This window comes from Cydia fagiglandana, chromosome 10 (genome assembly GCF_963556715.1).
Source record: "Cydia fagiglandana chromosome 10, ilCydFagi1.1, whole genome shotgun sequence".
NCBI lineage: Eukaryota > Metazoa > Arthropoda > Insecta > Lepidoptera > Tortricidae > Cydia > Cydia fagiglandana.
This window is the reverse complement of record NC_085941.1, coordinates 20,639,884-20,784,062: the sequence shown is the minus strand read 5'-3', so window position 1 is coordinate 20,784,062 and position 144,179 is coordinate 20,639,884. Positions and strand designations below refer to the sequence as shown.

General features: G+C 37.9%; 3 protein-coding genes across 5 annotated transcripts; 1 reads left to right on the top strand and 2 right to left on the bottom strand.

The window, feature by feature from the left end:
• Positions 1-25,153: 25,153 nt before the first annotated feature.
• LOC134668035 (uncharacterized) lies at positions 25,154-94,017 on the top strand. 3 transcript variants are annotated; one of them, XM_063525479.1, is made up of 5 exons: positions 25,154-25,285; positions 57,391-57,477; positions 85,379-85,529; positions 91,547-91,668; positions 92,808-94,017. In XM_063525479.1, exons 1-5 carry the CDS (start codon positions 25,211-25,213, stop codon positions 93,957-93,959), a joined length of 1,587 nt encoding a protein of 528 aa, XP_063381549.1. In that variant the 5' UTR covers positions 25,154-25,210; the 3' UTR covers positions 93,960-94,017. The 3 variants fall into 3 exon arrangements, with proteins under 3 accessions (XP_063381549.1, XP_063381551.1, XP_063381550.1); XM_063525481.1 differs by lacking the exons at positions 25,154-25,285; positions 57,391-57,477; positions 85,379-85,529 and adding an exon at positions 85,661-85,775; XM_063525480.1 differs by lacking the exons at positions 25,154-25,285; positions 57,391-57,477; positions 85,379-85,529 and adding an exon at positions 85,782-85,898.
• Positions 42,453-53,186, bottom strand: LOC134668297 (uncharacterized). The gene is made up of 5 exons (XM_063525780.1): positions 53,143-53,186; positions 51,010-52,507; positions 50,515-50,690; positions 49,047-49,212; positions 42,453-42,538 (listed from the first exon to the last, which is right to left on the bottom strand). The coding sequence occupies exons 2-5, from the start codon at positions 52,340-52,342 to the stop codon at positions 42,453-42,455; spliced, it is 1,761 nt and encodes a 586-aa protein (XP_063381850.1). The 5' UTR covers positions 52,343-52,507; positions 53,143-53,186.
• Positions 94,018-97,555: 3,538 nt separating the features above from the next.
• Positions 97,556-132,566, bottom strand: LOC134668047 (formin-binding protein 4-like). The gene is made up of 11 exons (XM_063525495.1): positions 132,271-132,566; positions 129,969-130,103; positions 129,533-129,689; positions 123,876-124,122; positions 121,298-122,119; positions 116,821-116,954; positions 112,079-112,196; positions 109,328-109,501; positions 109,108-109,113; positions 108,795-108,962; positions 97,556-98,323 (listed from the first exon to the last, which is right to left on the bottom strand). The coding sequence occupies exons 1-11, from the start codon at positions 132,443-132,445 to the stop codon at positions 98,228-98,230; spliced, it is 2,232 nt and encodes a 743-aa protein (XP_063381565.1). The 5' UTR covers positions 132,446-132,566; the 3' UTR covers positions 97,556-98,227.
• Between the last annotated feature and the right edge of the window lie 11,613 nt (positions 132,567-144,179).

Genomic DNA, 144,179 nt, shown 5'->3' with positions numbered 1-144,179 from the left:
TAAATGCATCTCACATTGGTGGTAAATAAGCGTATAATTTGTATGATTATTGTAGACTGTAACCAAAGGGAGTCGTGATACGTTAAAGGTAAGTAATACATACCTATAGTACTTATATAAATACGTACAAATGTGGAATAGGTACATATCTAATCTAGTATCATCTATGCCGGAGATCAGTCCGAAAACATAGGTATCTGGGACTAATTCCCATATGGACAATTTTTTTATTATACCTATAGGAGGTAAACAAGCAGACAAATCTCCTGATGGTAAACAATTACCGTCGCCCAGGGACACCCGCAACACCAGAGGGATCGCAATTGCGTTGCTGACATTTAAGATGGGAGTACGCTCTTCTTGAAGGATGGAAGGTTGTATAACGGTCCAGAAATACGGCAAACGACAGTTCATAGCACAATTTAGCTGTGCGAGCCAGGAAGTTTCAGCTGAGCCCCGCTTAGTGCTTACCATCAAAGTGGCGTGTGGAAATATTGTCGCGTAGAGCGACGATGGCGGAAAGAGGCGGCAGAGCTCCTTTCCGAGGTTTTCCGAGGGTCTACAGTATGGGGTTCTTCAAAAAAGAAATGTACAGGTTTTTAAAAGGTCGGCAACGCGCATGTAACACCTCTGGAGTTGCAGGCGTCCATAGGCTACGGCTTACGATCAGGAGGCCGTATGCTTGTTTGCCACTGATGTGGTATACAAAAAATAAAGACAAACTTCAATTTGAATGAGCTTTAATTTCGAGAAAAACTATCATTTTCGGTAAAGAAAAATACGAAGGATTTTTTATTTTGTGTCGACCCTCAATAACAGGGCTTTATGCATGATGTATTTCAGCGTTTCATTATCTAGTGTTTTTAATTAAGTAATAGTACCCAAACAAATGCTAAATGAACAAGACAGAGACGTATAGGTTGGCCTTTACCGACCGCGTACAATAAGTATTGTTATGCTATCGCTCCGGCGGATGCGCGGGAGTCTGTGTCAGCAGTTCAGGGTCACTGCCCTCATTAGTATGTACTAAATCATTAAGGTGGGCTTGTATTAGGAGTTTTCACAGACAATTTTGGTTTTAGTTCCTAATCAATCTTTGAGTTAATGTTGACATGAAACAGTCAAGACTTGACCATCCATGCTAAAGGTATTGTTCGGATTTAGTTTAGACTATGCATCATTGCTGTCGCAAACTAGAGCGTACGCCTTACTGCAGCAATACACAGTGTAGTCTGAATCTGAATAACACCTTTAAGGGCCACCGGGTTAAATGCGTCACTTGGTGTAAATCCCTTTATTAACCTCTAGCCGCCCAAACACCTATAAAAAGGTCTCCTGTTCCATTGTAATTTGAACTTTATGTTGACAAAATAAAATTTCATTTTGCTTGGCAAGGTTTGACGTATGGGCGGCTAGAGGTTAAAGATGTCTTAAAAAACGGAACATTCTAGAACTATTGCAACCCTGTATGTTCGACGTATGTTCACCAAACTTTGAATGTATGTAGGCGGTAAAATAATTATGTTGCGTTTCGAAGATATCTTCAATAGACGCATATTTACCTCAAGTGACACATTTATCCCGGCACCAATGCTTCAAATTGACCTTATACATTAGTATTAGGTCAATATGAAGCATTGGTGCGGCCATGCATGATCACTACCAAGAATCATCAAAGTCAGTGTCAACTTAACGTGGACGAAATTTAATCAAGTCGAACCAAAACTACAGCAAAATTATGCTCATGTTTTCAATTTTTGTCCTTTTTTCGATTGGTATCTTATTTACTTATAAGTTTTTAGACGTACACTAATCGGTTTACCACCATTATCGAATTACTTACATCGTATCTATTACAAAAAAATGAATTTCTTGAAACTATTGTATCCCGTCTTAACTAATCTAATGGTAGCCTTCTTTACCGTTGTCAAATTGTTTGCGCAAGGGTCTAATTGTTCCATTATTGGCGCGACCTCTGACCGCGGATGTGGACGTTTCTCTACCGTCCGATCTTGCCGATACTGCCCAAAAATGGAAAATGCTTTACTGGAGGTTTGGTCGAGTGTTCCGTATATGGTGCTGTAATTTATCAGTTAATATCTATGACATAATAAATATGAAACGGAATGTTCATGTCAATTTAAAAAATCTTCCAAAATAGGTAATGAAATACAGCTTAATTGTTCACATCGGCATCTATCGTTATATAATGTATTTGAGACGGTAATAGTATTTTTAATAGAAAGGGACATCAAGCTCATGGTAGGTAAGGTAGGTAGGTATATCAGGAGTTACTTGCTTATGCTTGGTTAGTATGGATTTTGTTCTGCATATAACTTTGAAAATTGCCATTTGCTAATCGGTCCTTTATTATTTACAACGACGGGATTTATATATTATACAAAAAAACAAAGTGACGTTAAGAACGGTATAGGGTTTCCTTTATTGCCTGCGGAACCCAAATTGTAAGCATTTCCCATTTGTTTATTGAAATAATGACTTAATCCAGGCCAAGGTGAGGCTAAAATAAATGAAAGAACGTAAAATCGGACACCATCTTGAAGCGAAGCGTCAGTGAAGATGCAGTCTGCGAATTAATTACTTGATATACCTATCTGGAATAATTTTCCTTTACAATTCCGTATTTTAACAAATTACTTTGTACAAATCTTATAATCCTACAGTGAAAGTTTGTATGTTCCGATCTCACAGAAATAGCTAGATTTGCAAATTTAGGCAACATACCTATAGACCTATTTATATTTATATCTCGAATTTCATCAGTCATCACCCAAGTTAGTTAGTTTTAGTTTAGGAGCAGAGAGAATCCATTTGGAAATCTAACGACGAATACAATCAATCAGATTCAAAACTTTGTCTTTAATTATTGTTACCTAGCTATTTAAGTAATTAACCAGTCTTTAAGTCAATAAATTATTAGGTTTAATTACACTAGCAACATTTACAACCAATTTGTTTATACTCCAAGTGTCCAGTGTTTCCTGTAATCATCCTTATCAGATCTCGATATACAGTTGCCATATATGCCAGATATACCGGAGCGGCCAAGATGCTCATAAATATCTGAACACGCCTCTATTGTCCAGGCGCCAGAGTGCGTGTACAGATATTTTGGGCACCTTGGCACGATCTGATGGCAGCTGTACTAGTAGCAACAATTACCTGATCATTGGTAGATCTTATCTCGTAGCAATAAGGGACACAACAGGTCAGCTGTTTGTGTCAACAATGGTAGGATCCCACGGCTTATCTCAGATCTGAGACATAGATGCGTGTAAGCTGTTAATGTAACATTTAGCCATTTGGCAACCGTTGTGCGATTTTAGGCAATTGTAAGCAGAACTCGTTTTCACACGCAAAAACTCGAGTAGTTACTAACATAATAATTGACGACCAGTCTGGCCTAGTGGGTAGTGACCCTGCCTATGAAGCCGATGGTCCCGGGTTCGAATCCTGGTTTCGAAATTATTTGTATTATGATACAGATATTTGTTCCTGAGTCATGGTTGTTTTCTACGTATTTAAGTATTTATATGTTATATATATCGTTGTCTGAGAACCCACAACACAAGACTTCTTGGGCTTACCGTGGGGCTTAGTCAATTTGTGTAAAAATGTCCTATAATATTTATTATTTATTTATTTATTATTTATAATTATAGACTATAATAAGGTGTGGCTGTAAGTTGTTATGAAATGAAATGAAATGAAAATATTTTTCATTTCATTTCGTTATATCAGGAGTTAACGAGTCATATCCAAATAAATAAATACAACTCATGTTTGTCATATTTATCTAATTTTTCAACAGGCGGGATACATTTTTTCAGTACTTGACTTGAGGCTCAAATAAGAAAAATATGATATATATCCCCGGGCCTTAAATTTTTGACGTTTTGTCCACAGAAATAACCTTTTTCTGAATTTAGTTTGACTGACCCATTTCGCTTGGTGTACGCTATTTTCACTAATTGTTTTTTTTTTTGTTTGGTCTACGTAGTCTTTTAATTCAAACATAACATAAAGATGACAGTCCATTTCCAACGACAGCTGCATTACTGTTTATTTTATTATGGTAATTGACAATAACACCGACGTGTTCAGTACCAGTAGTACAGTTGCGGTCAAAAATGGAATGTTACCATTAGTCGACAACTACATAGAAATAAAATAAAAAAAGTTATCGCTTTCTTAGGCTAATAAATATCACATGTAGATACTCATATTATACCGGATGTGGCCTGTAATATGAGCAAAAAATTTAACTGTAGGCTGTATTCCTCATACTGATCAACATTTGTTCAGCTACTTTTAAAAATAACTTGTAGTTTGATTTTTAATACACTTTAAAAGTTATTCAAAGACGCAATGTATTGCGAATTTTGTTATGTTTAAGGCTTGACAAGCAACGTCAATCACAATGATATGGCGTGGCGATGGCGTCCATTGAAGATAATATTTATTTTGTATGAAAAAAAGGGGTCTAAATACTTAATAATTTTTAAAAGTTGTTGAACAAAAGTGTCACCGTTTGAGGAGTACAATCTATGTTTTAATTATTTGCTAATGCTACAGGCCATACCCGGTATAGGTACTACTGTACCTAGTATCGCTGCAATCGCACAAAAACAATGTCCTTTGTTTATGGAAACATATTTCCATGATGTACCATGCTTACAACAGAAGCGCAATTCTTTTAGGGCCCTTTGTTACAGTTTCTCATGGGGTTTCCATGATCCATTTACTTATTTAATAACAAGCAATTCTCAACCTTAACACATTATCTTAAGAACTTTAGATTTTTATGTGTAAATTGTGACATGTTGAGCAATAGATGAGCACATTAATAATACGATTAAGAACTACAAATCTGAATAAAGTATAGTTGGCTACGGTAGAGGTAATAATTTCTAAACTGTGCGAGTCATGAGGCATATCTAATGCGCGAAATCGTTTTACACGTTTACAAGTAATAAATACATTTAAATTCTAAGAGGATCTTTTATTTCATTTCAGCATAAGTTCCAGTTAATTTTTGGCGATAGATAAACGTTATAAAATCTGTTTACCACATCCTAATGTTGGGCATATGTATGGGCATCCGCTAGTTGTATGCTTGTATGTACAAATGACTAGTTAAACAAACTAGATATTTTATAAAAAGTCCCGCCAAATCGACGTGCGGGGTCACCGATTCAAACACTCGTGGATGACTTTTGATCTATTCTTTTGTTACCCAAATGTCCCACGTGCCTTATCATTTTGTGGTAACTAAATGGCGCTAATTACTATTTTTTGCATTTTGCCTACATTGGTTGTTCTAAAGAGTTACGCGCTAGCTTACAACACAGCGTTTACAGCGTTGCAATAATCATCCGTAAGGGATGCAGTGGCCATTGATGATGTATAAAATTTTAACTGAAATGCTATTAAAATACAATTAGCATATTGGCAACGCTCGCCGCACTAGTAATAACGAGTGATTGATGCTTCCTCTTCCGAGTGATGTAATATGAAATTTCACGGTTAGTGATATGGTAATCACAGTTATGGCATCGCATCTCATGTAAACATGATAATAACCGACACTAAACTTATTATAAACGAGTGTCCCACAGCTGGGAAAAGTTTTTCTCTTTATTCCACTGCATCACTGACCTATCCCAATCTAACTAGGTATGCCAGTAAAAATCTGTTAAGAATAATAAATGGGTTTTCTTCTTCGAAACTTATTAATAATTTGATTAAGTAATAGCTTTGTTTTTTAGGTGTTTCTTATAGAGTTTTGAAATCACAGACCCGAAAAATTACCTCATGATGGCATTAAAACACATAAGTTTATCTAACTGAAAAAAATACAGCATAAACAAATTTAAAGCGTGGTTTTGTGTTCATAATATCATGAAAGGCTAATTACCTTAACGAATGAAATTAATAGCAAATTGATGATTTTACCGAGGAGACGGATCAAGTTAAAACAAGAACGAGCTGAGAGTTTTATAAAATAATAGTTCTCAATGTACTAAATCTGAATTACCGATCTTCAAGCCCACGGCGCTAGCGTGACTACGATACAATATTTATAAATACCTACAGTATAGAGACTATCGTTTGAAATCCAATAGAGTTAGACCAAAAAAGTCTGCAGCTATTTTGGTAGCACAAGTGTTATTTTAAACGTCAAACTTGTATAAAATTATGACGTATGCTACACTGTGCTACAGTAGAGTTTAACTGTGCGAGGCAGGAAAGGAGGATGGGCAGATTTGTATGGTAAAGGCTTTATCTCGGAAAATATTAGATGTACAGAGACAATTCTAGTGTCTTATTGTAGCAACTTTAATCTACTTTAAAAACGCCCTAGGAAGTTACTACCAAAAACTAGTACTTTAGGGTTATAATCGCCCAAATCTAAAAAAAATTGCGGTTTATTCGATTTTTGACAAAGTTGCGTTCGGCGCTCGAAGTCACAAACTTGGATTATTCATTGGGCTAACATCATAAACAAGTCTGCAAAAAATCAGAACTACCGGATTTGACGCAAAAGAGCCAGGTTACAAAATTCGACAAATTTACTGGATTAAACAGTAAAACCTCAGTGCTGCTGAGTAATATATTTAGACATTATATTCTTTGATTTAGACTGCGCCATTCGTAATACCTTATCATTATCTTATCGCATCGAGAACGACAGCCGATGGCTCGGACAGATACAGCAGCTGACACTATGTCCAGCTTGTTATTTATCGCGGTCGCTCCAGTTTTCACAGCCTTTTAATATTTTGAAGGCAAATCAAATGGCAGATTGTTATCTGTGACTGACAGTTTTTGACAATATACATCTGACATATTGATAAGCAATACGAGTACTAAAGTTAAATTAGAGCTTAAGCACGATTCAACATAGATCCAATCTACAGCGCACTGCCAGAAAACCGGGCAAGTGCGAGTCGGACTCGCGCACGAAGGGTTCCGTACCATAATGAAAAAAAAAACAAAAAAAAGCAAAAAAAAAAACGGTCACCCATCCAAGTACTGACCACTCCCGACGTTGCTTAACTTTGGTCAAAAATCACGTTTGTTGTATGGGAGCCCCATTTAAATCTTTATTTTATTCTGTTTTTAGTATTTGTTGTTATAGCGGCAACAGAAATACATCATCTGTGAAAATTTCAACTGTCTAGCTATCACGGTTCGTGAGATACAGCCTGGTGACAGACGGACAGACGGACGGACGGACGGACGGACGGACGGACGGACGGACGGACAGCGAAGTCTTAGTAATAGGGTCCCGTTTTACCCTTTGGGTACGGAACCCTAAAAACAGTCTTGTGTAGAAATGATATGCTGAGGTAGGTACAGTCGCCATCAGATATATTATATCGGAGCAGCTAAGGCGCTCACAAATATCTGCACACGCCTCTATTGTCAGGGCCTTAGACTGCGTGTTCAGATATTGTGAACACCTTGGCCGCTCCGATATATGTGATGGCGACTGTACAATCCAACAAACTAATTGTGACCTACAAATAGTACAAATCCTTACAACGTTTTCATAATGTCATAATTCATAATGATTTTACTTTATAAATCAATGAAATGCCATTAACGTAGTAAATGTAACATGGTTTTACAGTCAGGAGTCAAGTTGTTCGATTTACCTACATACATTCCTTAAGGTACTGCATATACAGGGTGGAAAGATAAGTCGGGCCCTGGAGGGAAACTACCTTAAATCCTTAAGCTGGCTCATTTTACTTAAAGGAGACATTCCTTTATTTTTAAGAAGAAACAAAACTGCATTCAAATTATTTTTCTTTTTTTCTTCAGTTTGGCTTGTCTAAAAAAATCTTAAGTACTAAATATTAGTATTTATGGATATTTTGTACGACAGACGAGTGTAAGACGTAATGTTTCTTGGAGAAATGTTATCATTAACATTAACTGTATCGACTAGTAGAATAAAATTGCGAGTTCTTATTTTTTTGAATTTTTAGTCGGTTCGAGTCCCGGGCGAGGAATGTCTCCTTTAAGTAAAATGAGCCAGCTTAAGGATTTAAGGTAGTTTCCCTCCAGGGCCCGACTTATCTTTCCACCCTGCATATACCTAATACGAAAGTCCGAATACACTTTTTCAATAGTTTCCATATTTGGCCAAACTAATTGTTCCATTTGTTCTATTGAGACGCATCTCGGAATCACAATTGCAATATTGCACCATCTTGTAGGTGTATGGACTGTAGGAGTTGCAGATCACTTCTTATAGATGAAGCAAAGCGGTCACCACACATTTCTCACTCGAGCAAATGTTATCAATGTCGGATTAAGATATTTTGATGCCTTAACCCATCAACGAACCAATGCGATCTTCTGTCTGAGGTCGTAAATAGGATTTAATTAAGCTCTGAAATGGTTGTGCCCGTATAAGCATGTATGTCACCCCAAGCAAGTACTTAATTTGCCTATTGGTAGATTCGGCACTGCATGTTGGCTCAAGTCGTTTGGCATTCGGCGAATGCGTCCGTCCAAATCTTACTTGAGCTTAGCGAAAGTATTAAAGCAAATCTAAAGTTAGACCAAGACAAGTGTGCAACTATTTTGATAGCACACGCGGTGAAACTGTTATTTTAAACGTCAAACTTCTAGGAAATTATGACGTAAATTATATCACTTGCACTGCGTATGCTATCAAAATCGTTGCAGACTTTTCTTGGTCTAACTCACTTTGTTTTTAGAGACATTATGGAATTGAAATGAGACTTGAAATCAAAGATAGAATGAATTTATAAATGTCAAACGAACATTTGTTTTATAGGAAAATAATAAGATATTATGGTCTGTTGCAGAAAAAAAATCTTTTGAATTCAACTGACTGGCGCGGGAAACGCAGCAGAAAGAGATGATGAGAGAGGATAAGATTTGCTGGCTATGGATGAGGTCTTGCTGGCTCAGATGGCAGAGCGCTGGAGTATCGACCCAGAGGCCGTGAGTTCAAGTCACCCAAGACAGTAGGTAATTTTTCCACTTTTAAATGTATTCTAAGCTTAATAGCATTGTCCGCAGGCGTTACTGTTTGTTAAAAATTAAAAAGAGAATAAGATGGTCCGACGACATGGTTAAGAACGTATAGGGATCTGATGGATGAGGGCAGCGCACGTCCGGTCATTATGGAGATGGCCTATGTTCAGTAACAGTGGACTTCGTTCTTATCTGCTGATATGTTAATGATGATGACTGATATCGCTTGTTAAGTATCTGACAGTATTCGCAACTGTATCATAAAGCGATGCGGTGTCTATAATTCGTAGTCTGTGGCAGGGGTTGACCAATCAAACAATAGCTTTCGTCACCGCCATAATTGCTCCTTTGTCGGCTAAGTGGATCGGCAGATGAAAGGGAGTCATAGATCGCCGATAAAGGATTTTTTTTGTTCTGAATTGCATTGCCAAATAATACTGCATGATTACACGAACTTTTGGAACTGGGTACTTAGCTGAAGGGACTCTTGCGCATGTTCAAAAGAAAATTTGTCTTTTCGAAAAGCGTGCATTGCCAAAGAGAATTAGGTAGAGTATTATCTTCCATGCTCGGGTTGTGCATGAACTACTTTACTGGCGGATTGCCACTTCGAAAGTTGTAATTGTCTGTGGCGTCTCCTCTGTAACTGACAACATCGTGGCACAAGTTTATAACAGATGGCGTTAGCACGTTCTATATCGCGCTTTCGGAGTTCCGAATGTAAGTTACTACAAATAAAAATCCTGAGCAACTCCCAGCTCATTGAATTTGCACAACACCTGCTTGGAGAGAGTTCTCTATTTATTTTTGCGGTGGGAGGGTGGCAACATTAATTGCATGTAAAAATACGCAAGTAAGTATAACGGGTTAGCACTAATTGACAAGCACGTTATCTTTTCGCGGATTAGCAAAGTAATATTTTGGTTTTAATTAATATGGATTTCCGCAAAGTAGGTACCTAACGCCTGATTCTATTCATTATTTAAAAAAGCTTTGAGTTTTACGAAGCAGGTCAGGTCACAGCTGAACTTTACAAAATAGACAAAAAGTCATGCGACATAATTACCGACAAGGTACCTACGTAGGTACCTACTTGTAATAATAATTATGAAAAGAAACATGAAGCCTGATTTATGGCTTCAAATATCGCTTGTGGCAAAATGTCTGTCCAAATGTGAATATCTAACTCCCCTTACTAAATCATAATACGATTGATCCGAAGCAGATAAGTATCAAAATGCTCTTATTATAATAGCATATTTATTGTAACAATTACCGACGCTTCGAGCGACGAGTGAAGCAACTTGTGATGCATTCCGACTTGGGATTTCTAACATTGCATTAAAATGCAGCCTTAGGGCTTTGAATACCTAGTTAGATGTTGCACTAGATACCTAACTTGCCTGAAGGGAAATTAGTACCTATTATTTGTTCTGAAGGATGTTGTTTTAGTATTGATGTGTAAGTATCAATATTTAACTCAAGCGTAAGGAACATTTTATAACTTATTACAATGTCTTTCATTTGATATGTCGCACATTATTGTTTGAAAAAATTTCTATGTTACTTTTCTAAGTATTCACCCCCAAAAACTATTTAAAGTCGATTACACCACCGTATTTTAGGCCATCATTCATCAATTTACATGTGTCTAGGCTAGGCTAGACAAAAAGACACACGAAAGATCCAATAATAAGGAATTATTAAAAGTGTGGAGTCATAAAACCAAATATATAAACCTATATTATACACAGATAATATATTAGCAAATATATGCGTCCCACATTATTTTAATACTTCTATAGAGTATAGACATTCCATATTAGTCTTTATATTAGAAAAACATTGCGTCGAAAGTGTCAAAACCTACTTGTTGGCACTTAACCGTTAACATGCATGGGCGGTAGCTATAAATTAAAAAAATAAAACAAAAAGTGTACGCATGTTTTAGAAATAAATATAAAGTAGGCCAAGATCTCCGATTATTAGTACAATTACAATATAAACAACTTCTGCCCATCATAATATTACTTACCTATATCATATTCATAACACACTTGTACAGTCAGCCACAAAGCACTCAAACGATATTCTTACAATGATAATTATAGGGTAAGGTGTATTCGGGTAAAACCGAATGTCGGATAATTCCGAAAATCAGATGAAAATCACCCTAAATTCCATCATAATAAAAGTCTCTTTTCGGAATTATCCGACAGTTTTCGACATTCGGAATTACCCGAGTAAACCTTACCTAGTATTTTATGAATCTCACTTCCCTTTATATAAAAATTTCCCGTGGAATATTTTTTTATATTTTAAATTTATCTCGGTACATCCGACGCCACAAGCTTTTTTATTTGCAAACGAAAATGCTATCACAGTATCACTAGCCTTTTTTTTATAAAATTAAATGGGTCTTTTCATACATTTTGTATGGATAGCGGCAATTAAACCGCAGCGCAGACATATTTTTTGAAACTGTACTGTGAACTAATTATTAATAATATTTTTTGAAACTACTTTGTGACTGTACCCGTAACTAGACAAGGCGGTGCGTGGGCGCACTCGGTCATACAATGCCTTAAAGCGACATCTCCAACTTTGGTTACACTGCATACACTGAATAAAGGTACACTTTTTATAATTTTAGTAAGGAAGGGTTATGTTTGTGTCATGTGTTTCACCAGCGTAGCAGAAATTACTGTGCCGATTTTGACGAATGTCTCAATCGTCTTTCAGGCGACTATACTTGTCTTATAAGAAGCATTAGGTAGTAATAAAATCCCAATATATAAAACTAAAAAACTTTTTAACTTTGTAATATTTAACACAAAAATTGGGTACTTGTTTAAATAATGTTTGATCGTGGAAAATTACAAGAGTTTGATATTGATGGAGGATTAAGTGTGGATCCTATTTATTGCGTCCAAAGTTTTTTTTGTCTGCATATCTCTTGTCTTCCTCTACTACATATTTTCGTACACAAATGTATTTTATTTTTCTATAAATTATCACGCTACTTAGGTAGGAGTCACAAGGAGTCGAGAACAGAAAATAAAGAGATATACTAGCTTATGTGGTTTTTAACTCATGCGACAAAAACGAACTTTATATGTAGGTATAATTTAATATTATGATATTCTTTAGAAGACAAGATATTTAAGGTATTATAACTTGCATTCCGCTAAATTATTAGCTCAGTCGGACCGTCCTTATTGATTTAACAAACTTAAGCAACCGCTTAAATTGCGTTAAAACACTTAAGCCTAATAATAAAACCACGCAATCATTAATTGATTTACCGAATACTATTACTGGGGTCCTCGTGTGATGATATGATGGATGCATCGTGGCACGTGCAAGACAAGTGATGGCAGATCATGACTGGCCATCACAAAAAAAATGCTTTCAATGATTATTTACGTAATTACTTTGACAGTTTGATGCTAGAATTTCAATTTCTGTATGTTTATGTCTAATTAGATTAAATTATAGGTATCGAAAGACATGATAAGGTATACACTTTATGTAGAGATTATTTAGTGAACATTAACTAATTTCTAGATCCTTGTTAGAGCCTCAACCGTGTGAAATGTCGTATTTTAAATATTAGGGATGCATTGCTTTTGGCCGTCATGGCAAGCCACTACATTGTAAAAGCTAGCAAATGCAGACTTTAATTGACAGCATGATACCTACTTTGATAACGCATGCCCGCCCATAATGCTTATTTGGGGTTCTTGAAGCTATGAGCAGGATAACTCAAGACGCCTGCTAAAAAAACTGCCTATTTTTCACTATCTTTTGCCTTTAATTGGCACACATTTATTGTCCGAACGAATTGTATCGAAGTGGCAACTAGTTCTACAAACATTCGCACCTTTTGTGACTGAACTTATGATAGCCCATCATTGTCAGTCACTTATCAACCATCATCGTTGACCATTCTTGTCTATCACGATTATTGCCATCATTGTGTTGTCGAATTTGGTCAGTTTTATTTACCCGACATTGGCATTTAGCGTAACAATGAAACTAATTTTCTATGGAGGCAAACAGAAGTCCCTGATATAAGTTAGTTTAATTGAAATAAACAATATAATATACCTACAATACAGCTTTGGCAAAAACCTTTAAGCATTCTTTTTTATTTAACTTTAAAATAGTGAAAAAGAAACCTACATTAGGTAGGTAATAAATTAAACTAAAGGCAAGAAAAAGTTATAAAAAAATTATCTTTCACATGTGGCTACATTTGACATGGGCGCTTAATACTTTTGTCCAAGACTGTACCTATGAATTAATTGTTAGCCATTAGTCAAACACGTACCAACTACAACTACGAATGGCGCTAAACTAAATGATCGTGTCAGCCTTTCCTATTAGTCACTTCGGACCGGTTTCCTCGTACAAAACCACAAGTTTCGACAAATATCCCCCAAATTTGGTCAGTTTGGGATTATCAAGTTTATTCATCGATTATAGCACCCACAATCAAGTTTATTACTTACTTACTAAACTTACTAAATAATGAATGGTCGCGTAATGTACGGTTTCAGAGATTTTTCCCCCGCGGATGTTTTGGGTGTAAAATCCCTGTTGAGATTCTTTCAGTGGTGAATAATTTAAAAGTCGCGAGCCCGTGGTGTTGGTTTTACAAATCAGGTTTATAATAAAAATTGAAATAGATAATATAAGACATTTATGTCTGCGTATACGCATGCCGATGGCGCCGAGGTTACATCACACGGCTCATCCCTATAAGGCAACGTGTCCAAAAGAACAGTTCGTGTTTCAATAATATGTTGTTCATTTTTTGTTACAGATAGTTAAATCGTAAAAAAATAATAAATGTCCTATAATATTTATTCATTTATTTTAAAAAAGGATTCCTATAAAAGATTCTGTTTAATATTTATAAAATCCAAGTAAATTTTCAGACCTAAGCTTATTTTGTGTACTCGAATTGTGTGCATAAATAAATAGAATTCTTATTTTAGGCATTTTAGTATTAGATACAAGGTGTCCAGTAATAGGCGATTTTATATATTAGTTTTGCTGTAACTTCAGCCATTTTTATAATAACAATGAAAAACTATAAAGTGGCGCACAAATATGATGTCAAAATGAAATCCAATTTACCTACCTCAATTTGTAACTTCGAATCATTCTCTAAACTAAATGATCAATTTCCTGTGACGCCTACTAACTTATTTTAATTAATTGTCTAAGAAGGTTTCCAATTTAAAACGTTTTCTGGGCAAGTTATGGACTGATTCAAAGATTATTTAATGGGTCGTTCATGTTAATTTAATCATGGGTAAGTAGCAACTTTAATGTCACATGTCATTTAAATTTAAAATTTGGTTATAAACCGTAGATCGTGTCTATGATGGAGAAAATAAATAAATTTACTGTCGCGATTTTCGGTTCCTTAACAGAATACGAAGTATCGTATTCTGATAAGATAAGATCTGATAAATAAGTTAAGAACTGCAAACCCAACCCTGCACGCCCATAAAGGTCGATTATAGTAAAAATGGTACACCTTTTATAAAATATTATATTTTGTAAAAAAAACTTTTTGTTTGTGCAGTTAAATATGTTGTACCTAAAGGCCAAAAATGCGCATGGATCGGAGGCGACCTCAATTGATTGTATACTCGTAATTTCTATTCGTTATTGCAAAAAGTTACTTTAAAATTCTACCATTCTCGAATCATCTTTCGAACCCTTTCACAATCTAAGTAATAAACCGGAACAACTGTCACTATTCAATCGTGTGCACACGTCAAACAAATCGATTCTAGATACAAACTCACTTTAGACCATTTTCGACCGAATACTATACCAATATAATATCTCATTGTAGTGTCCAATAGTAAACTTTATCACGTTGAATATAAGGATTAAAATAGGTTAGTTAATAATGCTAACGACGCTGTTTTTAAGGTCCGCATTGGAACGCATCTAGTTCTTAACATAAGTCATTTCCAACATTCATGATCAATAGAATCGATTGTACAATCGCTCCGAGTTTGAAGACAGATCGATCAACATATCGATTATTAGTATTGTTCTAATTTCTTTTGATCGTTATCTGTTTGATTCGATTATATCGTTATTGTTGGCGATCGTCAGTTTTTGTTTTGTTTCATACACAGTTTCATATACAGGGTGGAAAGATAAGTCGGGCCCTAGAGGGAAACTACCTTAAATCCTTAAGCTGGCTCATTTTACTTAAAGGAGACATTCCTTTATTTTTAAAAAGAAACAACTGCATTCAAAGATTTTCTAAAACTCGTTTGCCACGCCCGGGACTCGAACTGACTAAAAATTCCAAAAAATAAAAACTCGCAATTTTATTCTACTAGTCGATGCAGTTAATGTTAATGATAACATTTCTCCAAGAAACATTAGGTCTTACACTCGTCTGTCGTACAAAATATCCATAAAATCTAATATTTAGTACTTAAGATTTTTTTTGACAAGCCAAATTGAAGAAAAAAAGAAAAATACTATGAATGCAGTTTTGTTTCTTTTTAAAAATAAAGGAATGTCTCCTTTAAGTAAAATGAGCCAACTAAAGGATTTAAGGTAGATTCCCTCCAGGGCCCGACTTATCTTTCCACCCGGTATGTATTTGATTGCTCAAACTTAAATTAAATTAGGTAAAGCAATGTCACCTGCAATAATATATTACACAACTCTTTAATTTTAATTGTATTATGATAATATTTTTATTTTAATATTTTGTATGGGTACTTATATTTTTGTCTGAAATAAATATGATTAATTGATTGATTGACAACGCAGATCGCAAAAATATCTGACATAATCTTATTTGTAGAGTCATAAGATCGTGTCACATATTTTTGCCTCCTTCGAAGAGTAACAATTATTAATCCAGGTGACTGTACCTAACGATGTAAAGGAGAGAATTATGAGCGCGTTAATGTCTTTTTATTACTGTTGATGTGGGAGCCTAGCCAATATGACAATCGTTGATAAAAAACGTTAATCGTTACTTAAGTAACGTATGGAAATAGTCATGTGACCATTCGTATCGTCCGTCATGCCAATACATTGCTACTCTTCGTTTTGCGTATCGGCGCGATTCGGGAAATGAGTTAGAGATTAACTAGATACGATATAGTAAAGATATGTGACGTTCCACGGGTAAATGTACCTTATGGCGGTTGGCTCTTCAAAATCAAAATCAAAATATATTTATTTCCTTAAAAACTTTTCACAATATGACAATAAGGTAGAGACTTCCTATTAGGTAAAGAAATACCTGTATCAGGAAATCCCGCTCCTCTATAACAATTCGTCTAGTAATATAAGGTCTAATCTAAAGTAAACAAAGTGATATAGGTATATAATATTAACAATTTAAATTAATAAAAAACGATTACTGAACTTACGCGCGTGTTGTGTGTGTGTGTGTGTGTGTGTGTGTGTGTGTGTGTGCGCGTGCGTGCGTGCGTGCGTGCGTGCGTGCGTGCGTGCGTGCGTGCGTGCGTGCGTGCGTGCGTGCGAGTGAGTGAGTGAGTGTGTGTGTTAAGTGTATATTTATAGTAGAATTATTAATTTATGTTATGTAGGACGGTATAGGAGTGATTCTGTTTGCTCGTAATCGAGATTCTGCAGCCATTCAGTTACAGCCAATTTACATTTATAATACTGCATCGGGTAAATATTTATCTTATCATTCAGGTTGTTGTACATAAATGCTGATTGTGTTGAGAACTGACGTTTAGCGAACATATATTTAGTTATTGGGAGAGGGGCAACTTTATGTTTCCTTCTTTGTGTTTGGGGTCTGATATTATAATCTAGGGTTTTGTGTAGTCTTAGAACAGCGTTCAAACCATATAACTTTCGCACTGTCATCTGACCACTCATGTTGTACAGTTCACTTGTGGGAAATCTGTAGGGCTTTGAGAACATTACTTTTAAAAGACAGCGTTGTCCCCGTTCCACCTCCAGGAACTTAGTTTTAGTTGCACCCCCCCAAACAGTTATGCAATAGCAGATAATAGATTGTGCTAAGCTGATATATATTTGGTTAAGTACTTTTTTATTGGTGATATTTCTAAGAATTGTGAATATCCAGGTGAGTTTCCTTATTCTGTTATTAACGTAATCAATATGGGTATTCCATGAGAGTCTTTGGTCCAACATAACGCCTAGATATTTGATCGAGCTCACTTTTGTAATTACTTGGCAATTACACGGTAAACCATTTGCTTGATTGCAGGAGTGGATTTTTAACATTAGGTTACTATCTGGCTGGGTACTATTATATTTAGTGAAACACATATAATTGGTTTTACTGACATTGAGCGTGAGAAGATTCGTTCTTAGCCAGGATGATACTTTACGTAAACCCAATTCTGCACTTTCGAACGCTGATTTCCATGTTGTCCCTTCAAAAGTTATAACAGTGTCATCTGCGTAAGAAACGATATGGCCATGTTTTATTTTGAGATTTGTCAAGTCATTTATATTTTTACTCTTACGCTATTATTAACGCCGCTCCAATATTATTGCAGCGCTATACAACGTAACCGCCGGCCACCATAAGGTACCTTTTTCCGTAGAACGTCACATATCTTCACTATTTCATATCTAGTGAAGCTCTAATTCATTTCCCGAATCGCGGCGCCAGCCGCCATAGGGTACCTTTTGTAGTAAAACGTCACATATCTTTACTATTTGATATTTATTTATTTAAACTTTATTGCACGGTAAAAAAATGTACGAATGGCGGACTTAATGCCTTAAGGCATTCTCTACCAGTCAACCATTGGGTTAAACAGAAAACTTGTACTTAGTGCAGGATTGTAGACAACGAGAAGAATTATGAATCACAAATCAGGTTATTCTAAACAATATTCTAATCAATATCATCATCAATCAATTTCTCATATCTAGTGAGTCTCTAATTCATTTCCCGAATCGAGCCGTTTGTCGAAGTACGATTGTGACCTTGGATGCTGCTCCAGGAGAATATCTGAACACGCGCTCCAACACCTTGACAATAGAGCCGTGTTCAGATATTTGTGGGCTCATTGGTCGCTCCGATATATACTTAGATATATACTACATCAACTGAGATTTCAACTTATGATCTTGATTTCAAACTTCATCGAATCATTACTTTCATTGGTAAATGGGTTATTGGTTTTGAAACTGATGATTTAGATAGGTGGTAACTAATTTTGATATTTGTATAAGTACTATTCAATCTAGTAATGTAACATTGCAAGTTCATAAGTGAACTTTAAAACTATTCTTGGAGAATATAACCAATGGAGTGGTCATTAACAGGCGTTCCCCTCTGTCGAAAAAAGGCGGCCAATGGTCAACCACATGTGAAACACATGTATGGACTGACGTTTATCTGACATGGCTATGTTGACGTTACGTATATTTGATGTACCCCTCCCCCGCAAAAAACGGCAGACTATTTTGTACCGAAAATTATATACATGGCGTCTCCGTTGGTTATATTCTCTTTCTCTAAGATTCTTGCAGATTACATTTGAATGACAAAGTTGTAAAATTGCAGCCGACGTGAATATGCACTTTTATTTAAATATATTGCAGCTCCAATGCTGCAGTTAGCCTACGTAAACCTATACACAGTTGACGAAACCGATTTTCAGATACGAATTACTCAGTCAAGCCGAGTCATGACATGCCGGGGACCGCATTCCACCGCGGTCCGCGGCAATATGACAACACCGATTTACTTATATACTTTGATTATAGATAGATAATAGTTATTTATTCTCCTCATTACTTGTCCTTCTCATGGCTCTATGTAGTGGCCGAAATTAATAATTAAAAACATAATTTTAAAATGTGACAAAATGATAACATGCAGAAATAACTAAAAAAACATGCATTAATTTAACCTTTTCGACGCCGTGTCAAACACAAAAGCTGTCTCTCAGACGCCACGTCACCGAAGTGTCATAATCATAATTATTTATTTGCGCATAAAAAGGGTTTTACATAAAGGTGTTATAGAGTTACATGTCCAAGCCTTTTTAGCTGATTTTGACAGCATGCAAATGGGTCCTTATAATACATTAAATTTGTACCAAATAAGACTACCTTAAATTAACTTAATTACTAACTACATTAACTTAAATTAAACTAAAATAGAATGCACAATAAGTTAACTTTACAATATAGGTTTTGCACATACAGTCCCAGCAATTGATAATTAAATTATTGAGTATGTCACGGTAGTAATGAAAATAAAATATTTATAAACTGTCAAACTGATATTGAACTTTATGCATAAGCACCTAGATCTATGATGCTCTCCGGTCTATGACCGATTAATACGTCTTTGGCGCTGAACCTGCGGTGCGTATATGTATATCGGTCATTGGCGTCCAAAAGGTTAATATCTTATTTCCTAAACAAAGTATGAAAATGGGTCGAGCGATATGGTAGTGCGAAGAACAGGCGCAGCATAAAGCTGCGGAGACCCCCACAGCGCTGGTATTCTGCCAGGACCTGAACGGCAGTGATGCACGGAATGTACTATGTACATGCCGATTTAGGGCCAGTTGCACCAACCACATTTGACAGACTGATCAACGTCAGCCGGCGCGCCCCGGCGCTTTTCTATGAAACTTTCCATACATAAAAATTTAATACGAACAGTTTGGTGCAACCGACCCTTAGACTACTAGGTAGTAGGGATAGGGGATTCTATTAACCTCTTTGATAAAATCATTACTCATCTTGTCCAGCAGCCCGCCAGTTTTAGTTTTGTTTAAAAAAGCTCAACGCAAGCGGGACACCAATAAGCAGTCTCCCTCGCTCAATCCTTTCTTTAAGATGATAGAGGACTGCCGCTTCTCCATACAAACGTAGTCCCCATTTTCCTCTCTGGGTATTGACGTTATTGAAAACATGTTTACATAATTTGATGTATATTTAGCACAGCTAAGCTAAGCCCCTACGTTTGACTTTATCAGATTTTTTGATTATTGTAAAAATTTGGAGCGAAAAACAGATTTCATAAAAATTTTTAAATTTATAATAATTAAAAAATCGAAATAAATCAACGTAGGGGCATAGCGGTGGTTAATATACAACTATCTGTGTCAAAATATTTTCAATAATGTTAATATCCAGAGAGGAAAACTATTGCCTTTGGATGAAAAGGCGATTTCGCGCGGGTCCTCCACTTTCGTCTTAAGCTTCCGCCGGTGAAATGTCACGGATCACGTGCTCCTTCCTGCGCGCGCGCCGCGCCGTTACGCAATGGCGGCCATCTGCTTCAACCCGGTTTGCTGCAGTAAACATGAGTCCTGTCAATGTCAAACAGAAGGTTGTTTTATACTTCTACGAAACTTCTCACTTTACAAGCAATGTATGAAGCATCACTTTAGTGCCACTGTCTAACAAAACACATTCATCAACTATGTGTTTCCCATATCAGCCTAGCCATATTTTTTATGATTAGGTATAGGAGACAACTGAACACACGAATCGCCTGGTTTAACGTCGCCCATGGACACCTGTCATGGAGGTCGTGTCATACCAGAAGGTTAAGGAGTTGGCAGAGGACCGGACGAGTTGGAGATTGCTCCACCGATATGAGCACAGCTCTTAAATATAAAGAAGAAGAAGAGGTGGACACCTGCAGCACCAGAGAGTTTGCGTCGAAAGAGCACAGCTCTTAAATATAAAGAAGAAGAAGAGGTGGACACCTGCAGCACCAGAGAGTTTGCGTCGAAAGAGCACAGCTCTTAAATATAAAGAAGAAGAAGAGGTGGACACCTGCAGCACCAGAGAGTTTGCGTCGAAAGAGCACAGCTCTTAAATATAAAGAAGAAGAAGAGGTGGATACCTGCAGCACCAGAGAGTTAGCGTCGAAAGAGCACAGCTCTTAAATATAAAGAAGAAGAAGAGGTGGACACCTGCAGCACCAGAGAGTTTGCGTCGAAAGAGCACAGCTCTTAAATATAAAGAAGAAGAAGAGGTGGACACCTGCAGCACCAGAGAGTTTGCGTCGAAAGAGCACAGCTCTTAAATATAAAGAAGAAGAAGAGGTGGACACCTGCAGCACCAGAGAGTTTGCGTCGAAAGAGCACAGCTCTTAAATATAAAGAAGAAGAAGAGATGGACACCTGCAGCACCAGAGAGTTTGCGTCGATTTTCTGAAGGTTTGAAGCTGGTATCGATCTGGAAATAACGCGGGCGACAGTTCACTTATTATTGTTTATTTTAGATTTGTCGTCATCAAAAGCGATGGGGAATCCTCCTCTTATATACTATTATTATTCTTCTCTGGCAGTTGGCACGTATATTCGGAACCTTTGAACCTACCTGAACTACCTGTGACGTAATTTCACCGGTGATTGATGGCAATGTCACTGAAAAGATTTAAACATGCTATCAGACATCAGACCCACTGACTCTTGCCCTCGGAATTCGCATAATAGCCATTAACAATTATAAATCCATATGTGTCATTCATCAGCAAGAGATAGACGAGGAATGCATTGTGCGATTTGTGCGTAAGACGCGTGGGAAACTGACACTATGGCAGAAAAAGCTTATTAACTTGTGATTGTCGGAAATGACAGCTTGAGTCGCATTAAGAAGTATTATGTCCAACTCATAATATTAATGCAATTAAAATTAAATGCTTTTATTCGATAAATTGAGACTTGTTTGCCTACAAATGAAAAAATGTGCCAATTTTCGAGTTTCATAGCGAATACAAAATGATTATGTCTTACTTAGAATATAATATATGTATACTGTTGCAAAAGAAAATAATTTAGGCACTGACATATTATTTCTGAATTCAATACCTCCAATGACACTTGACATCATTCCGACTTTGGTCGTACTTTTGTTATTTGACAGGCAATCTTGTACGTTGTAGATCTGTAGGGCCCTCCACTCTCATGCACAAAGCCGCGAACGTAAGTGTGGCGTCGATTTCGCAGATTGTTGACGCCTTCGCGCCTTGTTCCCCGTTTTTGTCGGTAATTTGGCCCGCATCAAAGAAGGCACGAAGCGCGAACTTGCAAGACTCCACCTTACACAATATTTTGGCTCATCTGTGTCATAAATATTGATTATATTATATTAAGCTGCTATATTTTACGGTTTCACAACAAAACAAAATGGAAAAATCGCTACAGTACCTACATAAAAATAACAATTCTACCGTACCTAACTCATAGTTTAATTCGATCAGCTAATGCTTTGCCGCGAAATCGACTGCTAAATCCCCGTGAAGTTTTGTGAGTGTAAGTCACAGAATAAAGTAACAAGTAAAAGTAAATAGGTATTATGGAGTCATACGTCAACGTCGCAATATGTTCTTGCCGGCGAAGTCGCACAGAGATTCACGCACATAGTATGGCCTTCCATACTATGCCCATAAGCCGCCTGGCTTGTGATTTGTGATACAAAGATAAAACAAAGCTATGAATATGAAGTTTTTCAGTCGAATAATCAAACAACAAAGAATTCTTATCGTAAATATACTATTTCATCCTGTCGCTTTGAATGGCTAGTCAATTAATTGTTTAGCACAAATAATTTGTCATGTGACAATAGACAATATGCTTAATTAAGCAATTAAATGTTGTCATTGTCAATCAATGTTTTTTCCCATGAAAATCAGAACCCAGTGTGAATTTCATTCGATGGCGTGAGGAGCGTTCGCGTTTGCGTTATGTTTAGGTATTTTTGTATGGGATTTTGAACAGCGCGTCAAGCGGGATGTTTTGGAAACTCAAAATCCCATACTATACTATCACTAATTATCATTAGACGCTAAATATGAGGGTTAAAAGAGACTTAAATCGGTTTGTATACTCCGGAGGTTTTTTTGATGTTCTAAAAATAAGAGTCCCAAAATAAACCCATAATTAATATCCTGGGCTTAGGCAAAAAAATATTACCTTAAGTTACAAAACAGCGCTACAATAGGGCCTGAGAATAAAAATAATCAATAATATGTAGTTTGGCCAGGGACTGTCTCATTTCAAACATAGACGTAGAGAATCATCTAAATAGACTCATAATCATTAGGGCGATTGTGCACTACAATGAATTTTACTGTCCGGCAGTCCAAGTTTTTACGGTCCGATATGGCACGCCATTAAATGTACGAGTAAATAGTAGCTTGTGCAATGTGCACTAGCCGTAATTTTACCGTCCGACATTTTACTTTTCCCCATTCCGGACAGTTTTTTTCCGGTCCGAGATGACAGCTATGAAAAACGTGTTTATGCTTGTGCACTGCGTCTGGAATTAGTATTATTCATGACTTGGCCGGGCGGGGGCGGACTAGGGGGGTGTGTGTTTCAGCCACTACGCCGCACCTGCGAGTAAAAAGACGGACAAGTGCACAAGCCAATCATCCGTTTTTTCATGCCATATCGGACCATGAAAACTCAGACTGCCGGACAGTAAAATTCATTGTAGTGCACAATCGCCCTTACCCTCCCTTTTGCAAGAGTAGGCTAAAACAAAGTTACATTGGTTACATAAACATCGAGTGTCAACGTCAGACGAGACGGGGTCAAAAGCTACCTAAACAATAGTTGAATACGCCGTCAGTTAGCAAATATCAACTACTAAATAATAAATACCTACATACTTTTGACATCATTGCAATATAAATACTTAAGTACTTATATTCTAATTGTAGGTACTCGGATATAATTATTTATTTATAAATACGACAGTTTTACCGTAAAAGGGAATAAAAACTCAATTAAAAAAACTCACTTTAATATTGCCTAGTTCTATTATTTAGAATGATTATTGAACTAACGAACCGGATCCGGAAAACACTAAAAATTGTTTTATACCTATCGGGAAAAGTGTATTTTATAAAAAAAATGTAAATAAACAGAACTCATAACGGTCGTTATAAACTGCATTCTTGACCTATTTTCTCACATGATTATCGCAATTCATACCTGGGGCATGACAGTTTATTCGCAATAAAAGGTGATTCAGCTAATTTATAATATATTTGTTGTAGATTGCAACCTTTTTTGTGCAGACAAATGTTTAAGTTTTATATTTCTATTTTAGATATATTTTTGAATTGCCTAGTTACCTTCCTTCGAATAAAACACTCATCGCATAAACATCTCTTTTGACTAGGTATATTTTTATAAATACCTAATTTTTACAACAATATTTATACCTATTAAATAATAATATAAAAACGGGTTACTCACACTGAGAGAAAAGTACAACAAAAACACACTTAGAATTACAGAAATAAACTTAATCCGGGGACAAGGAGAGTTAACTAATAGGAACAAATTGACTTTTGCAATTTCCATTAGTTCTTGCAATTTCTATTATTTGTTTGTTGAAATTATATTTGGGATTACTGAGCTGTTTGTAGAAATAAATAAACTTTACAGAAATAGTGAAACGTCCATAATTATTACTAAAACTTCATTTTTTTCCCCCAGTACAGAACTGTTTTTTAATTCCTGGTGATGATTTTTCTCTCAGTGCACGTATTTTGAGTCGAAAAACGCTCGACACTCCGTACCGAGGCGGGTCATCAGGAGCTTCAACTCAAAATACGTGAGTGACCCGTTTTAAATATATTTAATATGTGTGTGTCTCACGGAAGTTTTGCTCGTTTAGATTTAGTTTCGATGTTTATTTATTTTAGATTCAAAGCCTCAGCCTCGCATTATTCCTCTGAAATTTAGATCTAAATCAACGCATTAGCGCATGTAACACGCAAGATTGCAACATTTGCAACCAATAAAATACCATGTGACAGCAAATTTATGCACTCAAGATTACCCGCGGATGCTCAACTACCATAGAACAATGTATCGATCAAGGACGAACGCTGGGTGGGAGCCACAACACTACCAAATGCCAGCCAGTCTTACGAACCACTCGGCAGAGCGCGCGCGCTCATTATTGAAATCGAATGCGAATAACGAACTTTTTTATTTCGAACTAGTGATGCGACCGTAGAAAATATCGATTAAAGTGTTAGGATTTTTTTAAGATTATCTGTTTTTTATAATGCCATTTTTTTACCGGTAGCTATAAAGATATCGAATTAGACACAGAGAGTATATTTTTGCGTGTGGGGGATGTTATTGTAAAGTGGAAAGTGATAATGGGTTGTAGACAATTTTTGTCAGTGTGTGTGGCGGTGGCGTGTTTATATTTGGCTGTAATTGCACAAGCACAGGTATGAACATTTTTATAATTCACCCCATGTTTACTCTAGCTAAGAAACGTTAGAGTTTCTAACTCTATATAATACGTAGGTACACTATAATAATTAGTCATTAAAATACAAGTAGGAACGAAATTGAAAAAAATCTTGGAGAGCAAATTTTATATTTGGCGCGTTTTTACTGATAGTAAGACACGATTATTGGTTTGGCAGGACCTATCTACCAAATAAAACAAAAATATGACAACGATATTCATGAGACCTCGGCAAATTGCTCTTCAACTTTTCACATATTTTGTAATTACAAAATCTGCAAATGTCGAAACGTAAATGTCGAATTTCTATCGGTACATGACGTTTTAGCTTGGCTCTACATTATTATTTTATTTTTAACCTATCCTGACTAGAAAAAAAGCAAGAATATGATAATTACCTTTACTCCGAGTTCAAATCAAAGGGCGGAGTGAATGTTTACAAACAAGCTATGTTGATAAAAATGATAATTACTTACCACAGTCTCGCTTTTACCTCATAATTTTATTGTGCTATTACTTCCCAGTAACAGTCATAATTTTACTCTTCTTCTTCTTCTTCTTAATCGCTCCCCCATTGCTGAGGATCGTGACTCCACTTGCGATTTATAAATTGCCTCCAACTGTTGCGGTCTGATGCTTGATGGAAGGCGGTGGGAACAGGTAGCTCCAGCTGTTCGGAGATCTGGTCCGACCATCTCTTTGGACTTCGTCCTCTAGGTCTTTTACCCTCGACCTTTCCCGTCACCACTAGTTTTTCTAAATTGTTGGCCCCTCTTCGTGCGATATGGCCAAAGTAGGTAACAACACGGTGTAGATATATAGAGGACAGACGTTGGGTGTTCTCCATTCTGAGTTCTTTGAGGACCGAAGCGTTTGTGCGGTGGGCTGTCCAAGGAATCCTTAACATACGGCGCCAGCACCACATTTCGAAAGCATCGATCCTCTGCCTATCAGCGGCTTTCAGCGTCCAGGTTTCGGCCCCATACAGAAATATGGAGAAGACAAGTGTGCGGACGAGATGTATTTTAGTGCGGTTCGAATAGTTCCTGTCTCTCCATATTTTACTAATTAAAGTTGTTTGGAACTTATGTACGAAATATCATTTGATAATACTTACCAGTTGCTTTTTGGTAAAAGAAAACATCGTGAGAAAACCGGACTGATTCCAATAAGGTTTAGTTTCCCTTCTGGGTTAAAAGGTCAAAACTAGTGCTTACGTCAATTCTTGGGATTAATTATCACCTGGACCCCAGGCCGTGGCAGAAGAAGATAGGTGCAGTTTATTTCTCTGAACCAAGCTGTACCTAATCTAAATTTTACCTTTCCGCGTGACATAACAATGCATTACTTCAATAGAGGTCTGAATGCACAATACTTCATTGTTGAGTACTACGTGAGCACGTGGCTTACTTTTCACGTCTAGGAAAAGGAAGTGCGATAGAGACCCCGAGGCGACTGTCACTCACCCAGGAACTTATGGAAGGAGGTCAGACACTACTGTGCTATTAGCCTGAACTACTTGAATTGAACTCTGTTACCATCGAAATAACCTTTTGGCATCATGCAAACCAAACAGTTGGGACTTGGCGTTCACTTGGCAACTACCTAATCCCGAGAATTGGTGAATGCAGCAACTGTCATAGAATTGGGGGGGAATATTATATCTGTTCGGATTAAATCCTGTCGTTTGTTTCCGCCATGGCTCTACGCGACATTTCCATCTTCACCACTTAGATGGTTGGTAGTCCTCAACTGTGCGTTTCTCCAGAAACTTTCTGCCTCGCAAAGCTATGTAACTAAACTGTGAATTTCCAGACCGATACGATCTTCAGACTTTCAAGAAGAGCGTACGTCCATCTTAGAGGCCGGCTCTGCATCTGACGTTGCGGGTGTCCAAGTAACCAAACCTAACAATATGGCACCTTTCAGTAACCAATTTTTAAAAATAACCGCACTCTAATTAAACTAATTATTAAATCAATTCATCTGTGATACGATGTCACAGACAGACTATACGTTAAACTTATATTTAATACCTCTACCTTCTTCAATCGGGAGTTACACGCGTATTCGGGAAACGACTGCCTTTGTACTGCCTATCCTGTGCCATAAATTTGTGTTTTGTGTTTTGTACAATAAAGAGTTTATACATACATACATACATACGAGATAATCACAAGATCTAGAAACGATATAGAGATCAACTAGATTTACATTAGATATCGACTAGATGTGACTTGGATATCTAAGTCATAACTTGTCGAATTCGTTCAAGAGGGCCTCCAGAATCGCGGAAACGTCAAATTTGACATATCTATCTTACAAATATCTTTAAATTATCCATATCGTAACTTGTTGAGGTCTAGACGAGAACTAATACATTTTCAGAAATGAGCCGAGAATCGCGGATACGTCAAATTTGACATATCTATCTTACAAAATAAATATCTTTAAATTATCCATATCGTAACTTGTTGAGGTCTAGTAGACATCTAATTCATTTCCCGAATCGAGCCGTTAATGAATATTTGGGGACATCACATCATCTTACACAGATCAACCTAGCCCCAAACTAAGCGAAATTTGTATATACCTACTATGGTATGGTAAAATCATTTTGCTTGTAAAATCATGGTAGAAATGGTTTATTTCTTTACAACTTTTAATTTCAAGTATGTACGTATACGGACCTTTGACCGAGACACAGAAACAACATGTTTGCGCCGTACTATATAGATAATCATAGATAATAGGGGTTAACTACACATTGTTTACACACTATTTACTTATATTATTTGGGTTTGAGGAAGTGTGATTAAGTCCTTCTAAATTTAAATAAATACTTATTATAGTGTACCTACATTGTTAATGAAAATCGCGAAGGATGGTAGAGCTCAAATGTCGCCGGCTTCCATTTGCGAATCTGCCTCGAATGCCTGCGCGCGACCTTTTCTCTCGATCCCTCGACCGATAGGGTTGCCACAAGGGTCGGGTTGAAAACCGGTGACATATTCATACACCTAACAAGTTTTAATGTAAAGCCTGACCAGGTATATATGATCACGCGCCATGTGCGGAATTTCACTGGACCTATTTTTTATACTTTACTGAACTGTCACCCTATACATGAGAATAACAGCGCCATCAGCGCGACAGTGATCATATATTACTGATCAGGCTTTAGGTTATCCTAGATGATCGCGGTATTAAATCATTTATTGGTTAAGACTAATAGTATAATAATAACAATTAAATGGGTTTCTGTAAACGGGTTCCAGCAGGCCTTCTTAAAATTAAAGCTCTCCAAGGGGCCTCTACGTGTTATATTTCCACGCAAACCTATCAAAACAAGGGGATTTACAGGCCCGTGAAATCCAAGTAGATACAAATAAATAATTAAATGAAAAGTATTTAATGTGATATATCAAATAATAATTACCTATTTTAATAAAATGAGCTTCCATTAATAATTGTTGTAGGCAACCCTACTTCATTAGAGGTATATTGTTTGGAACAACGACCTACTCATATCGAGGTCGCATTTACTTGTAAAATAATTGGATCGGTAAAGCATTTACATTTTTTCGCTCGTTCACCTTGTCAAGGTTTTCAGATGATCGCCGAAAGAATGATAATGATAAGCTTATAAAAATAATCGTAAAAATCACAACTTCCTTTTTCTTAAAACTATAGAATTAATGTGATTGTACTGATATGATTAAAAACTTTACTGTAACATTACAGTAGAGTACATAATTGCTCAGAAACACTATTGAGGCCAATTCGAACGTGCACTGACATCAATTCGATATTTGAATGATATCAGAATCATATCAGTTAGCTGTCATTCGTGCGGATGTCTCGCTCACACTAATACTTTAGCGAAATGTACAATAACATTAGAATTTCGCGCCTTCATCTACCTACTGATAAAGTTTTGGCTTGCCAGAGTATAGGATATTGAAATTGAAGATTTTAGAACTTTATACTTTGTAGTACCTACCTTTGTGGTACCTATGTAAATAAATACACGCGTTAACGTTGAAATGGTACGCGTTATGGTTGAATGGTTTTAAAGTCAGATTTTTGCCCGAAAAATGTACAGAAGGGTGACTCCGATGGTTTGGACACGCCATGCGCCGAGAATCCGAACACATGGCAATATGTTCCCCCACTGTCCCACCCCCCCACACAATCACGACGAGGAAGACCCAATGCAGTTTTGTTTCTTTTTAAAAATAAAGGAATGTCTCCTTTAAGTAAAATGAGCCAGCTTAAGGATTTAAGGTAGTTTCCCTCCAGGGCCCGACTTATCTTTCCACCGTGTATAAAGTCACAAATATTCTGTACGTTGCAGAAAACTCGATTAAGATATGGTTTACAAGGTGTAGATATGTAGGTTCATATATTGATGAATGAAACTTAAGCGATGGGGGTTAGATGCTATGTACTACTCTTTTTAAAATTCTATACCCTCAAAGCTATTAGCTTTCCACTAAGGCGGAGTTGAGAGGATTGGAATGTGGATTACCTAACTGCCGTATTCGAACTTCAAGATATTCACAAGACGACACGTACTAGATCCATTCTAGATACGTTATAGTTTAGATATCAACTAGTTTTCTTTCGCAGCGCAATTCGGGGAACCAATGTCACTTTGACGTTAGATAGAGTAAGATATCTATTAGATGTGAATTAGATCTCTAAGTCATATCTTGTGGAAATCGTTCAAGAGTATCTCCAGAATCACGCAAATGTCAAATTTGACAGGTTAGATCTTAAACATGTTGTTATCGTATCTTCTGAAAAGACATATGAAGAGATGCCAACTAGAGCCCTCTGACTGGGAGCGGAAGGCAGCGCAGCGGCCCGAATGGCGGCGCCTCATTAATGATAGAGTTAACATTTTTGAGACGGAACGCCGCAGTGAGCTCGACAAAAAACGTGATGAGCTTAAGGCTCGGTCGCCAACCTCAATTTCCTACAACTATGTAGGTGGTGTGCTGACGTGCCCAAAATGCGCTCGAGTATTTAGCAAGAAGATAGGGTACGTGAGCCACCTAAGAGCGCATCAGAGAGTGGATCAGCTACACTCTAATAACACGAGCTAAAGATTGCCTAGTCCAGAGCACACAGTCGCTGGGGCCGAAATCGGTCAGGAGAGCATCATCGTATCTTGGTGATGTCTAAAAGATGTCTCTTTCTAAATCCGAATCGGGCCCAAAATTGTTTATACGACAACGGTTTCACTCACTTGAATTGCCTAATCCTAATCCAGATCTCATCTCCGCTTCGCTGGATTACAATCAATGCTATTGGTTAATTGTCGCTCGTTTCCTCCCATCTCCGCTTATCTCCGCAGTCTCTGCCTCAGTGGAAAGGGAGCCTAACGGTGAAACTCAACAGACCGAACCCTAACGGCTCGGCCACGACATCGAGCGACTTGCGACGGCGGGAGCGATAACCATAGGTTGGAGCGTGACACAGCGATCGGACCTTTCGCTCCAACCTATGGTTATCGCTCCCGCCGTCGCAAGTCGCTCGATGTCGTGGCCGAGCCGTAAGCCGGCAAGTCTGCGGGCGCATCTATATATTCTGAAACTTAAATAATGTGTACACTCGGCCACAAATACTCTCATTATACAAAGCGTATCAAGATATTTTAGAGGACGTAGATGCGGACTGTACCCAAACTTTATGGCATTGTTCCACTTAGATAAAATCTGACCCTGATTTAAATATCGAATTGTGTTAAATTAAATAAACAAATTTGTTGCTAGCTAGACATAATAATAAATAAACCAAATCGAATGCAATTCGTAACTGATTGGAATTATTGAAATTATATCTTAATAATGATGAATTTACTAGTGACATTTGTTAACATAGTTAGCAACTTCCATAAAATGAAACTTTACATACATAAATAAGTACCTTAAAACTAGCATCCTACATTATAAATTATAAAAATATACATTACTATATAATTATATATTTTTTTATATACAAATTTTTCAAGATTATAATAATCCTCTCGCCATCGATGTTATTAATACACTTAAGTTATTTTTGTCGTAGTCCCTTTTTAATTAGGTCTAAAATTTAATATTTCCTCCGAGTCTAAAAATAATATTATACCCTAACTATTCATTTTTGAACGTAGAGTAGTCATAATTAGCTCTGATAAGTCATATATACAGTCTACATATTCTTATCTTTTGACAACGAGAAGAAATTGATTTTTAAGAAAGTAAAAAAAAAAATTAACTTTTCCTCTGTTGTTGTAATCTTGCGTAAATGTAACTTATTAACTATATATAATTTGTTTAAGCTTTTTGTTAGCTTTCTTCGGTTAAAAGATAGATATATTATAACTAGCTGTTGCCCGCGACTTCGTCCGCGTGGAATCTTATCTTCAACATTTTACATCTTTAGTACGTATAATTTTCATATCCAAGCAATGTTGAAATTAAGTACTTTTCTTTTTTAGCACGTTGTATGAAGTTTTAAGTCAAGTGGATTTTGATGTTGGTTGCAGAAATTACTTTTATTGTATTCTCATAATTAGGTACCTATGCCCTTATACAAAGATTCAAGTTCCGCACTCACAAAATATCTGATCTCCATACAAACTTTCAACCCCTTTCTCACCACCTTGGGGGATGATTTTCAAAAATACTTGAATTAGTTTTCATGTTTTTTATTTAATATCTTTTTTTGCAAAAAGTTCATGTTCCTAGCTTAAAATTAAATTTACACCTCAAGATGAATTTCATTCCCTTTTTCACCCCCTTAGGGGTTGACTTTCCAAAAATGTTGCAATTACTTTTTTTTGTAATAGGCTATTATGCCTTTCTAAGAAGTTTCAAAGCATTTGTAATGGATTCAAACTTTGAAACCCATTTTAACCATGTTAGGGGATGCATTTTACAAAACGCTGAAATTACTTTTCCTGTCTTCTAATAATATCCCTAAATACAAAGATTCAAGTCCCACACTCGAAAAAATCTTTGATATCCATACAAACTTTCAACCTCGTTTTCACCACCTTAGGGGATGAATTTTCAAAAACGCTGAAATTAGTTTTCTTGTATTTTAATAATATATCTTTTAACGAAGTTTCACATTCGTAGCTCAAAAGAAAACTTAAACCCCATACAAACTTTCATCCCCTTTTTAACCCTGTTAAGGGATGAATTTTACAAAACGCTGAAATTACTTTTATTTTCTTCTAATAATATCCCCAAATACAAAGATTCAAGTCCCGTGCTCAAAAGAATTTTTGATATCCATACAAACTTTAAACCCCTTTTTCACCACACTGGGGGATGAATTTGCAATGCCTTTTTTTTGTAATCGGCTATTTTGCCTTTCTAAGAAGTTTCAAAGCATTTGTAATGGATTAAAAAATTCAACCCCTTTTTAACCCTGTTAGGGGATGAATTTTACAAAACGCTGAAATTACTTTTCTTATCTTTTAATAATATCTCCAAATACAAAGATTCAAGTCCACCACTCGAAAAAATTTTTGATATCCATACAAACTTTCAACCCCTTTTTCACCACCTTAGGGGATGAATTTTCAAAAACGCTGAAATTAGTTTTCTTTTATTTTAATAATATATCTTTTTACGAAGTTTCAAATTCCTAGCTTGAAAGAAAACTTTAACCCCATACAAACTTTCATCCCCTTTTTAACCCCCTTAGGGGTTGAATTTCTCAAAATCGCTTCTTATCTCTTGTACACTTTATAAATGCAATCTGGTGTGCAAATTTCAACTTTCTGGCTTTTGTAGTTTCGGCTGTGCGTTGATGAATCAGTCAGTCAGGACACTTGCATTTATATATATAGATTAGAGTAAACAATTGACACAAATCATGAGATTCGTGAGTGCCGAGCTGCCGAGCAACTTGCAATCTTATTTATCATCATCATATACATATTTAAGAGTATGACTCTTGTCGGTGGAGCAATTTCCATGTCTGGCGGTCCTCTGCCTTCTCTTTGACAGCCCGATACGACACGACGTTGATCTTTTCCTTTTTTTGATTCATGTACGCTCTCCTTGATCCCTTCTTCCTGTTTGCTTCAACTTTCCCTTCTATGATGTGTTTGATAAATTCGTCCTGTCGTATCAGGTGCCATCTTTCCTCTTCTATTATAGTTCTTAACAAACTCCTCCTCTCTCCTAGGTACTATGCGTAAAAATGTTTTGTTGGTTATCTTTTCAGTCCAACTGATCTTTGTCATTCGACGCCAGTACCACATCTCGAAAGCCTCCAGCCTCTTTCTATCACGTTGCGTCATTGTCCACGTTTCGCTTCCGTACAGTGCTATGCTCCAGATGTACACTTTTATGAGCCTTTTGCGTACATCTTATTAGGAAAGTGCAATCTTATTAGGAAAGGTCTAATGAAATGGTCGCCAGCCTGTTATGTCATGTCTAATCACATAACCTAATAGCTAGGCACCCTAATCACCAGCGCCACAAACAGTACATTTACAGCTCGATACGTAACAGTTTCATCACAGATATGAAATATGAATCGACCATAACTTAACAATGAAAGGTGAGGTTACATGTATTTGTACAGTTTGGTTCTAGACAGGATTTAGAAACTGTTTGGGTGCTAGGTCGTGCAACTGAATTTACGTTATTTATGTACAAACCTACATGTAAAATAGTGTGATTGTGCGTATTTTTAGATTTCCGTATCTATCGATTCTGATTCTGATTCACATACATCTATCTATTTTCTTTGATAAAATCATTTTTTAGCAACGAAAACTATTATCATATATAGATACATAATATATATTAAATAGTTAATTTTCATGCCAAATTTAAGCATGTCGTTTTAAAATGTGGTGTTATAGTAACCTAAAACACACTTAATAAATTAAATAACAAAATTAAAATATAATGTACCTAACCTAAAATTAAAATGAGAACTTAAGTTCGGGATAAGCTTTCTGGAGGCGAGTTCGCGTGTTTCTAAGCCCAAAATGAAATCTTATTTTAGTTAGGCTGAAGTTTTAATTTCATTACTGAGTTTCATTTTTTGTAACTAGGGTTAACTAGTTATTTGGAAAATTGTCCTTAGTTTCGGAAGCGATTATTTCCGAACTTAATCAAAAATAAATGTTCAATACCCTTGCATTTATCTTTGCCCTATAGTTTATGAAAGTAATGGCTGTAAAAAGCCGCCATGTTTGTTTTCATCAGCATAATTTTAAGCACGTCCATTTCTCCCGCGTTGCGCCGGCGCTTACAAAACTTACAAAACGGACAAATGAGTTACGTGCGGTCACGATTCGTGATCTGATATTTGTCTGGTCACTCTACACGTCACTGTACAGTCGGAATTTTGAAATTCATTAAATTATAGTCTGTATCTTTAGGTATTTATATAAAAGTAAACCAAATCTACGCTCAAATAGCTCCTGATGCAAGTTGAGTGAGGGTATAGGTGAAAACATTACATGATCAAATGATGTAGGTTAAAGTCAGGTCGTTCAGTGACAGATCCAGGTGCTAAATTGTATTTGGTTGGTTTACCAATAAATGTAATGTCTACCCGTATATGTTACGATTAACACTTACTTAGGTACACACATTTTTAGCAATACCAAAAATACAACTTACCTACCTAGATAAATTATTGTAAATACAACTGGACAAGTAGCGAAACTTAATTTTTTTTTATGTTTACAAAATACATAATAATCGAATGCCTAGCGAAAATTGAGAAATTCGATAAAATAAGTAAGAACCACTCTAACCCAAATTTAAGGGGTTAGCTGCCATTAAGGGACCAATTTAGTTTTATTTTCTGACCATACCTTACTTTGTCAGCGATTGTTGTAATAATGTCCGTCCACGCTTGTAAAGGGGCCAAAGTTTACCAGCTCGCCGGACGATATCAGCCTGTCAGTTGTTCGGAACTGTCAATTTGTTCCTTTAACCTTTTTAATCGGTGGGCCCCTTAAAAATTGCATTGTCGTAAAGATTATATCGATCTGGACTTGACAGTTGAGTTGACAGTTAATGGATCGTCGTGACACGCGGCTTGACGAATGGCTGTGCGGTGTCAGCGTAAAAGGATCGCGAAAGTTGTCTTTGTTTTGTACTTGAAACGAAGACGTAGTAAAGAAAACACGTAGATATACATGTTTGTTTACTAGGTACATTAATTATAATCGCTAAATACATACCTATATTGTAAATGCGAAAGTTACTGTCTGTCTGTTACCTCTTCACGCTTAGGTATAAACCGTTGAACCAGTCTATAGGATGACTCACGTTAGACCGGGCCGTGTCCGGGCCGGAACTTCCGGCGCTTGCTTTTGTATTTTGTATGACATGACACGCGATCATGTGATGCTTTCCATACAATACGATGCGCCGGAAGCTCCGGCCCGGACACGGCTGCCTAACGTGAGTCATCCTTAAATTTGTAAAAAGTTTGGCAAGTTTGGATTGTAAAATTATTAGGTAGGTAAGTTTTTTCAAAATAAAATAAAAATGATATTAGGTACTTATGAAAAATCACGTGATAAATAATTATTTAAAAGTTCGTAAATTACGTAAAAGTATTTAATTTTCTATTGGCGTTTTCTTTTTAGATTGTTATTGGGCAAGACCCCATTGTTGTTTAATTTAATCATTTGTTTTTTGGGAATAATAATTAACTAATTTCTACTTAAAATGTGTTATGTTACTACTAAACTAAAATTGTATTTTTTTTAATAAATCTTATAATAAATAATCGGATTTAAATGCATTCAATGTTTAACTCAAACCTCGTCATTCTACAATTTAAAGACCTTTAATGCGTGTTATTTGTATTGTCTACTGCTATGTGCTTTGAAAGAGAAAACACCTCTAGGTCGAAGTGTAAGGTCAATTTGCATAGTTTCGGTCTATTTGTCGCGTAGGATTTTACGCACTTGTTGGCCAAATGCCACTTTGCCAACAGGCTGTCAACTTTGCAATACGTTTCTGGTAATATTGCCTAATTAGAAAATGCCGTTTTAAAATTTGGTAGCTCAAAAAAACATTTTAAGTTAGATAGAACCGAGTTATTGGTTTATGTCTTCAAAACTTCACTACAACCTTTACATGCGATCCACACAAATGAAGTTGAAAAATAATGATTTGATTAAATTTTCCAAAATAAAATAACCAGAAATGAACTTGAGTTAATATATTTAAAAATAATTAGAATAGAGTTTCATCTAACAAAATAAGATTTAAAAAGTATGTTATTTATCTAGTTTTTACCATTAGATCTTTAAGTACTATTATTTTGGTAAACCTTTACGAGTATATGTAGGTACTTATTCATAATATCTATAACTGTAATCACCAACACCGACTGTGACCGATCTCAAAGTCAAATTTCTATAAACACTAACTGCTGAACGCAAAGTCTAGATGATACTGCGCAATATGCTCCTGGTTAATCCTATAAAGTGTAAAAAGGTTATTAAATTTAAATAAAAAAATCTTGATAATTACAATACCTAACATAATATGCCTATTTTTCTTCCCACTTTTTAAATAAATAAATATTATAGGACATTCTTACACAGATTGACTAAGTCTCACAGTAAGCTCAAGAAGGCTTGTGTTGTGGGTACTCAGACAACGATATATATAATATACAAATACTTAAATACATAGAAAACACCCATGACTCAGGAACAAATATCTATATCATCATACAAATAAATGCCCTTACTGGGATTCGAACCCAGGACCATCGGCTTCGCAGGCAGGGTCACTACCCACTAGGCCAGACCGGTCGTCAAAATCGTCGGTCGTTAATTGTGCTCCAACCGATTTTATGTAGGTATAAACAATATCACAAAATCATTTTACAATAATTACAACATGACGGTTAGTGGTGGTCTATATTAAATCGGCATAATATAATATATCAAGATACCTACTACAGTTACGTGTATATGTATCTTTAATTTAATAATTTTAAACTTCGAATTTTTGTGCAAAATCTGGAGCAAAGTGGGCACATTTTACGGTAACCCAGCTATTCGTAGGTGTAGGTACCTACATATGTGGTAAAATTAATATTATAGCCGGACCTGAACAATTTTGAGAAACATAGCATTATATAGTAGGTACATATCACTATTTGATCGTCAATTACTAGGACCGATATACCATCTCAAAGTCAAATCTTAATAAACACTAACTGCTAAGCCCAAAGTCTAGGTGATATTGCGCAAAATGCTCTCACGATATGCAAGATTGTGCGGTTTCGTTTGTGAATAGGGTCGTGCGAACGGCTGCATAGTTAGATCATGTGACAAATGTAAAGTATTATTAAATTGTGGAAAAATTATAACATATGTTATGTTACAAACACTAAAACAGATGTTATATCGTAAGGAATAGGTACCTTTAAAAAATACACAAATAATGCAGAAGTAGATTTTTGGGACGTGTTTACGTCAAATTGCTTTGCGAAAAGCGTGTCAAATTGCCACGAAATTGAATAATTGCAGTTTAAGCATTATTTTAAAATAAAATTGGTTTTGGTAAGTCATTTAATTATTTTTCAAGGTTTTTGTACAAAATACTATTTGGTGTATGTAGGTAGTCTTAATCTTAACCTTTAGCTCAATGGATTTGTATGAAATAATTGTTATAGTTAACTGTTCGAAGTAAAACGAAATTTACGACCTTCTTATATCTGGATCGAAAGTGCTCAAGTATGAAAGACTACAGGAATAAGTTCTCACAGGTACATGATTTTTTTTCTACCAAAGTATAGAGTACCTAATACCTACTTACGGGCAATTAACTGAGTTCCGAATGGGAATTCCTGAACCAGGTTCTAAAAAAGGAGCCACTTTCACGGCAATCTGTCAACAAATTCCACCAATCTATGTACGTACGAGTGATCACAGTTGAGAAACGGCGTCGATACAAGGGCAGTGTCAACGACCGCTGCTTTTCTATTTGCCTCGCAAATTGCAAAGCTGCTCGACCGGACTTAATACTGCACTTTAAAGTGCGTTTATTCGGATCGGACTAGTTGCATCTCAAACACACAGTAAGATCATTCAATGTGTTTATTGCGGGCCAGACACTCGGCCAGATTCGAACTTTAAGATACGTTAAATATTAATTACGTCTACGATCTAGATACGATATGGATTAGATATGTCAGTGTCAAAAGTTCGAATCGGGCCGACTGTCAGCAATGAATTACATACATTAATAAATTAATGTCAATCTTTCGTTATATTCACACTTACATGACATTGGCCATATTATCACACACTTTTGAGAGTGCCATACCCACACCTGATTATAAGACTCTCAAAGGTACTATAATATAATCCTTACTGAATAAGTATATCCGCATTTACATTTTATTTTACATGTCGGTTGCTTAAAATTGTTGGAACCGTCCGGCGTCGTTAACACTATCGCTGCGGCAATAGGCTACATTCCTACTAGTCAAATCAGCTTCTTTTTTAGAACTGTCAAAACGATTTGCTAATATGGAATTTATATGAAAACGAATGTAGTGACGTCACATTCAACTCACCTACTTTTTATATTTCAATCCGATATATTAAATAGAAATAGTGCTTAAAAATAACTGCTGCCTATGTTTTTCTAATAATTATCTGGTGCTTTATTCCGTGTACGGTGTGAAATAATGTATTTTAAGTAGAGGAAACATCCCTATTGGTTAACATTGCAGTTCCAAGTAACACGTTAGCAAAATTTTATTGTATGGGACATTTAATAATTCACTGCTAAGTAACGTTTAAAATCAATTATCATCGTTTCCACTGTGGTTGGTGCTGGCCCTTGAGAGGTACTCTGTCGTCATTTTTGTTCATTTTAGTTTAAGATAAGATCAAGTAGGTACCTACATTTAAATTACTTGTTATTTTACATTTTTCGTCTTTAGTCTGGCACTAAGTTGTATTGCCAGACTGGGCAATTATGTCATGATAAATAGACACATTTAACACGTTGTAATTGTGACATGGGGTTAATTAACATCATTTTACATTAAAGCGAGATAAAGAGATAACAGCGGCTAAATAGGTTTTCCTTGAAATGAGTTTATTGTAAACAAGTACTTAATTAAAAAAAATAGTGACATTTTCTTTTATTCCTGACTGTACTTCACATACAGCAAGCCTATTATTATTATGGATCGCTTTATCCACATTTATCCACGTGATAAAACAACTGTCACTTTTAATAATAACGGGATAGAAAGAGACGGACACCGTTTTATCGCGCTGTCACCTAGACAAATACGACCATCATATCCGTACAGGTCTATCATATCAAGTATTTCTCTTCTCAAGACCTTATTAATGAGTCTAAACTCGATGTATTTGCGTTCTTCCATCGAGACAACGACAACATCTTTAGATACCAGACATCGTACATTTTATAGCATCTTTCGTGCAGCGTAGTGGTGTTAACGGAATTGGTATAGATAATTCCAACTGAAATGGTAAATTAAGGTTAATATTAACGTAATTAACGTTAATTAATCATTAGGGTCCAAATTGTTTATATCAATTCCGTTAATACCACTCCGCTGCACCGAAAATGCTATAAAATTTACGATGTCTGATCATTACAAGGACATACAGATGTAGTGTAAAATTATTTTCCATCGAATTTTCACGGAAACGTACGAACGTGTCAAGCTGTTTCAGTCAGTCTCGGTACAAAAAGTACTGAGGTTGACTGAAGTATCATGCCAAATACGAACTTTTCCGAGAAAATACGATGGAAAACAATTATGCACTATAGGGATATAACTAGACCTCCACTGCACCGCCGCACTCCTACCTACAATCATTATCTCACTAGGAATATGATTATAATACGTACTATACGGCATATAACTATATCCCTAGGGATATAACTATACCTCCGCCGCACCGCCGCACTCCTAGGTACCTACAATTACTTCACTAAACTTAATCCAGTAATATAACTATATCACTAAACTAAAGACGTATTATAGTTATATTACTAGTAAGATAGTAATGAATCGCTTTCGTATAACTATGTTACGACATATAATTATATCCCTAGGGTTATAACTATATAACGGCTTTATATATCTTACTGCGACATATACATCTGTATCATTTTACTATTTTGTTACGTGTGAAACTGAGTAGGTATACTTACATAAAATCGAAATAAATCTCTCGAACAAAGAGTACTATAGTTAATTAATTACTCTTATCTCATCAAAGTCTAGTTGTCTAGACATTATGCAACTATCGTCAATCCTTGCGTTTAGGCTGCGGGGCGGCGAGCCAGACACACAATTAGTTTACGCAATAATAACAGACCAGTGTTAGTTCGAATTGTGCCGGGTTCGGTTCCGCATTTGGTAATAGAGTAAAACGAAATTTATCCAATGATTCATGAAAAGTAGGTACAGTCGACGTCAAAGATATGTTTATACTTTTCGCCTTATTACAAAGGAGTAAGGTGCAAAAGTGTAAACATATCTTTGGCGTCCACTGTACCAGTCCTTTGGCACAACACAACCTATTGGTACTTACCTACCTATTGGTTCAAAATAAAGCTGGTTGCCTAGCCAAGATAAATCAAACGAAAAGAAAATATGTATCCAGATGACAGGTGCTACGGAATGTGACTAAAGTTAGTCCAAGGTAAGTCTGCAACAATTTTGATAGCACACAGCACACGCAGTGCAAGTGTTATTTTAAACGTCAAACTCCTTTGAAATTATGACGTATAAATAACACTTGCACTGCGTATGCTACCAACTCGTTGCAGACTTATCTTGGTGTAACTCTATTTCCATATATTATTTAAGTTCCGAACATGTTCCGAATGTTCCGATTCGTGTTTTCTATCAGCGAGTGTCATCTTGGCTTGGCTAGACCCCCAGGAGTGAAGCTATCAATGCACACCATTGGTGATACGATGGTAAACAAATTAGCCTCTAGCGGCCCAAAGGCCTATAAAAAGGTCTCCCGTTCCATCCTAATTTGAATCTTTATTTTGACAAATCAAAATTGCATTTTGTATTGACATGGTTTGATGTCTGGGCGGCTAGAGGTTAGAGCGTGCCAAGTTTCATGTAATAAGCATGTGGTTTACAAATGAGAGCTTAACGATTACTGGAGAGGCCTTTTAGCGGCGCGTGTACCTAACTCTTAACACTTTCGGTGGCGGGCGGCCCGTTTCCAGTACCAAATGAACACACATACGTGTTCTTGGCAGTGAATGTGTTAAGTTTTAGATAGGTACCTTTACTTGTATTTCTGAAGGATAGTGGTTTTAGCGATGTCACAACTCCACCAAAACTACCTTTCACAATTCTTCACAAACCGTACATTGGCTAATTTGTATCCAAATGTGGATAATGTGGACATGCTCATCTCTTGACACGTTTCTTTTGTGACGGACTGACGGACAAACTCAAAAAAATATGACATTTACGCCCACGTCTTACTGTAAGGATAAATTTTGGAAAGTATTTATGTATATTATGTATCATATTGAAAAATGTTAACTTTTGAGAACAAGCGATAAGGATATAATACCTATTGAGAATCTTTAAAAAACTTGCATCTGAAACCCTTTTTTTATAATTCCATGTTATAACTAGCGGTACAGTCAATATTTCAGTACCGTTTGCGTACCTTGTCGTCCTTGTCACAGCGACAATTAATATGATAGTCGCTACAGTAAGCTGCAGAAATTAACTGACCCTCCCGCCTGTGAAATATCTGTGCAGTGGGGTCAGTTATCTCTTTAGCTGACTGCACATATTGTCAAGATTTGGTGTCCAAAATTTATTACTTGTTTTTTTCATTCGTAGGTATTTAAGCATGTTTCATAGGTACCTATATTTCTGCAAAGAAAGATTGCTTAAGTCCCAGACTAAAGCCGCCTTCGTCCTGTCATATCTTTTAAAAAATACATGTTCATTCAGCAACAGCTCTTAACATACAGCCAATAAGGTGCTCATCATAAATAATTACATACATAAGAGGTTATGTGAAGCGTAGGTTTGTTTTATTACGTACAGTGACATGCTCGACTTCGAATTTTTAATGTAATGGCCAAGGATGACGCCCACGGTTAAGTAAATGTTAGGATCTTCAAGGATTGGAGATTGTAGTGGACGGGACCGGATTCTTTGGGAGTTATTTTGTAGTTAGAGTTAGCTGGAAAAGTATTAAAATACTTGTTTATGAGGCTCATAAAGTAAGTACAGTCTGCATCAAGAGTAACGTTTGAAAAAACGTACCAAAAGTCTCTATCTGCCACCGTCGATTACTTTTCCAAATAGTTATATCTATTTCGACAGTTCGAACTTCTTCTAAGAAACAACTTCTATGAAATTATGACGTATAAATAATATTAAGTAACTCACATTTATAGACGGGTCTATCGCGAATTTATTTTATTACCTTTATTTATCGACGTTCAAACTTCTTTATACACTTTTCGTCGGGTAGGTAGTTGCTCAAATCTCTGTTTTGGCATTTTGCTGGGACATCAGTTAGCCGCGACCACGACCAGTGAAACTTGTGTCGAAACGTCGCGCGTCGGTAAATAAATAAGATAATAAAATGAATTCGCGATAGACCCGTCGATAAAAGTGAGTTCATATGTGTCAAAAGGCGAAAGTTTTAAATATTTTATAAATAATACAGGTACTTGCGTGTGCTGTCAAAATCGTTGAAGAGTTTGTGGGACCGTTACCGGTATAACTAAAATTCAAAATATTTCATAACCTTCACAATATTTCTTTGATATCATATAATAGTATTTAGGTATAGATAAATGATCGATCAGATTAGCTCAATTAAGTGCAGAAATATACATAAAAAATCGAGATACCGAAATTGAAAACCGGTTATTTTGTATGAATAATATACCGGTATTCGGTCCCTGGTTTGCAGGTCTTATCATGGTCTAACTTTATCTCTTTTTGTTATGTTATCAGAGAATGGTTACCTTTGACGCATAGTCTGATACGCTACTTTTGATATTGACTGTACTCGTGGCGTCTTTATAATTAGCGTCTTAATAATAAGGGGTAGCTAATGAACTTAGTTGGCACCTTTTTAACTGAATTTACCATTCCGACGGAGAAATTTCTATTATTTATTTTTATTTATGTTCCCGTATTTCTCAGCTAAGTCTAGGCAATCTGTTATTTTACCCGCAGTTAGGTCCCATTGTCATCAGGCACAGAATAAACAATAGCTACAGAAGACTCATCTCTCTAACAAAACGCGTCTGTTACGATCAGGACAGATATGGCCGCTAGGTGGCGACAGCGCCACGCGCGGCTTATGGCGAACCCCAAAATTGGGGTCGAACGGATGTACTTTTAGCCACCTGTAGCAAAGCGACGAAATTGCGGAGTGAGACACGCCTGCATCAGGTCAGGATATAATGATGAAAACGTTGAGTTAATTGACTCTGTAAATATTATAGGCACACCATTTGGGTAACATTTGGATATTTCCCTCAATTTCTACAAGTTTTCATAATTAGAACCAAGTGATTCGAATATTTTTATAGTAGATACCTAACTAATGCATCTAATTTACTATTCCAAATGTTAAATTGGTATTTTATGGTTTTAATTAATAAAACAGAATCTAATAAAGTCAGGTTTAATATTATAACGTCTCGTCATAGTAAAATATCCTGTCTAAAACAAATTTAGAATTAATAGCCATGACTATACATAAATGTACGCGCCAATGGCCTAAGTTTAACAAACAGCTATTTTTAATTATAGTCTTGGGTATTGAATTATATCATTTAGTTAATACAAGTAGATGATTACTTCAGAAATTCTAATAACACCATCTAGTTTAAATCCGGAACCATCGCTGGCGTATCAGAACACCTTAACGAAATCTTAGGTAGATTCGTTTTGGAGATAATTGATAACATTTATTCGTAAATATGTAAATACACCCAGCTGCATAAAAAACTATGCAATTTTGCGACTTGCTGTACCAAATGTCACACAAACAGTTACTTACTATGAATAGTAGGTATGAATGCGTCCATAAAAGCCGATTCCCACCGGCTTGCCTGTTTTTGGACGTTTGAGCAGAGTTGTAAAGGAAATATGTAAGCCAAATTAGCCCCGGCTTGCCTATGATGATATGTTTGACGCGCCGCAACTGGAATGCATAATATATGTAAACAACATACATCGTTCCTACGTGAGTAAAAAGATGGGTAGAAATTATTATAAACGATGTCTTTATACATGTATAATGTCCTGCATGTTTGTCCCACTTTCGTAAAAGGTAAACAATACCACGTGAATTCACTTGATTCGGTCATTCAGCCTATAAAAGTTATCTTTAAGTGTGGAATTATGCTATTTGGTTTTGAGATCCCATCTCTGTGACGAAATAAAAAATACGTCAACTTACGCATTATGTAACTCTGAATTAAATGTGACCTTTCAAAAAATGAGTAAATCGTGAGTAATCGCGTGTAATTTGTGTAAAAAATGCGATTCATCATTCGGTATCACAATTATTGGCAATATACTAGTAATAACCGACTTGCACCATGGGAATGGGTATTTTCCACGGAAGAAAGAATGAGCGCGCCGCGCTCTTGTTTTGTGGTATTTTCAGTTAGGACTGCTGCTAGTCTTGTCAGACCAATAATTATAGTTTAGGCTCTACATCCGTTTCACCTCATGACTCAGATTAACTATAGAAGTCTGACTAAGAGCTCAAAAATGTCTCCACGTGTGCTATGCCGCAAGCGACTCAACTGTACTATACGCAGCTTAATAACGTCAAAAATTTTACCTCAAAAATCCATGTATTTGGGCGGCTACCGTACCTGCACCCTACCAACGGAGCGACAGCTGACGTTCGCGCTTCATGGTACATTTCGTTTTATTTTGTTTTATTTGCATTGGAGCTCGGAGCCCGCAAAATTTGTATGCTATCAAAATGCAAAATTCTAATCAGTCAAGATACACTAATTCACAAAAAACGATCGAAATTGTTGCTTATCTAACCATCTTCCTGACCTTTGTCTGTCTACGTACGAAAAAAATCTAATTTACAATCAATTAGCTATTAATCAATTCATCTTTTATTTTTATTTTATTTTATTTTTACCGACCCACAGCTGTATCTGGTCGGCCTTCACTCATCATTAGCGATCCCCTGACGAAAATGGCATTAAACATTTGGCGACGTAATCAAATCACCGACACAAAGTTTTAGATTGAGAGATCAAGGCCATATTGATAATTTGAATTATGTAATTTAATGGATTTGATTTGGCTGTCGTCAACTTATGGCCACGTGGTTTCTTTATTTAACTTTCGGTCGCGGTAAATCCTTTTTAACCGACTTCAATTTTCAGGAGGAGGTTCTGTCTTCGGTTGTAGCTCTACAACATTTCAAGGTTTTAAATTTAATGGTTTTGGCTGGTTTTTATCTGTCAGTATTTATACAGGATGTAACAAAAATAATGGGGATCCGTTTAAAGGCATATTCAGTATCGTGTTAAAACTTTTTCCTAATCAGAACACGATACCGAATATGACCAAAAATGGATCCCCACCATTTTTGTTACATCGTGTATAAAGTGACTATTTTAAATATGTAATTAAACTGATCAAGTAGGCGTTTAGATAAGACATGATGATTAACGCCGCTGTCACGGTGTGGTTGTCACGAATTATCCTTTTCGAGGAAGTCACTTTAAAATTATCATGGGTCACATGGTGAAGCCGAGACGCGCGGTTTGTTCGCAATATACTTAGTTTTGTGTATAGTATTCCATGTGTTCAATTTCAATAGGCTATTTACCTAAAAATAAAAATAAAGAACCTAATTTTAAAGGTATTGTTGATAAAGTTGACGAGCAGCTACAAATATTGAACGTTCATCATTGGCTCCTTCGTCTATTGCAGACGATTTATCTAATACCTTTAAACTAGCAATTCATGTTTATTTCTCGGTGTCCCAGATATTGGTACTTAAATTTGCTACTGTCGGTTGAGCGCTTTAAGCGTTAAGGAGTAACTGACAGACAGAGTTGCTTTCCCATTTATAATATTAGTAGGATAGACATAGACAAAGTTTTTGGTGGCTATACATAGGTACCAGCGAAATATAGGTACAACAACAACAGTGGAGAACCCTTCTGAGAGCCCTATCTCCCTGATGAGGGATAACAGGATACCATCATCATCATATACATAGGTATTATTCCATAACGTTAGTGACTATAAGAAGTTATTGTTACTTGGTCAGTGTGCCAGTAAATCACAATGTAGGTTAAAATAAACAGGGAAACCTGCCTTTGTCTATGTCTAGATGTAGCGCGGCTAGTAGATAGTGAGATAGCCGACACAGCTCCATTGTTGTTTGGGAACGTCCGTATTGATGCAACTATCTGCCGTATTCGAACTCCAAGATATTCGCAAGAGACGACACGTACTAGATCCATTCTAGATACGTTATAGTTTAGATATCAACTAGTTCTCTTTTGCAGCGCAATTCGCAATCAATGTCACTTTTACGTTAGATAGGTATCTATTAGATGTGAATTGGATCTCTAAGTGGAAATCGTACAAGAGTATCTCCAGAATCGCGCAAATGTCAATTTTGACAGGTTAGATCTTAAACATATCGTTATCGTATCTTGGTGATGTCTAAAAGATATCTAAGGTACTTGCGCCTAATAAGGCCCACTTTTAATTTTATTTTTTATTTTTTCATTTTTGATATGAACTTGCAATTTTGTCTATGGTACCTACTAACCAAACATGGGCGAGAAATTTGAACTCATTTACAATTATAAAAGTATGAATTTTGAAATTGAGCAAGCTTTAAAACTGGGCCTTATTAGGTACAAGTACCTTATTCCAAAATCCGAATCGGGCGCTATGTATTACCTAATCTTGTAATACAAGCGGTGCAAGATACAAGAGTACCATTATACCACTTAGTCCAAAAGATCCCAGCAATGGTCCAAAAATTATTCGTTCGGTGTGACTATTGTTAAAATGTCGTATCGTATTTGAATGGAAAAATATCTATTAAATGAAAGAAAAAACGGAAAGTAATTCAAAAAGTACACTAACTAGATTGTACCTAAGACCTATTATTATTGAACTTGTGGATCATAATGTTGGTGGGCACTGGCTGGACTGTAGTTGGGTGCTTTTGCGGTACAGTCAGCGTCGTATAGTAGGTAGCATCCAAAGTATTCAAATAGTTCGGTACGCTATACAAATTATAATGGTGTTTATGGTTCCATAACCTAGAAAACCGACATATAAGTACGAGTAGGTAACGGTTTGGGTTCATTTTGCTAGGACAGATTTTTATTTTTTTGTCTTTTTCCCGTTAGATTTGGACAGAATTAGGCGTGTTTAAAGAGCTCCTCATTGTATAAATTTTATCTTCATATTAAAAATCGTCCAACTAATGCTTTCAATTATTCAGCTTTTAGTCGAGTCGAACCTATAATGCTCCAATATGGGTCCAATAAAAAAATTAAGCTGTGTAGGCTTGTCTATCTGCTTCATAAACATAACCTATAGTTCGTTTTTTTTAGCATTAGAAAGAACTTCGCAGAAGTAAGCTTGTGGTTCCAAATCCGGCACTTTTAGCGGTAATAATTTGAAGTAAATTATATGTATTGACCATGTTACATTAGATAATTCAATAATTATTAACAATTAAAGAGCCTGATAAAAACTGCACGCTTGCTTCTGTGGAGTTCTTTCTAATGCTAAAAAAAACGAACTATATGGTAAGATTAGTGCTAATGTACGTTTGTGCAAGTGTTAATACTGTTATTAATGTTAGTTGATCAGCTTCCCATGCAAATAAATGTTAATCTTGACCAAAAATGGCGTGTCATGGCTTTGTCTGCGTTGTGAAATGCTCGTGTTATTCGTATTAAGGACACTTATATTGTTATTCTATGTATATGCTAATCTATCATTAGCACTATTAAGTGGTCTTGAGAACGAGAATATACTTATTTTGCGACCACAGCATGTGGGACAAAAAAGTTGCCAAATATTTGTGGTTGTTAAAGGCAAAACCTGGGCCTTGGGGTCCAAATAAGTAAATTAATAGAATTAAAATAGAAAATGTACGTAGGAAACGAAAGATATATTTTCCAAGAAGACAGTTGACTATATTGACATAAACTTTTTAATGTTGGGATAAAAACTCCATTCTGCAACATATTCCGCCAACATAAAATAACATAACTAGGTACAAATTAATACCTTATTAAATATTAAACTACATTTCACATTAGCTCCCTTGTATACTTCAATATCTAGAGCGGACTGTAATCTTTTAAGGTTTGTGAAATTGAAATTAATATAACTCTTACTAATAACTTAATAAGTTTACAAGATTGCTATGAAAGTAGTTATGAAACAGTATGTAACAAACATAAGATAAGACACATTTCATATAACTAAATAAACATCTTATACATTAGATGCACCCAGCATCAACACATAGTACATGACTACCTACTTACAGTTATAAATTAAGTATCAGTACAATTCAGTAGGATATTAGCCATAATACTTAACTAAAATATTAAAATATCATATAATAACATTTTGAAACACTACCTATTCATCTAAAGGTAGTATACACACTTTAGTAATAGAAGTTGTATGAACTTTACCATTAGCCTTTTTTACTTCTAAGGCTCTTATCTTTCCATCCTGACCTGGAAAAACCTTGGTAACTCTAGCCATAGGCCAAGTCATAGGCGGAGTATCTATTTCACGCAAGATAACTAGAGCACCTACTTTAATATTAGGCAAGGCGGCCTTCCATTTAGGACGGTTCTGTAAGACATTAAGGTATTGTTTAGACCAATATCGCCAAAAATGCTGCTGCAGAGCAGTACATTTCCTCCAAAACTTCAATCTATTATCAGGTAAGTTTGTGATATCCTGCTCAGGATAGCAAGTTAAGGGCGCACCAGTTAAGAAGTGCCCTGGCGTTAAATAGGAGAGGTCCTCAATGTCTGATGACATTGGCGTTATAGGCCTCGAGTTCAAAATGCTTTCAATTTGAACAAGTGCCGTGTACAACAATTCATATGTTAAAACATGTGAGCCCAACATTCTTTTCAAATGATATTTAACACTTTTTACTGCGGCCTCCCATAGACCACCAAACACCGGAGAGTAACTCGGTATGAAATGGAATGTTGTTCCCAATTTTGCAGTCACATTTTGAACTTGAATTTGATGACATTTATTATTATTCAATTTATATAACTCAGACAACTGAGTACTAGCCGACTTAAAAGTAGCGGCATTATCACAATAGACCTCTGTTGGAACATTACGTCTAGCAATAAATCGTTTGAAGCTAGCCAAGAATGTATCAGTGGTGAGATCTGACACTAACTCTAAATGTATGGCTTTGGTGACAAAGCACACATACACAGCAATATAACCTTTAGTAGTGACAACACTTCTCACTCTTGACTGCTTTATCAGGATTGGTCCCGCAAAGTCTATACCAACCTTAGCAAACACTCGATCTATGCTGACTCTACCAGCGGGCAATGAACCCATCAGCTGTTTTGCTGTTTCACCTTTCAGTCTAAAACATGTGAGACATTTATTCACAAACTTTTTTACCAATCTCAAACCGTTAACTATATAATAGCGTTGACTTAAATTGCTAAGTACTTCTTTCTGACTGGCGTGTAAAAGCTTTAAATGTTCATTTTCAATAATAAGGTAAGTGACCTTAGATTCTTTTGGTAAGATTATCTGATGCTTATGGCTATAAGGTAAGGAGGAGTGTTGCAAACGTCCACCTACTCTGAGAATACCGTTAGCATCAATGAAGGGGTTGACAGATAGTAAATACGACGAAACTTGCCTACCTGCCCGCAAAGAGGCCAGCTCTTTATCAAAGAACCTTTCCTGCTCATTCTTTATAAACATATGCAATGCCTGGGTTGCCTCGCTAAAAGTAATAAAATTAAGCTTTATTTTTTGTGAACCCGGCCTTACATTTTTACAGAATCTTTGTATGTAGGCAAGCACGTTAACTGCCTTATTAATGTTAGAAAACTTATCTAACAAATCATTTGCAAGAGAAACCGATTGATATGATGCGATACACACCGGCTTGGAACCATCAGCATGCTTGATCTCCGGTAAGTTGTCAGGTACATTATTACTATCATCGGTGAATTTATACTCTGGATCAGACATGCTAGTAGGTCCGCACCACCACAGTTGGTTACTTTGTAGTTCACTAGGTTTTACACCTCGACTCAAACAATCAGAAGGATTGAGGTCTGTTTTTATATACAACCATTGAAAACCCTTTGTATATTCGTTGATTAATTTGACTCTATTAGCAACATAAGCATTTAGATTTGTTGGATTCGTTTTTTGCCATGCCAAAACAACCTGAGAATCACTGAAAAGATGCACACTTTCAATAGATATCTTTTTACTTAAAGTATTGTATGCTCTAAAGCATAATTTTGCCATTAAAAGAGATGCATTTAATTCTAATCGTGGCACAGTCAACTTCTTGTCTTTAGATGCAATGCGACTCTTAGAACAAAGAAGCGACATCGATACTTTGCCATGCTTGTCAGTGACTCTTACCATGCTTGCTTGTGAGTGAGTAAATGGCTGCTCCATATGCAGAAATTGAGGCATCACCAAATGCTACTAATTGAGCAGACTGAATGTTATCAACAGTAACATTTCGTTTTATTTTAATTTCTTTCATTGTCTGCAAATCATTGTAAAATTCAAGCCATTCTTTTAGTAAAATAGGCGAGGGCACTGAGTCCCAGTCGGTACAAGCCTGAGCCAATTTTTGCATAATGATTTTAGCTTGGACAAAAACGGGTCCCGCTAGACCTAAAGGGTCATAGAATTGGCTTATGTAACTTAAAATTTGTCTTTTTGTTTTAGGGACATTTTTTGACACTGGACATGAAAGTTTAAAAGAATCAGAGTCAATATCTAACTTTAAACCTAAAGTTTTGATGTCCTTATTCAGTTCCAGTTCTCCAACAACCTGCTTCTCTGCTGGAATATTTGCCAAAATTGAAGAGTCATTAGCTGCCCATTTATGTAGTTTAAAACTACCTTTAGCAAGTAATTCTATCAATTGAGTTTGAGTGTCAACAATCTTTGCCAAACTATCCTCTGTATGAATGATGTCATCTACATAGGTAGAGTTTAGTATTGCAGAACTAGCTAGAGGATATTGCCTCTCGAATTTCGTAGCCAGCTCGTTCAAGCATCTTGTTGAAAGATAACTTGATGACTTCATTCCATAGCAAACTGTGTTTAGTTGAATACATTTTAGTGACTCATTAGGAGTGTCTCGCCAGAGAATATTTTGCAAAGATCGCTGATCTTTCTGTACTAAAATATTTCGGAACATACGCCTGATATCACAAGCAATGAAATATTTGTGCACTCTAAATGACAACAGTATGTCGAACAGTTCCTGTTGAACAGTTGGTCCATTCATTAAAATATTATTCAATGATATCTTATTACTCGTTAACATAGATCCATCAAAGACTACCCGGAGCTTGGTACTTACTGCATCCGGCCTTAAAACAGCTGAATGTCCCATAAAGTACACAGGATCTTTAGTAAGATCATATGAGGAAATGTCAACATATGATCCATGACCTAAGTCGAGATATTCATGTATGAAATCCTTATAACCTTCATACAAATTCTGATCCTTCTGAAATCTCTTCTCGAGATTATAAAATCTCTTGAGAGCTAACCCAAATGAATCCCCCAATGTATTGTTCACATCATAGATAGGTATTTTTAATGGCAATGAAACTGTAAATTGATTGTCTTCAAGTTTGACAGTTTCAGTGAACAATTTTTCGCACTGTTGTTGTTCAGATGTATGTTCCGCATATATTTCAGGTACTTTTTCTGTTTGCCAAAAATTAGACATAGTATCGCGTACATCACTTTGACATTCTTGACAGAAAAGAGAAACAGCAGGTCGTTTAAGAATAGAAGATGGAACATCACCTCCTACTATGTAACCAAACTGTGTGTGAACCAAGCTGGGTGCGGCATCAGGATCGCGCAGCTCCTCAGGCTGCGACAACAGGCACTGAAAAAAGATATTTGCAGCCAATAAAATATCTATCTCACTTGGGATATGGAAGGAGTCATCGGCTAATGTTATATTTTCAGGGATCTCAATTTTTGAAATATCTATTTCTGTTTGTGGCAACATTTCGTTACTAAATTTATCTACCACTAACAGATTTACTTGTGTTTTATATGGATAAACACATGAGCAAATATCCAGGCGCAAACTATGTTTGACCGATTTATCTTCTAGAGTTACACCAGTTATTGTAGTAGAACATGGCAAGAGTGGGTAACCTAGTTGCTTTGCAAGCTTCGTTGTAATAAAGGAATTCTGAGATGCACAGTCAAGCATTGCTTTAACTATGATCTCCTTGCCACATTTAGAAACTACCTTAACTTTAACCGTTGGCAACAACACCAGTGTCTGATTATTAATGTTAGTCAATGACACCGATGAGGATTTCTCTTCATTCACATGTAGTAGCGAGTTGTGGGATTCTTTGCACTCTTTACATTTAAAATGAAACCTGCACTTTCCTGGGTGAATGTTAAGACAAATCTTGCAAAGTTTTGTTTCCTTAACAAAATCTAGTCGTTCCGATATGGAAGCTAGAGCAAATTTAGGGCATGCATATAATTTGTGTTCCTTACCACAGTACAGACAGCCTTGGGATGCTTTGGTAGTGACAAATGATGATGATGCCATCTTCACCGGAGCAGCACAGCTTGCTGTATCACCCCGTCCCTCACTGTTCTCTAGGGCAAGGGCCCGACCTTCTACAAATTTCAAAAAATCATTAAAGGTTGGCTGTTTTGAGGAATCCCTATGCAAATGATACTCTCGGTTAGTAACTGGGTCTAGTTTTTTATTTAATAGGCAAATGAGAACGCTGTCCCATTTTTCAATGGCCTCATCAAGGTTTTTTAATGCAGCTAAATGCTGTTTTGTTATTGAAATCAATGAGCGTAAAGCACTAGGACTTGACAAAGCATTTATGTGCTCATTGATGATTTTATATTTATTATCGTACCTATCAGCTAAAATTTTGAGAGCTTCGGAATAACTTTGACCAATGACAGGTAAGTTTTTGATTAAATCAAATGCCTCAGCTTTTAGGAAGCTTCTCAGGTAAAAAAACTTTTGTATATTGTCGAACCCTTCATTGTTATGCACAAGGGCAGTAAACATTTCTATGAAAGGTCTGTATTCTGTATACTTGCCATTGAATGATGGTATTTGTATGTTCGGTAACTTTATTTTCGACGACACTTTAGGCGTCACTGCCGGCAAAACGGCAGGGGTGGGTACAGGTGCCGATAAATCCGCAATTCGCTGCCGCATTGCTGCGACGCATTCATAAAAAGTCGTTTCGACAGCAATGGGATCCTTCTCATCACCTATTTTCTCGCACAGATCTTCATAATCGTGGAATGCCGTTTGGGCCCTCTCTACCATCAGTTTTAGCATTTCTATATCGTTTATATACGATTCTTCCATTTTGTTTTTCAATCTTGTTAGAGTACCTTTTTTCGTGCCTCTGCGCGCAACTAATTGACGTCGTTCTTCTTCTGTCTTTTCCATGTTAAATTGCGCACAATGCTTTGCATGTGAAAAACACAAAAACGACTTCGTAGACGCACATAAAAACCGGCAAAAACCAATTAACTTTACAAGCTTTTAAACTTATATTACAAGATAGAAACACTTTTCCACCACAAACACTAAAATATCTGGAAAAGAACAAACGTCAAACAGATTTGAAACAAAACGTTACTTGTTTATTCCGTTCCACGCGCGCAGATCGCTGCGCAGTGAGTGGTGCTGGTGCGTTTATAGAACGCTTGCTCGCGGCTCGTTGAACGCTGCGATGGCTCCGCACAATGGCGGCACCTTCAAATCGGCAACTCCAGACGAGTCGAATGAAAATTTTTTCGTGCTTCTTAGAATCCGCTTCTACGCATTTAATTTTATTTACTTACGGTTCCCGACTCAATAGGACCATGTTAAAGGTTAAACCTGGGCCTTGGGGTCCAAATAAGTAAATTAAAAGAATTAAAATACAAAATGTACGTAGGAAACGAAAGATATATTTTCCAAGAAGACAGTTGACTATATTGACATAAACTTTTTAATGTTGGGATAAAAACTCCATTCTGCAACAGTGGTCACTTTGCGGTACATCACTATACGGTAAAAGGTTAGACATCGTGTGAGGAGGTTGTCATTATAAACGTTAAATTTCCATAGAAATTTGACATTAACGATGACATGACCACACTTTGTCATTGCACATGCCATACAAAAGGCTCGATTCTGCAAATGAATTAGATCTCTACTAGACCTCATGAAGTTACGATATGGATAATTTAAAGATATTTGTAAGATAGATATGTCAAATTTGACGTTTCCGCGATTCTGGAGGTCCTCTTGAACGATTTCGACAAGTTATGACTTAGATATCCAAGTCACATCTAGTCGATATCTTATGTAAATCTAGTTGATCTCTATATCGTCTCTAGATCTTGTGATTATCTCGTTTACCGAATACGCGTGATAGTTATCTTGGTCCGACTCTAAATGCTTGCATTGTGTACAGTTTACAAAAATACGTAAAAAATTACTTGACTTTGACCACTTTTGTGCTTAACTTTCGTGACACTAATAAGTGGAGGGGATTAATCAAACTACTTAGAGTACCTACCTAAATAATGTGTTTGCAAACTTTACGTTATATTACAAATTTAAAACATAGAATGTCTACATATAACACAATAACTACCTACTATGTACCTACCTATATTTTATGTTTAGAGTAGGTACTTCGACTTCAAATTTTCACAATTTATTTACTATTTAGTTATAAACTAGATAAATAGTGATGGATAGCTGTACCATATTCACAATAGAAGTGCATTAATGCGTACTAAAGCACCGATTTATTCACTGTGCCGATAAAGTACATTGCGTAAGGTTAGGAACCCGGCAGTGTCCGGGTAATTTGTACTGTACCGCTTTGGTGGTACATATAATTGTGGTTCGGATGAAATTCGTATACTTAAATGTGAAAATAGGTGACATATGATTAAACATCAGTCTCTTAAAAATATCTAAAATAATAATTTATTACGATTATTTTCCTATGAAATTATTTATACTAATTTATTTGTGCAAAAGTTACCAAAGTCACTATTTTTAAACTGGCTTTTAATCGATAAGCGCTGGAAAGTATTAAAGTTTCTTTTTCACTAAAGTCAATGAACTACAATTAACTACATTATATATTAAATGCTCTACAACTAACGCAAGTTAGGATTTGATTAATACTTTTACAATCAAGGCGGGTGAATGTTGTATTTATTATTTGGTATCTTCATTAATTTTCAATAATAATAATAACTAATTACATTTGCTGTTAAATTGCGCAAATGACATTTTAATAAAGGTCTTTCAGCTAAACATGATTGATCGTCTCCGTTGACAACAATATGTGTTACAATGTTAACTTTGCTCGTACATTCAGCGGCAGAAGTTGCTAAGCGGGCGAGGTGTTCGAAATTACCTTGACAGGTTCTTATTCTCTTAAAAATAAAGTCACGTCAAGATCATTTTCAACGCCTCGCCCGCTTAGCATCTTCTGCTGCTGACTGTACATGATAACTGCAATGTTACAAGTTTACTTTAATTATAGTTTAGTAATCAATCAAAGTCATTAGCATCAGATGAATGAAGCTTAGATTAAATAAATATATTTTATATCAGACACTCACATACCATACCGGGTCAAACGCAATTACGAAAAGGGTCACTTATGTGGACAATACAATTATAACTGTTATTTCCATAATCCCATGTCAATACACAAAATTATTATAATTATTATAACGGCGCAAATATCCTAGCTACCCGAATCCTATAGCTGAGGTTATTTAATAAATTATATGATGCACTTAATACTAAATGTGAATCCATATGTGATTTTTTACTTAAAATATAAAGTTATTGTTTCTATACCTACACTAGAAAGCAACATTATGAAGTTAGACTTAATTTCTAAATGGTATTATAAATTGAGCTATTTTGTATATGCAATCGTTTAATTAATTATACGTTGAAATAATATTCATAATTTCAAATAAATTATGTTTTCTAGAAGATCTTATATTTTATTTAATACATATCTTGTAGCTGCGTTTGTTCGGCATTAATCATAAACTTAACCTGTCTCAAGGCCATTCTCTTCTTCAATCATTTCGCATTTTTGTCTTCGGTGACTTACCTATTGGTCTATTTGGTATAAGTCTAGTGACCTTTAAACGAGTCGTGTGATACAGTTTGGGAATTTGTTTTGTATTCATAATTAAAGATTACTTAAAGAATTCATCGGCAATCTGCTAAATGATCATAAAAAGTAGCTTAAGTAATAAATAATAAATAAAATAATAATAAATAAATATTATACGACATTTTTACACAAATTGGCTAAGCCCCACGGTAAGCTCAAGAAGGCTTGTGTTGTGGGTACTCACTACTCAGACAACGATATATGTAATATATAAATACTTAAATACATAGAAAACAACCATGACTCAGGAACAAATATCTGTATCATCACTATCATCATACAAATAAATGCCCTTACCAGGATTCGAACTCGGGACCATCGGCTTCATAGGCAGGGTCACTACCCACTAGGCGAGACCGGTCGTCAAGTATTCATCTTTATCTATCTATTATACCTATACCGTCATTACTCATTAAGTACCGTTATTGAGCTTTCTGTGGGGCTAGGTAGATGAGCCCTTTAATATTTTTTGATTTATGTTTGATTCATAATTTCCATCATCATAATTGTTTTCAATATTATCATAATACTAAAATTGGTTTTCTTTTGTTTCCAGGACCGGACGAAGAGCATACCCAGGACAAGGTTCACGTGTGTCGGCCGGACTTCAGGATACTACGCCGACGTGGAGGCAGGGTGCCAGGTAACATGCAATTCTTGTTTGCAAGGCTAGTAATTTGCCTAGAAACGGGGCCTAGGCCTCCTTTTATTGGTCTATTCTGGATGTTTAAGTGGCCATAATGATGACCCTAATTCTATAAAAATCCATTTAAAACAACGTTACTAACTAACTAAGGATAAGTAAATATTTATCTGTCGGTGTCAATACACTGGCCGGTTTTATCCGACGCAGTGGTTATGGGTTGAAACCTCGCGATAATGGACACTTTTCATACGACCACATTGGGATTATAGCGATAATCAACGACGTTTCCCTTTAGTGTGGCCCAGGGGATCCTATCTCGTCGCATAAAACTCTTTTCGCATATTTTTTCTCCAGCTGAAACAGAAAGTATTTTCGAAAATATTTTGCATAGGTTGTGTAGAATAGGGTAGGTTAGGTTAGGTTTGTATTATAATTTCTCAGAAATGTTTATTGTTTATTGTTTATTATTAAAAAAAATTGTAATTACAGCGTTCGCCAATACATTACAATCTTAAATACTATTTAACCAACATTACTTAACCTAATTTTTAATTCACTACACTACACTACACTACTTAATTAATACAGCGATTCAAATATTCGTTTACATCGTTCTACAAGTTGTGACCACTTGGATGCGAACACATCAATGTGTGGTGCCATATTAAGTACAGAGTTGAGCAGCGTGAGTGCGGCGTGTAGCGGCGCTTGGCGCAGCAGGCCGCTGCGCGCGGGCGGCGCAGCCAGCAGCCGCGCGCTGCGCAGTCGCCCGCGCGCATCAGGTGCATACAGTCTTACTACCTCACACACCAGCTCTACACAGTCCACCCTATTATGGATGACGCCTAGGGCGAGCTTCGCTACTGCTAGGTGTCGTCTGGTTTCTAGTGATTCGTACCCTAGCATGCCTAGCAGAAAACGCGTCGGGTACATGTATGGATAATAAGTAAATTGTTTTTTGTATAAGTGACGTAAATACCTTTTCTGAACCCTTTCGAGCAAGAGTATATAAGAATTTTCATGAGGTGTCCAAACTGTTGCACTCGTTTCCAATACACTACGAACGAGAGCCGAATATAGAGCGCGCAGAGCTATGGGCGAAAATGGCTGAGAGTTAATATTTCCAGCACAGTAACAATTATGCAAAATGAGTTTTATGCGTAACATTACATTAGGACAATCAATTATTATGCGACCCAATATGGACCCGTGGCCCAGGCATAACAACCTATAATGTGAGACCTTATCAAAATGAAAACGAAAGCAGGCGCCGCTCCGCCGTCCGGTTCCTCGCGGAACACAACTGCCGATTAAGAGCACGTGATGCTTACCGTGCTCACTGCGGAACAGTGGCACTGAAGCGGAGCCGCGCGCTTATCTAATTAATGTAATCATCACCTTGTTTATCTAATTAATGTAATCATCCAGAAAAAAAAAGTTCATTGGCTCGGGCCGGCGTATAATTCTTAGTGACCGATCGCAGTTTCGGTTTCCGCATAAAAATAATGTTTCGGCCGAAGGTTCGGTTTCGGACAAAAAATCTGTATTTTTTTCGTAGTGTCCGACCGAAGTTTCGGTTTCGGCAAGTTACGGCATACAATCATGTTTCGACCCAAAGTAGAGCAACATTCGGTTTCCGTTTAGATTTCATTAGAAAATCCGACAAACGACACTACTAATTTTCAAAATAGTCTAAACACAAATATATACAGGGTGATTCATGAGACGTGAGCAGGACTAATCCTGCACACTCAGTAACTGATAATTGATCGATCACCGTCGTATTTAGGTGAAACAAGCACACTTTTTCCTATTTTTTAAATTTTTGGCGAGGGCAAATTTAATTCTCTGCAATCATGGTCACCCTACAAGATCTAATTAATAATCATAAAACTGATAAAACCTCTTTAACCGCAATGACAGCATATTGATTACGAAGAAAATAAACTGTCAAACTTGAGTGACATACGAGTTTTCAAAAGTAACCAGACCGTGATGACATTCAATTTGACACAGAATATCGGTAGTTTAGTATTCTAACTGTAGGGTGACCATGCATGTCGTAAATAAATTAATAATTTTTTTTTTCAACACGACTAGAAAATTAACGTTAACCTCACTAATGCTGATACGAAACAGTTGCTTATAATTTACGAAATGCGCAGTGTTAGTCCTGCTCACGTCTCTTGAATCACCCTGTATATCTATATGCATACACTCGAAAAATACCTTTCAGGTGAAAAGCGACACTCAGATTGTTTAAGTGTGTGACTATAAAATTCGGATTTCAGTGACATAATGTTTATTGTGCCTATTCAATATTATAAATTATTTAATAAAGTGAGTAACTTGTGCTTAAATGAGAGTGAAAGTTATTTCTACTTTCAACGTAACTTCACCGCGTTAAGATTCAATACAAAATGTCATTGCTCTTGGATTTAATCCCTTTTCATTTTAAAATACCTATGAATCACGATATGCCTACGATTCTCACCGAAGGCCGCACCATATCGGGAGCGCCTACTTATCGATATTAAATTTCGGTACGTCGCGCAGCACTAGTCATAATTCATGTTTTATCGATGTTTAGTTGTACCAGTTTGGTAGGGAAGGAATTGATGTAATTATTTTAATGTTCTTTAATTGGTTTATGTCATTTAAGTGTCGAACCTACTAGACATTTATATCGATCAAATAGTTGGTGTAAAATTATTTATTAAGTTAATTTAAAGCCGCGTTAGGTATACCTATATACTGTAATCTTACAAAAAAATGTAAGCACGTTCTGTTCGTGTTCTGTTCTGTGTTCTGTTCGTGAGCACGGTGTTGGCTTCGCCGTTCGCAATGATTTGCTTAAAGCAATCGAAAAGCCTCATGGGGTCTCCGAGCGTATAATGGTGTTGCGAGTTAACACAACCAGCGGCTACATTACAGTCATCTCCGCGTACGCTCCAACACTACCATCAACGGGTGAGGCCAAGGACCAATTTTACGACCAACTCCATGAAACAGTGCGCGGTGTAAAATCTTCCGATCGCCTGTATATTCTAGGCGATTTTAACGCTAGAATCGGTCAAGACCGTGATGCGTGGCAGAACTGTATTGGTGAACATGGTATTGGTAAACAAAACGAAAATGGCCAGCGTCTGCTAGAGTTTTGTTCTAGAAACCTACTGTGCGTCACCAATACATATTTTAAGGGCAAATTATCGCGCAAAGTTTCATGGAAACACCCTCGCTCGGGTCATTGGCATCAGCTGGATATGATCCTCACCAGAAAGAAAGACCTACGCGAAACACTCCACACCAGAACCTTTCACAGTGCAGAATGTGACACCGATCACTCCATGGTAGTAGCGCGCGTTGCCTTCACTCAAAAGAAAATCCATTCGTCCAGACCTCCTGGTAAGAGGAAAGTCAACATTCTGAATACCAGGAATGACGAGATGGTCAGTCAATTTGGGGAGTTGGTAAGAAGCGCGCAATCAACCTGGAGTGAGAATGCACAAGTAGACGACATGTGGAGGAGTGTCAGAACGTTGTTGACAGACACTGCCTGCTCAGTTTTCGGTTACCAGGAAACTAAAACTCAGGATTGGTTCGCCGAAAACTCAGAGCATTTAAAACCTCTTCTTGACTCCAAGCGTGAAGCTGCACTAAAACACCGCATGAAGCCCACACCGGAAACACGAGAAAACCTAAAGGCCGCCACGTCGACGTTGCAGCGCCATGCACGACACTTCGCGAATGTGTACTGGACGAATGTGTGCACGAATATCCAAAAGTGTGTCGACGCCGGTAACTTCAGCGGTGTTTACTCGAGTATCAAGCAGGTTCTAGGTCCTGTGCCAAAGAAGACAGCCCCTCTTAAAGAAGTAGATGGTACTGTCATAACCGATAGCTGCCGTCAACTCGGACGATGGGTGGAACACTACACCGAACTCTATTCGAATCCGATTGCTATTGACTCAGAGGCCTTAGTACATGCGCCGAAACTAGCAGTTGGGTTCGAACTAGATGCACCACCCTCTATAGAGGAATTTCATAGGGCTGTAAAGCAACTGAAACGCGGAAAGAGTCCAGGCAGTGATGGCACTCAAGCCGACATCATAAAGCTCGAGTGTGTGGGTCCAATTCTGCATAGTCTGTTGTGGAAATGCTGGGAGGAAGGAAAATTCCCACAAGATATGCGCGATGCTAACATCGTCACGTTGTACAAGGGGAAGGGAGACCGCGGTGATTGTAACAATTACCGGGGCATTTCCCTCCTTAGTATCGTGGGCAAGTTATTCGGTCGGGTAGTTCTTTCAAGGCTACAGCAACTTGCCAATCGCGTATATCCCGAAAGCCAGTGTGGATTCCGTGCCCAGCGTTCTACAACGGATATGATCTTTACACTTCGGCAGATTCAAGAAAAGTGTAGAGAGCAGAGAACACCCCTTGTTGTTGCGTTCGTTGACCTGAATAAGGCCTTCGACACCGTCAGCAGGGAAGGGCTTTACTCCGTACTAGAACACATTGGATGCCCCCCAAAACTATTGAGTCTTGTGAAGTCGTTTCACGAGGGTATGCAAGGTGCAGTGGTGTTCGACGGTACCGTGTCTGACCCGTTCTCTATGCGTCGAGGTGTTCGGCAAGGCTGCGTACTGGCGCCTACCCTGTTTGGTATATTCTTCTCGTTACTGCTGAAAACTGCATTCGGTGACGACCAACAGGGTATCCATCTTCATACGAGGGCTGACGGAAAACTTTATAATGTGTTACTATTAAAGTCTAAGCAAAAACGAGACGATCTATTCGTTGACAGTTTGCTTTTTGCCGACGACGCAGCCTTCGTCGCCACATCGCAGCTTGAGCTTCAGACCATTATGGACAAGTTTTCGCGTGCCTGTTCTCTATTTTCTATGTCCATAAATCCCCGGAAAACTGTTGTACTGGCTCAAGGGTGTGCGGAAACACCGACAATCCTGCTGGATGGCGCCCCGCTCGAGTCAGTCGACAAGTTTTGCTACCTCGGGTCGACGGTGACTAACAATCTCTCACCGGATGCAGAAATTGACGTTCGTATCGGAAAAGCGGCGACGATGTTTGGGAAGCTGAGTGCAAGAGTATGGCAAAATAAACATCTTACCAGGAAAACCAAGATGGTTGTTTATCAAACGTGCATCCTGAGCATACTCTTGTACGGGGCAGAGACCTGGACATCGTATGCCAAACATGAACGTCGCCTCAACGCTTTCCACATGCGCTGCATCCGGAACATATTGGGCATATCTTGGAAGGACAGGGTCACAAACGAGAGGGTTCTTGAGATTGCTCAGCTGCCCAGCCTCTTTGCGCTGCTAAAGCAGAGACGCTTACGCTGGCTGGGGCATGTGCATCGAATGCAACCTTCTCGTTTGCCGCGGCGTGTTATGCTTGGCGCCATAGCTGATGCCAAGAGAAGTGTCGGTCGGCCGATGCTACGGCATAAGGACTGCGTCAAGCGAGACATGAACTCCTTCAACATCCCGGTTCATAAATGGGAGGAGCTTGCTGCGAACAGAGATAAGTGGCGCAAACTGGTGTTCGATGGTCGTAAAATCAACGATGACGCTTGGTTTAAGACACTGGCAAGTAAGCGAGCCAAGCGTCATCAGCCCGACATGTGTTCGCCACGGGCACACTACACCTGCCAGTTTTGCGGTCGTGGTTGCCGCTCCCGTATTGGCTTATACAGCCATGAAAAACGTTGTCGCCCTGCCTGACACTGTTTGTATAGTCTGCAATAGACTGAAAGGCCTGTGAGACAAAAAAATAACGTTTATCGAAAAGGATACCAGTAGCCTTACCACGGCTGCCTTAGCAGTGTCAAACTGACATATTTGCTAACGTTTGCGTTACTTACTTTCTTTACATATCGCTCGCACTAATATGAACGAGCGAGATGCATAGAAAGTAAGTTACACACACGCTAGCGAATATGTTACGAGTAGTGTCAATCTGGTAGTAGCCGTAAAGTTCAACCATATTTATTAAATCCCATGCAGTAACAAAGTAATTTTGACTTGATGAGGTGAGGACTATCAAAATCTCCGTCAAGTTAACGATCAGTGCCGAATCAATGCACAAAAAATACCCCTTAAATTTCTTATATTTATGGTAAATGCCGACCGCAAGCCTATAAGTCAAACGAAATTATACCTTATTCCTCAGAATTCAGGGTTAACATTTCTTTGTCGGAATGTCTGAATGTCATCCTGTAAATGTGAAATATTGATGCGATGATGAGACATGAAACGATATCACGTGCTTTTAAATACCGCGAGCTTTTTTGACGGATTTTTAAAAGGCGTTTTGTAATTTTACTCTTTTTGATTTGCTCATAGCATGAGAAATTAAAGACATTTAACTAAGTACCTACTTCTCAATATCAACCGCATATCTAATAAACTCGATAGAAACATAAATAAATTTATTACCAAACTTCTCAGTTCTAACATAATATACCTATATTAAGTACGAAATGAATATTCTTACAATAATCAACTAACATTTGTATTTTTACTTTAAAATACATGAAATTTATTGTAAAGATGTTACAAAATCCTTCGTATTCTTTCCAAGGCCCCACAGCATAATTATAAACTTATAATTTCTCATAAACACATGCAATTATAAATAACCTCATACGTGGAACAAAAGCTTCGAGTAGCACAGAAGCCTAATGACAACAATAAAATCATTAATAACAGTTCTTTTAAACAATTATTCAAAAATACACCTTAAGCATAAGCGTATAAAATTCAAATACGCAAAGAACCAAGGCACTGTATGTACAGTATACAAATCACAATTAAATATCTTGGCAAAGTCCCTTGTAAATTAAACCTCATGGAATATGCATAAGGTTCATTTTAATATGTGTATGTAGATGTCAATTATAATCGTAATTACTATGGCTTTGGCTGGGTGTCAAGGCGAGGCCTACATATGACTTTATGTAAACATGTTATTGTTTACTTGTGCAGATATTATAATTGTATCGATGGATAATAAAGTGGTATTTTGAATTACATAGAAAACAGAGAGCAGATAAAAAAGTATAAATGAGAAGTAATCCAGAACATATAATTTAAAATTATATATAACGTCTGATATTGGCACCTTTGGATTCAGACTAAGTATGAGTGACATTCCATTTCCAACTGCAGCTGCAATACTGTTCATTTTACTATGGAAACGCGTCGCTGTCATTGTCAATTTCCATAGAAAATGAACAGTATTGCAGCTGCAGTTGGAAATGGAATGTCACTTTATACGAGCGTGCAGTATTAATTACTGCGGCGCAAATGTCATAAATCCGGGCAACAGCATCGATTTTGACGTTAGCGTATGCAGTCGGCAGTAATATTGCGCTGCAATACTGCTGCAGTAATGTTGCCGACTGCAGTACTGCAGGAAACGTCGAAATTAAAATAAAATATACATTTCTCGACGTTCCCTGCAGCAACACTACATTATTATATTTCAAGAGATACCGGGAGTGGCCTGTAATATGAGCAAAAAATGAAACTGTAGGCTGTACTCCTCATTCTGACCAACATTTGTTCAGCGACTTTTAAAAATAACTTGTGGTTTGATTTTTAATACACTTTAAAGTTTATTCTAAGTCGCAATGTATTGCGAATTTTGTTATGTTTAAGGCGTGACAAGCAACGTGAATTACAATGATATGGCGTGGCGATGGCGTCCATTGAAGATAATATTTATTTTGTATGAAAAATAGGGAGTCTAAATACTTCATAATTTTATAAAGTTGTCGAACTAAACTGTCACCGTTTGTGGAGTACAATCTATGTTTCAATATTTGCTCGTGTTACAGGCCACACCCGGTATAACACTGTTAACACCTACCTAACTACCTTTGAAGACAATGCCACAATCGTTACAGCAAGGTCTGTTCACTTCCTAAGAAAGTTATGTCCCCAAATAATTGCGCATGTGTGCGCCTTAAGCTTCTATGTGTGCGTTGGCCTCCGGGAAAAAGTTGCGAGTAATAAAAATAAAAACATTTTTCTACAGCAACATTGCTCCCAACTCTGATTTAAATTATCACGAATTTTATACAATATTAATCATAAAACGGGACTTAAAACGCTTAAAACTTAATTACATGCGATTAAGTTTTTAATGAATATTTGCTTCCAACTGTCTTTATCAATGTTCATAAAATATATGGATGGTAGGTACGTCTACCCACCATAATAAAAAATATATTTGTCAATGACTCTGTCCAACTGCTGTGGTTAAAGTTCATAACGAAAATTTTATTTATTAACTCTTTAAATAATACATACAACGTGTACCGCTACGTACCACTTAAGACTGTAAGTCTGTACCTACATGGATTACAGCAATGCACATAGAAAATAAAGAGTGAAATTTACAACTTTAGTGGGTTCAGAAGGAACCGAGTCATAACGCATCTGGAAAGCGTATTAATTAACCGTGAAGAAATGTATGAATACAAGTTGGAAATCTGTGTAAAATGCCGTGTGTAAAGTGTAGTGTATCTGTGTGTAAAGTGTAATAGGTAGGCATGCCTAATGTTATTTGTATAAAAGGTACTGAAAACTTTGTGAATGCGCTTTATTAATGTCTATTTTTTTATTAAGTTGCCAGTTGCCAGTTTTCAGTGTATATTTTTATATGTAAAACATTTTTTAATAAATAATATATATAATGTTATAAACATAAACATGCCTTTTATTTAAATCAATTGATAATACTACAAAGAAGGGGTAATATTTGCATCTTGCATATATTTCGTGATATGAAGATAACAAATATGTTTATCAACAGAATTACTACCTACCAATACCCGTCAGGCTAAACCGGTTGTCAACTTTAGTTCCATAGGTACACAAAGACGGCGCCACTAGTATAAACGTATAAACGGTTGGGGACATTTTTTTGTATGGAGTTACCGTTCTTCTCCTAGTGAGTATTATATTCTTTGATCGTTACTAACGGTTAGTTAACATGGCGTATTGTTTTTAAACAAAGTAAGGTTGGGAAGCAGTTGGTCATGACAAGTCATTTAAACGTTTGATCTTAAACTTAAACCCCAACTGAGTCTGAGTTGTTCACACAAACTACTCAAAGTATATCCTATCGTGTGGTCCGGCTCGAAGGACCATATACAGGATGTAACAAAAATAGTGGAGATCCGTTTAAGGGCATAGTCGGTAGGTATAGTGTTCTGATTAAGAAAAAATAGAACAATTTTTTGAGTGGGAAAAAAATGTTTATGGAGCAGATCGATCGCTTAGTCGGCTAATAGTCCACACCATATAGAGCCCAAGATTTTTTTGCTAAAAAAAATCTCCTGTTCATAATCAGAACATGATACCGTATATGGAGCTTAAACGGATCCCCACAAATTTTGATATAAAAGTTGTATAGAAGATGCTAGCTTGCGGTGATTGTTATTAAATGGAGAGATAATAAATGTTCCAAAGATAGAACATAAAGTTTCCCAATATTAATGCTAATTTTAAAATGTTAAGGTTAATAAGTTGTTACAAATGTTAGAATGCATTCGCGACAATGCCATAAAATGCATTGATTGGGACAGACGCCTGCATCGCCAAACCAATCTGGGTCGCGGGCGGGCACACGAGCTCGGTGTATGTGCATTGAACAGCAAACTTAGAATGCTTATCCAGATGGAAAAAAGTGCAATCTGACAGATGGGATCATACTTTTGAAATATTTTAACCATCGGTGCCGTACTAACGTTTTTTAATCAACTTAGCGCCACTTGCACCATCCCGCTAACCCAGGGTTAACCGGTAAAACCGTTAACGCAGTGTCAAATTGTACTGGTAGCCATGGTAACTCCAGGTTTAACCGGTTAACCCCGGGTTAGTGGATGCAAGTGGTGCTTAGTCACATGTACAGGTCAACTCACAAGAACTGGCACGAAAGGAACGAATGAGTGAATGAAAATATCCTATGTTTGTATGACACTCATGAATAAAATGGCAACTGACTGTATACCGATACCCATGTAACTCATTAAATACTAACTTTACTCTTTGACTCATACTTACAATTAAAGTTTCGTTCATTCCGTTCGTGCCAGCTTTCGTGAAACGACCCGTATTTTATGTCACCCGCAAAATAAAAACGAATTGATTGACAATTCATTCAATTAATTTGGATCAATAATTTTGACGCTAACGGTGGTAGAGTTACACCAAGAAAAGTCTGCAGTGGTTTTGATAGCCCACGCAGTCCAAGTGTTACATTACACGTCAAAATTTCATAGAAGTTTGAAGACTAAAATAACACTATGGCACTGCGAGGGCTGTCAAAATCGCTGCAGTCTTTTCTTGGTCATGGTTAGGTATTATTAGTAGGTAAGCATTGACGAGTATGAAGTTAAAATTATAATAATCGTTCTCGTAGGCGGGCAAAAAGGCAAATTAGCTGAAGCAGCTTGTACACGTTTAGCTAAATTGAGCTATTCGGACAGCGATTTAAAGCTACTCAGTCACATGAATTACCACGAGCGAAGCCGGTGGCTCACACAAACACTAAATAAACGACTCTCGTACTGAAGAATGATGCATATAGGTATTAGACATTGAAAATGGACCATGCTGTCTGAAATAATAGCATTTTTTTTAAAGCTGGCCATACACACTACGGTATCCAGTCCAACTGCACAGGTAAAACGGAGCGCATTCGACTGTGCAGTGTGCAGTGGAACTGGGCTATAACCGCGAAAATCGAATTTCGCAAATTGCGGGCATTTTTCTCTGTTACTCTAATTACGCCTTCATTGGAGTAAAAGAGAAAGATACCAGCAATTCGCGGTAGCCCCTCTGTACAGGCACAATTGCGAGCTGCGCAGGCATACTCTAGTGTGTATGGCCAATTGGCCAGCTTAAGAGTCTTAGGAACGTTACGCTCTCATTTTAAATCGACAAACTCAAATAACATGAAACTTGGAATGAACATTATGCGATTCAGCGATGCGGAATGCGGAGAAGAGCAACCGATGCTATAGGTTAATTCCCGCACGTCTCTCATCTCCGTTCATCTCGTCAGTAAAGAGGCAGCATATACTTAGGCTAAATATAATTATTCATTTTGTTTGTATCTGTCGTGGCCAGCTCATTGAATTGGATAATTTCATTTAATGCCAGTTTAGTATTGATCACTTCATGATTCATGATATGTTAATGTTAGGTTTGACTTTTTCATGATTATTATTTATTCGTATGGCAAAAATAAAATCGTTCATATAATATAGGTAACAGGTATGTACGAGTATTGTATTGTATTTGTATTTATTTTTATTTGCGTTAAGTACATGTACATGCAAATACAGTTTTATAGGTACAAGGTAGGTATATACAATTATTTACAATATTTACATTAATTATTATCCATTACAATTTCAATTATGTTTATAATTTAATTGGCACAAAATTAGAAAAACATTGAAAATACATTAAAATTAAAATCGATATAAAATAAATTTAAAACTACACATACACACATAAAGCTTACAAATTACAGTCCAAACTATATAATAATTACAACTACAATTACTTAATAATTAATTTAACAATAAAACCCCCACTCATAAAAAGAACCCCCATTACAGTCATAATATCTTAAATCTAGCTAAAAATATAAATGAAGGTATAAAATAATGTCGGATGTTGTATAAATGTCAAGTTATGAGTAGTTATATTATATTATAGCAGTACGCCCCATTTCTAGATCCATTGGGTGACATTGTTGTCTTGGGTCTAGGGTGAACAAGTCCCCCGGGTTGCCCTGGCTTTTCATGACGTGGACAAACAATCGTTTCATGAAATGATCAATTCTAAGATCTAGCCACGACATATCTTCGCGTTTAACTCCTAAAATGTAAAGTTTCTGTGGCAGCCTGCCTCACGCACCCAATACATTACCAGTGTTGCCTCAAACAATGGCGTCGCACGCTACCGTCGAGCCCTGACCCGCGATGGCATTATTATAAACACACTTGTTACATTTAAACTGATTCTAACCTTTGTCAGCCGACCCGGATTTTTGAAATGCCAAACGATGTGCCAAAATCGCTGTCAGTTGAAACACGATGTGCTAAAATCGTTGTCAACATTCCTGAAGAATGTTTATGTGTTCGCTGTTGCATGAATGTAATGCTATAACAGCATGGTAGAGTCCGTCTAAGCCAAGTCTGCACCGATTTCTATAGAACGAAGTGAAGCTGTGTCATTTGACATTAATGATGACGTTGCAACACATTGACATTGCTTTCAGCCATCTTTTTTGGTGGTTGCTTAATAGGGATGGGTTTTGGTAGCTATCCGTTAAATAGCAGTCACCAAAGCAACTTTTGTTACGATGAGTATTTAAGTAGTTGAATAACCTGAGTATATTTCATGACTTAGATAACTACGTATTGTAATTGTGACCTAAGTTGTGTAGTAACAATATAGTTACCTATATTATACATATTATGATGTCGTTAAGCTACTTGTTCTGATTATAGACCCGGAAGGAGCTCATAAGGAACTGTGTAATAAAACAACGAAACCCGCTAGTTTGGCCTCATTAACTCGTTAATAGTGATGTACCGACTACTGATATCTGACTCGGATGGCCGATTAGTCGGCTAGTCGCTTTCGTCTAAGGTCGGTTCAGATGCACTTAAAAAACAATCGTTCTACCCCTTTCGTTGCGCTATTCATCGTAACGTATTATAATGCTAAAAAATAACATAAAATACATTTAAAAAATCCTAAATTTACTAAGATATGACAACCGGACAGTCGGACATAAGAAAGCGAACCTCATGGTCAATAATTCGAATAAAAGTTTTCGTAAGCACCCTAAATAGGATTTTGGGTAAAGCAGATGAAAATCTTATGGTAAATATTTGCTGTTTATTTCTTTTTGCCCTGTTTTTCTGTCACTTATAAAGTGCCGACTAATCGGCTATATTTGCCGACTAGTCGCCGACTAATCTCCGACTACAAATGAGGCCGGATAGTCGGCTTTCCTGATTAATCGGTACATCCCTACTCGTTAACAACTATCTTGATCAGTGGCAATAGATGATGACTATGCAAAGTAACGCTATTCGTACTTTTTCAGTTCAATGAAATTTCGATCATGTTCAATTGGAACAGACGCCAAATTTAGGATTTTCAACTTAGTGTTAGAGTTTGTGCGGAAAAAGAATAGTCGTGGAATGTATGATGCCCAATACATTCCACGACTCTTTTCTTTCCGAACAAACTAACACTGTGTTTCAGTTCACTTTACCCATTTGCCTGACGAATTGCAACTCTAACCCTAGCTCAGTGCAGCGTTTGGCATAATGAACTATTTAGCAACTGCCCCGTGTGTCAAAGTCATTCGAGCAGCAATTAAGCCCATTCGATTATAGCACCTATTGTGTCGGGTTATTGTACCGCCTTACCCAATCGCGTGGATGTCACTTACTTGTTCGGCGCCACTGTCATTCACAACTTTATTTATTACAAAATCAAAGGACATATGATTAACGTGCACAATAACGTACACGAGTTGCACGGTTTAACAAAACCTTGCAAGAAAAAATGCAAGTTTAATGGTACTTGAGGAAAAGAGGAAAACCCTAGAGATGACTGCCTTTGAGATTTGACTTTGAGATTGACATATTGCGCGAGGTTTAGGTACGCAGTAAGGATGACTCACGCTAGACCGGGCCGGGCCCGGGCCGAGGCGTCCGACACGTCATTTTATATGACGGCTGATCGATGTTCACGTGGCGCTTTCCATAGAAAACGAAGCGTCGGAAGCGTCGGCGCGGCGCGGCCCCGGCCCGGTCTAGCGTGGCATCCTTTATGGTAACATTCCATTTCTAACCGCAGCTGCACTACCGGTACTGAACGCGTCACTGTCATTGTCAATTTCCATAGTAAAATGAACAGTAGTGCAGCTGTCGTTGGAAATGGACTATCACCTTAAAATGAACAGTAATGCAGCTGTCGTTGGAAATGGACTGTCACCTTTACCCGTGCCATAAAACCATGCTCAACTATAAAATAACTAAAAAGTGTGCAAAGTGCCAATACATATTAGGTTTCACTAACCTAGCCTACCTAGTCACTTGCTAGGTACCTATATGCCCCCTTCATATTTTTTATACGCTGACGCGATTTATGCTGACTGTTATTTATAATTAACAAGGCAAAACATAGTAGTAGTTAAAACTACGTACTACATATTAACTTACCCATCCAACCACAACAAACTTACAAACAATTACTTTTATTTTCGCTTAAACGGAAACCATCGTTAAGCCGACCACTGACTAACAGGCCGCCGGACGATACCGGCCTGTCAGTTAGAACAAAAATTTGACAGCTCCGAACAACTGACCGGCCGATATCGTCCGGCGGACTGTTAGTCAGTGGTCGGCTTTACGCACAACTACTCCACCCCCCCACCACTAAAATGCCACACTTCCATAGTAAGATACTTGGCACTTACGCCCTTTTACCTGCTAAGCGGTAACTGGTAAGTTCAACATAGTTTTTTGTGCCAGTTGAGAACGAGAGCGTCTTGAGCCGATACTTCACCTTGAACTTTCGCTGCTTACGTAACTGAGGTGCGTGCCAGTGAGAGCGGAACGCGGTAGCGATTGTAACCGACTTCCGAACAGATTTGCGGATGTGTGGTCTAGCTAGGCCCCAGGCCCTGTAGCCGCCCCTTTCTCAGCACCCATCAGCTTGACTACATTTTGAGTTATTCCTCTTTTGTAATTCAAATTCAAATTCAATTTCTTTAATGTCAAAATAACACATGTCAAACAAAATCACAATAGAACTACAAAATATACAACTAAAACTAAACACTAAACTATTACAAAACACTAACACCAAAATAAACACACATAACCAGATCAAGGAAAGAAGAAGAAATCATTAAAACTTATACATTACAAATGTCATTATTTACGAAATTATTTAATGTTAAATTTACTGTAGAATTCCTTAACCGTAAAAAATGCCTTATCAATTAAATAGGCTTTCAACTTCTCAACAAACAGGTCATAAGAAGCCGCCTCTTTAATCTCACGGCTCAGGCTGTTAAAGATTTTAATTCCAACTACCCCCAATGAGTTGGATGTTTTCGCAAGCCTAACAAAGACACTACTTAATGTCCCTATCAGTTCTCCTTTGTTCAGGTCGACGCATCACATATTCACTTTTGTGTTTATACACAGTGGCGTGCCTAGGGTTTAGGAGTAAGGCAAGCCGAAAGATATGTTTTCGTAATAAATGTCCAATCTCACTCTTTGGACTCAAATGAATTTGCTAGCGTATCGCGGCGAGCTATCATAGCGCACAGCACAGGGCATACTAGGTACTACCATAATACTAACTACTACTAGACAGAATTCTTCAGAATCTTTACTACTAGATAGAATTTTACAAACATATCAGAGGGCCTACCGCGTACACTGAAATTTGCAAATTACATGCTTCTTTCCCTGTCACTCTAATTACGCCTTAATTGGAGTAAACCAACAATCCTTGTGTTTTGTAAACGGCCGTACAAAATGTTCTTTTAATGCGACTGACTTATCTGAGAATACACAAGTCGGGTGTTGGTTTTGGCGCGGAAATGATATATATATCCCGTTTTTCTACAAAGTTTAACGATTTTACCTTGATTTCGTCGAGTAATACGTGGACGCATCTCATACCGTCACAAGGAACAACTTCATCCATTCTCAACACTTATATAAGTACGTCACAACAAACAAACAAATCCACATTCACCACTTAATTCAAATTCACTTAAATAAATTGACCTTTCGTTACTTTCGACTCCACTAAATAATAATACACTTGAAGTAAACGCGTGCCCGTGTGAACTTATGCAGCTAACTTCACACCAAAAGCTCGGCTTAAATCGCCTTATAAAATTGCTATACATACCAACAAATAGTTACATCGTTCTATGGCGTTTGTAGGCTTAGACCGCCTAGAGTGGGACGAAAAAGCAAGCTCGCACTCGTCGGCTTGCAACCGCAACAAACCGACGAGTGCGAGCAGGATAGCTGAATTCTCAGCAGATATTCATCCTACGCCTGATTTCTTTCGCGCGGAAGAGGCGCCACGGCAAAATTTTGCAACACGCTGCCGCCGCGGTCCGCGCGCTGTAGCTTGAATTTAATAATACGGGTTCATTTGGCGCGCGGTTTAAAAATAATCTATATTGATTTATTGATCTTATCTCTACGTAATTTCGGTAAGGCAACTAAGGCAAGCCCGGCTTTTGGGCTTGTATGGAAGTACCGCCACTGTTTATACATGTACTTTGCCACTTCAAAAATATATAACGAGGGCACCGTTAGAATTTTTAATTCGCGGAAATATTCTTTAGTCGGAGTAAATGGCGGCACCCCAGACAACATTCTAACAGCCCTCTTTTGTAGCAAAAATACTCTATCCCTATCGGCTGCCAGCCCCCAAAGGTCAATACCGTACGCTAATATTGAGTTCACATACGCATAATATGCCATACGGAGATTCTTACATGATAGTGCAGGAGCAAGCCGAGACAGTGCAAACGACGCTTTAGTAAGTCTACTGGTAAGTGCATCAATATGTTTGTCCCATTTCAAGCCACAGTCAAATACAAAACCAAGAAACCGCGTGTTCTGCACCTGTGGCAGTGTAGTATTATATTATTTACCGTTATGCCAAGGGGGGTCGGATATAGTCCTCTTAGCCAGAAATGCATTATAGATGTCTTGTTTAAGTTAATCAAAAACCCATTTACTTGGAACCAACTTGTCAATTTTACTAATGTATATAAAATGTTCTCTTTTAGTTCATCGAAGGTATCACCAGTAATGATGGCACATCCATCATCAGCATAATAAGGCTTAAAATGTCTTGTAGCGATTGTAACCGACTTCCGAACAGTGGCGGATTTGCGGTCTTTCTCAGCACCCATCTTCTTGACTACATTTTGAGTTAATTCTTGTAATCATCAGCGGAATTGTATTCATCCGAAGAAACATGTAATGTAACAAACTTAAACTACTACTGATACTACAGTCGGCACCAAAGACTTTTTTTAGCCCTTATTACAAAAGAGGAAGGCGCAAACAACTGTAAAAATATTTTTGACGTCGAGTATACTACCTTCTAGTAGTCCAAAGGCTCCTATAAACTATAGTCCAAAATTAAATCAAAAATCTTCGTTTAGGCGTGACTAGTACATATTCCAATTCGAACCAAAACTAAATTAAACTAGACTCGAACTAAGAGTAAATAGGTAGGTACCTATTCGGATCGATTTCGGAAAAGTTTCTGCAAACTTTTTTAGACGTATTTTTTGAGGATTCACTTGTAGGTATCATAAAGTAGGTAATGAAAGTATGATTATCTTCATTGCCAAATAAACAGTTTCAGAAGAATGGAATCTCTTATCAAAAAATATGTGCAAATCAGCAAGTACGAGTATAAGTCACCATTACGGTTATATTCAGTGATGTCAAGGCCTTTCTTAATTTATTTTATTACCCAGCCATATTGTCAACCCCAATTGGTGAACGAAACATCTGTGATAAATATTTCAAGCCAATAAAAGGTCAACTGGCAAATTACTATTCCGCTTTTTCCGCTGGTAATCGGCCACACTTTAGGTATATTCAAAATATTTTTGAACTCGTCGAAACGTCGTTAGTAAATTGAAATGTCTTTCAACATTAGACCAAATTATTTTGAGATAAAAAAGAGTACACGAACTCGTTGTATCACATGACTTAATATACCTACATGTATAATGAAGTGTAACAAGCAGACGTAGCCTAAATATGTTAATTTTATGCAAATATACGGTGATATACTTACTCTGTTTTTTAAAAATATTAAATAGCGAGTTTTTTTGACACGTCACGAGAATATCAGCATTTCCAACATTTTCGAGGATTAATACTAGAGTTAGACCAACGCAGTGCAAGTGTTATTAAATAGTTTCAAAGAAGTTTGACGGTGTAATTAACACCACTCAGACTTTTCTTGGTCTAACTCTAACGTTATCGCAGTTAAATTTACCCTCCCGTAGAAAACGGACCAGTCAAAATCAAAATGTATGAAATAGGCAAATTATTGTTTTCGTCCCATACTAAAAGTTGCTAATTACGAGTATACTCCCAAAACCTCCCTGGCAACTGTAATGCAGTAATTTTTTAGCCACCCTGTAGAACCTTGGATTTTGGGTCTGACGTTTCTGGTTGAAATGTCACTTTGACACAGAAAGACAAACACTCCACACAAACACAACACATCAAATTCAGATCAAATTCATAATCTGTTAGGCCCTGGTCTCCTATAAACGCCATCGGCCGCTTACAGCGTCTGCGTCACGATGCTTACTATAGAGATGTACTGTTGTGGTCTGTTTTAGACGTCGACGTCAGCGTCTTTTTTGTTCAAAAACGTTGACGCTGACGCCAGACGCCGCGTACAGCATAAAATAGGAGACCCGGGCCTTATTACAATACAAATACGCCCCCGGCCCGGGTCCAATTCGCGCGAGTAGGCTTCACGTATAGGGCCTTTCTTCTTCAACCTAGCGTTTTCCCGGCCTAGCGCCAGGGTCCGCTTTCCTGCTCAATCTTCTCCACTACAAGGCCTAAGGTGTAGGGCCTTTTTAAAGAGAAGGACACAGACTAAAGTTTTAATCCGTTACGTAAACTCTTGTTACAATGTGAAACGTGCCATTGTTAAATTCGCCCTGGTTCGAACGCATTCTTCGGGTCACGGCCACCGCCTTGCTCCTACCGTAACATTATTTATCTACCTCCACACCATTTCGATGTCTACCTCTCTATCGCTCTAGCATATTCGAGCAATAAAGAGGCAAATAGAACGAATGAAGTAGCAGGGCCTCTGATATCGAGCTGTCAACTCAAGCGCAACTGCCGGCCTAGCCAAGGTTACAATCGCTATCGCTTCGACAACGAAAAGCATTATGTCTCTCTATCACTCTTCCATATTAGCGCGACAGTGACAGTTGCGTTTCGATCGCTACGGAGCGTAAGCGATTGGCATCTTGGCTACGCGGCCTGCTGTGGTGTTAAGGTTGCGAACAGCGAGCATGCTCCTGCAAAGTTGAAGTCGGTACGACAAGACTTCAAATGTAATTGAGCAGACTCTAGAGCTTTTTTTAGAAACAATAGAAAACACTACAAAATAGGGTCACTTAAGTGCAGTTAAGACCGTCAGATACTTCGTTTTGAAAGAAGAGACCAAATTTATATGTAGGTAGATACTCGTAGGGTAGACGGCGATGACCTCTTACCATGGTAATGGTAAGTATAATAATATACTCCGCCTGGTACTCTTTTCCTGTCTTTTCTAGGTCACCTGACTGACACAAGCCTACGTCATCATGCGACTGCGCTATATGATAATATGCGATAGCGCTATATATTAGCGGCCATGTTATTGTGACGTAGGCTTGTGTCACTCTGGGAAGAGAAGACCATGTTTTATTAGACTATGCCTCTTACCATCACAGGAGGTCCGTAAGAGTGACATTCAATTTCCAACTGCAGCTGCAATACTGTTCATTTTACTATGGAAACGCGTCGCTGTCATTGTCAATTGCCATAGAAAATGAACAGTATTGCAGCTGCAGTTGGAAATGGAATGTCACTTTATTACTCCGTATACGCATGTTAACCACCGACGTGGTATAGATTTTTTTGTATGTCATACATTAATATTAACATTACCTATATTAATTTACTACTTCATCTTCTCTAATGAATGTTCAAACAGGTTATTATGAAAATTAAAATATCATCACAAAATAAATAAATAGCTTCACGCCAGTTGGGGGAGTTTACTGAAAACTATAGAAAATTCATTTTTTTTGTAAATCCCAAGGTTATATCAAAAACAATCTACCCTATTTACATAAATTATTTCCTAAATAACTCTAACAGGATATGTTTTAGTAGAGCAAATGTCAGTTGTTGCAGAATGATCTAGTAAAAAAAAATCTGATAAATATTTTAAAGGTCCAAAAACCTCTTTATATGCAATAAATAATTTAAATAGGACAGGAAGTAGTAAATGAAACGAGTCGATCTTGACGGGTTAATTGCGATTTAAAAGCGAAATTATTACGTTTGAATAAATTTTTATGGAGTTGTAAATTTGGGTTAAAAATGTTGTATTTGAGTTCCGTAACTGCCATTGTAAATAATAGGTTTGTAAGTCAATCGTAAGCCTTTCCACTGATATATCAACGAATCACGCACGTCTCATCTCCTCCTCAGTGGAAAGGCAGCCTCTTCGTCTCTTCGTCAATGGCTCCTCTACACGATGGGCCAACACCGGCCACTCCAAGGGACGCAGCCATGCGGTAGAATGAGATAGCAATATCACTTGCTCCTCTAACGCATAAATGCGTCCCTTGGAGTGGCCGGCGTTGGCCCATCATGTAGAGGAGCCATAAAGGATGAGTCACGCTAGCCCGGGCCGAGGCGCCCGACATGTACTTTTTCTATGATGGCTGGTAGCTGGTAGGTGATCACGTGGTGCTTTCCATAGAAAACGAAGCGCCGGAAGCTCCGGCCCGGCCCCGGCCCGGTCTAGCGTGAGTCATCCTTAATCCTTTTAGTTCTAAAACAAACAAGTCTCAAGCTGCCCACTTACGCGTTTAGGCTAATTATATGAATTAGAAGGCGATCAGACTGATGTTCGACGTGCGTACCGAGAAGACACGACCCGGCAACAAATATGTACAATTAAATTGCATTACATGGCTATATAGATAGATAAATGTTTTGTGGCCAAATTGTGCATAAATACTGATATACAATCAAGACCTTACATTTGTGTTGATACATATACCGGGTGGGCCGGGTTAGTGGGATTGTGCAAGTGGCCCTAAGACGCAAATGAATTTTGTTGTTTACAGCGTGACAAGCAACGTCAATTTTTAGGGTTCCGTACCCAAAGGGTAAAACGGGACCCTATTACTAAGTCTTCGCTGTCCGTCCGTCCGTCTGTCCGTCTGTCTGTCACCAGGCTGTATCTCACGAACCGTGATAGCTAGACAGTTGAAATTTTCACAGATGATGTATTTCTGTTGCCGCTATAACAACAAATACTAAAAACAGAATAAAATAAAGATTTAAGTGGGGCTCCCATACAGCAAACGTGATTTTTGACCAAAGTTAAGCAACGTCGGGCGTGGTCAGTACTTGGATGGGTGACCGTTTTCTTTTTGCATTTTTTCCGTTTTTTTTTTGCTTTATGGTACGGAACCCTTCGTGCGCGAGTCCGACTCGCACTTGCCCGGTTTTTAATTTATATGTATGAAAAATACTTAGGAAATCTAAAGACTATATAATTTTTAAAAGTCGCTGATGAAATGTTGGTTAACAATTTTGAATGATTCACGGTTAGTTACACTAGAACAACAACAACAACAAAATGTATGTAGGTAATTGCTTAGAAATATCGGGAGGTCGAAACGAAAACAATATAAAAGGTAATCACGGTCCATTTCCCGGTCAATATAACTCTAGTCAAATGTTGGTTAGTTTGAGGAGTACTTACAGCCTGCAGTTAAATTTTTTGCTCAAGTTAAAGGTGACAGTCCATTACCAACGACAGCTGCACTACTGTTCATTTTACTATGGAAATTGACAATAACAGCGACGCGTTCAGTACTAGTAGTGCAGCTGCGGTTAGAAATGGAATGTTACCATAAGGCCACACCCGGTATACAGTTTACAAAAACTCATGTAATAAATTACTTAACATTCACGACTATTTAGGCATATTATGTCCAGTCACCTGCAATAATATGTTACTTTGAAGGCCGCAAAAATATGTGACACGTTCTTATGGCTCTACAAATAAGATCGTGTCACATATTTTTGCGGCTTTCGTTGTGTAACATATTATTGCAGGTGACTGTACGTAACCTCTAGTCACCGACTAATTTGTTCCTGGCTTATAGATGCACTACTCGTACCAAGGTATTAACCAAGGCATCTGTTATACAATCTTATTTGCATTAAATTCAAATAAAGATCTAACTCAGTTACTCTAAGGTCGAGGGTCAGACGTCAGACCTTGAGTGACAGGATTGGAACTTCTCTGTATTATCAGTTGAGAACCAATTTAAATATACACTCAGATAAGGGGCGTCACGATCTGCCTAATGTTATTATATGAAGTTCCTCATTCCGATGAAGACGCCGGTAGTTTTTGTTGATCTGTTTGAAGTTAGCGACAGATCAAGACCAAATGGGCGGGAAGCAATATTCAGAATATAGGTGTGTCTGTTTATAATTATTTGAAGGGAAACGTTTAACACACTTGCACCATCCCACTAACCCGGGGTTAGCCGGTTAAACCTGGAGTTATCTTGGTTACCAGTACAATTAGACACTTGGTTAACGGTTTAATCGCTTATCCCTGGGTTTGTGGGATGGTGCAAGTGGGCCTTACCGGGTACGATATCGAACATTTATTATAATTTTGGTCGTGCTTTTAATTATTTATCATGGCATATTAAATATGTCAAATATATCAAGAAAGGGTCACTCACGTATTTTAAATTCTCGTTCTTAATATATTTAATATGTCTGTGTTGTGACGTTTAGCGTCACATGTAGATAGAGATAGATAGGTTAGAAATGAAAGTTTAATTTAGAAAAGATATTTAATATTATTTATAATTACAGGAAGTTAGCTAGGGTCGTGAGTCCGTAAAACTGAGCTGACACAGAGATAGAAATATAGAAACAAGTCCTTAAAAGGAGGCACTTTCCTGAGGCTCTACATCGTAGGCGGGCAGTTGTAGATGGCTCCGCGGTACGGCGCAGGAGTCCCAGTTGGTCCAGAGTAGACTAGGATGGCTTCCCGCTGTGGTTCAGGATCCCCAGCTCGGAACGGAAACCTTCCAGATAGCAGAGCTTGTGCATAGCGCAACCCGGGGTAGTGCAGGATAGAGGGTGTCAGGCAGGGTGCAGGTAAATTCAACCCCAGACTTGATCCCTAGTAATATTGGGCATATTAGAACATGCACTCAATAGTGACTGCGACATCCGGCCCACAAGGAAAGAAATATCAGGAAAGTTAACCTTTCAGCATTATTTTAGTGTTCACGGATGAAGCAGTCAGAAAATAACAGATTAGTTAACAGTATAAAAGAATACAACGTAAAATTATTCCTAGTAGTAACTTAAATGAAATATTCACAACACTTACCCGATCCGGGGAAATGTACACAGCATAATACCAATAAGGCACGAACTAGATAGATTAAGTTAGGTAAATTGTATTATTTTAGAGATATTTAGTATCTTATTTGCAAGAAATTGTCGTAAATGTTCATCAATTTTCTTCAAGTGACAGATTTCAGAAAACTATTAATTAATGTTTTTTATTTTTTTTTACAACCGGCCAGCACAAAACGCTTAGCGCGAACGAGGTTTTAAGCAAACCGTTACATACCCCCCTTTTTAGGTTAGGATTTTTGCTAAGAAAATCCGCTGCTAAGTCTCTATTTTACTTAATAGAAATACAAGTTATCAGTCAGGCTTCACTCAAAAGATACCTCTTCATACATGCAACACGCAAACAAACAAGCAATAAACACTACAGAAAAGTGTTTTTGCGTCCATACAGTCTGAGTATTTTACTTAAGCTAGTATAAAATACTCTCATATAACTATTAATAGATGTTAAATTCGTCTAACTCTAAACCTCAGTATCCAAGTTATTCACGCATACTATTCTTTTTCATAAAACTTTGTAGAAGTCTTATATTCTAATATAATAGGCAAACAGCTCATTAACCGGTAGGGATTAATGGCAAATTAATTTTTCCGAACTTTGTAGAAGTTCGTTAACCGGTAGGGGTTAATAAAAAATTAATTTGTACCTAATAATTAGAAAATTTAAAGAACATGATAGCGGTTTAGTTAGTATGAGTTGCATGAGGGTAGTTTTAGAGAATTAGATCATAGACGTAGAGATAGATAGCAATAACGGAAGGAATTAATTTTAACACTTATTATAGTTCGTTATTTTAAAATCATTGACATTATTTAGATCAGTCGCAGACTTTAAGTGAGATTCTAAAATATCCTCAGGAGGTATATTCAATTTTACAATCTGGCTCCGAAGATCTTGTACTAAGCCAGCTGAACCACCCCTTAGAATAACCTCGTATTCTAATTCGGCTTTTTGCAGAGATAGAAACTTAATAGGATACGCCATGATCAATTCAGACGAATTAGGTGAGTGTTGTGATTATATACACAGGTTTACACAGGTAGAAAAAACAGTTTTAGTTTCGTAGTACGTGGCTTACAAATTTGGTAGGATATTAGAAGCTACTTTATAGTAAGAAAAAAACAAAAATGAATAGATAAAGATAACCACGTACCAAGGAACTACTCAAAATAAACTTAAACTAGGCAGATATGACTGTACAGAAACTAGAATGACTAATGACAGTAATGAACCTACATGAACATCAGTGAAAACTAAAAATAAAATGCTAAGGACCTGTTTCGGTAGTGCTCAGCTCAGTTAAACCTAGTATGGGCGCCAATGTGACGTTTAGCGTCACATGTAGATAGAGATAGATAGGTTAGAAATGAAAGTTTAATTTAGAAAAGATATTTAATATTATTTATAATTACAGGAAGTTAGCTAGGGTCGTGAGTCCGTAAAACTGAGCTGACACAGAGATAGAAATATAGAAACAAGTCCTTAAAAGGAGGCACTTTCCTGAGGCTCTACATCGTAGGCGGGCAGTTGTAGATGGCTCCGCGGTACGGCGCAGGAGTCCCAGTTGGTCCAGAGTAGACTAGGATGGCTTCCCGCTGTGGTTCAGGATCCCCAGCTCGGAATGGAAACCTTCCAGATAGCAGAGCTTGTGCATAGCGCAACCTGGGGTAGTGCAGGATAGAGGGTGTCAGGCAGGGTGCAGGTAAATTCAACCCTAGACTTGATCCCTAGTAATATTGGGCATATTAGAACATGCACTCAATAGTGACTGCGACATCCGGCCCACAAGGAAAGAAATATCAGGAAAGTTAACCTTTCAGCATTATTTTAGTGTTCACGGATGAAGCAGTCAGAAAATAACAGATTAGTTAACAGTATAAAAGAATACAACGTAAAATTATTCCTAGTAGTAACTTAAATGAAATATTCACAACACTTACCCGATCCGGGGAAATGTACACAGCATAATACCAATAAGGCACGAACTAGATAAGGTACTTGCGCCTAATAAGGCCCAATTTTAGTTTAATTTTTTATTTTTTTCATTTTTGATATGAACTTGCAATTTTGTCTATGGTACTAACCAAACATGGGCGAGAAATTTAAACTCATTTACACTTATAAAAGTATGAAATTTTGAAATTGAGCAAACTTTAAAACTGGGCCTTATTAGGTGCAAGTACCTTAGATTAAGTTAGGTAAATTATATTATTTTAGAGATATTTAGTATCTTATTTGCAAGAAATTGTCGTAAATGTTCATCAATTTTCTTCAAGTGACAGATTTCAGAAAACTATTTGAAAATGTTTTTTATTTTTTTTTACAACCGGCCAGCACAAAACGCTTAGCGCGAACGAGGTTTTAAGCAAACCGTTACAGTGTCTCAAAGTTTTGTTATTAAAATTGTTATCATGGCCCTCGTCGCCATAAATAAATAAGTCGGTGTACCTTATAAGTTTTTCTTGCCAGGATAACTAAGTGGTTTCATAGAGTGTATGTACTCTAAATATATAAAACCGGGCAACAAAAACAAATGAACTACTAACATGAAAAGAACGAATACTCACTTATTAAGGTAAATTACATTGATTAAGTTCTTGAGACGCAGTGAATGGTGAAGAAAATGTGATTCCTTACAAGGAAATTAAGTAGCGATTTGTTTTGCGGTGCTAAGTCTAACTATTGTATATTTTGTATGTAGGTAAGTAGTTAAGAATTATGACGACCGGACTCCGGCCTATTCGGTAGTCCCTGCCGAAGTATGAAACGGAACGCTATACTGAGCATGACCCGACATGGTATTGGCCGGTTCTCATCCTATTCGCGATTGTGTACTGTACAGAATCAACATACCAATACCAATATTTGATATGATTAGAATTTGTTTCTAGGTGCTCCTTTGATTTGATCTCACGGTTTGAGTAGCAGATTAAATTTAGGAAAACACCTTATTTACGCATTTTTTGTTCGTTTTTTTCTTGTTAAAAACATCGCAAGAAAAATCACAATTGCACAAATAGGTAACCTGAGTTTAGGAAAACCCCAAAGTGCCAAAAAACCAGTAATGTGTGCTATTTCGAGATGACTTTGAGTTTAACTTGACGACTCATTGTTTACTGGAAAGATCGATGCAAGTACGTCAACGTCAGAAAAACTTAGCGTCAAATAAAGTGGCTGTAAAGCTGCCGTAAAGTTATGTTAGGTAGTTTGATAGTTCAAAACTTCAAAACAGACATTTTTAGAAATAAAAGGGTTGTCCAAAATGACCTAAAATATACATATACGCTTTTATTCTCTTAAGAGTCATACGAACCTAGGCGCCGCGCCGCCATACAATCGAAGTTAAGCTACATTTTAAAACGACTTACATGGGTTTTAAAATGGTATGGCTGTTTGGCGGTTTACTAAAATATAACTTTAAACAAAACACTGTCGATAGTGTTGATTTAAAAAACCTCATTAATTTTATTTGCTTATTCAATTACAAAAATCAAATTAGGAATTAATAACAACAAATTCCTAGACACGCAATATTATCTTACTAATTAAAAAAAACTATTTGGATTCATTGTATCATGCTATAAACAAATTGTTTAATAATGTAAGCACTTCCTTAATCTTTAAGACACGCATCCGAAGATATCATTAGTTTTACATCTTAATGCCAGTCAATTAATGTAACACATGTAATTTTGAATGAGTTGTAATCGATAGGATATAATGAGTTTTTTGTAGCGTGTGTTCCGCGTATGCGTAAGTTTTGTAACAATTATAATTTATGCCAACAATTTGTCTGAATAGGCTTTTCAATGGCACAATGTTTTTTGTATTTATTTTAACAGTGCCGTGATTAGTTTTTCTTCTTCCCTATACCACACCTATACGATTAAATCAAAACGTCCTATAGGTAGACGACCACAGGGCCGCATCGCACGCATCGGACGCATCGCAATCGCACGCAACGGATTTTAGTATTCTTTGTATAGAAAGTCACTCAAGTGCCTCCACTGACCCGCACCGTGGCTAATAAAAACCGTGCAGTGTTACGACATCTACATAGTTGATTTTTTAGGATTCCGTACCCAAAGGGTAAAACGGGACCCTATTACTAAGACTTCGCTGTCCGCCCGTCCGCCCGTCCGTCCGTCCGTCCGTCTGTCACCAGGCTGTATCTCACGAACCGTGATAGCTAGACAGTTGAAATTTTCACAGATGATGTATTTCTGTTGCCGCTGTAACAACAAATACTAAAAACAGAATAAAATAAAGATTTAAATGGGGCTCCCATACAGCAAACGTGATTTTTGACCAAAGTTAAGCAACGTCGGGAGTGCTCAGTACTTGGATGGGTGACCGTTTTTTTTTTGCATTATGGTACGGAACCCTTCGTGCGCGAGTCCGACTCGCACTTGCCCGGTTTTTTTCCAGTTTCGATAATCAGGTTAAGCTTTACTATGCATCTAGATTCTCGATTCAGACACTCGACCCCTAGCACTTTTACTACTTATTAGGCCTATTGACACTAGTGTACCAAAGTTCCCCTTTGTCTCCAGGTGTACCACATGTGCGATGGCCTGGGCCGGCAGTTCAGCTACACCTGCCCGAACACCACACTCTTCCAGCAGAGAATGCTGATCTGCGACCATTGGTACATGGTCAACTGTTCTGCCAGCGAAGCTGATTATGACGCCAATCTTCTTATAGGTGAGTTTAGCTATAGCTGCCCGAACATCACACTCTTTCAGCACAGAATGCTGATCTTCGACCATTGGTACATGGTCAACTGTTCTGTCAGCGAAGCTGATCATGACGCCAATCTTCTTATATGTGAGTTTAGCTATAGCTGCCCGAACACCACACTCTTCCAGCAGATAATGCTGATCTGCGACCATTGGTACATGGTCAACTGTTCTGCCAGCGAAGCTGATTATGACGCCAATCTTCTTATATGTGAGTTTAGCTATAGCTGCCCGAACACCACACTCTTCCAGCAGATAATGCTGATCTGCGACCATTGGTACATGGTCAACTGTTCTGCCAGCGAAGCTGATTATAATGCCAATCTACTTATAGGTAAGTTTAGTTACACCAGGGTGCCTAGACAACGTGCCAATCGTTTACGCTCCGTAGCAAACGAAACGCAACTGTCTCTGTCACACTAATATGGAAGAGTGATAGAGGGGATGACTATCCGTACGGAGCGTTAACGATTGGCACATTGGCACGTTACTGAAGCTACATGTTCGAGCATAAAATACTGACCTTTGACCACCGGTATCCTCGCCGTCAGCATTAAAAGTAAGGGATCAGATCAACTCAGGGGAACTAAGTAGCTGTACCACCAGCAAAGCGGACTGATGGGCCAATCTACTCATATGAGTGTTTAGCAAAACAAAAAACAAAAACACTGCATCTATCTGTTCTATCTGCATAATAACATACCTACCTACCGACCTACAGCTAGCTGTATTTTCTATAAATATATAATGTTGTGTGGTACCTGTTTTTAGAACATTATGTTGCTCAAGACTTTTCGTCTGGCACGTGACTATAATAATACTTTTATTAGGTATCTCACATTCACCGCTGAGCTACGGTCGAAGCGCTACATCGTAGCCGATTGGTTTCCCCGTATGTAGCGAAAATGCTGCGTAGAGGCAAAAGGACAACGTGTCGTCATTAGCGCTGAATGGGTTAAATTAATTGTTCTCTTTCTATCTAATTTAATAAGTATTTTTGATTGAAACATGAATTACAGGCTGATTAGAGTGAGACGCCTCATTCTGTTCTCGTATGTTTCTTTTCTCTTAATGAATGTATTAATTATACAGGATATTGACTCTTGGAGACCCTATACATCTCTAAGGATAACTTGATAAACTATATAATCTCATAGTTCTGACACCTAGAGACATTTACACCTCTAAATATTATAGATTTTTTTGTGTGTGTTTTTTTTAATCTGTATTTTGTATGTAATTCGACATTAAGAGACCATATACATCTCTTAGTAATTGTAATACGTTAGATTGAATTGTTAGTTTTATTTTATAAAATTGTTGATGTTATTATTTTTGCTTTTATGTAAATTCAATGTTGACGTGTAAAAGTGCCCTTGTGGCCTATTTGCTGAATAAATGTTGATATTTGATATTTGATTGAAATAAGTTTGAACTTGTTTGTTTACTGAACTTTTTATCGAAATAAATATTTCATTATGTTTATTTTTTTATCTTAATTAGGTAGGTATAAGCAAAGATTTTTACCGATATAATTATAATGAAGCCTTTATGAACGTCAGCCGCCCCTCCGTAGGTGGATTGAGGAACGGTAACATCATAGAAACAGAAACATAAAATATAAATTATGTTCAATGTTTCTAATGGCTCGAGTGGTAATGCTTAGTAAGCCAGACTGCAAATACGCATTTGATCAATGATTCGACATTTCCAAGTCAACCGGTCCGAGTCTAGGCTTTCATATACAAGTAAAAGGTCAGATATAAAGTGGCGATCCTATGAGCGGGTATTCGAATTGAGAAAGTTGTGAACGATGTGTATTTTGCTTTTGTGTCACCATGGTGTCATGTATCGTCTTGTTATGGGGTCCCTTTGTTTCCCATAAAGTTTTAAGTCATAATGTATTGATTGTCATATTATCGTTAGTCATAAAACTGAAACCGTTAACTTTTCAGGATTTTTGTAAGGTTATTCTAAAGATGGGTTAGGTTAGGTTAGGTTTGTTTTATGGCAATCCTGAAAAGATACGCGTTTTTGAGAAAAACCAATTATGACTAACGAAAATTCGGACAAACAATACATTATGACTTAAAACTATTTGGGAAACAATAGAGACCCTCTTGTTATTTTTGGATTTGGACTTAGCTGGTTTGTTAGTGCACACCGTTGTATGGGGACCTTGCACTTTGTGACTATGCGCTGAAACTTGGCACAGTTGATTCTTAGCTGGTCATGAACAGATACAGACTGGGAGACAGCGAGAGCCACCTCTCAATTAGTGGGGGGGGGGGGGGGAGGAAGACGCGGGTATGGAGATCCAAGGGGGAGGCTTATGTTCAGCAGTGGACGTCTTATGGCTGAGATGATGATGAGTAGTAGTATTAAAAGTAACTTGTTTATTATTCAATAAAAAAAAGATGCATTAATATCGGTACTTAAGACTCAATAATTAATTAAGTAGATATAGTGAGTACGCCGCATTATGCCCGCTTTGAGACTACCTAGACTTATAATTCATCTTGAGCTGGGTTCACTGTGTCATCTTAGCTATGGAGCTGCAAGAATAAATACCTAATAATTCTCAATTCGGTCATAATTGGCAGATATCCAGGGAAAGAGACTATAGAGAGTCAAAATCCTGAAGTCCAGAACAGACCTTTACCGAAGTTGGACATTCTTTTATTATATTTTTGATTAAAAATTAAAAAAAAAATACATTTTGAACGCCACAGACGGCAATTGTCGTTGACGCAAAATCGTGACCACGACGCCAAAGACGGCATTTGACGTCGATCGTTTTTTGATGAAAATCTACTGAAAACACCCCTGCACTATTAGGTTGGCATCAGTGGCACGGCAAATGGATGCGCCGTTTGGCGTTCAAAAGGTTAAGGACACATGGATGGATTCGACAAAGGGAAGGTTTATGGGGCTGGTAATTGTATTCTTTTAATTAAGATTTTTCATCCATTTCAAAGGAAAAATTCACAACGTCAAGCGAGGATCGATCTCTTCCCTTTCTGATAAGTAGGTACATACTTGTCCAATAGTGTTACCAAAGCTTGTTTGCTTCCCTAACTTATTATTAACCCTTTTCACATTGAATTGACATTGGCCCGATTCGACATTAAGATACGTCAAATATTACTTCTAGATACGATGTGGATTAGATATGTCAGTGTCAAAGGTAACGTTTTTGTTTGATGAAACGTCACTTTTGACAGTTTTGACAGACATATCTAATCCATATCGTATCTAGACGTAATATTTGACGTATATATCTTAAAGTTCGAATCGGGTCGATAATCACACTACTTGGGTAAGTTATATCGTAATTGTCACGCCTGAGCGCCGGTAAGACGATATGACACCAACACCTTGTGGCAAGGTGATGGTTAGATATATACTTAAAATAATGAAACATATTGTTGCGGTCATGATGACTTACTACTTAGGTACTACATAGTAGACATTGCGGTTAACCAGCGCTATCAACTTCCGACGCCTGTCTTGTCACCTGATTAACTTACAATAATTAGGTTCTTACTACCACTCTATCAAGCAATTTCAGTCAGTAGATAAGGGCGGCAAATAAAAAAAAAACCGGTCAAGTGCTGTTTCATAAAATATATTATATTTAGTATGTCTGGCAACCCTATTACAAAAGCAAGCAAGTGTAAAGCACTATTGGCATGTATCAAAAGGGGTTATCTGCTAGGGACATAGGTAACTTTAATGTATAATCTTCAGGAAAAAGGGATTTATCAAAAGACCTGCCGTTTCAATACATTCTATAACTTCTTGACATTTAAAGACATCGAAGTTCATAAATAGGTATAAGGCCCTATCAAACAGGTGACAACGCTAAGGTCACCTCATTGTCAAAGCTGCGATGCACACACAGTCATATGATTAATGATTGCCACTTCAATGCGCTATAATTACATTCTTAACAAGCCCATTCAACACCAAACAATTCTACCCACGCATGCTACGTCAAGTAGCTAAATCAGTGTTCATTGAACGTTCTGAATTTCGCGCCATAGATAAACGCGCACTTTTTATGTAACAGCTGAAACGTTCGGAAACTTGAATGGATGCAATCAAGTGGCAATGTCGCGCCCTTGACCGGGCATTGGCTACTTCCGAACGCATCCTAAAGGTGCATGCACACACGTCTCATATGTACATACTTCGCGAAGTAAAACGTAAAACGCATATTATTATACCGGGTGTGGCCTGTAATAATTATGAGCAAAAAATTAAACTGTAGGCTGTAGGTACTCCTCATACTGACCAACATTTGTTCAGCGACTTTTATAAATAAGTTGTGGTTTGATTTTTAATACACTTTAAAGTTTATTCTAAGATGCAATGTATTGCGAATTCTGTTATGTTTAAGGCGTGACAAGCAACGTCAATCACAATGATATGGCGTGGCGATGGCGTCCATTGAAGATAATATTTATTTTGTATGAAAAATAGGGAGTCTAAATACTTCATAATTTTAAAAAATTGTTGAACAAAAGTGTCACCGTTTGAGGAGTACAATCTATGTTTTAATTATTTGCTCATATTACAGGCCACACCCGGTATAGGTTGTATTTAATGACTGTTAATATCGGTATACACCGGAATACCGGAAACCACGAAACTCCAATTATGTTTTTTTGCACCGAAGTTAAATTTATAAGTCGTGATTTTGGGATGGCTGGGTTAAAAATACCTAGAGCCAGACCAAGACAAGTGTGCACCGTTTTTGATAGCTCACGCAGTGAAAGTGTTATTTTAAAGGGCAAACTTCTATGAAAATATGACGTATAAATAATACTTGCACTGCGTATGCTAGTTATCAAAATAGTTGCAGACTTTTCTTGGTCTAACTCTAATAACTTCACATTGTTATTTTTTTTAAAACGTTTTTCAAGTTCCTTGCTTAAAATAAAATTTGCACCCGCAGACGAACCTTCATCCCCTTTTTAACCCCCTTAGGGGTTGAAATTCCTTTTACAAGCTTTTATTTACTTTCACCTGACCGTTGTCTGCAGTTTGTAATCAAATCTTGCAAGTTAAATTTGAGCCACTTCCCGGTTTCCGATTGAGCTGAAATTTTGCATACATACGTAAGTCGGGTGACAATGCAATATTATGGTGTCATCGAGCTGATCTGATGATGGAGGCCGGAGGTGGCCATAGGAACTCTGTGATAAAACAACGAAACCTAATTGTGTTTGGGGTTTTTAGAATTGTCTCGATGAGTATTAGTTGCCTGTGGAAAAAAAAGTACAGTCGGCGATAAAAGCTTGTACCAAAAATGAAAACTTTGCCAAAAACTTATTTCACTTGATAAAGATCGAAGAGACACACTGTGCACGCAACCTAAATATTCGTAATTTTCCATAAGTGTTCGGCGTGATTGGGATGATTGTATCACAATTAATGGTGCAATTTAAAAAAAAACTTGATAGACTTCCTCGTAAAGTGTTTGCATGTGTTATGGCTGAATGTATTGTTATATCGTTATTAGTGCATCCTTGGTGAAGCCTTGCTCTTTTGGCGTTTTTTACCTACATTAGGTACAAATACTTGCAAGTGAATCATGATATCATGTCATGATTAAATCTAACTACTCTATGTAATTTGTTATGCAGAATTGAACTTATTACGATTTTTGAAATGAGCACTATATTTGACACGGCAGGAATGGCTTCTTGTTAACCCTTTGGTTACGAAAGATGTCTATTGACACCCGCGGCTAGACTTAAGCAGCCCAGTAATCAAGGTTCACTATGACGCGCCGCACACGATAGCCGCCACGAAACTCTTAATTTAAACTTTTTCAAGACTGATTGATCTTAAACTTTGCCAAGATAGCCCGTTATAAATTAATGCTTTCCCAGCAATTGCCTTCTTCTTCCCCTTGTCAATGATACCCTCTTCCTACTGCTTTAGCCTCCTAATTTAATGTATCTCTCGTTCCAGGTCAGCGTGACAAACCCTTCGTGTCAGAACACGACATGCAGCTGCGGACCCCTCGCCCGGACATACTCTCCGTGCCTCCCAACAGCAACTACTATGATGGCCTCAGAGAGGCGGAAACTAAGGTAACTAACTACCTATATAACTCTATAACTTGGATTATTGACTGCCCTTCGTATTTATTACTCCATTTGATGGTTGGTAGTCCTCAACTATGCGTTTCTCCAGAAATGTCCGGCCACGCACAGCTAAACTGTGGAATGAACTGTCGCCCGCTTCAAGAATCTACTCCCATCTTAAAGGCATGCAACTCTGGTGTTGTATGTATCAGTGAGCGTCAGTGATTGCTCGACAGGTCCTATCATTCAGAACTGGGATTTGACAAAAACGGGATCAATCTGTATACATATACCTACATACAATCAAAAAAAGAATTTTTAAAATCGGGGCAGTAATGACGGAGATATGGAGTAATAAACATTAAAAAAACAAACAAAAAAACATACAACCAAATTGATAACCTCCTCCTTTTGAGATTTGGAAGTCGGTTAAAAACTTAGTTGATTTTCTATTGATTTTGCAGGAGTCTATTTCTACAATAAATCCCCAGAATCTTCCGCTAAGCAATTTCCTTACGGCATGATAATAATTACTTAAATAAAGTTCGATAGATACTTTTTTTAATCGAGATTTTTGGTTGCTTAACGCTTCCCACGACGTTGGTTGTAAAAAATATTTTTATTTTGCCAAATCAAGGGCGTGAGCGTGCAATTCCTAATTAACAATTTAAACGTTAACTTTCAACAGTTTAAGAGCAAGTGACCTTTTGCTTTGCGAACTTTCAAATCAGAGCCAGTGTAGGAAGCCATTCCATTTGGAAGTCAACGACATTTTGTCTCATCGTAGGTACCTCGTATTAAAGCTTTGAAATACCTATCTTAAAATATATGTAAATGGACATAATATGATATAAGGGAGAATAAATATTCTAAATTTGCAGCTGTAGATTGTCCAAACCACATCAGACACAAAAATTAATGTCAACGATTAAAATATGCCCCAATGACGTCCGTAGACTATTAACGAACATTTTCAACTCCATGGGTCCTAAATTACTTATAGTTCTGATTTCAAAATGACGGGCGTTTTCCCGAGCTTTTGTTTTTATCAACACTAACATAAAAAAAATAAAAGCGTGTAAAACGCGATTTGACCTATGCTATGACCTAACCTAAGATTGTAACTTCCGTAATGTCTGTTCCAGTACGCCATCCACCCGAGCAACAGCATCGTGGGCATCCCCGACACCATCTCCACCAACAACGGCCTCGACAGCGCCAAGCATAGCTACCGCCCGCCCTCCTCCTGGTCCACAGGTATCGGCAGACCCTCAAACCGACCCAACAATCAACAGACGGAAGACACTTTCACTGGAGCCAGCGCAAAACGGCCCTCAAATATCCAAAATCGTCCTGTAGAAAGACCAAGACCTACTCCTAACGTGCAAACGAATCTACCTGATGACGATGATATAACTGGCGCCGCTTCTCAACGACCAAGCCCTACCTTCCAGCCTAACGTAAACACACAAAACAGCGGATCAACATTCCAAGATTCTTCTCCAGTTTCTACTACTGAAGCTAGCTCTGAAGAATTTGAGCTTGATGTAAGAATAAAAGACACAGTGGATCCAGTTGTTAATTTTATCAACCGCTTCGACCCCAACTCTCCCGATTCACATAAAACTTCTATGACGAAAACTGAGATTATTAGTCTGAATCAGCAATTACCTGATGCTCAAGTCAGTTCAGAAGAAGATCGGACACCAAGGAGGAATAAAGATAATGGAAATAATGCTAATAGAATAGAAGTCCAAGGTAAAGGTGTGACAGAAAGCAGTAGATTTGATACTGTTAACATCAAGCCTACTGACGCTTTCGACCCGTTAGCGCCTAGTAAAGAGCTTCAACCCCCTAAACACGACAGTACTGATCCACCAACATCAACTATAGGACCTCCTATTTATTATGAATGGAAATGGGCAGTGCCAGCTTTCGGTCTGGAGCCTCCTAAACTAGGCAATATAACTAATGACAATAACGACGCAGTGATTCCTGAAGGGAGGAATGCGGGAAAAATCAATCCATTTAGCACAGTAACTAGACCAACACCAGTAGAAGTAGACGTGACTGCTAGAAACACAGAATATAACATTAGTTCTTACTTCGTTCCTGACTATGTCTTTCCTTTAGACAAGCCTCATCCAGGATATGATGATGAGAATGCCGAAACTTCCTTCAATGTGAAAGTATCCAGGCCTGGAAGGGCTAGTTATGGGGAGAACCCTAAATGCCCTCAATGCCATCCCGCGTACGTGGTGCCTGGGACTTGCGAACCCTGCGTGGTGAAGCGGTAACTCACAAGGCCATAGATGTAGTTTAAGCTTCATCAGGGAGCGTGCGTGAGCTATAGAGGGCAGCACCTACTTGCTTAAATGTCATGTTTTAGTTTTCAATTTAAGCCACAAGGTGGCAGACTCCCACACGCACGGTCTTTATAGTATAGTAAAACGTAGTGTCTCACACTCAGTGACACTTTAGTGCGTACACACAATAAAGCAAGCAAGTGCTGAAAGACAGGCAATATGGCGGTTACTAACCGGCTAGCATGAGTTGCGTCACAGAATAATTAATAGTAGGTACTAGTTACAATACAGAAAAGACACTTCCTACAAAACCGAAGTTTGACAGCGGTCCAGGGACGAATCGTGCTGTCCCTTTCTAATATGTCGGGGGGCACGTCAGTGCCCCCGCCAAGTCGAGCGCGAAGCAAACACTGCCGTACCATCCTTTACTGGAACCATTTCGCCGCATTTTCAGGCCCCTATTTGAGAACCTCTGGATAAGACCAGAACGCAGAAATTTTGGTCATCCAGTAAGCTATAATCACATACTTAAAATCCAAACTTTCAAGTCTGTAGGTCATTTAGTTCCGAAGTTAAGCGAAAGCAAAGTTTCGCATTTATGAAACTCACTCATGATCATCAGAATAGAACTAGTACTTCCCATAAACTCAGAGAGCTGAAATTTGGTACAGAGTTAGGGTTTAATGGCCACATAAAGGGAAAACCTAAAAATATTGCAATATCAGTCACGTTTTAAAGATCTAAGAACTGCATAAGTAAGTTTGTAATCCCATATAAATATATGATATTACAAAGTTACTGTTGCAGTTCCTACAAATAGTAGGTAAAGTAAAGGTACACTACGATGTACGATGTGAGTATCAATGAAGATATGTTTAGTTATGATATGTGTATACATAGTATGGGTATGAGTACCCGAAAAGAAGGACTGCCTACAAAAAGAGATGAAATCCCATCAAAAACATTACATGTAAAAAGGTGCAAGTCTCGCAACACTTTTACTACAAAAAAGTTTTGAGATGTAATGTGAAACCAAGTCGGTTATTTTAATCAGTGCCAGGAGGTTTCTACAAAAAGAAGTGAAATCCCACCAAAAACATTCTGTAAAAAACTAGCCAAGTCTCGATGGAGCTGCTTGTTTATCTCTAAAAAGTAATGAAATCTAGACAAAGTCGTGCCAAGTCTAAGGTTCCTTACTGCGATTTCTTTATTATTATAGTTAATGTTGTGTGACTTGGCCGTTGAAGGGTACACAAGGGTACAAAACCAGGTGCTCCATGACACCATTGCACCAATCTGTCGCCAGAACCGCTACCCATTGACGATGGAAAATTGCCACTTGGAAAACGTTGATTCAATAACCCAGTCAATTGTAGGCTTGATAAAGCTGCGTATTTCAATAATACTTATGTATGGGCGAGCCTGAAAAACACTTCTTTTTGGTGCAATGGCAGATTGGTGCAATGGTGTCATGGAGCACCTGGTTTTGTACCCTTGTGTACCCTTCAACGGCCAAGTCACACAACATTAACTATAATAATAAAGAAATCGCAGTAAGGAACCTTAGACTTGGCACGACTTTGTCTAGATTTCATTACTTTTTAGAGATAAACAAGCAGCTCCATCGAGACTTGGCTAGTTTTTTACAGAATGTTTTTGGTGGGATAGCACTATATATCTCTTATATGTATCTCTTTCGGCTATTTTAGGGCTGTCAAAATTAAAGTCATTAATCTTATTTGTGGTTGTGCACGCAAGGGGACCTCAAGTTGTGCCAACCCTAATAATTGCTTGCTGAGCCGAACGGAACCGAGAATATCCGAAAGGAGTGTCTCCCCACTGGTTGCGTTTGTGGGCGTGACACCATACAGATGCACACTACAAGTATGGACTCGCGCGCGAACGCAACTCATGCTGGCCCGTCTGAGAAGGCAACTCATGCTAGCTCATGCTAGCCGGTCTGGACAGTGTTCGTTGACCATCGTTTGCATGGTGTGTTCGCACTAGAGTAAAATAGATGATTGTTAAGTTTTCGAGATGCAGGGTCCAAAAACTCTACCGAGATTGGATATTTGCAAAATATAGATGCTGTTTTGTTTAATTAGATGTCGTAATCAATAAAACATAATTTAAAATGACAATTTAAGTAAAATAATAGTTTTTAAATGAGCATTTTGTAAGTTTTTTTCTTACACCCTGTATTATATCGCGGGTACTGAAGAAACTGTCATGACGGCTTTATTCATTAAAAACTAAATATAAATAATAGGTGGTTTTCCATTCGAGAAGGGTGCGTAAGGAACCTTTTCCGATGGAAAGTCACATATATAGGTACTACATATAGGATCAACCCAAATGTAAAGTTCAAATGCATTATTTAATAAGCTTAATGTACACCTAGTATAAAGAAAGGAATATTAAGACGCGTAAAATAGTGCCAATATTGCAACCGAGAACTTGACCGCTGAAGTAGATGGGTCTGCAGTCCTGAAATTAAATTCCTTGACAGCGCCATTTATTTCAACGGTAAAATTGTATTTGTAGCTACTTATTTTGGGTTCTTTTTTGCGTTTTAACAATCCTTTGTGTATAGTTTGTATAGTAATTATATTTAATAACTGTAAAACCCACTCAAGACCTATAACTGTTAAGCATAGATATACATGTACAGTCATGACAATGTGGACGAAGTCAGCTTTAGATTTATTTATAGATAGTTTTGTAAAGTTTCATAACTGTAAACCTTCTGTATAAAATGTGCCTATTACCATTAAAATATTTTTACAAATCAAGTTTCTTATTTATTTGGTTGAGCAATTTAAAAATAACTGCTAGTTAAGGGGTATGGGCTATGGCTCACTGTGCGAGCTATGTCGCTATAATACGAGCATAGCGTTGTTTCACTCAAACTTCGGAGCAACGAGCGAATCGAACGCAGTTGTGCCATGCCCCTAAGAGGAAAAGGGACGACCGACTCTCCATACAAACGTCGTCCCCATTTTTGTCGTATTAACCACTGAGACGCCATGTCTATAATTTTCGGTACAAAATAGTCTGCCGTTTTTTGCGGGGGAGGGGCACATCAAATGTATGCGTAACGTCAACATAGCCATGTCAGATAAACGTCAGTCCATACATGTGTTTGACATGTGGTTGACCAGTGGCCGCCTTTTTTCGACAGAGGGGAATGCCTGTTAATGACCACTCCGTTGGTTATATTCTCTAAGTATTAACCATTAAATTATCCATTTTATGACAAAAATGCCTTACATAATAAAATTATGGAAAATAACTGATACACATCAAATAGTGGATCGATTTCTATCAAACATAACTAAGAACCACCGAAGGAAACTGACTCTCAGGGTAAAAAATAGCGCATCGAAATCGGTCTATTCGTCGGAGCTACGGTGCCACAGACAGACATACATTGGTGTCAAACATATATTACCCCTCTTTTTGCGTCGGGGGTTAAAAAAGAATTACTTTGTGCTGTTAATCTTTGAGCGAGTTTTTTTTTGTTTTTAAACTAAGTGAGTAAGTCGGTCTGAGTTCACATAACTATGGGGTAAAAAAATAAAACAAACTTCTCAGTCATTACGTTCATTTATTAATATTTACATGCCTAACTACAGTTACGTATTATCATAAATATCTGTACAAAATGCATCCGCCATGCGCTTGTAACGTTACAAAAACTCACGGTACTTATTTAAATCTAGCGTCTTCGTATATCATTTGTGTGAATGTTTACAATATTACTACGGTATTGAGATAACTACATTGTTTGAATATGTATCTAAAGATATAAAATAAAATTATACGGCTTTACTTACTTTTACTGCTGCTAAAGTGGTTAAACAAAAAGTTGCCATAAAATAATATCGAAAAAAAAAATTACTCATAAGTATATCGTGTTTTTTAAAGTTAGTCGCAGTTGACGTAGGTAATATTGCAAATCCAGCCTTAGCCGCCAATAATGGTTGTGGCGTTCAAAGGATTAGGGCCACCCCACACTAGCGTGTCCCGAGACTCGGCGTCTAGTCAACTCTACGGCTGCTGCTCGACGCAACGCGCATTTTCCATAGCGCTGACTTTCGTTTTTTTTCAAAGACACATCAAGATTGTTTACCTTATTTCTAATGCAATAAAAAAACGAACTATAGACGCCAACGCTCAATAGGAGGCTTGTGTGGGGTGGCCTTACGAGTAAAAATTGAAACCCCGTATACATTTAATAATAGACATGAATAGGTGGTCTAGTCGGAGTGTATCTCGTCGGCGACCTGCTGCCATTTGGCCACCATGCTGGACACCGTCTTGTGTTTCAGCCCGATTGAGGACGATATCTTCACCTGCAATGTAAACGTTGCAATTTTAACCTTTTCGCCGCCGTGTCAAACACAAAAGCGGTCACTCGGACGCCACGTCACCGAAGTGTCAAAACTGAAATTGAACTTTATGTATATGCACGTCGGTCTATGTTGCCTTGTAGTATGTGACCGATTAATCAGTCTTTGGCGTTGGACCTTCGGTGCGGATATATCGGTCATTGGCGTCCAAAAGGTTAATATTTCTTTACTGAATCTATTTTTAATCCCATCAACCTGCTCACTAGCGCAACTGCTAAATAATTGTTATTATTGTAAAGTACTTTTTGAATACATCAAGTTTGATGTGAAAAACTAGTTGGTAGTAGTTAGTGTGTCGATCTATGAACGCATAGATTGTTGAATCCAGCAACGTAAAAAATATTATAATGCGAGCGAGTAGCTATTTACTGGGTTCTGTAATTACCAACCATGGAATCTGAGCGTGAGCAATATTTTACGCCCCCTTTTAGGACACCTTCCTCCTCCTCCTTTTTTCCTTTTTAGGAAAAAAGAGTTTTTGAGTGAGTGCAAGTTATCCGAGGACGATGTCGTGGACAGGGCGAAGTGGAGAAGGTTAAGCAGGAAAGCTGACCCCGCTACCATGTGGGATGGATAGCTAGGAAGAGAGAGAGGAGGAGGGTTTCAAAAACCTCATAAGCAGTTACAACCTTAAGCTAGGAATATTACAGCCTACTAGATTATCCAGTCGCACTTGCATAGACAATATAATCCACAATGTTAGAGGCAGTAAAGCTGAGGTTTTAGAATTAGCTCTATCGGATCATACCGCACAATTGTTAAAATGTCCAGTAAAGAAAACATGCTCCATTCCATATTGGTTTGTAGAACAAATTGATTTTAAGAACAAAACATTGTCAAATTCATAGACTGTCTACGTAATATTAGTTTTATAATAGTATTTTCAGCAGCCAATCCAAATGAAGCATTTGATAGTTTCTTTGAGATATTTGACCTAGTCTATAAATTATGTTTTCCTAAGAAACGAAATAGAATTAACACTACGACTAAACCTAAATGGATAACAAATGGTATTAAAAATTGCTGTAAGCGGAAAAGAGAATTGTTGTGGAAATATAGACTGACACGAAACCCTGACCTAAAAGAAAAATTAACATGTTATTCCAGACATCTTAAAAGAATTATGAGCAGTGTTCAAAGATCCAAAAATGACAACTATATTGAACGATCACAGAATAAAACAAAAGCCACCTGGAAAATTATTAACCCATCTAAGGCTAGGTACCCTACTGAAAACATTAAGCAAATTGTATCCAATGGAAAGACAGTTACGCATCCTAAAGATATTGCAGAGGAATTTAATAACTATTTCGTGGACCAAGTTCGTCCTGTTACTCCTCATAATAGCACTAGCAACAAAAATAACTATAAGAAAACAATGACATACTATGCTAACTCCCTATTTATGAAACAGACTAATCCTGATGACATAAAGCTAATAATAAGTTCTTTAAAAAATACTAATAGCACTGGATACGATGGTATCCCAAGTAACACAACGTAGCTGAATATTGTTTGAATAATAGAGCATGCCGTACTTAATGCTGAATAGGTAGCTGTATAACAGCTGAATAAGCGCTAATATAGACGTTATACAGAAGGTTTGGGCGCAAAGTGGGCAGTGCCCACGCCGCTTATATCTGAATAACAGTTATGTAATAGCTATATAAGTGTGTGCCCACACATTGAATCGCTGAATAACACTTGTATAGAGGCTGTCAAAAGCTTATATACCGCTTTTCAACCAAAGTTATCCAGCTTTGTACACAATGAATCAGTTATTCACACGTTATGAAGCTTTTGGTTCCAAAGTGCATTTTTACAGAAAATATATTCAGATATTTGTGTTAAATCAATGATTTGTCTTCCATTTTAATTTGTGAACTCGTGTCAAAGTGTAGTTTCTGCAGTGAAAACTTACCAAAAAAGGAGCTATACATAACTTCAATTTCATTGCGCATGCGACTTTACTGTTAATATATATATGCATTTTATTTAAAATTTTAAAGCGCCGCGTAAATAATGCACCGTTTCAAAAGTAAATATAGAAAATTTACTACTCCACATTTAAATTTGTAATTTTTCTGCGGTGTTTAGATGTTTTAGTGATAGAAAATGTACTTTAACAAGTTATGCTACGATAAAACTAGTTTTGTAAATGAATAAAATGGGTTTTTCAGCTCATTTTCAATTCTTATATAATTGTAGAGGTTAGAAAGTGAGCAACCGTAATGGCGTCCGACTGTGCTGAATATAAGCTGCTGCCACAGCTATTATTGTGCTAATTTCTGAATAAGCATTCACATTATTCGCGTTACTAAGCAACATGTTAGATAATAATGGTCTTAACACAACAAGTTTTGAATAACATCAGTATAATAGTAATTGTTTTCTCAATCTTAAAGCCTATTAGGGTTCTATACACAAATAGTAAAAACCACATAGATCCTCACTACTTTGATGATAAAACATTATAGGTATGTAACACGGGCAATATTCAATCCTACTTCCCACTAATATTATAAACGCGATATAATATATAAGTTATATGATAAATCTGGGGGCACGGCAGTTTACACAGTTATTTTTTCCGTTATCAGTTCCGACAAATATGTAGTAGGTAAAGGTAACGCAAAGATGTACGACGTGAGTACGAAGATGTATATAGTATGAGTATGGTATGGTTACGAGTATGGTATGAATATGAATATGGTATAGGTGCGAAGGTGAGGGTATATCATTCATTCATTCATATTAGTAGCGGGTATCACGGGTATGAGTACAATTAAGTATAGTTTGATATGGGCAGTATTGTTTAGGTATGAGTACGAGTACAGTGTGGGATGGGTATGAGTAGACCCACTTGAAAACTAAAAACAGTCTGTTCAAAATCGACAGGAGAATCGATTTCGCTATGAGGGTGATTATTTTATTTTTCTCATACCCAGTCCAGTCTACAACTTTTTAATGCAACAATATGAATAACTAGCATTTGACACATTGTTTGCCAACTAACAACAACCTTAAATGGCCATTGGTAAACTTTATCTCGTTGCAGTAAGGTATGAAAATGGTCAGTTAACAGTGTTTACGATGGTAACTAGCAATTGTTTTACGTCATTAAAAGTAGAGATGCAACGGATAGTTGTTTGGCCGGATACCGGATATCCGGCCTGGACACTGGCCGAATATCCGGTATCCGGCCGCCGGATATTCGGCCGGCGGAACTATACCTACATTTCGGTTTTTCAGGTGCGCATTCTGCAGGTTTGACCTGTTTCCTAGTAAACGTTCGCGCGGACTCATTTCTAGGTTCGAAATGAGTGCGCGTGCAAGTCAGTGGAATGATTAAATTGTTTTAAAATAATAAACAAGTACGATTATGACCGTGTCTGTTTCTTAAATCCAATTTGTTTACTCCGAAATCATTCAATGTTACTATCCGGTATCCGGCCGAATAGAAGGTCACTATCCGGTATCCGGCCGGATAGTAAAATAGTGGCCGGATAGGTCGGATAGTAACCGGATATCCGGTGCATCTCTAATTAAAAGGACAATGCATCTTGTGTAAAAAAACCAATCGAAGAGAATTGTTAAGAAAACTAAACCTCGATTTTTTAAATAATGGTTGGATTAAAGAATATGCGTATTTATTCTTGATGCGTTCAAAATAAAATAAAAACACGCTCAAGCTCAAAGCAATCAGACTCAAGTAGCACTGTTGACCGTGTATAAAGCTACGGAACCCTCTCCACTGCGCACTTGTTGATACTAAGCAGTAGTTTGAATAGCGCTTCTCATTGCGTTCATTTTGCAGCTTTTAGCAAGAAAATATAGTATATGTGTACTAAAATCGCTATAACTTAAGTATAAGTGTTGTTTTAGTATTTATTATTCAGACGTTATGTCAATAAAAGCCATAATTAACCCATATATGCAGCTACTGAATAACAAATAATATGTGGATTTTATTACAGCTTCCAGTAATAGCGTCCACCTTTATTCAAAAACTAGCGTTAAAACAGAAACTGCAACCGCTTTTATACAGTTGAAAGTCTTCACCGACGCTTCTTTTCAGCATTTAGTAGCCACTATCACATTTTTCTTAATATTGTCTGCTTAAAATCATACAACACAGAATATATACAGCTAATTGCTACGAATGCTGCTATTATGCAGCTTTTAGTAACCACAAATCGTCGCCGTAGAGCGAAAAGTCACCAAATCACAAAATGGCCAAAATTGACTTAATAATGTCATCAAAATCGCATTTTTTTTCTCCAAATTTCAGTCTTATTGCGGTAGCAATAGCGATCATAGTATCAATTTTACAAAGTTAAAGAACTAACTAAAAACTCACTTGGAATTCAATACTTTAGTCGAAAAATACCTAATTCTGTTATACATTTTTAAACTTCTTGTAACTTATTTAGGAGCGTACCTAAGTCATTTTAGTTATTTTTTCCCTAAGTATTACTAAACTATTTAACCACGAAGAACCTCATTCAAAAAGTCACTTAATTTACTTAGTTACTTTTTGAATACCTGGTATGTCAAAAGTGTGAAACGAAAATTAACTAACTCTATTTAGTTATTTTTTATTCATAGTTGTAAGGCAATGTATATCATTTAACCAAAGCGATAATTAATTATACAATTTTAATGAGTTTTGCCCTACAAAAAAATATATAATACAATAATTAATCATATTTAATTAATTTTACAATAAAGACTGTACTGTACGTCGACGTGATTTGATTGAAATTCGCTCGCAAGTTGGTGACTTTTCGCCCAGTACCGCAGGCCTCCGCACCGATACCGACCGCTGCGACTCCCTCCGCCGCGTCGACCTGCCAGTAAGTAGTTGCGCATAAGCCGACAGTGAAGCTACTGTTACACATGCTGAATTGCTGATTACTAGCACGAAAGCATGCCACTATTGAGCAATTGCTACTTAGTAGTATGTGTGTCGAAACATTGCAAGCATGCTCATTTTGAGTTTGCTCAAAAATCAACGGTCGTGCGATTTTTGGTCATGCTACCTGCAGCGCGGATGGAGGGGGGGGGAGGGGGGAGTGCTTTTAGCGCGTGTGAACAGGTTTGCTTATTGATCATGCTAGTATCTTGTTTCTGTATAGCGCTTTCAACTTGAGAGAGTAAAAAGTCAAATTGATGCGGTAGCATCCGCAAATAATTTTTATAACCCGCAGCATCCTCTATTCGCATTTCTGTAAGCAACTGAGCACTTGCTCCAAAGTCCTGTCTGCTAGATATCCAATCACGGACCCAAATCTTTCTATTTCTTTTCTTTTTTTGTCGAGCTGATATAAGTTTCTGGATGCATTGCATCGCCAGCAAAAGGATGATCTTATTCAGCTTCATACGGATAGCTGTTTGATTGTCCATGGCTTTATTTGAACCGACAGAGAGCGAGAGAGCACGCTATAAAATGGCATGTGTATTGGAGTGTTTGCTTTGAGCATGCTTATTCAGGAGCAAACTTAAAACTAGCATACCTATTGCTAGCAAATGTAAACTGCTCATAAGCTTGCTCGTATTGAGCATACTCAATAGCACGCTTTTTAACATGATACTTTAGAGCATGTGTTGTTACACATCTTGCTAGTTACGTGTAGTTACTGTTTGCTACATAATAATTGCGTGTACCGAGATTAAGTATGAAACGCGCTAAGTTACTTAATTTTGGATTTGATAAAAAAGAAAGATGATTTGGATAACGAGGTAAGTGTTTTTGGTGTCAGTTTGTTATTTTATTGTAATTTTTTTTATCAAAAACTGTTTATAAAATTAAATGCTATTTCATAAGATTCAAGTTTAGAAGTACTTGTATGGGGTAAGCCAAAAGGAACAGGATTATGTGGAACGAAACAAGTAAAATTTTGTTATATCGGTGTGATTGCTAAAGCTTGTGGGTGTGTGTGCCTAATAACAAAATGCTTTTTTACACACTACAATAACCATTACATGTTTACTCAATTATTTACTCAAATATAATAATCTGTATTTAAGATGATTACGGTCACGAAATTTAATTCCTTCCACACTTCGTACCTTGTCACAGCGAGAACAACATGAAATATCTGGCGGCTTTCATTATTGGTTGTCACTGTGACAAAGGTACGAAGTGTGGAAGAATAGTACATTACGCTACAAGTGCAGAAAAGAGGAAATGCGAAACGAGTGGCGATAAATTAAAACAAGACCGAAGGGAGTGTTTTAAATCGACACGAGTTGCGAATTACCTTTTCGCACGTGTATCGTATAACGTTTTACAGTACATAATATGGCCCTGCTTATTATCGCACTAGTGCGGTAATGTAGCACCATATGTACTGTAAATTAAATTTCGTGACCGTACTTGATGTTGCCTGCATTGTATTGTGTGTTTAACAAGCCTGTGTTTTTATCATCAATATCACTAACCGATTACCGAATTATGTCATAGTGCTGAAAACGGTGAAAACTTTTTATAGTTATACTTTCTTTTATTTAAAAATTATGTCATTGTCATTATGTACCACGGAAGCACTATTCTTAATTCGACTATTTTAGCCGTATGGAAGCTGTGTGCTGATGTGTAATGCTAGCATGCGTTTCAAGTCCAGTGTTGGCCGAAAGTTAATGCAAATTGAAAATGCTGGCCATTAACCATTATAAATTGAATCGTAAACTGTAACCGTCCGTCACGGTTTAAGGTTCAATTTATAATGGTTAATGGCCAACATTTTCAATTCGCATTAACTTTCGGCCAACACTGGATTCAACTCTCTTTGCACGCGAACATAATATATAAATATATTAGCTGTTAATTTTTAAAGAAGCGTACAATAAAATAAACACATAAAGGTGAGAGTCTGAGGTGCATCATCATTAAAGCGATGTACATATTTAAATGAACAATCATTTCGCATACATAAGAGCATGTCATGCACCACTTGATATTACGCATCAATCGCATCATGCTAAATGAGGTCCAGTACGGTTACCATCAGTTTGTCACTGACATAAACGCCGTCGAGAACGTAATTTACTTTCTATACATCTCGCTCGCACTCGCATATTAGTGCAAACGGGATGTATAGAAAGTAAATTACGTTCTCGACGGCGTTTATGTCAGTGACAAACTGATGGTAACCGTACTGGTCGCGTAGCCAAGATACCAATCGCTTGCGCTCCGTAGCGATCGAAACGCAACTGTCACTGTCACACTAATACGGAAGAGTGATAGAGAGACATAATGCTTTTCGTTGTCGAAGCGATAGCGATTGTAACCTTGGCTAGGCCGGCTGGTTTAAAGATGACTCACGCTAGAACGGTAACGTGCTGTGTCCGGCCCGAGAACGGTCCAGGCCGATGACATGCGATTGTAATAGGGTGGTATTTTCTTCAGTGCGCATTGTTAACGGCCTGGACTCGTTAAGCCCTCGTTCTAACGTGATCATCCCTTAAACGTAACTTATCCAACTTAACCGCAAATTAGCTTATCATCTATTTCAGAATTTTTTAGCTACCCTGGAAGACAAAGAAGCAACATAGACATTGGAGATTGAGGACTTATTTCAGAAGAAATATTTGTATGAGTCAGCTCCAGCATCTGCTGTGTTCAGTCCTTTTAATTTGATTTGTAGGTCAACTTTATTTGATTTGTAGTCCATTTTTATTTGATTTGTTGTTCATTTTATTTTAATAAAGTGTTCGCAGAATTTTAAATGACGTGATTTCATTTGATCCTTAAATTAAGCAGAATCCAAAAAAATATTATAGTAAGTAGTTTTTAACTAACACGTATTTTCACTTTATCATAGCAGTCATAATACGACTAACTTTACTTAGTTAAATCTAGACGCACTAAAATGTGGGCAAAAAATAAATAACTTTGTTCAAAAAATCACTAAGTCATAATTAAGGTGTAATATTTAAGGGCAAAAATTAATTATCGCCTATAGCTCCTAAATCGTTAGTGTGAATAATATAAATCCATTTTGAGCCCAAAGAATAGCAGTTTCCAATGAATAAACACATATAAAACCACAATTACATCTTAAGATAATTTCAGTAATTTTTTTTTAATTATTTTTTCTTTAAACCCTCATAACTCAAAAATGACCAATGAACGATTTGGTGACTTTTCGCTCTACGGCGACGAAATGCTTTAAGCTGAATAATGTCTGAGTAACTGTGTAAAAAATAAGTATTATTCAGCTTTAATATGCAAAACCGATACTATGCAAAATTTATTCAGCATTTATTGGTATAAAGGCCCCACTAGGCCCACATATTTTCTTATTCCGAATTTAGTAATTTCCACCGCATATACACAAAATTTATGCAATCTTAATTTGAATAAGATGATAATTTTACTCTATTATCCTGCTTGTGTGTTACTTGGGATACATACGAAAATAATAAAACAAACATCTGACATTATCTCTCCTATACTCAGCCATATAGTAAATTTATGTATTGAGCATGGTGAGTTTCCTAGCAAACTAAAGGTATCCATTGTGAGACCTCTTTATAAAAAGGAGGATAAATATGACATGAAGAACTACAGGCCTATTGCGTTAATCTCTGTCTTTGCCAAAATCATAGAGAAAGTTATATACAACAGTCTTTATAATTACTTTGAAAAAAAAAAACTTATTTGCAAACGAACAAAAAGGGTTTCGAAGGGAAAAATCGATAAATTTGGCAATTTTTGATTTAGTACAAAAGGTAATCAATAACATGGACAAAAAAATCCCTACATGCGCTTTATATATGGACATGTCAAAAGCGTTTGACTTTGTTGACCATAATATTCTCTTAGACAAACTACATGCTTATGGAATTCGCGGTAATGTTTTCAGTCTAATCCGTTCCTACTTGAGGGACAGGAAACAAATTACACAAATTAAAAGAATATCTCCCAGTACGAAAAAAAAGGAAACCTACTCATCTAACTTTAGGAACATTTGTTATGGGGTACCCCAGGGAAGTGTGTTGGGCCCACTATTGTTTTTAATTTACATTAATGATATGCCTAAAGCCACGGTACACCCGATGGTTCTCTTTGCAGATGATAGCACCATTATTTTTTCTGGACATAGTTAAAATCGTATGAAACTGACATTAATAATACCTTAGAAACTATTATAGAATGGCTTGATAACAATAATCTTAGAATAAACCTGGACAAGACCAATATTATGACATTTAAGCAAAGAACCAAATCCACAAGTTTAAACATAGTTTATAGGGGACATAAAGTGAATGAAACGGACGTAACAAAATTTCTGGGATTAAGTATAGATAATAAGTTGACTTGGAAAACACAAACTGACAATATAAGTAATAAATTAAGTAAATATTCATACACCTTATACAATCTGAAAAAAATCGCAAACGAATCGACACTTTTAACCGCCTATCATGCTTATGTCACATCTAATTTAAGATACGGTATCCTTTTTTGGGGAAACTCCAGCAATAAAGAATTTGTATTTAAGGCTCAGAAGAAATGCATACGAACGATTTGCGGGGTCCAAGAAAGTGAGCCATGTAAACCATTATTTAAAAGGCTTAAAATACTTACATTGCCATGTTTGTATATATACGAAATGGCCAATTTTGTAAATAAAAACCACAACCTATTTAGTAAATTTAAAAGTGTTCGCCTGCAAAACAAACTAAAGTCTTTGCAAAAAGTACCAAGTAAAACGGCATTTTTACAAAAAAGCATACTTGGAATGGCTCACAAAATATATAATAAGTTACCGGAGAATATAACAGCATGTAAGGACAAGGATAATGTTTTTAAAAGAAACCTAAAAGCTTTCCTTACCGAGAAAGCATACTACTCTATAACAGAATTTTTGACTGACTTGTAAATTATTGATCCTGACCACTATTATCACATAATATTAAGATTTTATTTTTTTCTAATTACCTATTAAGATTTACTGCATGTAATAACCCTGTTTTGACTATTATTGTTTATCTGTGATATTATGATTAGAGTGTGTATTTTTATTGAATTTGTATGCCAATAGGCACGACATAGTGATACTGAAACATTTATTTAACATCTTGTAACCTACCTATGTTGAACAAATAAATCTTTGAGGATCGGGAAAAGTGGCGTGCTCTCGTTTCGGAGGCCAAGATCCTCTTTGGATCGCTGAACCATATTAGTTAGTTTTTAGGACAGCCAAAGAGTGGGTCTCGAATTTTGGCGATTTCTGTTAGGCGGGTCGGAGCTCAGTCAACTTTGGGAACCACTGTGGATTCTAAATATTAAGGTCCCGACCGGTCGATTAAGCAGCGGCATCAGGGGGTGTTCGAGTAACTAGGGTACCGTGGGCGGATTGGACTTAAACTACCAATATTCTCTGATAAATTTGAAGATATTTACCTTAGATTTCTTTTTCGAAGTTTTAGTTTCTTTTTCCTTAGATTCCTTCAGTTCCGCCGGCAGCGGGGGCCGCTCGGGGGAGGCGGGCGCGGGGGGCGGGGCCTGCTCCAGCTCGGCGATGTCGCTGTAGAACGAGAGGAGCTCGTCGCCTATCTCTTTCTTCGGTTCCTGTAATATATGTGTTACGTAACTAGGTTGTATGATGATTATGTAAAGCTCTGCCATTTATAGATGTGGTAGTCGATGTTTAAAAGTTGGATAATTCGAAGGCTCGAGGTACAGGCGGAAGCGGCGGCGGGTCGTCGGAGCCCACCGGATGCTTAACCTTTTGAACGCTACGCCTATCGCGTGTGTCGCGTTTTAGGGTCGGTTGCACCAAACCGTCTGTCTGTCTACGTACCGGCGGCAGCGGCGGCGGGTCGGCGGTGCCGGGCGGCGGCGGGTCGCGCCACGCGGGCGGCGGCGGGGTGCGCACGCGGGGCGGGGCGGGGCGGGGGGGGGGGGGGGCAGCAGGCGGGGCGGGCTCTACGTACCGGCGGCAGCGGCGGCGGGTCGGCGGTGCCGGGCGGCGGCGGGTCGCGCCACGCGGGCGGCGGCGGGGTGCGCACGCGGGGCGGGGCGGGCGGGGCGGGGGGAGCGGGCGGGGCGGGCGGCGGCGCCGGGTGGGCTGGCGGCGGCGCCGGCGGCAGCGGGGGTTGCACCGGCTCCTGCCAAGAAAAAAGTATCGATTAAAGATCATCTTAAAATTGCAGAACTAACTTAGGTCTCTAAAGTAGAGTAATATACATTACACATCCCCCCTATCGATGGCAACAGTTGGTACCGGTGACTTCGGCCCAGTGTTGGCAAAAAATCAATTCGAATTGACGACTGAGGATTGACCGATCAATCCGAATTGACGATTGACGAAACTAATTCTAAATCTACTGATTGAGGATTAACGATTACTAATCGTTAATTCGAATTGATGGGTCAATCCTCAATCGTCAATTCGGATTGACGATTACTTTGTATGTACCTACCTAATGTCCTTTTTATTTAGGCCATTTTTCGAAACTAGCCAAATACGTTCAAAAGCGGTGTCTGAGTTTACCAAAGGTTCCGAAACATGTTTCCGACGGCAATATGAAGGATGTCCTTTTTGGAACATTTTCGGGACTTTCCTTGAAATTAACCAATAGCGTTCAAAATCGATATCTGAGGTGCTCAAAGGTTTCGAAACTTGTTTCCGAGGGAAATATTGAGAGATGCCCTTTTTTGGGACATTTCTAGAAATTGCCCGATTGCGTTTAAAATCGATATCTGAGGTAACCAGAGGTTTCTAAACATCTTTTCAACTGCAATATTGAAAGGTGTCCTGTTTTTGGGACATTTTAGTGACATTCTTTGAAAGTGACTGCTTGCATTCAAAATCGATATCTGAGGTGCAAAACATGGTTTCAACGGCAATATTTAGATTCTACACTTTAGCCGTGTGCTTACTTTACTACCTGCATTACGCCACCCTGCTGATAACAAGATGCGTTCTAAAAACGTACGAGTGCGAAAGAGATAGCATGATTCTAATCCTTTTATTGTTCTAGTGGTGTCCAGTTTGAGTCCAGTAGAGATGAGACATTCGGTCTTCAACCCTTGTTGTTTGTTGGTGTGTGACTGTGTGTGTTTGTTTTAAATTGGACTGTGGATTTTCTTTTGGCGTTGGCTTGTTATACGAACTTTTGAATTTACTTCTGGACTGTTTCATATTATTAACTTGGCGTGACTTTGAGGATTGGACATCGCAGTTGTTCTTACGGTAAGTAACATTTACCAACTATTATTTGTCGTAAAGGTTAACATTGAATATCTATAGGTAATTTTTTTTATTCTAGAACAATGTAATGTGGGTTTAAAAATTTCACTTTGTTATTTTCGTGTGCAAGATTAATGGATAAAAAACAATTATGAGAATACATCTGTAAGATAACTTCTATATGATATTATAATTGTGTCTAAATCAATAAAAAAAATATCATATTTCGTGCTCCCTTCGATTTCATTTGATGCTTGTTATGTTTTTATGACAGATTGTTATTGTGAGATAAATGAATAAATAATATCTATAATAACAAGTAAAGTTCAATATATAAAGCCTTGCCAGTATTACAGTGAATACCGGGGGATATCCCGATACTTACTGTAATACTCGCAAGGCATTCAATAAAAATAAATCATTCTTTTGGGCAACCTTTGGGCACCTCAGATATAAATTTTGAACGCAATCGGTTGGTTTCAAGAAATGTCCCAAAATGTCCCAAAACAGGGCATCTCGGAATATTACCGTCGGAAACATGATTCAGAACCTTAGCGTAGGTAAAAAGTCATTTCTCGGTATTGCCGTCAGAAACATGTTTCGAAACCTTTGGGCACCTCAGATATCGATTTTGAACGCAATCGGTTAATTTTAAGAAATGTCCCATAAATGTCCAAAAAAAAAGGAAACTACATACAAGTATTGCCGTCGGAAACATGTTACCTACCATGTGAACCTTTGGAAATCTCAGATATCGTTTTAAAGTGCCAACGAATAATTTAAAAAAATGTCCCGAAATGGAAGGGACATCTTTCGGGACCTATGGTCGACATCGATTACGAATATGAACGTAATCGGCCAATTTCGAAAAATATCCCAAAAAGGGACATCAGTCAATACTGACATCAGGAACATGTTTTCGAACCTCTGGGAACCTCAGATATCGACTTTAAGTTCAGTAAGTAAGTCCCAAAAAAGGACACCTTTGAAAAGTAATCTTAGGGACTATGGTTAATCTAGATTGAGAATTGATTTAATCCGAATTGAGGATTGATGCGTTAATTCCGATTGATTCAATCGGATTGACGCGTCAATCTGAATTGAATCAATTCGAATTGATCAATCCGGATTGATCAATTCGGATTGACGCGTCAATTCGATTGATCAATCCGGATTGATCAATTCGGATTGACGCGTCAATTCGATTGATCAATCCGGATTGATTTAGTTCAGATTGATGCCAACACTGTTCGGCCTCACGCGCCTGTGGCCTAACATTATTTACGTTAGGTTCCTAAGGGGACGTCGTCGTAAATTTAAGAGTTAAAATTTAAGGGAACGATGTGGTGCAAATTTCCATATCCATGATTGGCGACCAGGGAAGCTGTCGGCCTCGCTACGCTAGTCTTGGGACCTCGCACTCACCTTAGGATAGACTAAGATAATAGACCCAATGTCTGCAAAATTGTGGAAAATGCCCAGTGATACTAACCTTAGGTTCTTCAGGAGGTGGTGTGGTGCATATCTCCATGTCCATGGTCTCCGCGGCCGGGTACTCCCACTGCGTGAAGCCGTCGGCCTCGCGGCGGTAGCGGTAGCGCCCCTCGGACCTGCAAATGACGGACGTACAAGTAAAGGTAGTGGGGGCGGGTAGGGGCCGATAGTCGGTGGGAATTTAAAATCGTTTGAGATTTTTTTACGTATTCGGTTGATTAAATTTGATAGTGCAAGTCATAATTATTAATGATTGTTCAAATTTAAGAATTGAGAATTTAAATCATAGAAATAACGGATATTGAGACTGAAATTGAAATTATACCAGTTCAACAAAGAAATGTCTATTGTCTACCAAAAAATATACATATTATTTTAATACTGCAGTCAGTCATTTAATTGTTAATTAATATACCTCGATTAACGAATGCCTATTCGTGTTTTATAGTTTATTATTTTTTTATTAATTCTAAAATTCGTATTAGGTAGACTAAAACTAGATTTGTTTTTATGAATCACCAAATAGGTTTCATAATATATCTTGATTAGTCTTATTTCAGATAAACCGACACTCGGCATTTTAAATTCCCAAAAACTACAGGCAACACTTAAAGTTAAGCAACTCAGTCAAAAGAAAACCGTATACTTAATCCCTTGGTCCTTTGCCTATTTCCTAATTCTCGACTCACGATACTATGTCGTGATTTCAGAAAATATTCTTCTACAATTCACGACATAGTGTCGTTTCTGGTCCTTTGAAGATGTTGACGATTTAGGGTGCCTTAGTTTTGAAACTTTAATGTAAGAATCGAGCTAACTTAAATGGAACAACTCAAGGCTTATAATTTTTAGGTTATATTGTACGAAGTTTCTTGCTAAATGTTCCTTGTATAAGGTAATACTATTTTGATTCACTAATGAAATTGAATTGGTCTGCCACATAATACTACCTATTAGCTAAAATTTTAAAATCAAAATAAGTATCTTGTCAAGATATTTATAAAAGTAGATTCACAAGTTATTTCATTTGACAAGTAAGGACGATTCTCCATTAAAGTTAGACCATTAATATCAAAGGCACCCGTATGATTGTGATGCCCCAGGCAGAGATGCCAAGGTAGTCAGCCAAGCTGTCAGCTTCTGAAATAGATCAAAGTGCATTATCTTGAAAATTGAATTAAGTAAGTTATAGCATTGTTCTCACCCGTGTCCTCGGCGCGAAGTCTTGACTCGTCCCGTCTTGAGGTTTCATGTTCAGTCTTCCGTCTTCATGTCACTTCTTTTATATTTAATGTTATTGTTAGATAATGTTACAATATAAGAAATGACAAATATAAACCTAGATAATACATAACTGAGAATTTGAATATTGTGCAGTATATAAATATATATATTTGTATATTGTATTTTTTTTGATATTTTAATTATTTAATATCAGTATTTTGTAAGGCCTCGTGAAATGGGCCTAAGATGTAAATGTTATGATAATTAATGACATAATGTGATGTTAGCAAAATCAAAACTGAAACAATAAATCCTTAAGTTTAGGGTTACTTTGAAGTAAACTCTTTGAATTTAATTAAACATTTTATTAACAAGTTATCACAGATATTGATCACAGATTGTTTAGAGAAAGTGAGAAAAAACTATACAATTTAACATGTTTCAAAGTATAACTTTTATACTTAGAAAGTTATAAATAAATAATTTGTTTTACTTGAGCATTAAGCTTTTACATTTATGTACATAATATGCACAGTAGTGACATAAGCAAAAGCAAAGTAGGTGATGTTCTTACTGTTCAGAGAACCAACACTATGATTGATAGTGTAAAATATTACACAGAGGCGAATTACAATAAAAAAACATGTTTACAAATAAAATACAACATGAATGGTAGGAAACTCGACGCCAGAAGAACTATTCTCGTAGTAAGTGTACACCTACAGTCCTAATCTGTACAACTGTACAGAGGCGCACAATGTTTTTTGGACAAATATGCGCTGCGCGTTGCATTTTGCGATATGTAAATCGAAATAAAAGTGAATACTTAAAGTTTTTTCTCGAAAAAATTATGTTTTCTGTGTGTTTAGCTGTACCTATTAGAGAATATGACGCTATGTGGCTTTATAAAATATCGGCGTGAGACATAAAACCTTTGTAAATTCAAATTTTATGTAGGACATGTATGGTTTTCTGAAATCATGTACTTAATTATAATAAATAGCTGTCGCCTTCGTACGTGTTTATTTAAAACGAAGATATTCAAATGTCCTAGGAGTATACAAACGAGTAAAATATAATAAAAACAATAAAAATTAAAAGAAAAAATATAATTTAAAAAGATTCTAGTCTTAAACGCGTCCATCTTAAAAAGCCACATAAGTTACTCGCTGTAAAAAAAATTGTAGTGTTTGCGTTGTGCGTTGTATTTTAGAACGTTGTTTCACTAAACAAAAATCGGTTAAATGCAACGCACAGCGCAAATTTAATTCACGGCGAACAAGTAAATGTTTTCGATTATCACCAACTGTTCGTCACTTTGATTTCATGGCACGCTTACAACGCAAGACAGTTTTACAAAAATATAATTTAGAACTTGGCTGTCACACTGGCAAGGTTAAAACTGTGTAGAAGGTGATATAATTGGGACATTGTATGATGATAAAATAAGTTGCAAAAGTTCAATTTAGGACAGTAAAAATAGATAATGGATAGTTAGTAGGATTGTGTAAACTGATAGTGTTTAAGTAAATAAAATGTACTCGCCGAATTACATGTAGGTGGTCTTTATGTCGAGGGTTTCATAGTATCAAATAAACTACTTTATAAGTTTATCCATTAATTCGTTCAGTATATTTCGTATACCAAACTTCTTTGGGTACTTTAAATGTATGGGCTCTCAACTCAACTATAAAACGTAGGCTGTTCCATAACTCTTGCAATGGAATGAATCTAACAAGCTTTGACATGTATGACTGAGCGTATGGTTATCTGCTACTAATTACAAGTTCTTACATGATGTGTTTGTTGAGCCTGCCAGCAGTGATATTCGGTAAATAGATCGAAACAATTGTAAAAAGGGTAACCGCGAGTACAGAGTGATTTTCTATTATAATTTCAAACGTGGATTATCTTACTAAGATTGCCACGAGGAAATGTTCGGTGCCTTTGGTAAAGAGTACCCTTCCCTTTCTACCGTATTCAGGTGGTACAAGGAATTTCAAAGAGGCAACTATAATTTAGACGACGGGGAAGGACCGGGCCGACCCATTACAAGCAGGACCCAAGAAAACATAGACGCTGTTAGAAAACTGATAACTATTGATAGGCGAATTAACTGCAGATATATTGAGGAGATTCTCCACATTAGTGCATCAACACTTAATTCAAATTTACACCAAGGCCTAAAAGTTAAAAAGTTATGTTCTCTCTGGGTCCCTCATCTGGGTAGTTGGCACTTCAGCCATGATAACGCTCCTGCTCATCGATCGATCAGAACTCAGAAGTTTTTGGGACAATCGGGGCTTACTGTGCTGGACCACCCGTCTTATAGCCCCGACCTTGCACCGTGCGATGTTGGTCTCTTCCCGCTGATCAAGAGCCAGTTAAATGGACGACGGTCTGCGACTGATGACGAGCTATTGAGAGCATGGGATGAAGCCTGCGCCAGTGTCACAAAGGAGCGGTGGAAAATCATGTGTGATACATGGTTTGAACACATGCATAAGTGTATTAACAGTGATGGTTTTTATTTTGAAAAAGCTTAGTAAGAAGTTACACTTTTGCAAGACTTATGGAACAACCTACGTATTGATTTCGATACAGTTTAGTCAACTATAATGAAATTGACCAACCACAGTTTGCCGCGGTCAAAAGGACGAAACAAAACCATAGCTCAAATTAATTATTTATTTTAGGTTGTATTGTAGGAACAATTGCTTCATAAGTCAGAAACGCACATGTGACACCCTTAATATAGGAACATCCATAGACTACGAAAACCGCTTAGCGTTAATTGTTAGTCTCCATAGGCTACGGTGGCTAAAATCGAGAAAAAACTGTTTAAAAATTGAATTAAGCGCGGAGCAAGTACCAGGGCCTCATGAGTTACGAGAAGGTGTCGTTGACCAACCCGCCGTGGGGCGCGGGGCGCGGCGGCCGGGTCGCGTACCAGTACGAAGGTATCGCGGCTGGTCGCGTATCTTCACTGTATACTTTTGGTTTGGTTTGTTTGTATGATTCTACTAGTTAAAAGTGTTAATTTTGTTGACTTGTAGAAAAAGTATTGTATACAATAGTGAAATAATCAAGCTTTTCAATCTCGTACCTTAGTTAGGCAACTCAGCAAGCTTCGTTGCCTAAACACGGTACTCGACTGAAAAGCTCTGTATTATATCACGATTGTATAAAATACTATAATGTCATAAATACAAGAAAATATAATGTTATCTACTATAGCACATAAAATTGTAACACGACTGCGTCGTTTTTGATTGAGGTATATATTTTTCAATACGGTTATGTCGATAAACTTTCTTTCCTACTAAAAACTTCTCATATTGAATTGAGATTTAGTAATACCGCGGTATATATCTTGTTTGTAAATAAATGCTTTGTCAAAAAAAATTGTGAGTTAAAATACAGATATTGCGTTTACACAGTGTGACAGGGCAACATGTAAATCTGTCTCGCGTGGTAACCGGCGGCTCGCCGTGTCCCGTGCTCCGGGTATCGTACCTCTGGAAGGCGGTGGTCCAGCCGGGCGGCGCGGCGCGCGCCTCCAGCTGGCGCAGCGCGCGCTCGCCGGCGCGCACCCAGCGCCGCCAGTACGGCGCCGCCAGCGCGCCGCCGCGGAACGCCGACACCAACGTCTACGAACGACACGAACCACTCATAACATTTTGAATGCTACACCCACAGACAAAACATCCTATGATAACATAATATGACGACCGGTTTGGCCTAGTGGGTAGTGACCCTGCCTGCGAAGCCGATGGTCCTGGGTTCGAATCCCAGTAAGGGCATTTATTTGTATAATGATACAGATATTTGTTCCTGAGTCATGGATGTTTTCTATGTATTTAAGTATTTGTGTATTATATATATCGTTGTCTGAGTACCCACAACACAAGCCTTCTTGAGCTTACTGTGGGACTTAGTCAATCTGTGTAAGAATGTCCTATAATATTTATTTTATTATTTTATTTTTATCCTCCAGACTGAGCATAGTCGCGCTACCCCCTCTGCCCCGCGTACGGTAATTTTACTCCATGTTCGAGTCGAAAGTGTCTTTGTGTGACGTCCGTGACTTTGAATGGACCGATCGCGGCACGGGATTTCGCTCACCTCGTCCCGCGCACCCCCGCATTTTTTGGCATCGTCGATTGCATGAAATAATTGCTCTAAACTCGGTCTAGAGGATTCCTAGTCTATGGCTACACCTTATCTATACCTTGGTCATATCATGCGAAACGAGAAGTATGAAGTCCTTCAACTCATTATACAAGGAAAGATCCAAGGGAAAAGACGCGGACGAAGACGTGACTCGCGGCTTAAAAATCTCCGAACATGGTTCAAATAGAGGACACGCTCATTATTCCGCAGCAGAGCTCGGAACCGATATTGAAATACCTGTTGACATAGTTCCAAAACCGTTATATTATTTCGTTCATTAAAAACCGGCTAATTGATGGAACGCGAACTAACAAATTACGTTCTCTCTCCTAACCGGTAAGAAGAGGGAACAGAACTTAATGGTTCGCAGGGAACGATATAATACCGGTTACTGTTGGCTGTCGGAGACTCTCGGTTAAACTCGTTGTCATAACTGAAAGAGATAGCAATACTCGATCGTTCTATCTCGCTTCGATATTTTCAATTTAACCGGTTAATTTCGTTTCTCAAGAACGAAATGAGAACGTATATGGCATAAACCGTTATCTCAAAAGAACAGTTCTTTAACCGGTAACCGCAAACGGAAACGAAATCCTTTCGTTCCCGGGCGAATCAACGAAACCGGTTTGACTAATGAGAACGGTTTCCGAGCCCTGTTCCGCGCAGCTCTGTCTAAAGTTCGTTCGTATAGCCGACCTCCGGTAGGAGATGACACTGGTAGAAGAGAAGAATCCATCACACACATCTGAAATACGTCATCACTACACCTTATAAAACAAAGTCCCCCGCCGCGTCTGTCTGTTTCTTTGTATGTTCGCGATAAACTCAATAACTACTGAACGGATTTTCGTGCAGTTTTCAGTGTTTTCACCTATCAATAGAGTGATTCTTAAGGAAGGTTTAAGTATATAATTTTATAACCCGTGCGAAGCCGAGGCGGGTCGCTAGTTTGATAGAAATTATTTTAGACATTCTGAGACACTTACTAAATACCTACTAAAGATTATTTGTTAATCTCTCCAAAGCTTTTTACTATGTTAAGCATGACACAAGCTAAGACGACGAGCAATTGAATTGAAGTCCTGAACTGAATCATGTTTATACATCTGTTAGCTTATTCAAACGTATTTGTAATTTCAAATCAAACGAAATTATAATGACCGCAACGAAACTAAAATACTAAATATACAGCTCAGAGTACCACAAGGCTCTATTCAAGGAACCTCGTTTTTCTCATTAGCCACGTCAAATTAAGCCGAATTTGGGCAAGCTGCGGAAATAATTCGTGTAGTTTTGAAAATTGGTACAGGCATACCTTGAGGTGTCTAGATAAACATACTAAAAGTCCTCGAGGGTAGGGGGTGTGCTGGGGGTGTAGAGGGGGGTAGAAGGTACCTTTTTTCATATTTTTGCTCATATCTCGAAAATGTGTACGAATTGCATTATAATTACTTCGGACAAAAGTTTTAACATAAAATTTACTACAAATTTGGTTATGTTTATTTTTACTCTGCGATCAATACTTTAGGAGCTACAGGCTGTTAAAGTTAAATAAGAGATAAAAAAAAGACGGCTTAAAAAAACGTCGTATTTTCATAATTGTTCATCATAAACAAAAATTTTAATTGAGAATAAGCAAGCTAAATGACCTGCTGATAAAATATAAAAAAACCGGCCAAGAGCATGTCGGGTCATGCTCAGTGTAGGGTTCCGTAGTTACCCGTCCGTCAAAATAGACTATTTGCAAAAACTCAAAAACTGCTTAATCGATTAGGTTCGCTATATTTTTCTCTGAAAGTCTTTACTAAGCTTTACTTTCACGATTTTTTTCATATTTTTTGGACCCAAGGTTTAAATGTTAGGGGAACTAAAGTGGAAAACACGGTTTTTTTTCTTTCAGATCGATTATTTCCGAAAATATTAAGCAGATCAAAAAATGGTTCTCGAAGACCCGTATTCGTTTTAAAAGACCTATCCAACGACACCCCACACTATAGGGTGGAAGCGAAAAAAAATTTCATCCCCTTTTTAATGTACGGCAGCCACCTAAAAAAATATTTTTTCTAATTTATATTTTACAACTTTGTCAGCGTAACTGATTTATATATTCGTGTCAAATTTAAACATGAAAACTAGAAAAAACATTTTTTTATGGTGGTTGCCCTACATTAAAGTGGGGATGAAATTTTTTTTCGCTTACACCCTATAGTATGGGGTGTCGTTGGATAGGTCTTTTAAAACGAATAAGGGTCTTCAAGAACCATTTTTTGATCAACTTAATATTTTCGGAAATAATCGATCTGAAAGAAAAAAAGTTGTGATTTACCCCTTAGTTCCCCTAACTTTTGGACCATGGATCCAAAAAATATGAAAAAAATCGTGAAAACATAACTTAGTAAATACTTTCGAGGAAAAATATAGCAAACCTAATCGGTACAGTTGTTTTTGAGTTATGGCAAATAGTCTATTTTGACAGACGGGTAACTACAGAACCCTACACTGAGCATGGCTCGACATGCATATGGCCTATTTTTTTATATTTTATCAGCAGGTTGCTTAGCTTGCTTATTCTCAATTAAAATTTTTATTTATGATGAACAATTACAAAAAAACGACGTTTTCTTAAACCGTCTATTTTTTATTACTTATTTAACTTTAACAGCCTGTAGCCCCTAAAGTATGAAAAAAAGTACCTTCAACCCCCTTCTACACCCCCAGCACACCCCCTACCCTCGAGGACTTTTAGTATGTTTATCTGGACACCACAAGGTATACCTGTACCAATTTTCAAAACTACACGAATTATTTCTGCAGATTTTTCTAATTTGCTTAGGCTACATATGTTTCATTTCGACAGCATCAAATAGGCAACACATTTAAAATACACCAATCTTCGAATTTGGTACGAATTCGTAACCATTTGAAGTCACGAATAAAATTTATTATTAATTGTATGTCTTTGCCATATCTCGGGACCATGGGGTCCCGGACCTTTGGGAGGCGTACGTGGGGCCGAAGCCAACAGCGCAGAGGCCCTTTAAGACACTTTAATCTAAAAGCAAGGGATACACGTGGCGGATACCATCCCCGAACGCACAATGTGATACATCCGGAGATGGTCCCCGCCAGGTGCAAAGACTATTGCAGTGCAGCACTTTTGTGCTGCGATGGGAACTAAGGTCATGGGCTATAGATTTGAAAGTTGGATGGACTGGATAATGGGCTATGGGAGAGACTAGCGGACACCTGCCGTGACAATCAGCCTCAAAATTGTAAATGACAGGTGGTGACTCGCCAACTCATTGAGTGGGCCCCGCAATGGCCGCACGCACAGTGCGACAACAGGGCAACACTTTGGAGCGGCTGTGAGGTTGTCGAGAGGTGAGTCTGCGGTAGCCAGATCCCGGTAATCCGTTCAGCAGGCCGCCGGCGTTATGACATTTTACACTTCCAACCTGGAGCATAGGTCCCGCTCTTGCGACTCCACTCTGGCCGGCCAGTCAAGGCAAGCACAGAGGCGAGGGCCAGATGAAAGTGCCCTCTGGAATAGGGGTCCGCGGTGTCGCCACTCACCGTCAGCTCGCCACAAGCTGCCCCCGCGGGGTTATTATTAATATTATTATACAAAAGCGATTATAGTCGAAACTTGGTTGGTACGGTGGTGAGGTGTGCAATAAAGAGTATTGTATTGTAATAGTGCTTACGTGCACTAAGACAGCACTAAGCACAAAATAGATTTCTGAAGTTTTTTCAGGAAAATAATAGACCAAAGAGTAGTTTTTCCAAAGAGTAGCACTAAATTGAAATACAAGCTACTGACCTGCCATTGTATCAACATCTCCTGCACGGGAGGCACCTGACACGGTTGCACCTCGTTCAGAAACTTCAACTTGGCTTCCACCAAGTCAGACATCGCATCCAAATCTTCATCCCGCTTATCTTCATTCAAGACTTCTCCTTTAGTAAATGACAAACCGTTTCCATAACTGACAGTCGCCACTTTTGGACTTTCGCTGTCATCTTCTTTAAAACCTAATCCGGTTCTCTCACTTGAGAATCCTTCTATATATTGTGAATATTTTGTGGTGTAAGCTGGGACTTCGGGTTTCTTTCTTTCGGGAAGGATGGAATTATCAATCCTTAGCTTTTTGCGATTTTCTTTTACTTCTGTGTCTGCCAAATATAGGTTAACTTTCTTTTCTGGTATTTCTGGTTTTTCTACACCATTTTCAACTACAGTAGTAGCAGGAACTGGTGGCAGTGGTGGTGTCTCTTCTATAGCTTTGCTACTTGGGAATAATGGTTTCACTTCCCTAGGTGGAGTACCTACAGGAGTATTTTTACCACTATTTGAATCTTCACCGAACATATCAGTCTTCTTAGACTTAACTTTAGGCAACTCTTTCTTTTCAATTTCATCTAACAAATCATCAATATTGTCAATTTTACTGTCTCTGCTAGTTTCATCCACAACTTTAGGAGACGCGACCTTTGTATCTTCTTTGATCATTTTCTGTAATTCTGTTGGTATTTCTCCGCCAAGTTTTTCTAATAATTTGGCTTTTTCCTTTAATCTCATGAACAATGTTTTTTCTTCTAAGCTATCATCATTTTCTGCTAAAGGCGGAGTCTTTGCTTGTGTCTGAAACAATTGAAAAAACAATATTATTAACAAACCTTAGGGTTTAAGGCCCATCTAGATACCGGAAATGGTCTCAGCAGCCCGTGAATCTCAACAGTGCATACACTTGGAGACTCTAACGGGCATCTCATCACAGACCCCTAACACCTCAGATTGAAAACTTTAACCATCATAGTGCTTATAACATACTCATTTCATTGAAAACCCCAAAGTAGTTGAATGATTAGCTTGACAACACGAGGGTCAACATTTGTTGAGGAATTAATTAGTAATAATGAAAATATTAATTATTGAGGTGTTCAATGATATAAAGTTGTTATTTTTTTAGCAATTTCAGTTTTCTTTGTCATCATTGGTGTTTTGTCACAGGGCGGACACGCCATACATCGAAAATCATTTGCGTTTATATGTGTGCACGGCACGTCTGTACACGCGTCATTGTGTGAGTAAGTGGCTTAGGGCTGACTCGTGCGGCGCGCGGCGGGGAAGGCGAAGCCGAGGCTTGCCGAGGCCGGCCGAAGGACACGACGAGCGGCCCGCTGCGTTGCATAATTCGACCGAAATACGTAAAAAAACAAAATATATATAGGTTTATGTTTTATTTCGCTCCAATTGTTGAATTGGCTTTGTCAGTTTATAGTCCTGCACGTACTTTGACTTTCAACACGCCATTATTAAATGTACCTTATTGTTGATGCCTATTGATTATTTTATATAACATACATAATTAATTCTTAAATTCTTAAAATTAAATTAAAAATCAAACGCGAACGTCCCGCGACCAACAAGTTCTTTTTTGTGAAAAGAGTGTTAAACTAAAAATAAAACATTTACGAGGAATATCTGTGTAGAAGGTCTAGTTACCTTAGGTACTTTAAATATTAAATGTTGGCTTAACATTCACAAATTCAACGAACGGGTTTTAATTCATATGATATTATTATTTTTACGCAAAAGTATAGCCTTATTTACTGATACATATTTCGTCTCTTTGGAAAACTATATTATTATTCATTTCTACAATAAGTAGGTGCCCGTACATCGCACAATACACCGGCATTTTGAACGTTGCGTCATCGCGTCGCGGCGTCGCTAGTCGAACTGAGCGTATGTCAGGAGTCCGTCAGAACTCAGTCGCGGGGCGAGGTAATCCGAGTCGGGGCGGGGCGGTGCGTGTCCGTTCTGTATGATAATACTATTACTTATTCTGTGGTTTTGTGTCTAGTTTAAATCAAGACATGACAATTTTTTGGTCAAAAAACCTACCCAAATATCTTTCTATTAAGTACTTTTGTTGTTTTGATAGCAAAAGCATTAAAATGTTACGCTACGTCTTACGTAGGCGAACAACGCGCGAACGCGGCGCGGCGCGGCGAAAGCGGCCGCCGCCGCGCCGCGCCGCGCCGCGCCGCCTGACATTCGCGTGCAAATCGCGCCGCACCGCGTTCGCAACGAGATCGCTTACGTAGGACACTTCTATGGGCATCAAAGGATTGATTTCGCCGCGCCGCGCCGCGCCGCGTTCGCGCGTTGTTCGCCTACGTAAGACGTAGCGTTACTAAGTACAACGTCAATGTGGAGACCTTCTTTTAGCTCTTTCTTCACTTTTGACTGTTGCCTTTGTATACAATATACAATACTCCACTTACAGAAGGTCGGTTGAGCAAAAGGAGCAAAGCTCTTCCTTTCTGTGTAAGCGAAGAACATATTCAAATATCCTATACTTGCCCTACTTCTTAATCCTCAATAACATTACCTTATCATCCACCACCGGCTCAACCACCATTCCTGGAGGCAATTCTGGCCCAATCGGAACAGTATAGTTCTGGTTGCTGGGCAAGCTGGGTCCGTACTCAACAGGCTTGGTCTTCTGTTTCTTGTGTGGGTTCTTCGGGACTGTTGGCTTGGCTGGCTTGGCTACAGGCTTGGGCGCCTTGGCTGGGGTTTCTTCATCGTTGGATTCGGAGTCAGAGTTGTGGTAGGATGTTATCAGTTCTATTTTTCTGTAAGTGAAATAAAAATGTATTGTAAATAAAAGAATCTCTATTAATAATTTAGCTTGAAACATAAAAATAAAAATAACTTTGTCCTCTTCTCGTACAATTTTTTGTACATGGGCATTTTCACTAAAAAGTGTAGGTATTAGCTTTTTTTCGAAAATCCACAAAAAAAATCGCATTTTCTACATTTTGTATAGACCGTTACAAAACTGACACCCAAAATTTCTAAGTATGTAAAACTGTGTTTCACTTTTTTTCTTTGTCTCATTCAATAATACTCGTGATTCCGAGTCTAAATAATCCAAAACTGGATGGTTTTTCGAAAAAACAGTAAATGGCACCATTTTTTCTGAAAACATCCACATATTCCACTATCTATTCTAAACTTAATGAGACCCATAGAAGTAATATGATGTGCCAATAAATTTGGCTTCTTTACTCCTCAATGTATAATTGATGCTGACTGTAGTTAAATCAAATTAAATAAAAACTTTTTACAAAAAAAAAAGAAAACCGACTTCAAAAAGGATGAAATGAAATATTATCCTTTTTAAGTCTATGTGTTACCAACTGATATGTTTGAAGTCGGTGCCAAGCCAACTTTTGAAGCATACCATGATTATGGTGCGATTCGATAAGGATGTACGTTGGATTGCCTTACAATGAACGTACTTTCTGTAGGTACAGTCGACGTTAAAAATATGTTTACACTTTTCGTCTTATTACAAAGGAGTAAGGTGCAAAAGTGTATAATACATATCTTTGACGACGACTGTACCTAAGAACACGCCTCAGAACACACGATCAAACCTTCTTCGCACAGTCCGTAGGTACCATGTTTGTCGGCACGCAAGCGTGGGATTGGGACTGAAGTTATTTCCCGTCCCTTATTCAGAGGACTACATTTCAAAATATAAAGCAATTCAAGGAATTTACGTTCTTGCCAAATTTCACCTAAAGCGGTTCAGTTGCTTAGCCATGAAAAGGCGACAAAGAGGCAGACAGAATTACTAACACATTTATAATAGTTCTAATGGTACAGTTCTAATGGGATTTATAGTCATAAAGCTGATTATTTTTGACGGGTATTCTTTACTACTTGGCTTGGCATTGGCACCGACTTCAAACATATCAGTTGGTAACGCATAGACTTAAAAAGGATAATATTTTATTTCATCCTTTTTGAAGTCGGTTTTCTTTTTTTTTGTAAAAAGTTTTTATTTTTCCATTTTTAGTTTTAACGCATTGTTAATAGCGCGACGCGTGAATGAAAAACAACACCATGATTAACACTAAATTCGTGTATCTACTTTAATAAATATGTAATCTTTAATCCCACCAAAAACATTCTGTAAAAAACTAGCCAAGTCTCGATGGAGCTGCTTGTTTATCTCTAAAAAGTAATGAAATCTAGACAAAGTCGTGCCAAGTCTAAGGTTCCTTACTGCGATTTCTTTATTATTATAGTTAATGTTGTGTGACTTGGCCGTTGAAGGGTACACAAGGGTACAAAACCAGGTGCTCCATGACACCATTGCACCAATCTGTCGCCATAACCGCTACCCATTGACGATGGAAAATTGCCACTTGGAAAACGTTGATTCAATAACCAGTCAATTGTAGGCTTGATAAAGCTGCGTATTTCAATAATACTTATGTATGGGCGAGCCTGAAACAAACACTTCTTTTTGGTGCAATGGCAGATTGGTGCAATGGTGTCATGGAGCACCTGGTTTTGTACCCTTGTGTACCCTTCAACGGCCAAGTCACACAACATTAACTATAATAATAAAGAAATCGCAGTAAGGAACCTTAGACTTGGCACGACTTTGTCTAGATTTCATTACTTTTTAGAGATAAACAAGCAGCTCCATCGAGACTTGGCTAGTTTTTTACAGAATGTTTTTGGTGGGATTTCACTTCTTTTTGTAGAAACGTGGGCATATTGATTTATTTTATTAGATTTTCTTATTTAACACATTTTTTTTCTTTTTAGGAGTAGTTTTTTTATTATTACAAATCTTTCTTTTCTTTTTTTCCGGTTCTGATTCTTGTACAGTAGCAACAGTTTTTCGTATTGCCCATTCATTAAATCTAATAATTAAATAATAATCAGTAATCCGTCACTAATCATCATATAATGACTTGGCAATCGCACATAATGCTTTACTCGTACCGTACTCGTAAATATGTGTAATGCTCAAACTGCAATTAGCGCTAGCGTTATGTTCAATTAGAATTATTTTTAATAGGTGACGATGATCCTATTGTCATTATGCAGCCGTGCGATGGCCAAGTCATTATACGTATTTATTTATTTATTTATCGTATGGCAATATGTACACACACTTATTAAATTTACACTTAAGATCAAAATTTACAATTCCGCAGATACAAACTCGCGTTTATTGTCAGGTTTTTAAAATCCTCAACTGAGCCATTATATCTGGTAACGGGGCACTGAAATACCATGTGATGTATGGTCTGTTCTGGGTGTCCACACTCGCACGCCGCCGACTCGCTCCATCCCCACTTGTGCCAAAGGTACGCACAGTTGCCGATACCAGTCCTTAGACGGTTCAGTGCACCTTATTATACGTATTATACGTATTACAAATTAAAGATATCTTATTGATACGGTTTTAACACCCCCTGGCACTGATTAAAATAACCGACTTGGTTTCACATTACATCTCAAAACTTTTTTGTAGTAAAAGCGTTGCGAGACTTGCACCTTTTTACATGTAATGTTTTTGATGGGATCTCATCTCTTTTTGTAGGCAGTCCTTCTTTTCGGGTACTCATACCCATACTATGTATACACATATCATAACTAAACATATCTTCATTCATACTCACATCGTACATCGTAGTGTACCTACCTTTACTTTACTTTACCTACTATTTGTAGGAACTGCAACAGTAACTTTGTAATATCATATATTTATATGGGATCACAAACTTACTTATGCAGTTCTTAGATCTTTAAAACGTGACTGATATTGCAATATTTTTAGGTTTTCCCTTTATGTGGCCATTAAACCCTAACTCTGTACCAAATTTCAGCTCTCTGAGTTTATGGGAAGTACTAGTTCTATTCTGATGATCATGAGTGAGTTTCATAAATGCGAAACTTTGCTTTCGCTTAACTTCGGAACTAAATGACCTACAGACTTGAAATTTTGGATTTTAAGTATGTGATTATAGCTTACTGGATGACCAAAATTTCTGCGTTGTGGTCTTATCCAGAGGTTCTCAAATAGGGGCCTGAAAATGCGGCGAAATGGTTCCAGTAAAGGATGGTACGGCAGTGTTTGCTTCGCGCTCGACTTGGCGGGGGCACTGCCGTGCCCCCCGATTTTCTCGAGTCCGTCTGGGAAATTATAATTCCTGTCACTACACTAAATCCACCCTCCGCCCCGCCACTGACCCAATCCCTCAACCCCCCCGATCACTCAACCTCATAGCGTATCAACCCCTGATCCATGTACCCCTCGGCCCTGAACCAGCACCCCTTCAACCACCATTACCCGACCCCTTAATCCCCGACCCCTTAACTCCTAACCCTAACCCCCGATCAGTAGCCTTACCAGCTTACCAAGAGTTTGACATTGATTTATTCGCTAGCGTGTGTGTAACTTACTTTCTTTGCATCTCGCTCGTACTGGCATATTAGTGCGAGCGAGATGCATAAAAAGTAAGTTACGAAGACGTTAGCGTCGCTAACTTAGCGAATATGTCAATGTCAAACTCGTGGTAAGGCTACACTTGCACTACATCAAATTGGCGGTGTTCGGAAGCAAATGCTCGAGTTACTTTAGAAAACACCGAAATCACTTTACACGTGCCTTTAAAAACTGAGGAGTTCCCGCAATTCCTCATGGATTCCATCATCAGATCAGAACCAAAAATAATACGGAAACACCTTGGAGGCAACTCCTTCCAAACAAAAAAAGAATTACTCAAATCGGATCACAGGTGCCGGAGTAATCGCTGAACATACTACATTTAATAAATCATCATCATTATCATCAAAATAATCATCATCATCAGGTCTACTTCATCAAAGTGGTGGTTTTCGGGAGAAAATGCTCGAGTTGCTTAAGAAAACACTAGGGATGTACCGACTAGTCGCCGACTAGTCGGGAAAGCCGACTATCCGGCCACATTTGTAGTCGGCGATTAGTCGGCGACTAGTCGGCAAAAATGGCCGATTAGTCGGCACTTTATTAGTGAAAGAAAAACAGAAAAAAGAGACCAACACTCAATATTTACCATAGGTATGTTTTATGTCTATTTTACCAAAATACCTACTCAGGGTGTGAAAACTTTTGTTCATATAATTGACCGTTTGATCATTATCGTATGGTGGTGGGCTGGTGTTTTCCTCTACAGGTCGATCTCAACTGATTCTCGTGTAATTTCATGACCAAGTTCTATACTTACGGGATTTTATTATAATTATTTTTTTGTTTTTTGTTTAATGGTGGAGCCATGGGGAACTATTAATGTTATTGCCAAATTTAGAGACTTATAAACAGGGCACGTTGCTCGTAAAGACGATGACCACAGGGGATAGGTTCTTAACTGGCGACTACGTATGAGAAATAGAGCCTTGGAAATACCTCCTACAAGTTGTACCTACTGACGGTCTGCTCAGGATCGCAAAATAAAAGAAAGACAGATATTGAACGAGGATTCTTGTGATAGGTCTTTGAACCTGTAGAGAACACCTTTTAGCCAAGCTAATTATATGAATAGCGCAACCAAAAGAGCAAAACTATCGTTTTTCACCTGAACTTATACGAAACTAATGATCTGGCCGACTAGCCGACTAGTCGGCCGACTAATCGGCCATTCGAGCGCCGATTAGTCGGCTAGTCGGCTAGTCGGCCAAATCAATAGTCGGTACATCACTAGAAAACACCCAAATCACCATGCATGTGCCTTTAAAAATTGAGGAGTTCCCTCAATTCCTCATGGATCCCATCATCAGAACAGAACCAAATTAAAATGGGACCAACTCGGAGGTAGCTCCTTTCAGGCAAAAAAAGAATTACTCAAATCGGACTACGGATGTCGGAGTAATCGGTGAACGTACATAGAAAAAAAAAAAAAATAGCCACAACCGAATACAGAACCTCCTCCTTCTATGAAATGGAAGTCGGTTAAAAAGAAAATCGCGAAGCGTCTGGTTGACGTAACTGGTGACCGAAGAGCTGGCGGCTACCTCGCACAACGTATCAGTATTGCGATACAGCGGGGAAATGCCGTCAGCATCCTTGGTACAATGCCTCAGGGGCCTATTTTAGATTTAAGCTAGTTATTAATTTCGTTTAGTTGTACCACTGTATATATATTGTATGTAAATAAATGATTAAAAAAAAAAGAAAAAAAAAGAAAACTGTCTTACTCATGTTCATCATCACTGCCTGGTTTCCGCTTGGCACCATTCTTAACTACAGTCTTTGGTTTGGCTTGGTCTGGCTTCTTGCTTTTGGCCTGTGTGCTCTTCTCAGCAAGGGTCTGCTGGTAGAGCTGCCACTCTTCGGCTGATACTTCTGCTGAACCTGGAACAGAACAGAACACCAATAAATGTGTATAAATGGAAACTCAAGTCTTTTTTCTGTCATAAGCATTATCACCTTTGAATTTCTTTCCAAATGTTAGCAGGTATCTGGTAGACTGCACAATTGGCTCGAATTTGTAAGTGACACCACTGAACTAACACCATTCTTAGGGCCTGTAAGGCCCGTCCTTAAATATATGTCAATGTGTAAATGTATCTAACTGATTTTTAAAATAAAATTTTACTTTACATTACTTTTACTTTATAGAAGAATTTTTACCTGAAGCATGCAACTGATGTTGTGCCAACTTCAATGCCATCAAGTATTCCTGTGGGGCTTCCCAGGTCACCGCATTAGTGTGCTGGTTCCAGTAGTAGGTGAACCCGCTGCTCTCATCGTAACATGCTGACCAGGCTGTAAAAATATTTATTATTATTTGTCCTTTCCATATCGGGACCATGGGATCCCGGACCTTTGGGAGGCGTGCGTGGGGCCGAAGCCAACAGCGCAGAGGCCCTTTAAGACAGTTTACTCTAAAAGCAAGGGATACACATGGCGGATACCATCCCCGAGCGCACAATATGATACATCCGGAGATGGTCCCCGCCAGGTGCAAAGACTATTGCAGTGCAGCACTTTTGTGCTGGGATGGGAACTAAGGTCATGGGCTATGGATATGCAAGTTGGATGGACTGGATAATGGGTTATGGGAGGAGACTAGCGGACACCTGCCGTGACAATCAGTCTCAAAATTGTGTAAGACAGGTGGTGACTCGCCTACTCATTTAGTGGGCCCTACAACGGCCGCACGCACAGTGCGACAATAGGGCAACACTTCGGAGCGGCTGTAAGGTTGTCGAGAGGTGAGTCTGCGGTAGCCAGATCCCGGTGATCCGTTCATCAGGCCGCCGGCGTTATGACATTTTACACTTCCAACCTGGAGCATAGGTCCCGCTCTTGCGACTCCACTCTGGCCGGCCAATCAAGGCAAGCACAGAGGCGAGGGCCAGATGACAGGGCCCTCTGGAATAGGGGTCCGCGGTGTCGCCACTCACCGTCAGCTCGCCACAAGCTGCCCCCGCGGGGTTATTATTATTATTATTATAAGCCTATACGGTGTCCCACTGCTGGGCAAAGGCCTCCCCCCTTGATTTCCATTCGTCTCGATTTTGGGCAATCTCCGGCCAGTCGTTAAGGTATGCGTCCAGGTCGTCCCGCCATAAAAATATTTAAACAACTGTTATAAAAAAAGACTCCATTTTGTCTTATTCATTATATTTTAAACACAGACTTGTTTTATACCAAAACTGTTGTCTTTTCACATTTTTTGGAAATAGAAATGACGATGACCAACATAATATTGTGAAAGTAAACAACTCTAGACATTACTATGAGACTGAGTGTGTTCTCAAAAATAATTAAAATCAAATAGATAAGCAGAAAATTATAATGTCCAGGCTACATTAAAGTGCCAGTTCTATTACAAATACAAAATGTTTATTTACCAGAATTATGTTTACAAATCGAAGCTTACAGATAATTAACAACAGAAATTTTACAACAGATCCCATAAATGACTCAAACAGCTTGAAAATAATGTTCTGTTAATTATGTATGATTAACAAATTCACCACCAAGAACATGCATGAACTGTAATAGGAATGGGGAAGCCCGGCACCGATAGTGTTACAATTGATTGTAAGTCTCCTAGTGAAACTTTTAGAGTTATGACACCGCAACTAATGTTTGTACATTTAAATGGTTAAATTCAGTCTATGCAATAATTGTTTAAATTCAGTTTTGATACAAATATTTTACCTTTTGTAAACTAACATACACTTCTTTAAAGAAGTTTAAGAGCAATGTTTAAGTAGGTAGGTAATATTGTTTTTCAATACAACTCACAATTTTCATAGAATGTTGTAGAAGATTGCAACGTATTATGATATCTAGACTCTGAGCATGCTAACTTTTCATAAACTGGGCAGTAATAATAAATAAATAATAATAAATAAATATTATAGGACATTCTTACACAGATTGACTAAGTCCCACAGTAAGCTCAAGAAGGCTTGTGTTATGGGTACTCAGACAACGATATATATAATACACAAATACATACTTAAATACATAGAAAACAACCATGACTCAGGAACAAATATCTGTATCATCGTACAAATAAATGCCCTTACTGGGATTCGAACCCAGGACCATCGGCTTCACAGGCAGGGTCACTACCCACTAGGCCAGACCGGTCGTCAAAGTAAGGATGCATACATCTCTTTAAGCTCCATACTTGACGTAGCACTTGGCATGAAAAGTTAGCGTGCTCTGACCGTACAGTTTTTACACGACAAAAACACATTCTATGGTGGTACAGGACAAGCTATAAACGCTGCTTATGCAAGCTTATGCTCTGGTTTCCTAGGATAGCGGTGCCGTCATATAGCGGCCGTCTCCATACAAATACTACGACATCCATATTTAGCCGTATTATTTAGTATGGAGACGGCCAGTATGACGGCACCGCTATCCTAGGAAAACCGATCTTTACACTTTCTTTTCGATGTTTGTCACTTACCACAATGAGGTATAGGTGCAGGGTGAACCCCTGGGTTGGGTTCATGTACCGCTGGGCTCGGTAATGGAGGCTGGGCCCTCGATGACTTCTCAACAGGTCTTGAAGGCACTTCATCGTCACTTTCATCAGAGTCTCCGTACCCAATCAGTCCAACTAAAGGATTCGTTTTACTCATTATAGTTAATCAAACAAGAGGCGAACTATAGGAAATAACAAGTAAACACGCACGTTACAAAGATTCGACTATTTGTGCAAAACATTTCTCACGATTCGCACTGACTCGAGCGTGATTTTTTTGACAATTAACTTGACAATGATATGACAGCTTATTCCAATAAACAAAGAAGAACTCACGCCACAACTTTACTAGATGCAAATATGAAAATTGATTTGCTAAACAGTTTTTCTTATGCCTTCATGTTAAGGTGCAAATTTTATTTCAAATTTACAAAGCATACTTTTGGCACGGCATATAAAACCATAGACTATCAATAAGGTTTTTTTTTGTCGCAGTGTGGTGTGGATGCGTTCGAAAACTAGAACTGTTCACATCATACCATAAAAGGCAGGGCAAATTGGTGCAAATATTATTTTAAACGTAAACTTCTACGAAATTGTTACGTATAAAATAACAGTTGCACTACGTGGGTTATCAAAGTCACTGCAGACTTTTTTTGGTCTAACTCTATAGATCACGCAGTGCAAGTGTTATTGTAAACGTCAAACCATGAAGTTATATTGTTTAAACTGGAGCGATTTGTCACTTTTTTTGCCACACTAATTTGAACCTTATCACCGAGACAGAAAGTTGTTCGTACCAGACTAGAGAAAACGGTCCACATGAGATAGAAAACCCGAGCCCTGTGTCTCACTCGCACATGTTGCCAATGTTAAAAAGATACCATTGTGGTAGAAATTATATCAATATACTACTGAAATTCATTATCTTCTTATAATATTTTAGTGCTATATTCCGATTACAGTTCTGATATCTTTTAAGTAATTTGTTAATTATTATGATGTTAATATTATTAACTGATTAAGCCAAGCATGTGTACAACAAAAAAAAAACAGTAAATTGAATATGGTAGAAATTGTAGTAACTTGAATATTAATTGGTATCCCCAACTTGATGACGTATTTTTCGTGTATTTACAAAATACGTAAATGGCGCCGCTTAGCATTTATTCATAAAATATTTTAAAAAATGGTTAAAACATGTTGTGTGTGGGGTTCTAGAAGTGAAAGCTACGCTGATTGTGGAATATCTTTTACAGGTTGGTCACAATTATTCAATTTTACGATAAAAATACAAGAATACATTGTCAAACTCATTAGGGTGACCATGATGTCGGTACGATTTAGATCGGTCCTACAGAATTATTATTACGTACTTAATGTAAAAATAAGTTTAGGTACCTAAATAGTATACTAATAAATAAATAAAGATAACTATACTTATTTCGGCATGTTTAATTATTCGGTTCACGTAATGAGAGCTAATAATTGCCAAAAATTAAATCCAAAGTCCTTAGACATTACAGACTCATATTTATACATAATATTTAATTACTGAAACGTTAATTCGAACTATTTATATATATGTAATTGATTCTATATAGGTTGAACACATATTTCCGTCCGTATACAACGGCGGCAAATTTGAAAATTTTGTTGCAATTACAGATCTACGATGACGATTACGCTTAAAGAATAGCTAAAGTATGCAAAAGGGAAGTCATCACGTATATTAACACACCATGAGTATGATATTGATAGTGATAGGTATTTTGTTAAATTATGAAGAGCATATGTAAATAGTGTAAGATGCCGGTTTACACGGTTAAATGTAAGTTTTTATTTCGTTGTGTGCTAATATTTTATCATTTTAGTCAATAATCAAGATAATTTCGTGTAAAAACATAAATTGTTACGCAACGCTAGGGCTTGACTAAATGACTAGTATCGATAACCAGTCGGCATAGTAATAAACTACAAAGTTATTTGCGAAACAAGTGTTAAAAGTAGGAATTAAATTCGCAATGAGTGGTGATTAATTAAAACACGACCGATGGCAGTGTTTTTGATCGATACGATTTGCGAATTACCTAGTTACCTAGTGCAACTACAACGTTTTACTCGACCCTGGATATCTGACTCGCTCTCTCTTATAGCTGTGTCTTTGATGGACGTACGGCGGACCACCTTCCTCACAATCGACCATGATCGCGATCAAATACGCTCATCCCATCTGTAATAGATTTTATAACAACTAAAAGCTTTTATAACGACTAAATTAAGTAAGGTTGTGTGAAGCGTTTTACAGAAGGGAAAATGACTATCCATCTCTTTTCTGGGGCAATTATACTAGCATAGGGAAAATACAGTATTATTCTCTCTGATTATGTGCGAATGAGAAAAGAACCTGGCCAAACTATATAATCCATCTTATGCTAATATCCCACATTCATGTGACTTATGGTCACCCTAATTAGAAAGAGATGCAGGGCTCAGGTTTAACCTCTCATGTGGACACACTTTTTGGCCAGTGTACACAATCCGGATTATTAATTCTAAATCCGTGCGTCAAACTTGTATGAAATTATCCAGACGGGACTGTACTGGTCAAATCAGTCGATTTGGTCAGAAATTAAATTGGCGTCAATCTCCAATTTTAGATTTATGGTGATATTAGAGCCCTCTAAATTTTAATAAATGCCCCAGAACGAAAATACTGGCCTCACAAATTGGTATTCTTGCATCTGCACCTCATTTTATCGGTAATATCGCTCATTATCGGCGGTTGCAATCGGCGAGCCAAATAAAATTTGCGTCTGCACCTCCTGATTCGATCGGGCAATTTAATCAGATTGGCGAAAAATTGACTAATCTGGATACGCCTACGACACTTGCACTGCGGGTGCTCCACCTCATCTCCGAAGACTACAGGCTCTGAAGAGGGAAACCGAGAAGATCGTTAAAAATCCCGTGCTGCCAGTTCCTAACGAGTTCTGCCATCCACCTCCCCAGCGATTAAAATCCCGTTACCCACCGTGTTCTGCTGCCCAGACTCTGAACAACTTCAACATCTCAGACCGGTGGAAAGCGGAATGGGCTCCTGCTACAACAGGGCTGGCCGCCCATTGTAACCGACCCGACAAAAAAACCAAAAGGGTTTGACCTCCCTCTCAAACTTTGGTGTCGCCTAAATAGGCTGAGAACCGGGCATGGTCGCTGTAATTCTCTAACACATAAATGATGTTGGAAAGATTCTCCACTCTGCGAATGCGGACAGGAAGAGCAGACCACTGACCATAATATATTCCAACGCTGTCCCCTTCACTCGTACTCTGGACGACCTGAAGATTTGAACTCAGTTGGTTGCCTGGCTTAGCGACCTCAAAGCCATACCCTTTGTCCTTCCTTGTGCATGCCATACGACTAAATAAACTGCGTGTGTTATCAAAATCGTTGTAGACTTTTCTTGGTCTAATTAACTCTAGCTAATTGAGGTTATATTTTAGAAGAAGAAGAAGAAGAAGAAGAAAGACATTTATTCCATAAAACACACATACACAGGACAATAATATGAAAGAAATAAGATAATTAGAACAACAAAACAAAGAAATTATGTACACATTAAAAAAACAAAACGGAAAAAAAAAATACACACTTGGGTCCAGCAATGTGTGGCGTAGGGAAAAGGCCCTGTCTCAGCATATTGTTGCAATTTGCAAACGAGGCAAATTCCAACGCTGTTATTCTGCCAAGGCCTTAGGGAGTGACATTAAATATTAGTAATATATAAAAAAATGATATAATATATATATACAGAAAAATAAAAACCATAATAATAAAGTAAGTGAAAAAATAAATTAATAGTTATTTTGAGTTTAAAAGCAGCATAAAAGAAAAAAGTGGCATAAAGAAAAAAAATATGAAAGCGGCATAAAAATAAAGAATTAAAATGTTTGTGATTTATTTACCGATATTTTGATAATGTGCAGCGGGTCCAGATTCAATTTGAGTGTTAATAAGTATTTCACGCAGTTTCCGTTTGAAACCGAATTTGGAACCACAGTTTCTAATAGGAGGTGGCAAGTCATTCCAGCACTTGGTAGCTTGGAACCGGAAGCTGCCACGGAATGCAGCACATTTATATTTCGGTGCGATGAGCGGCTTCAGGTTAGCTGTAATACGATCGGTCCGCCTTTGTTGTCGCCAAAGTAATTTCTCCAAAAGATAGGTAGGCTTGCCGCATTTAATTACACCAAACAGAAGAGAAGCTAAGTGAAGGTGTCGCCTATGTTCCATCTTAAGCAGCCTTGCACTAGATAGGTAAGGTGAAACCGATTTTCGAGGAGGAATGTTGAAACAATAACGGGCACAGGCATTTTGAACCCTTTGGATCAGCTTTTGAGTTTTCTTGTACAAACACGGGCCGATAACTGTGTCACAGTAATTAAATTTGGACAGTACCAGAGCTTCACAAAGTTTTATTCTCAGGTCTACAGAAATGAATTGACGCAACCCGTAAAGCACTTTCAGCCTATAGAAACAGTTGCGGACCGTGTCCATAACATGCTCCTCGAAACTAAGGTGACAATCCATTAAAATACCAAGATTACGAGCTTTATATACTCGCTCAATTGGAATACCAGTAATTTGAACATTATCGTCACACTGCACAAAACTAGAAATTTGTTTTTTACTCCCAAGGACGAGGAATTTGGATTTAGCTGGGTTTAAGGCTAGGGAATTTTTCGCAGACCATTCAGCAATCCTCGAAAGGTCTTCATTCATACGATGGATTGCGTTCCCGACGTCGTGTTTATGAAAAGGGACCATCAACTGCAAATCATCAGCGTATAAATGAAATTTACTGTTTTTGATGCTTTTAACAATGTCTGCCGAATACAATATGAACAACAATGGGCCAAGAATGGATCCTTGGGGCACGCCTCTTCTAACAGGCTGGGCTTCGGAATGCACGACCAACCCATTGGACTTCCTAATCTCTACAAGTTGCTGGCGATTGGAAAGATAACTATTAAAGAACTTTAAAGCCGAATTATCAAAACCGTAATAGGCTAGCTTTGACAGCAAGAGTGCAATATTAATGGAGTCAAAAGCACGAGAAAAATCAAGCAGCGTCAAAATCGTCCCACAGCCTTCGTCTTGAGACGCAAGGATATTATTTACGACATCCAGAAGAGCCGTGCTTGTGCTATGATGTTTCCTAAAGCCCGATTGCATTGATGGCAGTAGAGAAAAGAGTTCGCAGTATTGAAGTACCTGATCGTACACAGCCTTCTCCAGGACTTTAGACAACAAAGGTAACAGACTGATCGGTCGTAAGTCGCGAACATTGGAGGGACTACTACTTTTGGGTATTGGCCGAATGACTGCAGTTTTCCAGATATCAGGGAAAGTTGATGTCGAAATGGCTCTGTTAATGATTGCTGTGATAGCGGGCAACGTTTCTGGCAAAGTGAGGATTATCATATCCAATGATATGCGATCAATACCCATAGCATTTGATTTAAAACCCATGATAATTTTGGATATTACAGACTCATTAACCGTGCTCAACCTAAAAACTGCAGTGCTGTGCCTATGAAATTCGTAAAAAGTCAACAGTGAAATGTCTTGGCTGTTTGAACCCGGGATGTCAAGAAAATGATTGTTTATTTGTTCCGGATCATTTAAGTGATCAGGGAGGTCCACTATATCTTTCTTACTAGGGAGCACAAATCTTTTGAGATTCGACCAGAGACTTTTAGAATCTTTTAAATGTGTATTTACATGTTGTTCATAGAAGGCTCGCTTCTCAAAGTAAAGACTGGTATTGAAGAGACTTCTCAAAGACTTGTATTGCTCTCTATGAGCTTCTTTATTTGATTTGCTATATCGAGCATGAGCATGATCTCTCAATTTTTTTATGTATTGCAAATTACTCGTAAACCATGGTGTAGGTTTATGCCGAATCGTAATTGTTTTTACCGCAGCGTATGTATCGAAAAGCTCAATAATGCGGGAATTAAAAGCAAGGACCATATCACTCACTTCAGATATAGACACTAAGCTGTTCCAGTCGAAAGCAGAGAGCTCAGCGTTAAAACCAGCCAGGTCCATGTCCTTAAGCGGTCTATATTGGAGGACATTAGGGGTTTGTTTGATTTTTTTAATTTTTAACTCGGCTGTTATAACGGCATGAGCTCCAAGATCCGGTATGTGCTTCACGTCAATACTCGAAATTGTGGTGTTCGTACAAAACAAATCAATGAGAGTTGAGCTAGTTTGCGTGAAATGAGTCGGTTGTGTGACGTGGTTTCGAAGACTAACGCATTGAAGGAAATTAAAGAACTTGACGGCTGCCGCATCCTTACTATTCAATAAGTTAACATTAAAATCGCCTAAAAGAATAATTTGATCGTATTGAACAAAACATAAGATTGATTCCATAAGTGCATCGATAAACAAATCTAAGTTCACCCAAGGAGGACGATAAGCTGTGCCGATAATGAGGCGCCTTGATTTTATGTTAACGGAGATCCACATTTGTTCTATGTCAGCGCTAGTAGGCGGATGTGGCTGCGTCCGAGCCTGGATACCATTTCTAACATAAAAACCGACCCCACCACCGCGCTCGCGCACCTCGGAAGGGCGCGGAACGTGCCGCAGTCGATAGCCAGGCAGGCGTGGCGCCAGTTTTAGTTACCTACTTAAACCGGGTTATTTGACTTATTCGAAATTCGAGCCATATCGAGTCCCCCCTGTTAATGGCTGATGGCTATAACATAAGCTATAGGGTATTAGGTACCTACGCTCCATGAAGTGTCGTAACGACGATGACGTCACGAGCGGGTTACGGCCAGTTTATCGCGCGACATAAAGGCCGCGATAAAGATAAACGAGATTATTGCCTCGGCGCAGTATATTTATTTAACAGGCGTCGCTTTTCGCATTTTCTTACCTTAAGGTGCGGTGGGCTCAGAGAACGAAGTTTTTAAAAAGTCGGTGCGCTTTTTTTGATCGTAACTCGGTTGCCAAAAATGTAAGGACCATTATTGAGGTCTTTCTCTGGGGACTTCAGCGATTCAAATCCTTAGTTTTTAACTTTCGCTCGATAGAAAAATAATCACGAAGATAGGTCTAAATCCACTTAAAAAAATTATGATGAAAATTGCACAAACACTAAAAATATGAAAATTATTTATAAAACTCCGCCATTACTTTTTTTATTATAAAAACACACAAAAAATTAATATTTAACCCATCCATCGCGCATCCATCTCGCTCACGCTTAGTGAGAGTGAGAGAAGAACTCGAATCTACTGGGCTATAACCGCGAAAATCGAAATTCGTCAATTGCGGGCATTTTTCTCTGTCACTCTAATTACGTGTTAATGAGAATAAAAGAGAAAGATCCCCGCAATTTGCGAATTTCGGTTTTTGCGGTAGGCCCCCTGGGCCTTTAGCTATGGTTATTGATTGTCAATAAAAGAACTGCAAAACAAAACACAAGAGAGTCGGCAATGCTCCTCGTGGTTACGACTCCATCGACTATTTCATTGACTGGCCGTGATTGTGCACATTTGATTCGTATCTTTATGGCGCTTTAAACCAGGAATAAAACTGGATGCTAGTGTTGCGTCGAATATTAAACAGGGAGGGAAGGTAGGTAGGCTACAATAAACTATAAAAAAAACTTTCATAAGACAGTCTTATGAGTCTTACTTAACACTCGTATGAACTAGTACTTACCTACGCATTTTGACAAACACTTAACAGAAAACAAGGTTTTTACACTTTTTACAAGAAAAATTAACTAGATTTTTATGCAGGGGGGGGGGGGGGGGAGGCTCACTTAACCACAGATTATATTTAACTCTGCAGCTTACTATAACCGACATAACGGATCGGCCACGACATTGAGCGACTTGTGACGGCGGCAGCGATATCCATAGGTTGGAGCGAAACACAGCAATCGGACCTTTTGTTCCCATCTACGGTTACCGCTGCCGCCGTCGCAAGTCGCTCAATGTCGTGGCCGAGCCGTAAATATACTCGTAACGCGATGTGACAAATACGAATACACGAAAGTAATACCTAATCATGTATAAATAAATTATCACTCCTCTCATATCCGGAAATAGCCAGAACAATTACTAATTACAAGGAAATAACGAATCTTTTTCGCGTGACCTACAATCACCACCTTGTAATTCATTCCCCAAACTCCCAGCCACGCAAAAACGCACTCTATCCAGTCGAAAATAGGATGTATTTGTAAGTTGATGGGCGGTAATGTAAAGTTGTGAAGGAGTAATCAGGGATGTCACTGGCAAGGAGACCCTCGTCCTTGTCAGAATACTGAGTAGCACAAATATCTACGTATGGCATCAGTAGAGATAGGAAAAAGATAAGGACTGCCAGGCCCCGTCCGTAGACCACATAGCGAACGAAACATAACTGTCACTGTCACACTAATACTTATGGAAGAGTGATAGAGAGACACAAACCGCCGATTCGATGGTGATCGTCACCTCGGCTATGCTGACAGTTACGTTATCCATCGCATTTTTCATCTCTCATCTAGGGGTAATCCCGTTATCTATGTTGAAATTAATTAAAAATCCGGGCGGGAAAAGTATTTACCGTAGGGAGCCCTAACTTCATCATCGCCTAACTTCGCTCAAGTAAAATATTAAAATCATAATTTTACCAAGAAATAGATATATTATGTATATGCATTGCATTCACGATAAAATGATGTGTGTAATATAGTTTGAAAGTAAAAAATAAATAAAATAACCCATATGCGCCATGTCTTCGCCAATGATGATATTCGTATGAAATACGAGTAAATAATAATGACGCTTGTCAGATTTTGAGTAATTCATGAGTCAGACAGAAAACTTTTGACGTCCGCATTAAATCGTCATATTATCAGTTACCATAGAGGCCTACCTGATGAGGCGACAGCTACGATGGAGCGGTCACGTCTCCCGCATGTCCCAAGATCGAGTCGCGAAACGCATCTTCTACAGCGAACTGCAAACTGGTAAGCGAAAGCAAGGCGGACAGTTTCTGCGGTTCAAAGATGTGTTGAAGCGGCATATGAAGAGAGCTCATATAGACCCATCAACATGGGAGACACTAGCTGGTGACCGTCCACAGTGGAGGCATATTGTGCAGACGCAGGTGCGTGAGTTTGAAGCCAGGCGACGCACAGAGCTCGACGTTAAGCGTGACGAGCTAAAGGCCAGACCACCTGTGGCCATCACGTACAATTACGTCGGAGGGGTGCTGACATGCAGCGAATGTGGCCGCACATTTGCTGCAAGGATTGGCTACGTCAGTCACCTGAGAGCGCACCAGCGACGCTCTCAGCTGTAGCATAGCAGTCGCTGTAGCCGAAAACGGCTAGGAGGAGATGATGATGATATTATCAGTTATCACTCTGAGAAACTTTGAAACATGAAAACCTTCAACAGACATTTGCAAACTCTATTATTAAAGCGTCTCTTATATCAGGGTCCCATTTTGTCTTAACAGCAAGTATTCTTCCGATATAATGCGAAGTCTGTTCAGGCGATGAATAGGGTGAGAGTGTGCCTCAGTCGCTGCAGGGTTACTGGCACCGGCCCAAAATAGGATTGAAACTATTTACAGGAAAAATGGGAAATATTTATGGAAAACTAGTTTAGTTAGTGAGGGAACGTCGATCTCGAGAAATAAAAACTACATGCTGCCTTTAACAGTACGAAATCGCCGCAAAAAAGTCGCTCCCATAGAATAGAAGTTAAGGATGACTCACGCTAGACCGGGCCCGGGCCGGTTCGGAGATTCCAGTGCTTCGTTTTATATGGAAAGCCGTCATAGAAAATGACGTGTCGGTTGCCTCGGCCCGGGCACGGGCCGGCCTAGCGTTTATTTAGGCTCTCATTTTAAAACAACATGGACAAGTTAGTTACCTACGGCAAGAATTTTTAAGTAACATTATATCTATGTTTGGTAGATAGTTTTAGTATTCATGTACTTTGTCTTAACAAAGTTACTTCTCGTATTTTTCAATAAATTGTTTATACCTACTTGCTTAATTTAAGCAAATATAATTGTTTCTGTCTGGCGATTCCTTCCTCATCGTTGCACTGCAGCATTTCACAGAACATTAACTATTAACCGGTGTCCTTTGAGAGATCAAATCAATCATCGAGTTCGAATCTGAAGCCAGAGGGCCTACCGCGAACCACGTTCGACGTGTTGCCTCTCTGTCGCACTTGTAAATTCGTACGTAAGTGTGACAGGGAGGCAACACGTCGAACGTGGTTCGCGGTAGACCGTCTGAAGCCGGCGGCTGCACAAAACACTAGTGATAGACTTGAGTCTATATCGAGTCTATCCTTAGGACTCGATTTAGTTTTTAAACTAGACTCAATTAAAGTCACAGTGTTTACGTTTATAATGACACTCCCTCACTTTGTTCTAGTCAACTCGGTGCAAAGTTGTCTAGGTAATTTAAGACGGACTCAAGCATAGAGTTTCCGCTAACATCGAAATTATGAACTTTACTTACAGACACCAGAAAATTTCAATTTTTGATGTCCGCGGCAGGCAATCATATATTTTAACTTTCTGCTAAATAGAACACCGTCTTCGTTTTTCTGCACCCTTAGACTCATTAGACTCGAGTTTTTCCAACTCTACGGCCTCCGTAATTGCTTCTCTTTCATTAAACTGGTAAATGGATCGTTCGTAATATCGGCGAATATTCGCGAAATACCAGACTATTTCCATTTCTCTTGACGCCTCACTTAGGCCCGGGTCTCCTATAAACGCCATCGGCAGCTTACAGCGTCTGCGTCACGATGCTTACTATAGAGATGTACTGTTGTGGTCTGTTTTAGACGTCGACGTCAGCGTCTTTTTTGTTCAAAAACGTTGACGCTGACGCCAGACGCCGCGTACAGCATGAAATAGGAGACCTGGGCCTTACTACGGCAAAGTGAATGAATTTAGCAACCTATAAGTATAATATATAAGTATAATATACACGATGGGAACTGGGATATGGTGTTGTACATATGTACGTTTTTCTGTAGCGACGAAATTACTCATTTAGTTGGACTTTGGGGCTATTCATAAATTACGTCATTTCAAATTAGGGGGTGGGGGTCTGGACATCGGATGACGGTACCATGAAGTAGGAGGAAATGGGGTCATTTGAAGCATGATTTTTAGATGATTATAGGGGGGCGATGACGTAATTTATGGACAGCCCCTTTCGGAGCGATTATTTCCGAAAATATTCACTTCTGAGGGTCTGCTGCGCAAAACGAAAATTTAAATTTCTTTAGGTATCTGCCTCTCTATCGCTTTTGCATATTCGAGCGGTATAGATAGAGACTGATAAATAAGTTACGATATTCTTTTTTCAAGTTTAGGGCCTCGTCAAAATCAGATTAGAGTCAGACCAAGAAAATTCTGCAGCGGATTTGAGAGCCCACGCAGTGCAATTGTTATATTAAACGTCAAACTTCTAATTATGACGTATAAATGACATTTGTACTGCGGGGGCTATCAAATCCGCTGCAGACTTTTTTCAGGTGCGGTGCGGCAGTGTGTTACGGCTTTTAACCTGGTAGGAAATAAAGCTAAGAATCAGAACGGCCCCGACACTATCATTAGCAATGACATGAAATTTTATGACGCTCCAGCGTTTGGTCCAGTCAGGTCATGACATTCCTAAATCTCCCCACACACTTATCAGTATTTCTATCAGTATTTTCATCATTACCTTTCACGGGGAATTTTAAGTTATTATTTTCCTAACCGTTCTTAGTTATGTTGTAGTGTACGTTTTGAAGAACACAAAACCAAGACATTATTCAATCATCGATTCA

What these genes read in the sequence shown, in the direction of transcription:
- LOC134668035 (XM_063525479.1), top strand. Translation starts at nt 25,211, where the DNA reads ATGGGTTGTAGACAATTTTTGTCAGTGTGTGTGGCGGTGGCGTGTTTA. An exon ending in CTGTAATTGCACAAGCACAG is followed by an intron (nt 25,286 to 57,390) that starts GTATGAACATTT and finishes TTTTGTTTCCAG; the next exon opens with GACCGGACGAAGAGCATACC. An exon ending in ACGTGGAGGCAGGGTGCCAG is followed by an intron (nt 57,478 to 85,378) that starts GTAACATGCAAT and finishes CTTTGTCTCCAG; the next exon opens with GTGTACCACATGTGCGATGG.
- LOC134668297 (XM_063525780.1), bottom strand. Translation starts at nt 52,342, where the DNA reads ATGTCTAATTTTTGGCAAACAGAAAAAGTACCTGAAATATATGCGGAA. An exon ending in CTCACTCACAAGCAAGCATG is followed by an intron (nt 50,691 to 51,009) that starts GTAAGAGTCACT and finishes ATATAAAAACAG; the next exon opens with ACCTCAATCCTTCTGATTGT. An exon ending in ATGCTGATGGTTCCAAGCCG is followed by an intron (nt 49,213 to 50,514) that starts GTGTGTATCGCA and finishes AATGTCTTACAG; the next exon opens with AACCGTCCTAAATGGAAGGC.
- LOC134668047 (XM_063525495.1), bottom strand. Translation starts at nt 132,445, where the DNA reads ATGAGTAAAACGAATCCTTTAGTTGGACTGATTGGGTACGGAGACTCT. An exon ending in TGCACCTATACCTCATTGTG is followed by an intron (nt 130,104 to 132,270) that starts GTAAGTGACAAA and finishes ATATTTTTACAG; the next exon opens with CCTGGTCAGCATGTTACGAT. An exon ending in AGATGTTGATACAATGGCAG is followed by an intron (nt 116,955 to 121,297) that starts GTCAGTAGCTTG and finishes TGTCGTTCGTAG; the next exon opens with ACGTTGGTGTCGGCGTTCCG.